This window comes from Serpula lacrymans (assembly GCF_000218685.1).
Source record: "Serpula lacrymans var. lacrymans S7.9 unplaced genomic scaffold SERLAscaffold_8, whole genome shotgun sequence".
NCBI classification, from domain to species: Eukaryota; Fungi; Basidiomycota; class Agaricomycetes; order Boletales; family Serpulaceae; genus Serpula; species Serpula lacrymans.
The window spans coordinates 2051846-2160617 of NW_006763297.1; the positions used below are offsets into that span (position 1 = coordinate 2051846).

The 108772-nt window shown below is 44.7% G+C and overlaps 29 protein-coding genes across 29 annotated transcripts; 11 read left to right on the forward strand and 18 right to left on the reverse strand.

The window, feature by feature from the left end:
• Positions 1-9853: 9853 nt before the first annotated feature.
• SERLADRAFT_470610 (uncharacterized protein) lies at positions 9854-12051 on the reverse strand (the record flags this gene model as incomplete). Its single annotated transcript, XM_007319705.1, has 7 exons — positions 9854-10413; positions 10472-10482; positions 10534-10670; positions 10738-11182; positions 11249-11433; positions 11742-11925; positions 11996-12051. Coding segments are annotated over 4 exons (900 nt in total), but the record flags the coding sequence as incomplete, so codon positions are not given.
• Positions 12052-14250: 2199 nt separating this feature from the next.
• On the reverse strand, positions 14251-15398 carry SERLADRAFT_450300 (uncharacterized protein; the record flags this gene model as incomplete). The annotated part of the gene is made up of 4 exons (XM_007319706.1): positions 14251-14892; positions 14949-14959; positions 15017-15153; positions 15208-15398. The coding sequence occupies 4 exons, from the start codon at positions 15388-15390 to the stop codon at positions 14318-14320; spliced, it is 906 nt and encodes a 301-aa protein (XP_007319768.1).
• Positions 15399-16755: 1357 nt separating this feature from the next.
• On the reverse strand, positions 16756-17031 carry SERLADRAFT_392770 (uncharacterized protein; the record flags this gene model as incomplete). The annotated part of the gene is made up of 2 exons (XM_007319707.1): positions 16756-16867; positions 16970-17031. Coding segments are annotated over 2 exons (174 nt in total), but the record flags the coding sequence as incomplete, so codon positions are not given.
• Positions 17032-17416: 385 nt separating this feature from the next.
• On the reverse strand, positions 17417-18474 carry SERLADRAFT_439315 (uncharacterized protein; the record flags this gene model as incomplete). Its single annotated transcript, XM_007319708.1, has 4 exons — positions 17417-17970; positions 18027-18037; positions 18094-18230; positions 18307-18474. 4 exons carry the CDS (start codon positions 18472-18474, stop codon positions 17417-17419), a joined length of 870 nt encoding a protein of 289 aa, XP_007319770.1.
• A 901-nt stretch (positions 18475-19375) lies between these two features.
• Positions 19376-20292, forward strand: SERLADRAFT_470614 (uncharacterized protein; the record flags this gene model as incomplete). The annotated part of the gene is made up of 3 exons (XM_007319709.1): positions 19376-19457; positions 19513-19894; positions 19955-20292. The coding sequence occupies 2 exons, from the start codon at positions 19425-19427 to the stop codon at positions 19786-19788; spliced, it is 309 nt and encodes a 102-aa protein (XP_007319771.1).
• A 202-nt stretch (positions 20293-20494) lies between these two features.
• On the reverse strand, positions 20495-21296 carry SERLADRAFT_470615 (uncharacterized protein; the record flags this gene model as incomplete). The annotated part of the gene is made up of 1 exon (XM_007319710.1): positions 20495-21296. One exon carries the CDS (start codon positions 21100-21102, stop codon positions 20602-20604), a length of 501 nt encoding a protein of 166 aa, XP_007319772.1.
• Positions 21297-22894: 1598 nt separating this feature from the next.
• On the forward strand, positions 22895-25060 carry SERLADRAFT_470621 (uncharacterized protein; the record flags this gene model as incomplete). Its single annotated transcript, XM_007319711.1, has 12 exons — positions 22895-23169; positions 23217-23245; positions 23309-23389; positions 23442-23448; positions 23501-23556; positions 23609-23616; positions 23667-23782; positions 23863-24287; positions 24347-24614; positions 24680-24809; positions 24871-24916; positions 24971-25060. 10 exons carry the CDS (start codon positions 22930-22932, stop codon positions 24794-24796), a joined length of 1347 nt encoding a protein of 448 aa, XP_007319773.1.
• Positions 25061-25092: 32 nt separating this feature from the next.
• Positions 25093-29971, reverse strand: SERLADRAFT_362115 (uncharacterized protein; the record flags this gene model as incomplete). The annotated part of the gene is made up of 22 exons (XM_007319712.1): positions 25093-25387; positions 25450-25505; positions 25571-25709; positions 25768-25926; positions 25984-26086; positions 26134-26249; positions 26300-26424; positions 26487-26646; positions 26700-26819; positions 26876-26990; positions 27049-27144; positions 27206-27363; positions 27412-27508; positions 27564-28133; positions 28228-28322; positions 28375-28455; positions 28519-28758; positions 28912-28921; positions 29259-29364; positions 29432-29443; positions 29498-29600; positions 29657-29971. 22 exons carry the CDS (start codon positions 29969-29971, stop codon positions 25244-25246), a joined length of 3120 nt encoding a protein of 1039 aa, XP_007319774.1.
• A 320-nt stretch (positions 29972-30291) lies between these two features.
• On the forward strand, positions 30292-32232 carry SERLADRAFT_470628 (uncharacterized protein; the record flags this gene model as incomplete). The annotated part of the gene is made up of 4 exons (XM_007319713.1): positions 30292-30657; positions 30714-31340; positions 31393-31471; positions 31525-32232. The coding sequence occupies 4 exons, from the start codon at positions 30500-30502 to the stop codon at positions 31807-31809; spliced, it is 1149 nt and encodes a 382-aa protein (XP_007319775.1).
• A 65-nt stretch (positions 32233-32297) lies between these two features.
• Positions 32298-34284, reverse strand: SERLADRAFT_470630 (uncharacterized protein; the record flags this gene model as incomplete). Its single annotated transcript, XM_007319714.1, has 6 exons — positions 32298-32865; positions 32921-33019; positions 33076-33214; positions 33272-33979; positions 34033-34122; positions 34194-34284. 4 exons carry the CDS (start codon positions 33976-33978, stop codon positions 32569-32571), a joined length of 1242 nt encoding a protein of 413 aa, XP_007319776.1.
• A 2612-nt stretch (positions 34285-36896) lies between these two features.
• On the reverse strand, positions 36897-38632 carry SERLADRAFT_470633 (uncharacterized protein; the record flags this gene model as incomplete). Its single annotated transcript, XM_007319715.1, has 1 exon — positions 36897-38632. The coding sequence occupies one exon, from the start codon at positions 38504-38506 to the stop codon at positions 37001-37003; it is 1506 nt and encodes a 501-aa protein (XP_007319777.1).
• Positions 38633-40141: 1509 nt separating this feature from the next.
• SERLADRAFT_439322 (uncharacterized protein) lies at positions 40142-41962 on the reverse strand (the record flags this gene model as incomplete). The annotated part of the gene is made up of 10 exons (XM_007319716.1): positions 40142-40256; positions 40317-40438; positions 40516-40605; positions 40655-40793; positions 40855-41048; positions 41105-41161; positions 41212-41219; positions 41288-41439; positions 41507-41899; positions 41958-41962. 10 exons carry the CDS (start codon positions 41960-41962, stop codon positions 40142-40144), a joined length of 1275 nt encoding a protein of 424 aa, XP_007319778.1.
• Positions 41963-43167: 1205 nt separating this feature from the next.
• Positions 43168-47155, reverse strand: SERLADRAFT_409202 (uncharacterized protein; the record flags this gene model as incomplete). Its single annotated transcript, XM_007319717.1, has 14 exons — positions 43168-43471; positions 43975-44149; positions 44183-44231; positions 44289-44360; positions 44641-44696; positions 44762-44892; positions 45243-45383; positions 45478-45589; positions 45773-45785; positions 45961-46002; positions 46063-46123; positions 46173-46593; positions 46702-46857; positions 46918-47155. 14 exons carry the CDS (start codon positions 47153-47155, stop codon positions 43168-43170), a joined length of 1971 nt encoding a protein of 656 aa, XP_007319779.1.
• A 2474-nt stretch (positions 47156-49629) lies between these two features.
• On the forward strand, positions 49630-52477 carry SERLADRAFT_409203 (uncharacterized protein; the record flags this gene model as incomplete). Its single annotated transcript, XM_007319718.1, has 13 exons — positions 49630-49633; positions 49703-49807; positions 49878-50018; positions 50069-50674; positions 50731-50973; positions 51039-51102; positions 51210-51237; positions 51753-51754; positions 51924-51989; positions 52026-52052; positions 52126-52150; positions 52355-52373; positions 52470-52477. The coding sequence occupies 13 exons, from the start codon at positions 49630-49632 to the stop codon at positions 52475-52477; spliced, it is 1338 nt and encodes a 445-aa protein (XP_007319780.1).
• Positions 52478-53639: 1162 nt separating this feature from the next.
• SERLADRAFT_470640 (glycoside hydrolase family 16 protein) lies at positions 53640-56515 on the reverse strand (the record flags this gene model as incomplete). The annotated part of the gene is made up of 11 exons (XM_007319719.1): positions 53640-54086; positions 54139-54280; positions 54343-54370; positions 54422-55023; positions 55075-55105; positions 55164-55186; positions 55237-55335; positions 55387-55462; positions 55518-55551; positions 55613-56187; positions 56243-56515. 11 exons carry the CDS (start codon positions 56465-56467, stop codon positions 53996-53998), a joined length of 1926 nt encoding a protein of 641 aa, XP_007319781.1.
• A 156-nt stretch (positions 56516-56671) lies between these two features.
• On the reverse strand, positions 56672-58528 carry SERLADRAFT_470642 (uncharacterized protein; the record flags this gene model as incomplete). The annotated part of the gene is made up of 8 exons (XM_007319720.1): positions 56672-56920; positions 56979-57126; positions 57182-57330; positions 57410-57522; positions 57589-57744; positions 57840-58011; positions 58113-58170; positions 58267-58528. The coding sequence occupies 8 exons, from the start codon at positions 58313-58315 to the stop codon at positions 56749-56751; spliced, it is 1017 nt and encodes a 338-aa protein (XP_007319782.1).
• Positions 58529-58833: 305 nt separating this feature from the next.
• Positions 58834-62042, reverse strand: SERLADRAFT_450312 (uncharacterized protein; the record flags this gene model as incomplete). Its single annotated transcript, XM_007319721.1, has 12 exons — positions 58834-58971; positions 59031-59073; positions 59129-59225; positions 59284-59323; positions 59380-59510; positions 59571-59967; positions 60040-60133; positions 60205-60374; positions 60426-61229; positions 61283-61424; positions 61481-61494; positions 61712-62042. The coding sequence occupies 12 exons, from the start codon at positions 61813-61815 to the stop codon at positions 58917-58919; spliced, it is 2091 nt and encodes a 696-aa protein (XP_007319783.1).
• A 223-nt stretch (positions 62043-62265) lies between these two features.
• On the reverse strand, positions 62266-63743 carry SERLADRAFT_470645 (uncharacterized protein; the record flags this gene model as incomplete). Its single annotated transcript, XM_007319722.1, has 1 exon — positions 62266-63743. The coding sequence occupies one exon, from the start codon at positions 63686-63688 to the stop codon at positions 62375-62377; it is 1314 nt and encodes a 437-aa protein (XP_007319784.1).
• A 1186-nt stretch (positions 63744-64929) lies between these two features.
• SERLADRAFT_450314 (uncharacterized protein) lies at positions 64930-65495 on the forward strand (the record flags this gene model as incomplete). The annotated part of the gene is made up of 3 exons (XM_007319723.1): positions 64930-65155; positions 65207-65280; positions 65336-65495. The coding sequence occupies 2 exons, from the start codon at positions 65011-65013 to the stop codon at positions 65242-65244; spliced, it is 183 nt and encodes a 60-aa protein (XP_007319785.1).
• A 312-nt stretch (positions 65496-65807) lies between these two features.
• SERLADRAFT_470648 (uncharacterized protein) lies at positions 65808-66285 on the forward strand (the record flags this gene model as incomplete). Its single annotated transcript, XM_007319724.1, has 1 exon — positions 65808-66285. One exon carries the CDS (start codon positions 65894-65896, stop codon positions 66083-66085), a length of 192 nt encoding a protein of 63 aa, XP_007319786.1.
• Positions 66286-78769: 12484 nt separating this feature from the next.
• On the reverse strand, positions 78770-79033 carry SERLADRAFT_349762 (uncharacterized protein; the record flags this gene model as incomplete). Its single annotated transcript, XM_007319725.1, has 1 exon — positions 78770-79033. The coding sequence occupies one exon, from the start codon at positions 79031-79033 to the stop codon at positions 78770-78772; it is 264 nt and encodes an 87-aa protein (XP_007319787.1).
• A 2096-nt stretch (positions 79034-81129) lies between these two features.
• On the forward strand, positions 81130-82772 carry SERLADRAFT_450316 (uncharacterized protein; the record flags this gene model as incomplete). Its single annotated transcript, XM_007319726.1, has 4 exons — positions 81130-81577; positions 81645-81761; positions 81823-82621; positions 82678-82772. The coding sequence occupies 4 exons, from the start codon at positions 81177-81179 to the stop codon at positions 82732-82734; spliced, it is 1374 nt and encodes a 457-aa protein (XP_007319788.1).
• A 1795-nt stretch (positions 82773-84567) lies between these two features.
• On the forward strand, positions 84568-86287 carry SERLADRAFT_470650 (uncharacterized protein; the record flags this gene model as incomplete). The annotated part of the gene is made up of 6 exons (XM_007319727.1): positions 84568-84923; positions 84977-85251; positions 85311-85357; positions 85405-85476; positions 85534-85898; positions 85962-86287. 6 exons carry the CDS (start codon positions 84671-84673, stop codon positions 86141-86143), a joined length of 1194 nt encoding a protein of 397 aa, XP_007319789.1.
• Positions 86288-86466: 179 nt separating this feature from the next.
• Positions 86467-88854, reverse strand: SERLADRAFT_439333 (uncharacterized protein; the record flags this gene model as incomplete). Its single annotated transcript, XM_007319728.1, has 13 exons — positions 86467-86546; positions 86599-86791; positions 86844-86881; positions 86934-87201; positions 87261-87757; positions 87806-88098; positions 88161-88177; positions 88240-88300; positions 88356-88400; positions 88453-88490; positions 88542-88607; positions 88658-88718; positions 88772-88854. The coding sequence occupies 13 exons, from the start codon at positions 88852-88854 to the stop codon at positions 86467-86469; spliced, it is 1740 nt and encodes a 579-aa protein (XP_007319790.1).
• Positions 88855-89060: 206 nt separating this feature from the next.
• Positions 89061-93712, reverse strand: SERLADRAFT_450319 (uncharacterized protein; the record flags this gene model as incomplete). The annotated part of the gene is made up of 24 exons (XM_007319729.1): positions 89061-89500; positions 89565-89754; positions 89810-89907; positions 89959-90042; positions 90099-90287; positions 90339-90422; positions 90478-90624; positions 90693-90767; positions 90829-90910; positions 90966-90990; positions 91042-91237; positions 91292-91481; positions 91568-91677; positions 91732-91784; positions 91847-91909; positions 91958-92074; positions 92131-92182; positions 92243-92347; positions 92419-92613; positions 92669-92817; positions 92872-92933; positions 92990-93060; positions 93119-93282; positions 93333-93712. The coding sequence occupies 24 exons, from the start codon at positions 93619-93621 to the stop codon at positions 89207-89209; spliced, it is 3084 nt and encodes a 1027-aa protein (XP_007319791.1).
• Positions 93713-94445: 733 nt separating this feature from the next.
• Positions 94446-94906, reverse strand: SERLADRAFT_470662 (uncharacterized protein; the record flags this gene model as incomplete). The annotated part of the gene is made up of 1 exon (XM_007319730.1): positions 94446-94906. The coding sequence occupies one exon, from the start codon at positions 94718-94720 to the stop codon at positions 94553-94555; it is 168 nt and encodes a 55-aa protein (XP_007319792.1).
• Positions 94907-94973: 67 nt separating this feature from the next.
• Positions 94974-97185, forward strand: SERLADRAFT_470669 (uncharacterized protein; the record flags this gene model as incomplete). Its single annotated transcript, XM_007319731.1, has 5 exons — positions 94974-96065; positions 96126-96218; positions 96275-96545; positions 96606-96814; positions 96876-97185. 5 exons carry the CDS (start codon positions 95857-95859, stop codon positions 96991-96993), a joined length of 900 nt encoding a protein of 299 aa, XP_007319793.1.
• Positions 97186-97271: 86 nt separating this feature from the next.
• Positions 97272-99015, forward strand: SERLADRAFT_450323 (uncharacterized protein; the record flags this gene model as incomplete). The annotated part of the gene is made up of 2 exons (XM_007319732.1): positions 97272-97973; positions 98033-99015. 2 exons carry the CDS (start codon positions 97272-97274, stop codon positions 98873-98875), a joined length of 1545 nt encoding a protein of 514 aa, XP_007319794.1.
• A 924-nt stretch (positions 99016-99939) lies between these two features.
• Positions 99940-106166, forward strand: SERLADRAFT_362129 (uncharacterized protein; the record flags this gene model as incomplete). Its single annotated transcript, XM_007319733.1, has 31 exons — positions 99940-100450; positions 100506-100627; positions 100678-100911; positions 100959-101214; positions 101392-101462; positions 101514-101642; positions 101698-101779; positions 101835-101931; positions 101982-102020; positions 102078-102171; positions 102228-102295; positions 102346-102416; positions 102468-102564; positions 102611-102676; positions 102736-102760; positions 102808-102982; positions 103035-103089; positions 103145-103304; positions 103358-103444; positions 103496-103570; positions 103620-103637; positions 103684-103805; positions 103864-104126; positions 104176-104765; positions 104820-104924; positions 104985-105294; positions 105345-105411; positions 105467-105686; positions 105739-105837; positions 105893-106042; positions 106096-106166. 28 exons carry the CDS (start codon positions 99940-99942, stop codon positions 105492-105494), a joined length of 4017 nt encoding a protein of 1338 aa, XP_007319795.1.
• Between the last annotated feature and the right edge of the window lie 2606 nt (positions 106167-108772).

The window sequence follows — 108772 nt, forward strand, 5'->3', positions numbered from 1 at the left end:
CCAAAGTATTAGAAAGGGGGTGGCCATCAGAACCATGACCTTCAAAGTTCATGGAGTTATGGAGGACAAAGGAGTGGAGGTGAGAACAGAGTAATAGAACAGAGGATAAGGTTGGAAGTTGACTTAGCTTGTGTGCTAGGCCCTTTTACAGACCTTGGTCCCTAACTCAATGAAGTGAATGAGGGAGATAGGAGGATGCAAGAGGAGAAGAGTAAAAACCCTTCAGACAAGGGTTGAAAAGAACTTGGAAAAAAATTGGTAAAAATGTTGGTATCCTGCTTTGGACTTTCAGTCTGTCTTATATTTCCTCCACTGTTCTTATGTTCCTCATGGACTCTATACAGCACCCTTGTAATAGATGAAGACTTCTTGGTGTGTCTTTCCATTGAATACCATCAACTAACCTGCTCCTACTTTTGAGTCTATCAACTCACTCCTCTACCACCACTTCTTTCTCAAGTTTTTTGCTGTGTACACCAGTGTATAACAACTTTGGGGTATTGTCACAAGATGAGTGAGCCATTGAGTGACAAAATTGTCAGCTGGCTGCTAATTCAAACACCAATAAGAATCCCAGGCACACTAAATAACACAAAAAACAAAAAGAGATAGGATATTCAGAGTTATATACACCTTTGAGATACTTAAAGTGTCCTAGTTGTTATGCAATATCAGGGGCCATGTAAATATTATTATTTCTTTACAGTAGCTAATTTTTTTGCACTTTTTTCCTGATCAGCCACAAAATACCAAGTTCAAGGTGAACATGCCACTCATAGAATGCACTGGTGTTTTCTTTATTATTACCAAAGCAAAGGTTTTTGCCAGGTTCTCTTTGGACCAGGCTAGCAAGGTGATACACATTTACCACATTATTTTTGTATTCTATTGATCTTCTATTACTGTGAGGCAACACTAAACTAAAACAAACACAAAACCTGTCTCTCAACACTTGTAGAGAGGAAGTGTTACGATAACACAATTTTCGGACCTTTTCTTTTTTTTCATTCTCCGCTTTAACCTTGTACACTTTAGCTTTCACACATGGTGCCACGCGGCACTTCCCCTTTTGTTCAAACTCCTCTTTCTTGCGCCGCGTTGCCTTCTTCTTATTTTAGATACAACTCTCTCACACAGTGGAGCTGGTCATGTGGGCTAGGCCCCATGACATCATCAAGCCACTAACTTTATCAACTGTATAGTACATAAGTACAAACACTCTGTATTAGTATATATACCCCAATAGATCCAGGAGACTCCTTAGCGAGTCCTCCTGTTGTTAACCAACAAACTCTCTGCAGCCTAAGGGGTAACCACTCCCCATTCACTACCTTTATAGTGTATTCCTGTGTGCGCCAGAGTAACTAACTCCTGGTTGTTACAGGAAGAGGCCAACAATCAGAATGTTGGTGGATGTGAAAGATTATTGCAGGTAAAGGATAAGGTTGGACTTCAGAGGGATTCTGATATGGAGTTTGAATGAGTAATTCAAGTAATAAAAAGCTAGAGAATCATATATTGGTATGTAAGGTCTTTCATAACAAATTGTCTATCTCCTCAGACCAAAAGAGCAATAAAGAAGAAATGGTCTGGATCTAACTAACCAATAAGAAAAGAATAACTATTGTACAACTTCTAAGGATTAATAAGCCGGTAAGAGAATGTGCTAAAGATAGATGTTACAATACACAGTTTTCGGACCTTTAACTTTCACTCTCCACTTTAACTTTTGTTATTTTCACACACTGTACCTTGTGGGACTTTCCTTTTGTTCAAACTCCACTTTCTTGCACTGTGCTGCTGTCCTTTATTTTAGATACAAGTCTCTTACGCAGTGGAGCTGGTCACATGGGCTGTGCCCTATAACATCATCAGCCACTGCCTTCATCAACTGTATAGTACACATATACAAATAGCATGTAGTAGTATATATACCCCAATAGATCAAGGAGACTCCTCAGTGAGTCCTCCTGTTACTTACCCATAACAAACTTGGTCCTACTATAAGGGAGATTATCCTCTCACTGTGAGGCAACAATAAACTATAACAAAAACACTACCCGTCTCCGACTGCACTTGCAGGGAGTAAGAGGTACAACGAGTCTTGAAGATCGACAGATGCTAGTGAATATAGCAAGTTGAGGATATGGAAGCAGACTCAGAGGTTTCTGAGGAGAGGTAAAGTGGGTAATTCAAGTAATAGAAAGCTAAAGAACAATACATGAATATGTAAGGTTTTTATAGCTAACCGTCTATTCTTCAGACCAAAAAAAGAATAAAAGGAAAGTGGTCTGAGGGGAAAATCAACCAATAAGAAAAATGATAACTATTGTAAGACTTTCAAAGATTAATCAGCAGGTGGGAAAGTGTACTAATAATAAGTGTTGTCACGCGTGTTCAGGAACCGTATCCTCCTGATGAGGTACAATCCTGACTAAAGTGTTTATTAGTATCTCCAGGCACTGATGGGGCTTGGAGCTGGTTGGTGAGATGCTTACCGCCAGTCCTTACCCATTGTGCTGGCTGGCTGGGAGTGATACCTAGTCTCTGATCTGCGATATAAAGTGGTAACAATGGTTGAGAAAGCCTGTGAGGGCTATGAGAAGTAGAATAGCAAATGATACCTCCAGCCCTAGGGCCAGAGGTGTAACGGGGAAAGCGTTTGAAAACCAAGACATAGAGAAAATAATAAATGGTCCTTACACTCACCCACCCCTCTCTGCTTGTCTTATTGTGCGCCAGAGTATACAAACTCTGGTTGTTACATTAGGACTCGCTCTTATTACTCTCTTGCACATTGTGCAAACCTGGATCACAGGGTTAAGTAGAAGTTTTTCAAACAGTAAGACTTGGGTGCCAGTCTGGTGTTGAGTGTTTGCTAGCCAGCAAAAACTAAGTGTGTGCCTTAATCTTGCAGGCAAGCTCCTCAGGACGAGGTGCTGAAGAGAATTAAACAAACATATGTGACTCCCAGTGTTAAGGGGAGTACTTTAGCTCAGCAATAGTGTGAAACTATTGTTGATTAGATTTACATACACACTTGCTTCTTCGAGTACCTCTGACCAGGCTGGGATTTGCCTCCACCAGTTGGAGAAAGCTTGACAGCTTAACAAGCGGACCACCCCCTGACAACTGTTTGGACCAGGGTTTCTTACATTACCTTTTTATACACATTTTTAAATACTAAAGTGTGGGTAGTCAGAGATTGAGATCCAATATCCAGCTGGGAAGAGGTAAATCTGCAGATAGCAAGTGGGGACCCCCAGTTACCATTTTTTTTACATTACCAAGAGAACAAGTTGATATGTCATCGCAATCCCAACCTGATGCCAACACTCTGTTGCACAACATGTGTGCACAGATTTTGACACCAACCACGCAGCTTGCCAAAATTCAGGCAAACCCCTGAATTGGTTGAGCAAAAGTTCAACAAGAAAGCTGAGATTGTTGCTGACCCCGGCACTTTCAAAGGAGATTGGGCTAGATTTACTGAGTGGTAGATCAAGCTCCAAATTTGGATCAAGGCAAACTGGGACACATTTGCCAATAATTTTGAAATAGTGACAGCAGTGCTGTCAAGACTCAAAGGACCGGTGGCAGGTCAATACGCCCAAGTTAGACTCCAGGAGTGTTACACTGCCAATCACTGGCCTACCTGGGACAATCTCAAGGGGGAGATTAAAAAACACTCCAAACCCCAAGCTGAGCGTGACTGGGCGTGTCAGCAAATCCACTCCTTTAAACAAGGAAATATGAGGACAGATGATTTTATAACCTGGTTCCTGGCCCTCTCCATCCAAGGGGGTCTAGGTAATGAACACACTGTGACAACACCAACAAGACACAGTCTTGGGGCACTGGAGCACAATGAAAACAACACTCAAAAAAAGAGGAAGAGGTGGGAGTGGTTACCCATTAGGTTTTGACAAGTTAGTTGTTGGTAGACAACAGGAGGACTCACTCCGTCCTTCCCCATGTATTCCTGCTGTATATATACTAAAATACATGAGGTACTGTACAGTTGTAAATAGAGTTTAAAGTCCGATGTTTAGCATGTGACCAGTCACATGATGAGTCTAGACATTGGTCAGGTGTTGTGTCACATGACTGGTCATGTGACTATGAAAAGTTCGAAAATGTAAAGTAAAGTAAATCGTCACATGACCTTGGAAAAATAAAAGTAAAAGTACGAAAAAGGTGAAGTGTAAGTAGGTACTGGTACGTCAATTATAACACACACAGTAGAACTGCTGGAACACAATGTGAACCCCCACATTGCACAAAAGCTCTATCTGCAAGATATGAGAAATGAGAACCTTTCAGAAGCAGCAGAAGAGGTTTTCAAGATTGGTAGAGCCATGGAGCTCTATAAAATGCAATTCGGTGACAGGTCCACCACCAAAAACAACTATTCCCAGAGGTGCCCTGGGTCATCAAACCAAAACAATCATCACTCTCACAGGTTCAAGCCATTTGGGCTGCAGCCAGGACAGGATGCTCCTATGGATATTGGTGCAGTCCAAGGCAAACAGATGCGCAGATTCAAGGGCAGCTGTTATAACTGTGGCCAAGAGGGACATATGTCCCAAGATTGCAGAAATGGGGTGCAGGCCACCCACCAAAAAAATAACCAAGGGCACTAGGTGCACCAATTAGGAATAGAAAATCTGGTCGATCGGTGCAATACTCTGGTTGGTTGTTCATACAACAAAATCCGAGCCTTCTTTTATGACCAACAGGTCACTGAAATGAAAGCTCAGGGAAAAGAGTCCAGGGCTTAGGTCACCTGGGTGCCTTTGCTCCTATTAATGATGAAGTAAACCACAACAAGGTGGCCCCTGCTTTGGGGTGTTGCATGAGCAATAAAGGAAAGGGGGTGGCTCCCCAATTTGTAAATAAATTTCTTAATTTGTGATCAGAAATATGTACTTGTATTCAAAAATGCAATTGTAATATTTATGATACTTCCACTGCACCAGCGCCTCCCTTGGAGTGTGGCCCTGGTGAGACAAACACTAGGGTGCTTGATTCTGGTAAAAATAAAGATGAAAATATAGAAAATACTAAAGTAGAAAAACATGTTTCTTTTGATTTTTGGAGCCACTTTGCACAGAAATCCCAAGGCGTGTGTTGATGCACACATATTTATTCCAAAAGGGGATCCATTTAGATGTTGGTGTGGAAGACCTTGCCCGGGGCATAGTACACCCAACCAGCGCTCTGCTTGATTCAGGTGCTAACGGCATCTTTATAAATCAGGTCTGGGCAGAGCGAGTCGGACTCCCCCTTGTAAAATTAAATATGTCTATTCCTGTCCATAATGTTGATGGTACACTTAATGTGGGTGGCTGCATCACGCACAAATGTTCTTTTGTTGTCAAGTACCAAGGACACAGAGAATAAGTCACCGCTGAAGCTACCCAACTAGGGAAGATTAATTTAATCTTAGGCTGGACCTGGCTATTTATACACAATCCTGAGATCAACTGGAAGACAGGGGTTGTCACATTGTCACATTGCCCTCAGGAGTGTGATGACTTGGGTAAGCTGAGTCACGTCCGTCAAACTGAGCTTGATGAAAAAATAAATGCTGGTCACATTTATGCCAAACTCAGATCTTTGGATAAGATAAACAATGATAATGATGAGGTGAAACCTGAGGAAGAGATTAAGAGGCTGGTACCTCCAGAGTGTATCTGCTGCCTTTGATTGGTCAGCTAGTAGACAAATTGGCTGGTGCCAAGTTCTTGACAAAGATGGACCTCAGATGGGGATACAACAATGTATGTATCAAAGAAGAGGATGCTTGGAAGGCCACATTTGTGAGGCAACATTAAACTATAACAAAAATAATACCCACTTCCTACTGCACTTGCAAGGAGTAAGAGGTACAATGAGTTTTGAGGTCAACAGATGCTAGAGTTTATAGCAAGTAGAGGACTAAGAGTAAACTCAAGAATTTCTGATAAGAAGTAAAGCGGGTAATTCAAGTAATAGAAAGCTAAAGAACTATACACAAGTATGTAGGGTTTTTATAGCTAACTGTCTATCTCTCAGACTGAAAGAGGAACAATAGAAAAGTGGTCTAAGGATGAAACCAACCAATAAGAAAAAGAAGAACTATTGTGCGATTTCAAGGATTAATCAGCAGGTAGGAAGATATACTAATAATAGGTATTATTACACATATTCAGGAACTGTATCCTCGTGATGAGGTATAATCCTAACTAAAGTGTTTATTAATATATCCAGGCACTGATGCGGTGTGGAGCTGGTTGGCGAGATCTCTACAACCAGTCCTTACCCATTGTGCTGGCTGGCTGGGAGTGCTACCCAGTCTCTGATCTGCAATATGAAATGGTATTGATGGTTAAGAAACCCTGTTAAGGCTATTAGAAGTAAAATGGAAAAGGACACCTCTAGCCCCAAAGCTAGAGGTGTAATAGGGAAAGTGTCTAAAAACCAAGACATGGAATGAAAAGGTAGAGAAAAGCGAATGGTCCTTACACATTACTCCAAAGAGGCCACAGTTCTGACAGCATCCTAATCCAGAGGAACTTTTTTGTGGTGTGGGCTGCAGCCATGTATTCGGCCTCTGTGGTTGACAGTGCAACCAATTATTGTTGCTTTGAGAACCACGAGATGGTTTTTCCATCCAACATGATGGCATATCCTGGGATAGTGCAGCAATTTTCATGCATGTTGCAATCAGCATCATAATAGCTAGTAAGTTCTTCCCTTTCTGGTCCATAGCAGAGCCAGAGCTCACACATTCCCTTCAGATACTTCACCACTCTCTTTTCTGCCTCCAAATGCATCTTCTCAGGATTTTCCACGAACCTCAAGAGTATAGCTATGGTGTGTTATGATAACACAATTTTCGGACCTTTAAATTTCATTCTCCTCTTCAACTTTCTTCTGTAGTTTTCACACACTGTGCCATGCAGCACTTTCCCTTTTGTTCAAACTCCATCTTCTTGTGCTGCACTGCATTTCTTTATTTTTAGATACAAGTATCTCATGCAGTGGAGCTGGCCACACAGGCTGTGCCCCATGACATCATCAACCACTGCTTTCACCAACTGTACAGTATATGTGTACAAACAAACCTGTAGTAGTATATATACCCCAATAGATCAAGGGGACTCCTCAGCGAGTCCTCCTGTTGTTTACCCACAACTAACTCAGGCCTATCCTCAGGGTAACCATTCCCCTCACTACCTTTATAGCCTTGTCCAAGTTGTGCGCCAGAGTAACTAAACTCTTGGTTGTTACATGGTGTGCACAATATCTGAGTGAGTGGCAATTGCTGCATACATAAGGGATCCTATGACCTCCCAATAAGATGGGTCCCACATATCAGCAAAGTCTTTGGGCATTTTGGGGCATTTCTCTTTTGTTAGGTATGTATTTGCAACCATTGGCATTGACAGAGGCTTCTGTAATAATCCACGGTGGACTCAGAGAGTACAGAAAAGCAAATTGGACCAGCCGGGGATTGCACCCAGGACCTCCCGCCTATATATGGTGGTGCTTTAACCAACTGAGCTACCAGCCCTTGGATATCAACATTCAATTGCACAATGTTGTCTAACAAAACCCAGGCTTTAACCTTGACAATTTCAACAGCTTCCTGTCCTCAAGATCAAAACATTTGATTATGGTGTCAATATACTGTATGAGCATTGGGAGAGACTTATGGTTTGGGTGAGTTGGTTTTTCTTTATCTCCATCCCCAGCATCCAGTGTAATTCCCCAAGGTTGCTGACCTCAAAAAGCTTCAATCACTCACTTTTTAGGGCCATCATATGGACAGCTGTTAGTGTCACAAGTGTCATGTCATCTACATACACTGCTAGGATTGTGTCAATTTACAAGCTTAGGACAATGTCTGTGATAACTACTCATTTTTTTCGGAGTGCTGTGGCTTTTGAATGTTGCTGCTGAATCTACTAGTACTGCATAGGGCTGCTCAGAGGGTTTTCCATCCAATTCTCTCCATGTCAAATAATTTAAATAAATGGCAGCTTCTGACAACCTTTGACAATCTCACTCAATGTGATATAGATTATAATCCAAGTCACATTGTTCAATGCTCTCATACTAGACAATCCGGCTGCTCCTATATATCCATACCAGTCCATATCAGTCCATACCATGTGTCCAGAAATTACATGCTTTGGCCATATCACGCAACCTGCTGCTGAGCCTGCTATACTGTTGTTAACCGTCAGTTTGGATGTCACAGAGGTCACACAAGCTGAGTTGGAGCTCCGCTTGGCACTATCAGTGGTTGAACATGATTTTGAGTGTGGCGCACCTGAACTTTTTGAAACTGAGATTGCAGTACCTTAGTAGAGTGTTACTTTCTCGAAGTTTGTGCACATGGAAGGAACTTACTCAATAATTCAGGATTTTGTGCTAGGAAAGTTGGAGTAAGTGGTAAGAATATATAAAACTGCTATGGGTTGAGTTGATGGGGAAAAATGACAGTGGAATGTATGCTTTCAGAAATGTCCAAATAACCCCCCCCAATCCAAACTGACAGTTAACAACAGTAGTCCGCTAATCTATGCCAAACCTATCTGTTGGATATAGCAGAAGACGAGGCAAGCGTTGACAAAGGCTGTAAAAGGAAAGTAAGAAGGATGGGGTGGCCTGTGCACCCAATATACCACCATCAGAAAAATTATACTTCCATTCACCTACATATAGCGAGCCATTGAAATGTAACCACCTCAGTTGTTCCCCAGAACACAGAGGTGAGATATTTACTTAGTTTCTACCGAGTGTACTTAGCTCATCAGACTTCCCAGTCTTTGTGTTTATTCAGGTACTTACTTCAATATATAGAGTTGTTCCCAAGAACACTGAGTCTTCGTGTTTATTCAAATCAGTAATCTCTTTGACTATCCAATTCAGGTATCTGTATGGTGATGCTTGCCAACCACCACCAAGCAATAGCAGGGTCCAACCATTTTTGTGATGACAAGTTCTGAGGTAAGACCCTTGTGTCCCCCCCCCCCCCTTTCAAATACCTAGCTAATCATTAGTATAGCTCTTATCTGATCTAGATCAAATCCAAACAATCTCACCAAGAGCTGCCTGGCCCCTTTGGTGGAACCTGCCTGCAAATGACACATTCAACTTTCCAGGCCACATGATCAAATTTTTGTTTCATCACATCATATCTCTCCACTCACATCTCCCTAGGACTACTACCTTACAACACTGGGTGGGTAGGTGGGTAGGAGCCTGAGGCCTGATGGTTTGCAAGACTAGGAAATTGACGGATACTGTCAAGGCAAACAGAGGATGTGCTGATGAAATTGATGAAACTCCGCGAAAACCAAGCGGCGGTCAGACGTGGTTTGGAGCCACTTGAATTGTTTCCACTGAGCTCTTCAAACTAGTTGAAAGTTGGAGTATATCCACTCACAGATCAAATGACGAATTCGTTGAGATTTACCAAGCACCAGAATTGATAGTTGCTCACCTTCATAGATGGAACTTGGATTTGACTCGTCATTTGAGGCGGTGGCGATAGCACGTAAGGCATAGACTCAAAGAGTTGCCTCATGCCGTGCAGCGTGAAAGAAAACAAAGATCGGTAAAATCATGACCAGGTTCGTAAACATGTACTCACACCTCCACAAATAGTAGAGGAATGATATAAGCTAAAGCTGACGCCCAAAGATTTTAGGAGCATATCATCAATCCAAAACACACAATATCAAACTAGTCAAACTGATGGATGCACACAAATCATCACACCGGCATAAAAGTACATAAATATTACGGGGATATAGCAACAACAATAATTGTGAGAACAGAGCCATCACAGCTGCGCCTGCATCTCTTCACGCTTTGACCCATTACTGAGGACTTCCTTGATCCACCCAATCGCTACATCATTAAATTCCTTGGGCGCTTCCCACCACGGCATATGACCCGTCTCCATCTCTACCACCCTTGAGCCCCTCCATTGCACAAGAACGTTCTGTATAGGCTGACTCGCCAGCAGCATGTCATACTTACCGGTGATGAGCAGCATTGGTAGTTCATCCTTTCCAGCTCGCAGGACCCCTGTATTGCTCTGGGTCCTACCAAGAGATTTAGACGCGCATACTCGAGGCTGGGACATGGCGTCCCCAAGACATGCATGCTGCAAACGCTTAGGGAATGCAATTGGGTTGAGGAAGTTGTCGGGAGATACGAAGGCCCGTACAAAGCCTTGTACACCAATCTGAAAGGCATTGACATCCTCTGTCTGTGACATGTTGGAAAGCATCTCGACAGCATACGAGGAGGCAATTTGCGGAACGACCTCAAGATAAGGGAGTGGAGCAATGTAGATGACTCCCGAGATGAAAGTAGAAGAACAGACAGTCAAGATATCGGCGATTACTGCACCTGATAGAAGTAAAGTATAATTGAGTCATCAGTTATGAACGATGGCGGAATCTCAAACCTCCGTAACTCCTTAAAATAAGAAATCAGCGCTTAGAAAAACGATCATTGCGCAAGACACACCATCCCATAACGAATGGTTGATGAACTTGGTATTCTGCAACAACTGCAAGAAAATCTTCGGCAAACCTCTCCGTCTGCCATGCAGCATCGTCCTCTGGCTTATCACTTCTGCCGTGACCGCGTATGTCGTACCTGATCTATGTTTATTGAATATCTTTTCATCAGCATATAAGTCAGTGGCACAGACTAAACTTCAAGACCTACAAGGTAAAAGTTGTCCTTCCAAGTAGGGTCGATGAACAAGTTATCGTATACGACAGAGCTCAAAGAAAAGCCATGAAGACATAAAATTGCGGGCATTGACGGATCTCCCACAGCATCTGTATAGATGTGCGTGCCATCTGCGGACGTCACAATTTTCGCTGTAGCATCAAAGGCACTGTACGGAGTTGACATGATAAAAGTCGATAAAGTTGTATACCGGCAGTCCAGATTTTATAGGACAGGTTCATTTCCAATGTTGTTATGGGGCAATACGGCGACGAACAATGTGCCCCCAATTAAAAGAGAAGATGACGAATGCAAGTTTGTTACGACATTTTTGCTAGGTCCCAGTACTAGGAGCTGTCTGGTAGTGAGAATGACAGATATTTGACACTTACCAAACTGAAATGAAATGCTGCAGTCTATGCAGGAAATCATTGCTGTGCTAAATGTTATTGTATGGATCAGCAATCTTCAAGTAGCTTACAGCACGGAGGATAAATATCTGTACCTCGCCGTAAATTATGCTCGGCACCGCTGCGCAAAACACGAATAATACACGGATGAATAGGCAGCTAATCGTTGCGGTCTTTGCATAGGAAGATGTATTTCCGGAATGAGAACCACCGTTGTTGAACTTCAACCTTGGAGTAAGAAGACGAGAGCATGGTGGATTGAATCCTCGTATACGATCTACTTTCCGATCAAATCAGTCGCAGCTGGCGATAATCATGATCAAAAGCCACTGATATGGAGCCACTAGTAACCGTGGAGTTGTGTTCAGGGGTACATTTGAAGGCCAAGAAGACGACATCCTTATAAGAGCGCCGATGCTTCGTCATCGAGCTCATAAATTAAACCATAAGACCACATAATAAAAACGAGCGTTGTAGACTTGAAACGGCTAGGGAAACTTCAACTGGCGGTAAACTCTAAGGTATGAAGAAGACGTGGTTGATATTGTGGGTCCTCTGGAAGTCCAACTGAATCTAGATACGGCTTACCTCAGGCGGTGTAAGAACCGGTGAGTACAGTAGATTCCGTTGACTATGAACTTGAAACAATCACGCTATCAGCGATGACACAGTTGCGAATGCAAATATTAGACATGAGGACTTCTGGTGCCTTTTTAGAGCAGATTGTTCAATACCGGTCTTATCAGCGCAACCGTACCAGTCGGGGAAAATGCTGGGAAAGGAAGAGAGAGTACTAGTACTGATTAGCGATACGTCTGATAGAAAACATAGTTTGAAATGACCTTGACATCATTGTGCTACGTATACCGCTTCACGTGTGGAGAGAGATTCCATTCACGAGCAGAGTTCTGTGGCAAAACTGAAGTACTGCCTGTCGCCGGCCCGCTGCGGGTAATCCTCGGCAACAATAAGTTCAAGTCGACCTCAAGTCACAAAGTTCCAGGTTCCCCTTATGACTTGTACATGTCAAAAAGTAACTATGGCGGTGACTGTGATAATCACCATTTCTACGCGCAAGGTACCAATGAAGCAACGTAATCAATCAAAGGCCTAACATACCCCCATCGTGGTTAAAATGGAGCACTGCTGACATCTAGAAACCACTAGCAAGCACTTGATGCCCTGGCAGTGCTGACCAGGGTAGTGTGAACCAACCATGTGAGCGTTCTATCATCGTTTTCAACAGTTGATCTTGAACTGCCAATGTGCTACGCTGTCAAGGACGGCGTATGCTCGCCTGATGCCATTGAACGCACTTACGGTATCTCTCGAAGGGCATCATATCGGTTTTCAGGGCCCATTGTTCTTCCGTGCTTACACTATTACTTCAATCTGACGGCATGGGTCTCCGTGCTCCTCCTTTACGGATAACAAGGACCATTTAAGGAGTGTTATTTGAATCAACTCTATATTCGACCCACGGCTGCTCTTGTACAACAAACTTTGGACTTCCCGCAGCACGATTAGAGGCGAAAGGCCAGGCACAAGGCTTTCAAGCTCATGTCAAAGGGCTGGCGCTATTCTCGTATGAACTACGACAAGATTCTGATAATCACTTTTCCGAAAGCCTCGAGTTTCAGACCTCCAGGGCAGTTAAAACCCAGAACAATGGATGGAACGGCCAACGTGGAGGCAAAGAAGGCTGGTATTCTCATCATGCGTTCCCTGAGAACTGAGTTGCATCTCTACATATCTGCTTTATGGACCACAGTTTATATGCACGCTGTTTTCGAGTGTCATATGCGGTGCACGAGGTGTTGACAGTATTTGTAGACTGTGTTTATTCCTCCCCCACTACCATAATCACCACCATAATCTAGGCCCTATCATGAATCACAATTACCAAGTTGCATTAACCATGACTCAGTTTTTGGGGGCGTACTTCTACCATACGGGAGCCAACCAGAATTCTCTCATTTCATTAGGATGGGCAGCCATTTGGTCGCCCAGCCCATGATGTGGGAATCCGAGACATTAAAAGATTGGAAGCCATTTGATTAACCCTAGAATCTCAAAGATGCCCACTTCAAGTAAACGCGGCATGTGTTATCATGAAATGAGATGTGCTATGATTCTATCGTATAATCATGAACAATTCACCCGTTGCTGTTAGATAGTCCAACCAGACTCATGTTGTGCAAAGCTGAGCATTTTTAGCGGCTATCCAAAACCAATTTGGGCGACTAAAACCAATTCGACTTGATGATGTCGGAGAAGGAAACTGGGCGTTCATGGTACGGATTGAACTGGAAGGGGGAGGTGTCCGACCATTTACGATTCAGATACTAAGCAGTATTAGTGCCCGCTGCAATAAACCGAATATTGAGTGCTGGCGTCTTTGCTAGTACTGACGTTGCTACTTCTATTGGGCTGATCGACGTGGAAGGATGATGGGACGTGTAGCAAATTTCTATAACCTTTGGATCATAAGATCCCATGTCAGTGTAATCTTGGGGCGCGAGGAGGTGCTAATACGTAGTACGTACTGATTTTTAGTCAAGAGATAAGCAGAACTTGTGGAGCTTATCAGCTGATAGAACACGATCATAGCAAGTATTCAAAGGTATACATGATCTATCTATTTTCGAGGGCGACTTCCAGAGAAGGACGAACCGAGCAAAATAGAAATAGAACAGTGTGCATCGTCAATTTAAACACTCGACATCCCACGTTCATTGACGGCTATCGATGCATCGACATCAAAGGTCGACGGGTCCCATGACATGCATATAACACATGTAAAGATCGAAGCCACAGAAGCTAGAGGACGATTGACATAAGCCGTTGATATAGTAGTCAGAACTCACGTCCTTTTTGGTTCGACCATGCATTCAGAATTTGAGAAGTGGTAGGAAGCATCCTCGAAAAGTTGTTAACGCTGTGGGAATCGTGGGTTCTTCGCTCCCCCCCCCACAGTGGAAACAGTGCATGGATTGACTGCCTTACGTGGATTGGCACATAAACAAAGAAGATGCGTGAAAGTAATTTGATGCCGTCCATACCGTCTGTAACTGGATATGTACCACATCGCACAACGACGAGAAAAATCGTGAGCAATCAAAATATCAAGAAGCGTAAAGTACATTACAAGCTCGGACATATTTTTACAAGTGTGCTTCCAACTGCATGCGTTTCATTTCCCCGCCGAGAACTTTCGCAATCCATCCCAGCACAACATCGTTGAAGGCCTGAGGAGCTTCCCACCATGGCATATGTCCTGTATCCATGTTCACCACCTCCATGTTTTTCCACTTCTCGAACAATTTCGAGAGAGGCTGTGATTTCAATAACATATCGTCTTTACCATTGATGAGAAGCATGGGAAGTCCTTCTCTTCCAGCTCGCATTAAGCCGAACTCATCCTGCGACCTCTGCAGAGTGTACGCTGCGCAGGTGCGAGGCTGGGACATTACGTCACCAAGACAAGCTTGCTGCAAGCGCTGGGGAAATGCAACGCGATTGAGATAGTGTTTAGGAGAGACAAGACCCTGTATAAAATCACGGGAAGCGATCTGAAAGGTATTCACGTCCGTTTTCTGTGTGAGTTTAGGAATTACGTCGAGCACATAATCAGTTGCGATGTGTTGGAAAAACCCGAGGTAAGGTATTGGTGTGATGTAGACTATTCCGGCAAGAGATATTGATGAATGAAACGCTAAAATGTCGGCGACCATGGCTCCTAATACGGCAGGCGTGAGGTAAGTAATTAGTCGAGAACATCAGAAGGTCACTGACCTCCACAGCTCCTATCGAAGCGGAGTAAGGAACTGATAAGATGCATCTGTATCTGAAGAATGACGCACCATGCTGCAACCAATGGTTTGCGGAGTTGGTAGGCTCGAACAACAGCGTCGAAATCTTCTGCAAATTTTGTCTGCGTCCAAGCCGACTCCTGTTCTGGCTTGTCACTTTTACCATGGCCACGCATGTCGAGCCTGACCTATATGGGGTATCGCTTTAATCAACAATTCAATTGTGATGTGCCAAACCTCACAAGGAACAGTTTCTCCCTCCAGCTAGGATTGGAGAATAGGTTGTCATAGACAATAGAGCTCAGTGAATACCCATGAATGAAGACGATGGATGGTTTCGACGGATTTCCAGCAGCGTCTGTATAGATGCGTGTACCATCTGCTGATGTGACGAGTCGTGCTCCTTCGAAGATGGGGTGTTCCATGATGGACTGACGAGAGACCAGAACTGAGCACACATTATATAGGCCGTATATACATTGGGTTCAGATTTGGATACAAAATCTGACCTAGCATCAACCGATCAGTAAAATGTTTACTTCATCAAGGAAAAAAGTGAACTATTCTCAGGATGTCATGTGATGATAGAAACGATGACACTTACGTCTGGTTATTATGGAGATAGATGAGGGGTAAGCAAGGCATAGCATCTTGTCCCGAGAACATCCAGCTAATGAAGGTTCTTGAGATCCGTTCCCATTTCTTGAGATTCTGAATGGAAGAATTCGCATATTGGAAATCTTTAACGATTCTGTGCAATGGCGCATGTCAACACTACTTACTTCTATAGCATCAACGCTCCACTCACGAGACAGTGCAGAAGATTCCGAGATACACACTTTTTACGTCATCGTGCCGCACATTGATTTATTACGATAATGAGAGCGCGAGGCATGCTCCGACATTCTTTCTTCGGAGTTATTTAAAATCCTGTTACGAATGACTTGGGCAAAAAGCATTTAGAAAAGTGGTGTTGCTAAGTTTATCCACGAAAATGGCATAGACTCGGTTTTAATCCGTGTCTTCATTTCGCCTGAAACGGTAGCAGCTGCCAGTCACCAGCGTGAAATACTGTGTTGCTGTGCAGTGGTGTTCGAGCGGCCTAAACTGTGGATATTTGTGATGTTAACAAAAGAGGCTCAATTACTGCGAAACATTCGGACCTCGTGTTTATAATCTGAGCCTGCCTCATGTTGTAACTGAATTTCGGCGACAATCAATTGATATAGGATAAATCCACGGGGCAGAGGGAGTACGAAACTGACTGATCAGTGTGCTCTATTGTTGATACCCTTGATAAGCGCCAGATAATGAAACGGAACTCTGACATGCAGTACCGTGACCACAAACCGGGTCACACGAGGCGAACGTGGCCATATATTCTCGTTGCAGATAACTTGAAACAATCTCTGGATCATCATAATGAAAAAGACAAGAAATTCGCTGGTTGAGGCTGATATATCATGATTATCTTTTATAGGGATGGTTCGAATGTCACAGTCGAAACGCTGAAGTTCCAAAGTCAATTATAGGCAGCCATGTTTGGTGATGGTGGCGTATTTGTGCACATATGATGTGGCTGAAAGACTGATCGCCACCAGTTACTTAACTCTACCCTCCAGAAGACATTATAAAGGCTTACTGGATAAGCTATCGATAAAGGTGCATGCAATGAACGTGTTACTTCAAACTTATATATGGTATAAATAGTAGCTTTCAGCAAGGGACACCCAGTGAAGAGGTTACTTTTTTCATGCTTGCGCAAACGTGCATCCAGACTGGAAGGAATTTCACTGATTGCGATTGAGATGATGGGGAGAACTACTACGAGTGTTGCAGCATGATCGCCTTTGGTCGGTAGAATATGACATACGGGCCGTCGATGCATCTGTCACTTTGATACTGAGGTGGGTGCTATTGCTGATTAATACCTTTCCTGTTCCGTGACAGTCGCTCGATAAGTCTGTCGTTTACTTATACGAGCCGCGGTAACTAAAAACTAACTCAACTGATAGTATACATGACAATTGCTTTTCTGTCTTCAATTCGAAAGGAGAAAATATTTGCTCGAGCGAAACCGATGAGGCGAACTCCTTTCTCCATGGAAAACTTCTGTGATAGTTACCTGTCAGTCAAGATCAAGTGAAAGATAGGTGGTGTATGGAATGTCGCTGGAATAGTACTAGTACTCCACATTCGTTATGATTGTAGATTAGTATAGTTCGAGGAAATCAAAAGACACATTACCAAGGCTCAACTAATATTGTTAACGCCAAACATTGCTGAGGGGTCGAGGGACACTGATCAACACGCTTTTTTTTTGGTTGTATAACATTTTGCTAGGCTGTAAGTTAATTCATAAGTAATTCATGATTCACCTAGGCGAAATACTCAAGAAAAAGTACATTACGACTCATTACATACTCATGGCGCGGGGACCCAACCCATGTTCTACCGCTCCATTTCTTCATCAAGTACTCTTGAAATCCAACCTAACACTGTATCATTAAATACCTCGGGCGCTTCCCACCAAGGCATGTGGCCCGTGTGCATATCAACCACGTCCAAATTCTTCCAATTGCTGAACAAACCCAACAGTGGTTGTCCCATCAACAAGATATCAAGTTTACCGTTGATCAATAACGTCGGAACACCCTCCTCCCCCGCACGAAGCAATCCCGCTTCATGTTGCGTTCTCGTCAATGCAAATGTTGAGCAACTGCGAGGCTGTGACATGATGTCACCCAAACAAGCGTACTGCAAACGAGGGGGGAAGGCTGCGGGATTTGCCAGGTTTTGAGCGGCAACGAGGCCCTTTACGAAGTCATGTGCACCCCGTTGAAAAGCATTGATGTCCATTGTCTGCAATAACTTTGGGAGTAGATCACGCGCATATTGAGTGGCGATATGTTGGAAAAATCCAATGAAAGGGATGGGCGTGATGTAAACAATACCTGTAACATATGCGTGCGAGTGGAAACCAAATATATCGGCGATCATGGTCCCTAGAGGTAGAAGGTAAGGATAAGCTGGATAGAAAATTGTAAATTCAATAAAGTACCTCCACAGCTCCTAGAATGCCGGAGTGAGAACAATAATATATCTAAGCAAGAGTGTACCAAACGCACCATGCTACGATAAATGGTTTGCACAGCTGATAAGCAGCTACCACAGAATCAAAATCCTCCGCGAATTTCTTTGGAGTCCAATCTGCTTCGTCCTCTGGCTTGTCACTTCTGCCGTGGCCTCGCATATCTAATCTAACCTACATCCAGATAAGTCAGCATGTTATCAATGTAACAAAGACCATGACTCGCAAGGTAAAATTGCTCATTCCATACGGGATTAGTAAAAATATTATCATAGACGATAGAGCTAAGTGAATAGCCGTGGATGAAGACAATTGGAGGATTAAACGGATGTCCCACAGCATCGGTGTATATGCGTGTGCTATCTGCGGACACAACAAACTTGGCTGTTGCCTCGAAGACGAGGTATCCAGATTCCATAACCTACGAAGGCAGTAAAAGGAAGGAGTCTTTATACCTGCCACAGGAACGTAATGTGGTGATATTAACGCGAGGAAGCCAACCATTTTCCTGATCAAAAAATGTATTACTGAATAGCACTTTGAGTAATCCATTCCCCTCCTTCTTTATTTATTATATATTCGTAATTGACGAACGTGTTAGACTCAATTCTGTTCAGAATTGAGTAAAGGAAGCTATGAGAGTTCGTGATTCAAACATAATAAGGAACAATGGGAAAGACCAAGGTCCGGGCAGTGTTTGGCTGACATCCACTTTGGCAGTTGATATTGGGACTGTCGTTTCGCGAAGCAACAGTGGGGTTGGAGATGACGGGCATCCTGGAATTCATCAAGCTAAAAGGGGGGCGGTAGAATTCAAGTTGCCCCTATCATTAGCGAAGAACGTTTCAACGGTGACATTTGTGTGGACCGCTCAATTTGGGCTATAGCTTCAATTCCCAGTACCATCATCCAACACCACTGGCAAGTACGGTTGTGAAGGCACACGATTGGGGCGGGCACTTCTGGTGCTGTTCGGATCAAGGTTTGTTGATAACTGAGCTAGCCAATTAACCATCGCGGCGACCACGATAAGGGCTTACAAAAGAGATGTGAAAACCAGCGCTAACATACTGCTGCGCCTTGAAGCCGGGTCCGCAGAGCACTAGTAATGGTAGTGGTTGAGCGCTGAACAGCAGAAAGGGGCAATTGTGACACCTATCTTGATGTATACCTCAGCGACCGTGAAAGCCGGGACTAGAAATATAGAGAATAGATCCAGATATTTGCATCGTTGCGCAGTCTTTCCAGGGCTTTGCAGGTACCATCATTGTCCGAGGAGAAAACCACTCCGTCACAGCTGTTACAGACGCACGTGACTGTGGACTTGGATTGATTTCATTGAAGATCACTCTCTTCAATCTCGCCACCATGGGAAGGAGTGCGAAAGTCCACAAGAGAACGGTAACGCTCTATGTTTTTATTCTACCTGTCAGTGACTTCAACTTATTTACCACAGAAACCGCAAAAATCGTCCAAAAGTACCTCAAACACCCAATCTACATCATCCGCTTCCAGAGCTAACACCGCTCCAAAATCATCTCAGGCTTCCACAGCCGTACAATCAGCAAAAAAGCGAGCCACGTTGAAAGACAAAGTGAAGCCAAAATCCGGACACAGTGAGGGGGCAGAGGGGCAGCATGTCTTGGGTGGTGCAGACTATGTCACGCTTCTGATGGGCGGGCGGAGAAAGGCAGCTGCAGAAGCGCTGAAAATGCCTCAAGAAAAAAATTGACAGTTTTTGAATGCATGGGCAAAAGTCGAGATATCCAGGGTCGCAAAAGGTTATCTGATCAATTCTGTGGAGACAGATCGGCCAAGTATAATGGCGGAGGAAGCTGGTCAGTCCATCTTGAATAATTATCTTTCGTTCCCTTGCGAATTTTCTGCATGGTTTTTAGGCATCTGATGGCAATGTCTATTGGAGCCAAAAAGGTATACTATTATCACGTACCCGCATAATGTACGCAACCCACAGTCATGACACACATGGCGGTCCGACCTGCTATTCGGGGGATAACACATGACGATGACCTGGCTTGCGAGTTGTGTCGTGATAATTCTCATCAGAAAGAGTTGCTGTCTTTATTCGTTCAGCCGAAACATTATCTTTGAAGCAGATGGAGACTCGAGCCATGAACACGTAAACGGATGACACTACATATTTCTTGAAAGGAGTGGATGAATCTACACTGGGTACAGATGTAAAAAAGCAAACTATTCTACATACCAAGAGACTCGAAAAGACTTGCATAACTAAAAGATGAGAAGCATAGGTGAAGACCTAGACGTTTACACTTAATGTAGAATGGTAGAGTGCAACAGGTACAGTCTACCATTCCGAATCAAAAGTCGAAATTCGAAAGATAAAGATACAGCACAATCTGGAAGTGTCGGGTGAAAAACCATAGAAAGTTCAGTGAAAAGACTGGAAGCCCCTTATAGAAGGGTTCTAAGAATACATTTCGAGACAGCATCCTTTAGTGTGGGGAACGAATGGAGAATTGTTACTTTGAGGTATCGCAAGGATTTCACAGGACTTTACGCGTTAAAACTTAGCGCCAGTAGGAACTTGGCGCTTGGTTTGCCGACCAGGACTATCAAGAGATCTTTCGTAAGCTACTGAAGAGTCTTCCACAGTTTTCACGGTAGATCTATCCGAAGAGTTGTTGGCACCCGCCATGGCCAGAACCTGCGCGGCAAGTAATGAAGAACTGCGCCGAGCTTGTGCGAGAAATCCGACGTTCTTTTCATTCATATCATGAGATAGCATGCATGACTGTGATGTAATGCTGGCACATGATGCTGCTGAAGCCAGTGACGCGACAGAAGCGCGAGAGCGGAGCGCTGACATCCCTAGTGAAGGATATGCAGGAACACTAGGAGAGAGTTGGATTGAACAACCATCGGCCGGTAGAGGGACATCGGAAGGATCACGTCTGTGTAAGAAGGGCGGGACATCGGGGCGGAAACGATGGGGAGGCCTGATAGTACTGATTGTCGATAGCGCATCAAAGCTACTGCGGGCTTGAGAGTGGATTGTGGCCATTTCGAGAATGTGCTCAATGTCAAGGGAACCAGTGGAGCGAGTAGTATGTTGGCAAGGAGGCGGGAGGGGAAAAGTTAACGAGCGGCCCGTCTGCGGTTGTAACGAGTCTATGCATTCTCTGGGGTCGTCAAGAAGTTGTGATGTCGCTGGAGATCTGAAGGTAACCTTGTCCGTCGAATATGGAGGGTTCTTAATTAAGCGTGGGATCGATGAAGCGACTGGTAGGGGTTTCGGAGGTGTCGCTGGAAGAACAAAATGCGCCACATCTTCTAGATCCCCCCCTTGGCCCTGTCCGTCAAAATTATGAATCCACTCTCGACGTCGATGACGATATATATAAATAGCCATCAGTATGGCTATCCCGGCGATGATGCAAGCAGAAGCTACTGCGATCCCAATAACCGTGCCCCTAGACAAAGAGTAAATTTCATAAGATAACGAAGAGCGTGAGACATACGATAAACTCACATAGATAGTTGCTTTGGAGCGGACAACGAGCTTTGAGCGGCCGTCGTCAAGCTGGTACTCGCGCTGGCAGTGGGGCTAGTAGACGTAGAAGATGCAACCATTTGTTGCATATTCAGGCAAGCAGAGCTGCTTGAAGAGCCACCTTCTACGGTCGTGGCCTTCGTCACCCAAGCGAAGTCATTGTCACTGAGAAGCAAGACGATTTCTTCATCGTGAAAAGCCGTCATAGTGTACGTGGATAACCCTGGGGATACGACTGTCTGTGGCAAGGTAAAAGAATTACCCCCAGGGACTAAAGCATAAACTGATGGGACGGGAATGCTCGTGCTATAAGTCACGTTGAAAGGTTGGCACTGAGAAAACGAGTTGGACACGTTGAAAGCTGGTGAGCTATTAGTGTCCGAAGGTACGCATGAGTTGTTCTCAGACGACAAAACTTGCACAATGTCGGAAATCAAGCTTATGCGGTTCCCAGACGCATCGTTGAGCTGCGCCACGAATTCTGTCCCAGCAGCGAGTGGTAGAAACGAGATGACAGAACTAGAGTTTGTAGAGTTGTTCCAGACGTGATTTGGTAGGACGATCGAAAAAGGAGTAGATTGGAAAGGAATGATTTCAAGGGTGAATGGAAGGGTTTCAGATAACAGGCTTCCAGAGCACAAAACACTGAACGAGCTGCACTGCTCGACAGATGAGAAGGAGATGTTACTATAAGAGAGGCCAACCTGCGGTCCAAGTGTTAGCAGCAGCAAACAGAGAAGTAAATCGATAGCTGTGATTCGAGCCATCATAATTGAGGAATCAGAGTTTCCGCTAGTAGCATGAGCAGTCGTCTGGAAGTGAGAAATCTGAAAGGTAGATAAGTCGGGGGAGAGGAGAGGGGGGTGATCTACCGGACCAAGTTACCGCTCATTATAGGTCTCCCGGGAATAGTGCGATTCGGAACTATATAGATTGAGAGTTCGAAAGAGAGGCCGCGTCGATATATGAGAAAATGATTAGCTTTCAGGGTTTGAAGAAAGTTCAAATATTTGGGAAGGTTGCCCGGCAGAACCTGGAGTAAGAGACCTGCTGAATCGGGCTGCTAGAGCACACATAGTGATACAAATTGCACTATGACACAGAAGTTTCGGTGAGCCCGTTGCCGAGACAACGAAAATTGAATGTCTTCGAAGATATGACGAGTCGCTGAACTGGTAAGTTGAAGAACTGGAGGCCAGGTACTGGGAAACCGAACCACACTGTCCACATTTGGAAAGTGTCACACATACTTTATAGCAGTCACGACTGTATAATGTCACAACCCACTAACCGAGTCGCGGTCAACCGTGACCTCAACACGAACGATACCATCGAAATATGCTCCGATCTGTGCGTTCACTGCATATTCGCTCCCAAACTCTCGTTAAAGGGCGCGGGCTGGCCAACGCAGCTCCCAAATTTCCCGCTCAGTCACAGGGACATCTTCCTACTTCTAATTCCCCATTAGTGTCCAAGCTCCAGTTCTTCAATTCAGTTACTAGCGAATCCGGACAAATTCCAACTTATCGAGTCCTTGATGGCATGGGGAAGCTAATAGATGGCGCAGAAGTACCTGATGTATGACATGCTTCTCTGGTCCGTTGATTCTTCTTACAATTTTGCAGGCGCTGAGCGAGGATTTTGCGCGGAGACTGTGAGTCCGGAACGAGGAATACAGTCCACTCACATGAGCCTTTTCTCATCTTGCTTCGGACAGGTATGAGAATATGCAACTGCTGCCTACTTTAGACAATCTGTTGTATAATGTCCAACGCCAAGGGAAGATATCATTCTATGTGAGTTGATCATTTTTGCTTCGTCATGCGCACAACTTAAACCTTGGCTTAGATGACTTCAGTAGGTCTCTCACGTTCACGAAGCGTGATATATCCCTGATCCAATCTCGTAGTATGGTGAAGAAGCGACGATCATAGGGTCTGCTGCAGCACTTGCTCCGGACGACGAGTAAGTGATAATTTGTCACAATGGAAACGCTGAAATAAGTAAATTTACGTAGAGTTTTGGGTAAGCTTCCTACAACATATAACTCGCATGCACCTAAGCAACTGTTGTAGGACAATATCGAGAAATGGGTGTTCTCCTTTGGCGTGGCTTTGGAGTTAACTCCGTCATGGCACAGTGCTTTGGAAACCAGGAAGACAAATCCGGAAAGGGAAGGCAAATGCCAATGGTACTCGAATCTTTTTTTATCTTGTAGAGTTTACTGCACTCACTAAAAACGGAACTGCCTGCGGTGTCATCTCATTGTAGCATTTCGGTTCTCCGGAATTGCACTTCCACACCATCTCGTCAACTCTCGCAACACAAATCCCACACGCCGCAGGAGTGGGCTACGCCCTGAAACGGGACCCAAGCCGGCGGGGTAAAAATGTTGCCGTGGTATACTTCGGCGAAGGGGCTGCTTCTGAAGGAGACTTTCATGCTGGTATGCTGCTTGCATCCACTATACCGGCCCCAACAGTATTTATTGCTCGTAACAACGGTTTTGCTATCTCAACCCCTGCCTCTGAGCAATTTTATGGGGATGGCATTGCAGCCAGAGGCCCTGGATATGGCGTGGATACTGTACGAGTAGATGGGAATGACATCCTTGCCGTATTGAATGCTGTCAAGGAAGCCAGGAGGAGATGTCTGGAGAGCGGAAGAGCAGTCCTAATTGAGGCTATGACATATCGGTGTGGCATCTTTTCATACATATTCACCCTTTTCAATTGGATTCACCATTCGCTCTAAGCGTGGGCCACCATTCAACTTCAGACGATTCTTTCGCCTATAGGGGTAGACAGGAAGTTGAAGATAGGAAGAAGATAGATAATCCGATCACACGGTTCCGATTGTTTATGGAGTCGCAGGGTTGGTGGTCAAGTGACGAAGAAGAGGAACTGAAAAGGAGATTGAAGAAAGATGTTTTGGAAGCGTTTAAGCGCGCTGAAGGAGTCAAACGCCACCAACTCAAAGAGCTCTTTTCCGACGTTTATGGAGGTCAAGAACCCTGGAATATCGTAAGTATTTATATTTTTGATGATTTACGTTTGAAACTGCTGAAGCCAACGATTCTCGTGGGCAGAAGGAGCAGAGGGAGGAGCTCGCCAGTTTGCTGAAGAAATATGGAGAGGTCTGGGAACCTTGGCGTAACGAACTAGGCAATTTCCAAGATAAGGGTCAGGAGCTATTCAAGGAGTAGGCCAGTGCCTAAGGTACGTTGCAAATAATTCCTGTGAGCGATCGATTATGCCTTGTGAATTGACATTTACGTAGGCGATCTGCACGGGCGCACCTGATCTCACGCCTGTTCACATGATCTGTATGTTGTAAGAACTATGTTATTTCAGTGTATCCTTATTACCGCATTTGCAAGAACCAGTTTCAATCCTACAGGAATCGGTTCATAGAACTGCTTCTTAATCTTCTATAGCTCATTTCCTGGAAAATTCAACGGGCCCGTGAGAGCGCCATCTCTGATCCACTTGTCCATCAAAGTCAAAAAAAGCAAGTATCTACATTTGGATGACAGGGTAATAAATTTTACAGAGTATTGTACTGATGCGGGCTGACATAGATCCTTAGCGGCATGATCATAATGTAGGTAATTATCACTCGATGATGGAATAAAGCGGAAGCATAGGAGGCTTTATGAAAATGGCAAAGTAGCTTGTCCACGTTCAGGATCGGTCATGCGATGCACCCGAACTGTTTGACCGATGTGGATATTGTTCATATCTTGAGGTGTGATGAGAATATATTGTTTTTTATCTGACGCATTAGCAGTATCGATCTATACAAAAGCTACTGTGAGCAATGGAGAAAGCAGAGCGCAGAGCGCAGATGATGTCCTACCATCATACGCATACTGATTCGTCGATTGACAGCATCCATAAAGACATCGAATTCATCTGGTCATTGGTCATTCAAGGTCAGAGAAAAAGATAAAGGGTAGATGGGAAAAGCGAAGCATTACCAAGGCATCTGAGCGGACAACCAATCGAATCCCACAAAGAAAGCAACAAACAAATAGTCGAAAACGACTTTTCCCCGCCGCTCAAAGAACGGGGGTCTTTATCTCTGCCCTGAGTTGCAGTCTGGTCGTCGGTTTGGACCTCCGGTCGGTGTCAGTACCAAAGTAAGATACCCCGCAAATACAACTAATAGCCGTACCTTGAGTTGCAAAGTCTGATTAATGTGGTCAAACAAGACTTTGCCGTAATATCCACGGTTTGATAGATGATATTGAAAAACATGCTTGCAGCGCAAAGCTATATGGCGGCGGAACTCCTGCCACTTTTGGAGTCGGGTAATCAGAGACTGCGTCAATGCCTGGAAACATACCCATGTCAGACATGCGAAAGGACGTAAATGGATATATCGATGTACCTTATTCAGAGTATTCAGGCTCCTAAGATCCTTCTCAGCAGTGTCCAGGGCTGCTTTCGCTTTGTTAACCTCGACAGTCATTTCCTCCACCGTAGCGCCATGTCTGCCGATCGATAAGAGACTGGAACTAGGCATTGCAAGGAAACAAACCTTCGTTCCCGCTCTTTCAGAGCAGTCTGGACTGATTCGAGGTGGCGTTTGACTACATCAGCCTTACGAGGGTTCTGAACCTTCTCGCAATAATCCTCGGCACTGGTTGTCCAGTTCTGCGAAGAATTATAGATCTATCTGTGGAAAAAGGACCAAACACTCTTACCGCAAACTCCTCTTTCAATTGAGTAGCGATCTCTTCAGCATCTGTAACCTTCTTTTTCTCATCGTCCAGCTTCTGCGTATAGTGCTTCTTGCTGTTCTGAGCCTGAAGTCGCGCGGCAACCGCCTCTTCGATTTGGTGCTAATTGGATATACTATGAGATGGTGCCCATGGCTTAAAAAAGCAAGACTGACCGTAACAGCATCGCGACCTTCCTTGAATGCGTCGATTTGGCCTTGAATTCTGTTCTGCTCCTCTAGCAAAGGTTTTTGCTCAGAATTTACATCATCTTTCTGTCGTGTGAGGGCAGTGAATTGTTCCAAAATAGAATCTCTCTCTGCTTCAGCTTCCTATCGTTGAATAAGCTACCGATGTACTCGATCAAAAGTCAACAGCTGCTCACCTCCTTTGCAGACTGTAGGCCGGCAATATCAGTGGGTAATTCCTCATTGGCCTCTTCCTGAAGTGTCTTGTATCCATTCTTGGTTTCTCTTTGCTTCCGCAAAGCGTTCTTCTCGTCTGTCTATAACTAACATGAGTATACTGAAGACCAGGTGACCACCCAAATCAATAACTGACGGTAAGTGCATTTATCGTGCGAGTGTATTCTCTGTAAGTTTGCTCCAGACTTCGGCTTTTTGCTTGCGCCTCCAGGTGTTGACCCTCGGCGGCTTTGAGATTTTCTTCCCAATCCCTGCTCGATAAGGTCAACCATGCGGCGGTACTACAGATGTAATGGTAACCATACTAACCTCAGCTCCATGGCAGTATTACTACTTGTGAAAAGCATATTCCTAGAGTCCCCGCGGGGTACTTCCTGAAGCTTATTGGATGATTTACCACCGTCTCTGGGAGGAGTAAACATTAGTGGCTACGACCGAATGGTGAGATGATAACGGAACTACGTACGAATACTTCTGAACACGCATTCCATCGGCAGTCCAAGCAGTACCCCCACCTCCTAAGCTGTCAAGTATCTGTTGTCCTTCTAAACGAGACCGAGCCAAAATGGTTCTCTCAATATTTGCTTGGTTAACAAGTATGCGGAGCACAAATGGATCAGAGAACTATTCACCCGCTTGAGCTACATGTCAATGAAACGCATGACTACTTACATCCATAGCACGTAGCACCGTGAGCACGCCAGCTGGAGGTTCTCCCGAACTATAGTCGAACATATCTTTCGAGGATATGATAATCATAAGATTTGAACTGTGATGAGACGTATGATGTCATAGCCATCTGATGCGCATACTAAGCCACTTACTTTCCACTTTGGTCCAAAAGGCGCTTGAGCTGTTGACGATCTCTAGCGTCTGTACAAGCCCATGCTGTCATAAAACCTCCGAGCGTTGACCTTAAAACCTGCGCCCAAGATTTGGGGTCTTTGACCTCCACAAAAGTCCCCAACGGTCCAACGGGAACATCTCCATACCAGTTCATTTTTGCTACCTGAGCGAGCACATTCTTTATATCCCTACCGTAAGGCGCAAGACTATTTTTCTCCTGGTCTCTACATCTCGTGATCATAGTCTGACACTCCGTAATACGATCTTTTGCGGTGTTCTTCACAGCTTCAGCGGCCAAACCTTCGTTCTTGACCGTAGACTGTTCGTTAATTTTCGCACGTTTCTGTTCGAGGATGACACTAAGAGCGTCATCAGCTTCCCGCACTTTTGCTTTAGCTCTTTCAAGCTGCTGATTAGTTTCTGCGCGCTTGGCCTGGGTGTGCACTTCCATGCGGCGAGTTTCTTCTGCGATACGAGCCTCATAACCAGCAATTGCGCGTCTAGTGCTCTGCAATCCTTGGTCCATCTGCTTCGCGTCGTCCTGTGAACTATGTTAAGTCAAGAACATAATAGCAACCACGAGACCCACTTACATTGAAGGCTTTGATTTTGTTCCTGTTCACACGAAGTTTTTCCTGTAACTCGCTTCGTTTCTCGTTCAAATGATCGATGTCACCAATATCTTTTAGTTCTTCCTCAAGTTTTGTCACCCGCTCAGTGGCAGCTTTGAAGTTGGACTATGAAAGTTATCCAAGGACAATCATGTATATATAGCATAACAATACGTACCTCTGCATTTTGGACTTCCTCTTCGATCTTTGGCAGCCGACGTTTGAGCTTAGCAACTTCTTCAATCTTCTTGGTCATATCCTGAAAAACAAGGGGAAAACCCAAAGTTCAGCATGAAACCTGTCGGAAGATATGCAAAACTACCTCTTCCTTGCCAGCGACATGAGCCCAAGCTAACTCCTTCTTCAGTTCATCAGCTTTATACTTTTGTTCACGAGCTTTAGAAGCCTCCTCGAAGCGCATGGAAGCTTCTTTGAACGTAACACGAAGATCGGGAAGGGCTGCCTTTTTCAGTCCGAGAACCTTCGTTGTTTGATTGATGTTCTCAAGACAAGCATCATATTCGTCGTTGAGCTGACTAAGCTGAGTGCCTCGAAGGAAGAACTAGTTCATACTAAGTGGTGAGCAACTGACATGGCGATGACTCTGCTGTAAACATACCTTGTACTTGTCGCTCGGGTGAGACGCACTCAGGAATTGCCTATGTGTACAGTCCTAAGTGGACAGCTGGGTAATAATGATACGAAAAATACGTACCGAGCGGAATCTGTCGTACTAACAAGTCATGATCCATCTTTGAAGTGAAAGAACGAAGCATACCTTGGGTGAGGACATTCAGTGGAAACCAACGGCGATCAATTGGAAGGAAAGGCTAACAATGGTGTAGGTATACAGACAGCCGGTGACGACATAAATGCAGATGGAGGAGATGATGACGATGAGTCGGATATCCACGGGGTGAACGAGCGGCCTTTTACCGTATTCTTTTGGCTTGAAGGCCTCTTCACCCTGGTTCTTAATTGTGATTGTAACTTCGGCGACGCTGGTGAGGACCACTAGGTCAGTACTTGTCACTATGATAATCGTTATGTATACACGCGTACTCTTGTCCCTCGCGAATGAATGATTTGAGGCCATTGCCACGGCCGGTTGAAGTGGCTTTACCACCAAGAGCGACGGTGATGGCAGACAGCACTGCACTTTTCCCGCCTGTATTATTGAAATTGAGACCATGTCATGGTCATGCTTATAATTCCGAACAGAAGAAGAAACCCACTTCCATTGTGTCCTAGCATATACAATCAGAGATAGTGAAAGGAGACATAGTTTGGATAAGCCTCACCGATGATGAAATTAATTTGCGGACCAAAGGTGAATGAGAGAAACCGGTGACACATGAATTGGTGCATTTCAATATGCTCTATAATTCCATGGTCTGCAATGCCCTGCATGATGGCCCGCATAAGTTGCACAAAAGATGACAAACTAGTATTATACGCACACCAAAGGTGTTGCGTTTGGCTTCGATAGCGGCACGAACACGTTCCCCATTTTCTTCCTCAAACCGTTTCTCGTCCTCTTCAGTCTGCTCTTGTTGGGGAAGATGGATCGAACCTTCATCGTCACTGCTTTCTTCCTGAACTGCCTTATCTTTGCCTTTCCCGTTTACGGCAGGTTTCTTTTCGCGTTTAGAAACCTGGGATTGTACAACTTCACGCTGGTCATCCCCATTTTGTATTCTCACACGTTTTGAGGCCTGCGAAGAGTCCAATTGGTCTTGTTCGCTGCTTTCTATGCTGACCTTGCGCTTTGCCATTTCGCGTTTTTAAGAAAGAAAGGACAATTGCTGTGACGCGCCGACGCGTTTCTGTGTGTGGACCAATAAAGCCAAATAATACTGTGTTTGGTTAGCACGTGCCGAGATCCAGTTATTCTGCAAGGAAAGAATGCACTAAGAATGCTCGTAAGGCAAGTACTGAGACACACTACTGAAGCTGGCTAGTACGCCTATCAACACGCGAGTCAATACACGAAATAGAGCCCTGACAAAATCTGACGTATGTTTTTATGCAACAAAAGGGTCTGAGTTGCACGATTAATGAGTTGGTTAGTTGGTTTGGCGACGAGAAGGCATTTGCCGATCTCAAGTGTGATCCCACGAGAACATTTCTTGTCTCCAAAGTCTTTCCTTCTCCTCCATCCCATCCGTCCTTTTCTTTCTCTTTTTCTTACCTTTGCCCTTTGGTTTCCTGCCCCAGTCCACTCGCAGCCTCGAGTCTTGGAGGCTTTACGCTCGCTTATTTATCTCACATCAAACATTACTATCTGTGCTCAAGTTTAGAAAATGGCTGCTCAGATTCCTCGCAACGTTCCCCTGGCTGGAAAACCCCCATTCGCGACAGACGACCCTGATTCCTTGTTCGACCAGCCCCCGCAACAGCAGCGCAGGATTCGCCAACCAGCGGAGCCAAACCCCAACAACAGGTCATCCGCCTACAACATGTACGTCGCATACACCTAACCAGCGGCGACAAAAGTTCTCTAATTCATTTCTGCAGGTACGATCAGTATCTCAATGGCGACGATAATCGTCAGTCTGGTCTGGATTATCTTGGATTGAACAAGCTTGGTATGATGGCTGACCACGACAACGACTATGAAGACGCCAACCCTTTCAACTCCAAGCACGACAAGCACGCCGCGCTCGCTGCCGCCACTCACCCGAAACAACCAGCTCCCATTCCTCTCGCAGCTCCCCGCCCAGGATACCCCGCTCCCATAGCAGCCCTAAACCTCTCACGCCCATCGCCTGCTGCGACTCCCGAGGGCCGTATGCCAGCACATCCACAGATGTCCCAAGTCTCTCCAGCCCTTCGTGGTGATGATCTCTTCGCTGACTCGCCTCGCCTGCCTCCACCCGCGTATAGCGCCAGCTCCAACTTGGCATCTGTACCCAATACACCTCACCCTCTTCAACCACCAATGACACCCATCACACCTGTCTTCGCACGCCCCTCCAAGTCTCCCGCTCCACGCGATGTGAAGTTTGCCCCAGGCGGCGTTATTCGTGGCAATTCAGAGGATGTCTTGATACCTAAGCGGGGTGAAAGAGGTGATGACTTCTGGAGACGTTTCAGCATGGTCGCCAAAGAGGAGAACCAAAAACCCACCTCGCAGAAACAGAGGTATATACTTGCTTATCTTACTACTATACACTTTTCTCAAATCAAAATCTAGCCCGTGGCTCCGCAAGACTCAAAATGGTACCACCAGGTTGTCGCGATGGGTCTGGTTCATAGCCGTTGTACTCCTCCTTGTGAGTGCTTTGCAACTAGCTCCTCCTGCACATCTTATCATCTATTTCTCTAGTGTATTGCAGCTGGCGTTGCCATTGGCTGGCGTATATCCCACAATACGCCTCCTAACCAAGCTCCCAAAGCTTTTGGTGGTAGTGCCAATGAAAGTGCGCCAGGATCGTCAGCTGCTGGTCCCACCTCTTCTGCTCTCCACGTCTCCCCGACCTACACGGTTGAACGCCGAGCCGTTTTCGATGCTGTACCTACTGGAACGTTCTTTCCTAAGCAGCTCCCTGGCACGTCGAATAGCTCGGCTCGACTCAGTCGGAAACATATCAAGCGTCATATTCACCATTGAAGTTTCTGATCAAAACAACCGGTTCGATCTAGTGAATAACGCTGGATTAGAGTAAGGATTTGGCAACCTTTGCTTGAAAATCTCCATGGGATTGGTGCCTTTTTTAAATGCCCGTTTCCTGTCCGGTCTTTACAGTAGGATGGATGCTCCTTGTATTTATTTACCCCATCTGACCTCCTTCTGATTCACCTTCACCTTTCATACCCGGCTATGCATTGCCTTACCCCTTCCTCATATCATCATTGGGAAATTCTCGTCGTTTTATCCCTCACACAGTCAGATACGTCGACTACACTTTATCTTTTTGACTTCATTACTACCACGAGGAGTTAATCTCCACGGATATTAGATTTTTGGTGCTTGGTCCAGGATTATTGAAAATTATGCCTGTTTATTCCTTCAATACAAATGTGAATACCTATCGATAACCGTACTGCCAGGGCGAAAAACTGGTCTCTTCAAGCACTAACATTCGCGCTATATTTAGTCCGAGAGCTTTCAGAAACTCTTCATCGAAGATGCAACTTGATATATTGATTGTAAGTGATTCTAATGACTTGGGGGGAGGAATAGGAACTAGAGTAATAAATGCATGAGAATTATGAGCACTGTAGGGTGGGTATGGTGACCAATTATACTGAATGCCATAGCTGTAGCAAGCCCTGCGACGAAGAAAGATAATGCGTATGAAGATGATCGATGCCTGGGAACCAAAGAGAAAGGAAGAAAGGAGATACAATACTAAAGCAAATTCATGCATCACCCACGCATTCGAGCGGCTGGTTTCTGCTTGGGCTTTGGCGGTGCTACGACTTCTGGCGCTGAGATGTCCTCCACGATGTCGACTTCACTATCAGACGAAACGGCTTTGTCTTGATCAGCCGATGGTTTCCTGTGTTCACTTCCCTTGTTTTTTCCCTCTTCTTTCGCGGCTCGCCCCGCCTTCCAAACCTTTGAGAGCTCTTGAATTCGCGATGCAAGGTTTTCCCGGAATGACCCTACATCACTCTCCTCCCACACAACTTTGCGCTCGACACCAGAAGACGACTTTTTCTCCTAATGATACCGCTGTTAGTTGTTATCTCTCGCCAGGTTAGGAAACCAAACATACGCGAACATTACGACAATGTCGCTCAGGATCCTTCATAAACGTCATCGCGAAATGAAGAAGATATACACCACAATCGCAATAATTAGGTTGCATAGGGACCTGTTGTAGTGTGATATGAGGTTAAAATGCTGTTTGCAAAGTGCAATAGCACTCACCAGGGCATTTTTACCAAAGGGCTCTCTACATTCTCCAGCATTCTTCTTGTCTTTAGCTTCCATCTTAAGATATTGCTTCAGAGTTTTCAAAGCTTGGGGATGCCGCGAGCCAAGAGAATCAAGGGTGAAAACGCAAGTTCTGCGTGTTTTTATGTTACTAGAGTCAATGGATAGAAACAAAAGCGGATAAACTTACACAGGGGGTTCCTTCTCACTTGTGGTCGAGACAGTCAACATTTCATCCACTTCTTCCTCTTGTCTCTGATCGTCAACACTCTCATCAATCACTTCAACCACATCAGCATAGCTTGCTTTCCGCTTCCCTTTCCTGTTCGAAGCGGACCCGTAAAAGGAACTAGCAGAGATAGCTCGAGAATTAGGGGTGGTAGCCTCTGATAGTTCATCGACTCTTGATGTGCTTGAGTCAGATATAATTGAGAGTGAAGAATCCTTCTTCGAACTCAAACTGATGACGTCGTGTTCGGGAACATCAATATCAATTTCCATGGAACGGGAGCGCAATTGAGGCGAAGGATAATTTAGGTCGGGAATATCGACGTCAGAGCTTTCGGTAAAAAGTTTTTCACCGCCGTCTGAAGATGATACGGACACTGGCTTGCTGCCATCCGGTGTCAACGAGCTAATAGAACAAGAATCCTTGAATACATCCAATTCCTTCATCTCCTCATCTGGGGCATCACGTGATGGTGAGCGTGGTATGTCTTCCATGCGAACATCATCGTCTGCTGGTCCTTGAGGAGGCGTAGAGTCCAGCGGATGCTTTTCTATATCATCAATTTGCCGCGTCCTTCTTCTTGTGGATATGACCTTGGATGGTGTTGGTGGAAGTGGAGGTAGTAATGTATGTTCAGGGTCACAAATGATTGCAAGGTACCAATGCATACTGAGCGAAATGAGGGTTGAGTGAGGTGTTCATAGTATGGTGAGGATACTTACTGTTCGTTTATGGGCACGATGATATACTTCTTCGAAAATAGATCAAACTTCGAGGTCCATTTCTTGACACTTTGGTAGCCTTCCTCGAGACTAGATTTGAGGGATGATCATCAATGCAAATTTAGTTTAGTTGATGTTGATCGATGTAATGGACAGCTTACTTTTTCCTATTTAACTTCTTGTAAAAAAATGAACTGAAGACATGGATTTGATCTGCAAATTCGGGATCTTTTATGCGTAATTCATTAAGCCACAATCTGAGAGAAGTCAGTGCCAGTACAATTGTATGGTAAGTCATCTTACTTGAGACCAAATTCAATCAATGTGTCGTTAAGGAATTCGCCAGGCTGCAAACGATTTAGGTCGGTCTTCATTATGTTCAGTGCGCCAGTTCCAGATGGAGGGTACATCAGGATCCTATGTCAAGGCTGTAAGCCAGTGAAAAACGTATATAAATGTAAAACCTTACAGTTCATCTGGTTCCGACGATAGTGACTGTCTGGCACTTTCAGATGTAGACTGTCGACCTGACCTACGAAGCGATGCGTCGGATACCGGTTGGCTTAATTTCCTAGATAACAGACTTCAAGTCTCTATGAATAAGATCTAGTATAACAAAAGACAGGGAACTGTACCCTGTAGGTCTAGCTTTTGGCCGGGGCTTAGAAGGCTCAACTACAGCTTCTTCAGAGGAAGATCTGCGTGTCTTCAAGGTACTTTTTGTCCTGATTTCACGTTCTTCTTTTAGTTCCATAGCCCGTTCAACCTGTTCCCAAATCCCAGCAGCACCACTGGGTCTGGAGCTAAGCATCGATAAAAGAACACACTATCTGAAAATAGTGAATTTACATTACAGATGAACACTCGCTGATAGCTTTCCGTAGAAATTCAAGCAGGGTAATATACCATGTCAAGGACCAACTTTTGTGTCCCTCGTAAAATTGAAAAGTTAGCTTGCCATCCTGACCCTTTGACCCTGGAAATAAACTATGAACGCGATATATCAAAGAAAATCAACTTTGATACCTGCTTTAAACAAATCTTCGTGTAGTTCCTCAGACCGCTTACGAGTTGCGATTGTAGACCTGAATTGAATGACGACTGGATATTGGAGAGGTTGATTGCCATTTTGCGTGACCTGATGAGCACGTCAGTCGTGAAAACTCGAATAAACGAGTGATAGACGCACAGTTACTGAATCTACATCTCTGTCCAGTTGGAAGGTAGTCTTATAATATGGTTTGCGGCATGATATCTCAAGCTGGAAGTTTTTGGGATTGTAACTAAAACAGGGAGGAGATTCGCATTTGTCCTCCGATATAAATAGCTTCATCCCATACGACCAAGCTCTGAGTGGTAGGTTGATAGGTTCATGCTTGGTAAGAGGTATTTGACTCTTGGTGAAACCGGAAGCAGACGTTGCGATGGGATCCTGTTGATGAGTCGACGTCGATCCACCCTGAAAACATGTTAAGCATTTTTTTCATTGAGTAAATCATCAGACAGCTTACCTTTGACGACGGCTTGGCCTTCATTCTACTTGTAAGGGTATGCCCCTTTTGCTTATCAATAAGATTGATTCGCGGGGCATTGTATACTTCGGAAGGACCTCCTTCATAACGTCGCACCCCTTGCTGTACAATACCAATAGGTATAGTGCTGGCATGTCCGGATTGAGGTGGTCCAGCAGTTGCATCGGGCGAAGGTTTATCGTCACTTGGGAAGGAGTGTATAGAGTCTGAGTCTTCCAAATCTATTTCCTTGACGCCTGCATGTTTACTAGGACCTGCCATGGAAGGTATAGCCTCGCGGTGAGAGGACTTCATTTGTATGTCAGAAGGGTGTGAGTAATCAGGTTTGCGCCGATGCGGGATGGTGGATGTGGAAGGTTCGAGCACAAGAGGGTCAGGTGATGAAACGTTGGTCCGGGAAACTACAACTCCCTTGTCTGTGTCGTCATCGCTATCGACCACCACGAGATCAGCGTTATGAAATGAGCGCTTGTAACCACTGTTCGGCTTCGATGAGCTGGCTGATGGCCGTTCAATTTCTTCAATATCTGGATCTGACAAGTGGACCTGGTGGGTTCCGTACGAACCGGTTGATAGCCTCGAAGACATATTCGAGTCCTTTGACCTCTGACCACTGCCGGAGGAAGAAGCGTAGGAGGTTGAGTCAATCTTTGGACGTTTGGGTGGTCGCGTGTCAGGAAATATATTATAGGCAAGAACCGTCTTTTTTGCAGTTGGGTTCCCAGCATAAAGATTATCTTGCATACGAGCGAGCTTCACGGGATTGGAAATGCCTCCATATATCTGGTCAGGATACAGTCAGGACAAAGTCACGTATACGCGGACTTGTACCGCATAGAAAGGTTACCCACGGAGTTGGAGGCCCGACCATATCTTGCAGACGAGTCTCTATTGGTGTGGTTCTAAGTCGGATGACAGTTGAGGATAAACGACGTGGATCTGGATGAGAACGGAAAGTTGCTCACAGAATTGGGAGTACGTATTAGAGTTGGTGAAGCATTTTTCCATATTGGTTTTCTGCGAGATTGGGAGTGAAATATGACAATATGCTCAAGGCAGGGCGATGGCCCGAATGAAGTACTCACGAGCTGGATGCATCTCTGTGGTTCAAGGCAGCCCCGACACCAGAAGAGGCGACATGCAAAGACTTGATGTCTCCTCTGTCTTTGGAGTTGTACATGTGGCTCGCTGAGGACACAGTGGTGGGCAGGCTCACAGCAAAAGTAGCCGCCTTATCCTGAGCCTTCCGTGACAGGCCCGCACTCGAGGCATCGATACCAAATGCAGCATGTTCCTCAGCCACACTGCTGCCTGGGTGGCTGTAGTATCAGAAACCCGGACCACTCAGGATCGTATTGCTCTGGATCTCATCAGGACAGGTACAAGTACATGATACATCATTGTATACAGAACACCCCATTCTATACACCCATTATTTACACTGTTGTTCCCGCCCCTAACAGTCGGTAGAAATCTGCAACAAGATAAAGACTCCCTGCTACAATGACCAGCTCTTGCACATCGTTCCCCTCCCCGCGACCTGCTGCCCATGCCAACGCCCGAACGAGTGACCCACTTCGCGGATCTTCGTCATCTCCTGCACACCAGACTTCCACGCCAGGAGCGACAGCACAGATCGTATCTCGGAGCAGTGCAGGAGACACTGATTTAACCCACGGCATTCCTTCCGGTGGAGTGAACCGAAGTACTGCAACATTCAGCTGTAATGATGATCCAGCGGGATGCTTGATATCAAACAATGGAGTGAGAGTTTCTTTCGGTGTCTTCGGGGGAGAATCGGATAGAGAGAGAACGTAGGTCAAGCGTATCACAGCTTGCGTTTGCGAATCTGCAGCCTGAGAGCGTGTCGCAAGAGAAACGAGATCTGAAACGTAGGATCCTAGAGCCGCAGATGAAGCGGGATTATGGGCTCCGTCGACTAATGTATGCAAGGGACGTGTGATTTGCTGAAAGTGTGAAGAGACTGCACCAGGACCTATAGTATGAAAAGAAAGTCTACCAGGCCAACTGGTCGATGCAATCCCACGAGCTATAGTATCCATAGTGAACTCGCATCGAATATGAAACGCTATGGCCTTCCTGCAGGATGGATGCGTGAGTATAGTTGAAACTACAGACAGCGCTAAACCGAGGTTGTCGAGCTGATGTCTGCCATGCAGTGGGAAAAGTGCGAGAATGTCACTAAGGTAAACGGGAATGTTAAATGAAATCGGCTGCGCTGGTGGTTTTTTGAAAGGCTCAGCGGATAGCGAGAACGTTCGCGATTCAGGACCGTCGATCGATTCGTCCCATGGTCGAGTCTGCACAGCTTGCCCTGAAATAAAATCACCACCCACGTCGCTCACAGTACTCCTGACGACTTGCTCTACCCCGGCATGCTTTTGAACGCCCATAACAAAGGGTTTATCCTTCCTTGCTATGCCTGCTTTTTCCTTTGCGATGGCCTCCACAGTGCTCCCCAAGAATGCCTGGTGGTCCAGGTCCACACTAGCTAAAGCCGACACGAGAATAGCGTCGTCTGGTATAATATTCGTTGCGTCCAAGCGTCCCCCCAGGCCTACTTCAATAACCACAACATCCAGCTTCGCACGTTCAAAAATCAACAGCGCTGTCAGCGTAAGCAGCTCGAAACTGCTCGCTTTCGTATCAAACCGATCATTTGCTTCTTCAACTTCCTTTCTCGCAGCTGCGTATGTAGCGGGGCTGATAGGTTTATTGTTGATCGTGATGCAGTCATAGATTGAGACTAGATGAGGGCTATTGTAACGACCCACAGTGAAAACTGAATGCAGGATTGACGATAGTATGGAAGATACGCTTCCTTTCCCATTGGTGCCAGCGATATGGCAAGTAAGTCGTTTGAACTGGGGTAGATGAGAAGCCAGTAAACGGACTCGGTCCAATGTCAGATCGATAGACATCGTGTTAAGATCGCGATTGGTCTCAGGTCATGTAAGAATTGCAAGCACAGATTAGATGCAAAACATGCAGCGGAGACTCGGAGGTGACGGTTGAAAATGGAAGATCGTAGTGTATATTTCCTAGTCAAATTCTTACCTGCACTCGCGAGTCACGGTGATTGTATTGGACCAAATCGTGGTAGCGTACTGATGGCACTACTAGTAAGAATGAGTCGGATAGCCTACACATGGCATGCCGTTCAAACGCTCACGTTCCCACACTGTAAATGGTATACAGACTAAAGCCAGATATTGTTCACAGCCCGATGGAATTAATTCATATGGTTCAGACAAACCAAATTATATACTTTGGCTTATACACACCATATGAATGCTACCTGATATGGGCTGTATAAACTATATCCAAAAGTAATAATATAGTTGCACAAAACTGTACTTAGATAAATAGTTTACTGGAACTATACTGTAATGTAACAATTTGGTTTTCCAAGACTATACCATGGAAACAGGGTATTAAAACCATACCATAGTGATATGGATATATACAACTATACTTTGATAAATGGTGTGGTAAAACCATACTGTAATACACTACTATACATCACTAAAAATGGAAAATTTTTGTCAAGGTATATCTGAGCTTTATAATGCGGGCAATATATAAAGTCACTAAAATAAATATGAAAATTATGATATAGCCTTCTAAGGGTTTACGGAGGGGAAACAAATTGTAACTTTGGGAAAATCTGGTTGACATTATAATCTGTTGCATTACATACAGGTTTGCGAGTAGCATTGTCTCTAATGGTTTCATTGAATCAATATTACCAATCTTTGAATTGCTTTTGTTTATTCGAGTGAATTGTGAAAAGTTTGGTCGATATTGTCATTTGTCGCATTATATACAGGTTTGTGTGTAGCGCTGTCTCTAATAATATTGTTGAGCTAATATTACCAATCTCTTGATTTTTTCTCGTTATTTGATCAAACTGTCCCCAGAGTGCTTGTAGTTTGTATAAGAAGGCTTTTTGTGACCATCGCAAAATCATGTCAAGGCCTGCTATAGGTTTGCCAGGCTGAAGATATTTCCGAAAGTGGATATTGATTTTATTGATCTACACACAAGCTCCTGTTAGTAGCATCCATACATAGTCTTCTTTTTGTTTTCTTGTTTGCAATTAAATGCCAACCACTGAGAATCTTATGGGGCCTTTGGAAAGTCTTGTCGAGATAGGATTGTTGGCTGATCCCATTAAACATACGTGTTCATTTTATAAGTGGGCTAACTATCATCAATACTTTCTGTATAGCAATAACATTATGTAGAGAATCTGCAAAGCGGCTATGGTGTAGCCTCATCAGTGCAATATCTATCAATATGACGATATGAATATCAGCTCGTTGCAAGTTTGCTCCTGCTCTAAATCTGCTGTCAGATGCTGAGGTGATACGCAATGTTTGTCTAAATGTTGATTTCTCAGAATTTTGCATATCCATTGTGAATATCAGAACTACTCATTCATGTTGTTATCACTTAGTTCTGAATGGTAATATTAAATCACGATATTAATTAGTTCAAAAGTTGTAATATACATGAGTGTCTCTTATAAAGTATGGATACAATGGAAAATCCAGTTAGATCAACAATATACTTTCTTGAGCAACTCTTTGTGCCTCAAGCTTCGACACCAACATCCTTGCGTAATCCTGGGGGCTGTAGTTGCTAGCATTATGAGGGCCGAAAACTTTTCTACAGAAGTAAAGGAGTTGATTAGCAGCGTTCACAGCCTGAGGTAAGTAGAGCACTTACCGATTCCACCATAATAATAACACGTTAACACGATTCTTGCTGGCAGGACCTGGGGGCATCTCAAGGAAATCAGCAATAAACCTGTAGAACTCTTTGTAGTCAAAATCCCCATCGATTGGATGCTATGATCCCACATTTGATAATATGAAACGTAACTATACCAAGATTATTAGCCATCAATACAAGTTATTATACCTACTGACTGACCTGTAGTAGGCATGGAAACATAGGAGTCATTCTCTACCATGCCCCTCGCTGATGAAGGGGAGGTAAAGATAAACTTGAATGTCTACAGGAGAATGAGTAAGACAGTAGCATCATGAGAAGGAAGGCAAGACCTTCAACAACAATGTGCTTTTGAATAAACCTTCTTCCATGTCATCAGCATTCATTTTATAGTTCTCATACAAGAAGGTAGGCATCATGAGCGCCGTCACTAAGAAGTCTGGGTTATGATCATGTATACCAGTTTTAACTCTGCAATATATGTTCGATCAGATGTGGTGGACTCAGAATACAGTAAATATTTCATGCTTACTTTGAGTCACTCCAATCGTATTCTATGGGGCACAGGAGGTGGCCAGTATGATCGTTTGCAAAGCCGCAGCTACTCTTATCGCTAGCATCCAGAGTCAGATCGGCAACGGAGAATATTTCTGCAATCCAGGACACAATAATTGATTTTAAGTTCCCCACATCATCACCTTGGGCACCGTCAGCCCCTTTCCTAAGCTAATATATTTGCTGATAAGATCAGTGACCCATAGCACTATCGGGATGAAGAGAACCTTCTGAAAGAGTGCATTTTGGTCCTTGGTGGTGAACTTGGGATCTGATAGCTTTATCTTGAGCGTAGGAACATATATCAGTAGCTCTTGATAAACTCTATACAGACAGTTTTCACTAGAGTATATGGTCAAATATTCAGCACTTACAACTCAGAACACGATAGTGTAAAGATAACAACTTACTCGGTAGAATGCTCTGCTCAATGGATGACTCGTCATCGTCTAACATGGCCCTCCTGTCCTGCTCACCAACAATATTGTTGATGGACTCAAAAAGAGACACAAGACATTGAATTGCTCGTCCTTGGTTAATATAGCAATCACCATTAGATTCACTATCAATAAGCCGGTGCCGGGTCAGCGTTCTGCAGTAATAGCTGATCCTTTATCAATGATACTCACATTTTGCACTTCAAGCCACTATGGAGCTTTTCAAGCTCATCCTCCAGCATTGCTATGTACCTTTTTGCTCCAGCCACTTGAGAGGCCTTGATATCTTGATCGTCACTTTGATCCACAGGAGATTGTCTGTCCGAGTTGCCTTCATGGTCTCGGTACGTTGACCCACTATCGTCATGACCTCGGAAGCACGGCGGTCTCAGGCTGGCTTGAGTTGAGGGAGGCGTACTAGTTGGATCTTGCTGGAGGCCAGGTGGTCTGGGTTGAGTCGCTGGAGGTGTACTAGTCAGATCTCGCCGGAAGCGCGGCGGTCTGGGTTGAGTTGATGGAGGTGTAGTAGTCCATAATGTAGCCTGGGTTGACTCCCGAATCAAAGGGCCAGAAAAACTCAGCAGGCTGGAGTGGCATGTTGATTGCTGATGTGGGACAAAAATGGGTCACTCTGTATTTATACCGCATTTTTGAGCTGTGTAACCTATTGATAACAGTGGAACTCAGTCACCTTCCCTTGCTGTACAGTCTGAAGCAAACATGTGAGTTATCCGCTCCCATCTGATCAGTACTGAGCATTGAGTTCCCCTTGCTGTGCAGTTTGTCGCGTCCTTCTGAGATTCAAAGTTTCATATCACATCACGTTCTATTCACAGCGAGTGACACAAATATTACATTTTGGATATGGTAGTATGCAATGTATAAGTATTACCCATTGGTGAATGAAGACATGGAATACAGAGGACAAGTATGCAACATTCTCTGCTGTTACTCACTGTTATAGCGTCAATAAAAGGAATATTAAGAAAGATATTTGCATACCTTGTCAACAAAGTACTAACACAACTCCTTCGATACTCTGCCATATGAGAAGTAGACTCAAGGAGCTCTTCATGAAGCTTGAGAACACGGCGCCTGGCCTGTTTCAAATCGAAGATTATATCCCATATCAACCTCTTCTGCTGTACTCTCTTCTTTAAAAGCCAAGCCTCTTGTGTTCTTAACCTGCGACTGCGGTGCCCCATGACAAGCCTAGAAAAGGCTCTATACAATGCTTGCATGTAATACTTGTGGGGAATAAGTTTCTGAGCCACACTAAGCACCTGATAGACATGGGAGATATCAGCGCGAAAAGACCGAGGTAAGAGAACGAGTCTGGACGAGCACAGAGCTATGAGATGGCCAGGGCACTGCTTGTTCTTTCGAACTCATGAAGACATGATTCCGCTGAGTAAAGGTTTCGAGTTGAGTGAATCTGGAAAAGTGTCGGATTTATCAGTTTTGGTCAAGAACAGAACAGAGTTGGAACACGAACCGTAGCTTCACTTTAACTGTACTGCCACATATTAAATCATTCACTGGCTCTGGACGTACAACAGAGAATGTCAGAGGCTGTGTGTGCATGCATACACAGAAATTAAAACTATTTCAGCATGACACAGACTATACACGTGCACTCACAATCTTCTTGTACCTGGATAAAGTAGCTGTAACACCGTGCACCCTGGCTGTAGAAAACACTGTATTGAAGTTTGATTGTAAGAACAGAATGTAGCTATCCAACCAGAATGAATATACTGAGATTGCAAGAATAGTGAGCTGATAAATAAGATCATCTACGTGAGCGGAAGGTATATGCACCTTTATGAGAATGTATACACTGTTATGTATGTCTATAACGAAGCATAGTAGCTGTCCTCTTCCACAACTGAATCACAGGTGCATTCCCCTTCCTTGTGGAGTTCACAATCAGGATTTCCAACTTCAACTTCAAATTCAAACTCTTCTTCATCGTCTGAGTGTGAATGTCCCGTTATGTTGCTGTCATTGTCCTCAATAACTTCTTTGTACTGAGTCTGATCTATCTGATTGTAATCTTGGTCCTCAACTTGTCCATCCTCTGCTAAATGTTGGTCTTGATCAATTGCCTGGCCTTGGTTTTGGGACAAATCCAAGTCAAGATCCTCAGTCCGTCCACTGCCAATGCGTTATCGTCTCTCATATTGACATTTCCAACCTGGAGGTTTTGATGACCAACTCCCTGGTGCATGTATCTCACAAACATATCCCAATTGACGAAACTGGAATGAAGACATGTGACAGAGCAGCGCCAATATAAAATGCAAATCAAAACTCACATATTTACATAAAATGCGGCCCAATCATCGCTCTCCCCGACGAATTGTCCTGCTGAAGGGCCCTCTCAAAGTAAGTGTGTGGAAGGACCATCGGCAAAGGCTGGGATTAAGTGACAGGCTCAAACAACAAGCAATGGATCAAGGAAACCAAAGGCTCCTATTTCCTCCTGTGGGACGGATCCTACTTTAGGTAAAGAAGCTACCTTGGAGCCGTAGCAATGCTCCAAGTCCAGGCCTAACCAGCGGACCCATAGAAACTCCATGCATTGTGGACAATTGTCCTTAAAACCCAAGGACACATGGAGAACCTGGGTATGAAACACTCCAAGAACGTGGGCGTACCAATAAGAGTGTCCACCCTGCTTCTTTTCCCTGGACAAAACCATGACATTGTATCGAGTTCTTGGATTCACCAAATCATGCTCTTGACGCATGTCATATGTAGTATAGTTGATGCGCAAGACCTTGCCTTGATAAATCTGATTGTCGAGAATATGTACATTATTCCGATCATTGTCTGTGTAAATATACTCATCACCGTCATACGTACACTGCAAGATCCGAGAAAGAAGATGGTCCTTTAGTCTTGGTACGAAAGACTATTTGGGAAGAGTATAAGACAAAAAATGAGAACAGATGAGGCAAATTTTACTCACTTGGACTGCTGGATCATCTGGAAATACAAGGAGGTGTTGGCTGATGAATGTAAAGAGATTGAGTGGAAAATTCTGCGAGATGGTAATATGATGGTGTTCATTGGTTGTAGTGGACAGCAGAGGATTGTTCTCTGAGAATGCTATGTTGTGCGGATGTCCAGTTTCCCCTCGTGACAAGATATCCTGCGTGCGACAGATTCAAGTGTGGCAACGCTCAAGCTTAGATAACTGCCTGGGTACCTGCCTTTTGTTAGTTTGCCGATAGAAACACTTGACTAGACAATGGGCTGCCTCTCCCTTCAAAGTCGAGATAAGCTTATGGTAAGCAAATAATCTTGAACTGAGCACATACTATCTGTGTAGTGTAAGAGTCCGTTGTTCCAAACATGCAGATCATGCTAACGTAGTCTGTGAGTGCGTGTAGCTTATAGGTTAATAAATTGAAATTTTTTTCTTTCCGTGTATTAGACTACGTATTGTCTTTCCCCATACGTTGGTCCCTCCGAAGGTGTTTTGTAACTTTGTGAGGTAGCTCCAATGTGCAGAAAGCATTGCAGGTTTTCTTCTGAAAGTTATGCAGAGCCTTCCCAACTTTTGTGGTTGACTGTTCTAATAACATCAGCGTAGAATCTGTATGTAGGCACAATTTGGCAAGAGCATGCCATTCCACCAAGCGATAAAGCAGAATCATTATTCGAGAATCATGATCCTCTGGGAATAATCCTTCAGAAACAGGTATGGAGCACTGGTAGAGATAGTCAATATAATGCTGGGCATTGGCCGTCAGAGTAATTAATCACCTGTAATATATCCTCAAAATCCCGAGCGGCTAATTTCCTTATTTTGGAGACATTACTTGTGAAGCGTCAAATTGTACCAGCACCAAAAGAAGGTACCTGCCTATATCTGTGGGGGTTGAGGCCATCAGTCCCATGTTAGTGGAAAACAACGAACCTTTGATCAAGTTCAATCACACTGTTTGGCCCTATAGCATGCAGAAGCCAAATAAAATGTGTCAGGGTGGATTTCCATACTCCAAGCTCAAATTCATGCATTAAATCCACTACTAGTATTGGAAATAGATTGAAGCCAAACCTAGATAGTTTTTTGATGAACACATTCTACTTTGCAGATTAGACTCTTGAATAGAATTGTGAAAGTAATGACGTGCACGATGGTAGGGACTAACAAATGTTCTCGCAGAAATCCCTCAACAGCTCGTCCATTGACAGGTGAACCCCCTTCATAAATTAAGTTTTGAGCATTCTGAACTTTATCCAACAGGTAGGACTGTATGCAATCTACACACAATGAAAGATCTCTGCACAAGCCGAGTAGACTGAATTCTGACTTGGGAACAAAACAACGTGGACATGGGCAAAGACCCATGTCGCGTATAGTTGCAATCAATACCCTGATTTAAGGAATATGAGGATCTTGTCAAACTGAAAGAAATGGAAAGGCCCGAGGATTTATCCACTCACTTTTTGGGATAATCTGCTGAATAAGTAAATATGCGTAGATATATTCAGCGGAATATACCATCAATGCATTGGATGACAATACCATGCTGGTAAGCATGGCAAAATTCATTGTCTAGCAATACTCTCCAAACTTCGTGCATCAACCCGCGTCGACAGTGCGCCCACAAAGGCACTGAATTCTTGGTTACCTTGCTAAAAGATGCAACAAATTCCCGAACACTATCCGGTAACTGTAGAAAATATCAAAATGCTGACACCGTACCAGATCAAACAGGCGGAATGATGCTCACAGACGGACGGAATGTATGCAACGTGATGACAAGCATCAGTTTGAGACTTCGCGCAAAGGTACTTTGACAAGTTACCAAAGTATAGATACAGAGGCCAGGCCTTTGCACACCCAAAGTCCGCCAGGTGGGTGGAATCTGACCAAAACATCAACCCAGCAATTACGCGCTTCAAGTTACACTCAGGCTCTGGAGGCTGTTTCTGAAGGTTATCATGTTCTCTGATCCAGGCATCAGAAGTGTATAGCTCATCGTAAATGTGCCCGTTGTATTCATACTTTTCAGGAGGTACATTGTCAGGTGGGCTGATTGACATCCAAAGACATTTGAAAGGCACAAGATGGAAATGCTTTGCCATTTTCTCGGTGAACGCAGCCTTGATTACCGATGTAAGTCTCCTATAGTGCAGTCCGGGGACCAAAAATGCTCTTCCATTACCAGATGGACATTTGGACCAAAAAAGAATTGAAATCTCAACAGGTTTCTCCACCCAGCCGTCACCACCAAGCGCGCTTGTGTTTGAAGCCGACCTTTCTGAGCAATCAAACTTTGTCCCTTCTCGTTGAGCACAGAAGTCCGTCAAGTCTTCAACATTGAAATCGGGTGCTCTGAGTACCTCTTTCATAAGTCAATCTATCTCACCCTCCAACTTCTGGCTGTTTCCCGTGTTCATCCAGCGTATGAGACAGTATACTGTCACATTCAAGAACGGCCAAGGTGGTTCCCTTGTAGGGGTGTTCAGTTGAGGGGTTTGTTCAAGTGATGAATCCAGAGACTCGGAAGCATCCTCGTAATCACCTGAATCATGGACAGAATCAGGGTTGTATGATAGGGCATGGCAGTATTGGCAAAAAATACCAAAATGATTGGCACGTGTGAAGAAGAATTTGTGTACATGCAATAGGACTCTGCGAACAATGTTCTGATTGTTCTCGACCGGACCAGAAACAAGACCTGGACTTGAATGTTCTGGAAAATCATCTCCCAGAACAGTTTGTTCATCTGCTGTTGCTGAAGTCCTGGATGTGCCAATGATAGTTTTGTGCATGGTTTGGGAAGCAGGTAACAAACTGTCATTATGGGAAGAACCAGCCATGTCAGAGATTTGGGGGACTGGTGGCGGAGATAGTAAGGAAAGGTCACTGTTATGAGAATTGCATATATTGGGCACATGTTGGAGAGAAAAAGGGTATGCATTGGCCCCACAGCATGATGTACGGCCACAATTGGCTATTTTGAGCTTGTTTGAAGGCAGTAGCACCGTGAGTTGACTGTGATGCGGTTGAATTCATATCCAGCTGCGCCTTTTTAGCCACCCTGAGCAAATCAAGCTCTTGAGCTTTGTCCTTGCACTTTTTAAGGATTGTTTACTGATGCTCTTGGTAGGTTTCACAAATGTTGCGATGTTTGGTCAAACCCCGCTGATCTTGAAAAACCCTGGAACAAGAGGGGATGCAAACAAAACCCATAAGAATTGAAATTAGTAAGAGCCAAACACAGAGGCTGATACGATTTATATCTTCAGATCATAACTTGAAGTAACTTTCTGGGGATGAAGCTTGAAGAGTCGGACAGATGGTCACAACATGTACCACTCTGAGCTTCAACTTGAAACAACCACAGGTTTCCCACACTTGATGCATACTTACTGAGCCAAACTTTGGACCTTCTATGCAATGATTCAAATAGGACAAGTTGATATAATACCACAAGTACTTTACAATGTTCAATAATCACATAAGTAATAGTACTGCTACAGGTACAGCAACATATAGACAGAATTGACAAATGAAACGACCAACATTTACAAATTTTCTGATGTGAAAAAACTCCAAGTCAGCCTACACTCTAAGTCCTGGACTGATGCCCAAGTGAAGACAATTCAAGTCCAGAGCATCAGTGTCCTCCAAATCGGATGAGCTCTCCCCCTCATTCATTGTCAAGGACATGTTGATGCGACCAGCAAGTGTATGCGCCTTCACATACTGGTAATGTAAATTCCGTGCCGAGGCACAGAACATAGCAGCAAGCTCTTCAGCTTCTTCAGCTTTAGTATGTGCAATGGCATGGTAGTACCCCAGCTGCTGTCAGGAATTACGAGCAATCTAGAGCCACTCCTTCTGCTCTTCTTCGCCGGCGTCGGATTTGCCCGCTTTTTTTTCCGAATCTTGCTGCCAAAAAGTTTGATGTTAGCATGATGTAACACATAATGTACATAGAAGGGCTTTACCAGTGTTTTTTGGATTGCACTACACACTACCACATTCATGAGAGGTGCCGAGGCAGGAGAATGCCTTGGGTCACTTGGAGTAACCGTCTGACTGTGCTGACTATAATTCCTCTGGTTGGGTGTCATGGGAGGATCAGAACAATGTGAAGAAGTGTGTGATGATGCACTACTATAGTTATAAGGTCTCGAGGAGTCCAAGTTCCCTTGTGGTGATACTAAATAGGGCTTTGAAGTGTTTTGCATGTCTATTGCAGATACAACTTGAAGGGAAAAGGGGGAATATAAACCTGTAGTGTACGTAACTTAATACACACAAGCTCCAGTGATTTATAGGGGAGGAAAGCGGACATTAAAATGGTGAGACATGACGACTGAACTGTCCTAAAGTGAGAATGATGAGTCATACAGTGTTAGAATAATCTTATCTTTAGTGCCCCCTCTGTTGCTCAGCGCTCATTTCATTAATTGTCGCCACGATAACTTGAAATGATTCCAGTCATCATAAAAAACATCTACTATGGAAAAGGTAGGAGTTTAAATATTAGCAGGGGTGGGAAAGACAGAAAAGAATGCATGTGGTGACTCATGATTCCAAAGTGTTGTCCAGTCAGTAAGTCCAGTTGGTAAGTGCGGCAGACAACTCAAGGCTCCTCTGGTTCTGCATATGCCAAATTGATAAGATCTGTCAGTGACCGTGCAATTGACCTGAGCAATGGGCATTTAAGGTGAGTGATGAGAGTTTAACATTAAGTGCAACCGATAATGCTGGAGAGTGTGTTGTAACATGATGCGGTCAGTTGACAGTAGGATCTTGATTTGTACAGTGGGATCACAGCCACCACCATCAGAACCAACAAGACCTGCGAGGACATTCAGCCACACAACCCAAGAACTTGGCATTTTCACCGCCACAAATTATTCTGTTCCGCTAGATCCCACAAAAAGGCTCCTTTTGGCAAGTGTTTGTTGCAGCATCATGATGAATGGAACTGCAGGTAAAGTCTGTCTCTTTTACGGAAAATGATACAATCATGGTCACAGCATGATGCCCCTTGAGTAAATTGACCAGTACTCATATTAGTATTACTACTAGTAATGCAGCCCAACTCTCCGGATAGGAAAGCCTCCCCGTTACCATTGCCACTCACGTTACTGATCATTCAGATAAGCCCCGTGTATTAGTACTAGCGGGGCAGAGAACATGTTGTCTCGAGCTGCATTCTCTCGCAACTTGTACCTTCCTGGTTGGTTGTCTCACAGGTCTAAGTACCCCATCAAGATTTTGTGTAGGGCTGGCAGATTGTTCGAACGGGTTTTGCTTGCCTTGAAGGGACAGAATTATGGGTGAGTTTGTTCTGTCTTCTCATTTCTGTCAAGTTGTTCACTTACAAATACTTCTTCTTGGTGTAACAGATAATCCCAACAATCTGGACAGTCTTTTGGCTGCCGCTAACACAGATACGCAGGTTTTTGATTGTGCATTGCTCCAGGTCCTCAATCTCTTACTGCTTGATTTATGTGAGTACCTATGTAAAGCCCTGTCAGCACTGAACTCATTTTGAACTTTTTTTTTTACACTTCCCGCAAGATCAACAGAATCTGAATATCACTCACTTGATCCAGCCAGCATCCTCAGGTCCACAGTTTGACACATCTGCATCCCCACCAATGCTTGCTCCCGATGTTGTATCAGCGAGAATGGTTGTTTTTCTTCTGCTCACTGAATACGGTAAGCATTTAAAATATAATGGATGTTCCATATTGATTAACTTGTTATAGACTTGCGTCACAATACAAGTCTTGGGCCAATGTTCTCCCCGGCCATCCAACACTTCATATTGCAATCCTCGCATGTTGCAGTACCCCAGACTCCACTGAATGACTTGCACGGATTCCCAGGAAATGATTCCAGCCAGGACTTCAACATGAACGACACATTCTCCAACTATGGAATACGGGGGTTTCAATCACAAAATGTCTCGTTTAACGACTTTTCTAGTATACTAAGCACCTCTCATCTCATTCCTGCTCGAGCTGTATCTCCCAACTCCCAAGAAGCCAGTGTTCCATCAGATCTTGTTACAGCATCAATAGCGTCAGCTGAGTCTCAGGTGGTGTGGTCTCCAGATACTCAAGATACCAGCTTGTCCGCAGCGAACACAGATGTAGGACCAAGCAACCACAACGAAGACTTGGACGCGCATGCACTCGCTGATTTCAACATCACATGGGACGTCAGAGAGCAATTGGCTGTACACCATTACAGTGTCAAAGACCAAAACCACCTTATTTTTGCCCGACAACAATTCTGCGTTGACGTGATGTTTGCTCAGGAGAGGGGCACCATCATAGACGATATTGATATGGTTCAAAGCACACAAATACGTAAGTTTTCTTTTGCACTTCTCGAATCATCCATCCCATATATTTGATTGCTACAGTACAGATGCCAGCGTCCATAGCACTGGACGTCGTTCATTTAGCAGGGACCAATATTGTGTTTGAACTGATGCACATCTGCGCTCTCAAGATCAGGGCGGGTGTCATCCATATTTTCCCCCTACAGTCAATTGTTGAAGAGAGGGAGATGGATGGTCATAGCATAGCAGCATACTCAAAGGAGAGGGCCTCGATTGGCATTCACAACTTCAAATTCTTATTCAATGATCATGGTTCTGGGGTGGGTGTGTCTTTTTTTCCTTCACGTTCTTACTGACTAGTAACAAGCCTCGTATCCTCAACCCTCAAGTGCTGAAAGAGCCGATGATGGAGCTATGTACGAGAAGGAAGGAAATGTTGCTCGATGGCAATAGGTGGATGTATTTCAAAGAGGTCTCGATTCATTTTCTCTGCAATATCATGGCCTCGGTATATTCTCACTCTCTACTGCTGCTTGACAATACTAACATCTTTTTTGCAGTATATTTTTGTCCTTCACAACATCAAGGGTGAGCCAATAATGTATAGTGAATCCACTTTCAATGCATGGAACAAAAAGGCCAAAAGAATATTGCTCCGAGGATCTAATTGATAGGAGCTGCTTCATTTACGACAAACTGACTGGCCTGAGAAAATTCAGTAGGTGTCTTTATTCGTGATCTCTGCTTGCTGATTTGTCTCGACTTGTTCTCTGCAGAAAAATAATACAAAGCTGAGGTACCAGGTCCTCTTTTTTTAGCGTAATAGTGTAACAAGATGTCCATTCTACAAAGCTTGTATATACTGGTGTTTGCTTGGAACTTTGATCCTTGTGTTTCTTTGAACTTTTGATCCCGAGCGCGAGCCTCAGTGATTAGTTGGACTGAACGGCGCCAATGCGACTATGCACTCGAACCTCAAAGTGCTCAGACAAGCTTATACTGATGGCTATATTTTCCTACCCAAACTACAATACTTGGTGCAGTCATTAGCATCAGGATCCCATTTACATACATGCTGAGCTTCGTGTATAATTTTTTTATAGGTGTGCGTCATATCTTCTGATTTATTGAAAAGATCAAAACATTCAGACATTTTTATATTGACAGGTTTGATTTTTACATTTGAACCGTAATACTTGGTGCAGTCATTACATCAACAGCTCATATTTGTATACTATAAGCCAACTCACAGCTTTGTGTAGATTATTTTACAGGTGGAATCAAAGTAATGCCATATTGTCCAATCTATTATATAGCTTTGTCACCAACCAGTATACTGGGTAGGTCTCACAGCGGCTATACATATTTCTAACAAGCAAAACCTTTTTTGGTTCTGATATACAGTAAGTGAAAACAGATAGCAAGGATGTCCGTTTTTAGTGATGTAGTTGCATAAGACTATATCTGGGTAAACAGTGTATCAAAACTATACTACAGTAAAGTAATATGGGTGTATGGGACTGTACTTCAGTAAACAGTATATTGAAACCATACTATAACATACTACTATGGTCATATAAGACTATACCTTAGTAAACAGTGTATCAGAACTAAACCATAGTACAGTAATATGGTCGTATAAGACCATATTTTAGTATATAGTATATTAAAATCATACTGTAAAATTACTACTATGATCATATAGGACTATACCTTAGGAAACAGTATGTCAGGACTGTACTGTAGCATAGTAATATGGTTATATGGGACCATACTTCAGTAAACAGTATATTAAAACTATACTATAATATACACTATAGTTCCATAGAACCATACTTTAGTAGACAGTGTATCAGAACCATATCATATTTAGATTATATGGTTTCACAAAACCATACTTCAATAAATAGAATATAGAAACTATATTGTATTTGGGTAATATGGTTGCATAAAACTGTACTATGATAAACAGTTTATAAACACCATACATGTTTTTTTTAGTATGGTTTTGATATACCATTGCAAATGTTATGGTTATATAATACTATATCAATATGGTTGCAGAAAACTAAACTAAAATACAAATATATAAAAATACAAATACAGGATTTGAGCTTAAGGCCTCATGGTATTGTAAGAGCAAGACAACCAGATTTAACCACTGCACTATTACCACTATATATATTGTCTTATTATTATATGCTATAAGCCTATAAAGTTGTCTAGTTTTAATGGACTTAAAATAATTTTGTGAAAAAGTGTAACAATATAGTTTCCCCACACCATATCCAAACAGTATTATAGCACCATACTACTTATATGGTTTCTCAAAACCATAATAATAAAATAATTTTGTGAAAAAGTGTAACAATATAGTTTCCCCACACCATATCCAAACAGTATTATAGCACCATACTACTTATATGGTTTTGAGAAACCATAATAATAAAATAGTGCATAAAAACCATTTCACACAATATAGCACCTAAAACCATATTATTGTATAGTTATCAGATACTATTTCAGATATAGTTTCTACAAACCATATTGGTAAAAAATAATATAGTGGTATAAAACCATATCATAACCAACACATAGGTATGATTTCTCTAAACCATAATAATCCACTTGTATAGTTTGTACACACTGTACAGGTACTTTTATACATTTATTTAAATACCTTGAATATAATTTTTATTCATCTTGTGGCTCAGTGGTTTAGTTGTCTACTCAGAATATTGACTGACCACAAGGCCTTTGGTTCAATTTTTGATGGTGGCAATTTTTTTGAAATACAATGAGATAGTCTCTAGGAACCATATCTCTGAATTAATTCCAGCCGGCTGTGAGTGCAATGTGGCTAAATGCTGTATACATCCTAAAGTGGTAGACGTGAGCGTTTGAACAGCCGGGCCTGCGTCGCCTGCCCCGAATGAGTAGTGGTCAAGCCAGTCAACTCCAGCCACATCTAGTGTCCAAATGAAGTCAAGACCGATAATTAAACGCCAACCATGACTTTGAGACATTGCAAACATACACATATCAACTACGGTTACTAGTAAAAGGGGGTCATAATTCGTACACCCAAAACTAGAAATGTCTATGATCAGCGGCTCAGTGCTAAACAATACTATTGCAACATGCAAAGCACCAGTCATCGTCTTAAATGGTAACAGACATGGAGCTAATGAGTACAAGTTATGTCACCAGTGAGTCCTTCGTAATAACAGCTCGAATAGTCCATTCCTGGGGATCGTCATAATAATGTAAGGCATTGTACAGTATGTAGAAGGTGATGATGGTGTGTGGGAAATCATGGATGAGAACAAAGTACTTGGCAAGCACTTTAACATCCATCGTACTTTGAGTTCCGCGGTCTTGTATATCCTGCTTGCTCCCATGTCGTAAGGTTGGGATTCGAGTAAGCGTTCAGATGGCTGCACAGTGATATATAAGTCAGGTGTTGGACAACGAATCTAAATGACCTACTTCTGTATATAGTTAGCAGTAGGATAGCTCGGCGGATCACAGTTTATGTTGTTCACTCCTTGCCTCTGATATACGCGAACATAGTCAACATACATCGAAGTTGGGAACTTCATAGCGGCATAATCTTGCTCTTGGAAGGACGCTATAGTGAAAAAATGACATATAAACATTGTATTCCCTGAGACATGAACAACGTATACGCACGTGCCAACCCCAAGTTAATGATGATATGCTAAAGAAGGCGTCAGCTTGCAAATAAACGTGTAAAGCTTTAGTGGCTAACCATAGGTTCTTCGGGAATTAGACGTGATGAGATATCGACAGTTGTGTCGGGTCCGATGGATGCTGCAGTGACAGTCCAAGAGGGCTCAGCTTCGCTGTACCATGTAATGTATCCATCGCCTCGATTACTCGGGTCTGACCAGTATTCGAACCCATAACTGGCGAAGTTGTTCCCACCATAGTTTGCACTGTCAATGGGAGTAATTGCAGACACAGCTTGCTGATAAGATCCCCCTGTGTATGAATTGAGGATGGTTCCCTGGCCATGTAAAGTCGTGGGGGGCGTGGAATTGTCGAATTCGTATTGGTAGTTGTATGGTGCAACCTGCATACTCTGAGACACTTCGCCTTGGAACGGCGATGCATATACGTTCACTTCAGTTTCGAACATATCAATCTCAGGTACACCTCGACCAATGTTTACACTAGGACCAGGGTGGTCACCACCTGGACAGGTACAAGCCGAGTATCGTTGACCTGGTTGAAAGCTTAAGGGTCCGCCTGAGAGGCTACCGGTTGTTGCAGCTGCGGGTACCCCAGCTGGACTGGTCTGATTAGGGAATGTTCCGGTATCACACGCAGCATAGCTGTATGGCCACGTTCCTGCAAAGAAAATTGAGCTTAATCAATGAGAAGTACAGTTTCGCCACATACCATCTGTAGTAGCACCATAACCTGCTCTACCCTGTAAACATTGACTTGTGATTAGTACATTCATCAAACAGGCGTATGAAATGACACACAAGATTACCCATGGTCCAGGCAGCTGTTGAAAAAATCAGCGGGAAAGGTCTCGCTATATACTGTGGGACCTACCAGGCCAAAACCCAGGACCATTGGGACTACCAGGCATACTGACAGACATTTCGATGTAGCCCGTAGTGAAGCATAATTTATTCCAGGTGGTAAGCATCCCTGAAAAAATAATTTAACAAAAAACACAGATTAAACAGGTGAGGTACTTACCACTTTTGAAGTTCAGATTATTGATAGGTTGCTCTGTTATAGTGATAACAAGGTGTCCATCTTGCGTAGTGATAGCCTGTCGAAGAACCATAAGAAGTGGATACCTCGCTGTTTCAGATAACGAGACATACCGATGGATCATACCATTCCAAATCTCCCGTAGGCCTATCATTATTATTCATTGATCAGATGGGATTAACAGGGAGATTAGAGCCGGAGCACTAACCAATAATGAAAGTTATCGGCTTCCCAGAATGGATCGTCACCCGGCCAGAAAGTACGTCCATCGGTATTAAACTCATCACTGAACATAAGTTCATAGGTTAAACCATCGCTTCCAGTGCGATAACGAGCTGATGATGGTGTCTGAGGGTCAAGAAGAGTGGGCATTCCTGGTAATTGGGGTATTTGCCCGGATGCATTAATTCCTCCAAGATTGTAACCTGGGCCATTGCTTCCCACAGTTTCGTAGAAATGGATGATGGGATATCCAGCGAAGAGCGTGATAAGCCCAACTACTAAAATAAAAAGAGCAGAAGCGTTCGCCCATCCACGACCTGAGAATAGTGTAAAAGATCTGTCCAAAGCAGCGTCTCTTATAGGATCTGGATTGTGCAGCGCATCGTCGAGATCCGGATCCCTTGTATCCCACGCAAACGCAGGCACTGTGGATGAATTGCCAACAGGGCCAGGACCAGCAGGGTATTTTTCGCCAGTAGTCGCGGACGACACCTCAGAGGGAGCAGCACTGAAACGAGAGGGATTGTGAACACCATTGTCTCTTGCAGACGAAGGATTATACTTTCAAGAGATAATTAGCTAACTGAACATGACTTTTTTAGTAGAGATGACACACCGAGTATGGACCATAGCCGCCCCCAATGACACCACTGGCGACACCTTGTGCTATCGCGCCTCTACCTGACTGCATTTGGCTGCTCCCCGAAGCTGAGCGGACAGGTATCCGTGATGGATTGAATGGCGCCTGAGCCCCCTGCATGTTGTTGGATTTAGGACTTTGGGGGACAGCGTAATACTCCTGGGCACTTGATGGAGGCGGGCGTCGTTGCTGCGGGACCATGGGCGTTTGGTGAGAAGGACGGTAAGGAAAGTTCAGACACTGGGAGGCACAGCTCCCGGCTTGGACATGCCGCAGTCAGTCAGCCTCCACATCCTCTCACGGTTAGACCACTACTATTTTAGACGAACCCGGTGTGAGACCGTATCCCGCTTCTGCCGCAGAACTCACCATGCTGCATCCACGCGTGTATCACCAAGACATCATTATGCTGTAAGTACATTGATAGGGTTGTGTTCAGACTACCACTGCACATCGTGAATTAAACTAGTTGCATATCATATTTACATGTTCATTTTGCACACCGTGCCCCCACCCGTGTTACCATCAAATGCAAAGAAGTTCGCAATCGGGGCTTCGCGCGCGGCCAACGCCTTCAGTATATCCTGCGCCAACATACCTCCCACAACAGCACAGACGGGTGAAAATTCGTGCGCAGCTGTCGTTGACATCGTCCTGTACACGATCACAATTAGGAATATATATAAACCACAGAATAAAATAGACAACGTACTGGATGAGCTCCTGGGGAATGCGTGTAATAACCTGACTATTCACATCAGCCGCTGACAGTATAGAGCTCGCGATCGTCTCCAGCTCCGGAGCGTTCTTTTCATCGTCGGGTAGCTCACCCTGGTGTATCGACTGGTATTCCCAAATAGCTTCACTCTCGTATAAATGCCATATCTCGGCACACATAATTTCTTCAACACATACCTATAATCGTCAACAATATCGCGGGATTTAGCTCCTTAGTTTGCCTTTTCGTCATATTCGTCCATCGATGCCGCAACGCCATGTGGAGCGGTGAGTACTGAGCGGTCGCTTTCACACTTCTTGGCGCATCTTTTGGTGCAGATCGATCCCTATTGTTAGTGGGTGGGTAAACATCAGCACCAAAATCGAGAGAACAGGGAAAATAATAAAGGAGACATAAACACTCACGGTGAGATAAAATCATGTTTAAGTAAATCGCAAAAAATATAACCCAACAGCCCAAACGTGCCACCGGCATAAAACAATTTTCCAAATCGTCGACAAGTCTCGTTTATTCGAACCTACAGTAGCAACACAAAACGGATCTTACGACGCTCGATGCAGAACTCGAAAATAGACAGACTCACAAGATTGTCACGATCCCAGTCAGTCACACAGACTAAATCCACGTTTTGCACCAAACCATCCAGATCTTCTCCACCGAGAATCGAAGTCGTCGAGATAGTTTCAACTGTCACGAGAGGATTTAGGCTTTCGACCCGAGCCTTTGCTGCATCGACTCTCTGTCAGGGGAGTTAGATCAAGTACCGCCGATAAAAACCCTCAAAATGTCCGCAACCATAGCAAGGCAAAGGAGAAGGAGAAGAACACAACGTGCCTTTTTCCCAACATCTTCATCTCTGTAGAAAAATCCAGCGCCAAGGTCCTCTTCACTGACATCTTCGCTGTCAACCATAACCAGTTTTCCAATGCCAGCCAGAACGATATTTTTGATGGTTTCTGTTGCAACACCCCTTAACCGGATCACCAGAATGGTCGCATTTCGCATCCTGTTATATGATTTAGCCCCATTTCGTATACATTATGACTAGCTGGGATTTCGCTAAATTCCACCACACCAGGTAAACGGTAAGACACAGATTGCACCCACCTTTGTTGCGCTTCGAGGCCCCAAAGACGAATTTGACGGTCATACACCGCTGCTTCATCTGTACGAACGGCAAACGGCAAGTATGGGGGTTGAACAGACAGGGGGACGAGTACGTGAGAGTGCGCTTAGTACATGGATATGATGAGATACATACCTTCCGTGATCTGAAGTGGGTTACTTTTGCTTCCTTCATGGGCAGACATGACAGGGTGGTAAATATGACAAACTTTGGATACGGTTGGTGGTTCAGGAACTTGCAACTCAGAGTGATTTCGCGTGTTCCTAACACCTGAAGTAACAGAAATCTCAATCAATAGCGTAATTTCAGCTTTACAGTGTCTCGCTCGAGGATATCTGTGCTTTCGCCCTGCCTTGTGAAATGGCCAAGTGTGCAGTTAACGAGAAGGATAAGCGCCGGGGGCGATAGCGGCCGGAGTGGCCATTGGCGCCGATATTACAATCACGTGGCTTTGGGCGGCACGGATGCAAAATCCAGGAATTACAAATTCCGAGTTGAACCTTGGGGTAGTGGCCGATCGAAGCCTCGAGACGCCAACCAGCATTGAGAGAAAATAGCAATCAACCGCATGCACCGAAGCCTTGGCAATTGTACACGAGGTATAGATTTGACTCGGAAAAGGAAACCCTTGAGAATTTGCTACATGGTTCACTGCGTACACAATAATGAAGATGGTAGGATATGGGAAAGGAGAGTGGGGGTATGATCAGCAAGAGAGCACATAACCCAACAGACTCGAAAGTCGTCGAAAGATAATAACACAGCTAAATATACAACGAAAAAAGTTAGACCATAGGCATGCCATCGCCGCTAGACGTTCCATCTCTATCATCATCAAGCCTACGTGTATCACTCAATCAGCTTCTCACGAGTAAAAGATTAGGGTACAAGTCACTCACAGATAGTTCCGTTCAATTTCGGAAAGGATGGATAAGAAGTCCCCTAAAAATGCCGTGGCCGTCAGCAAAGACAAACGCATCGATGAGGTGCAACGAACATAAAAAGGCATGAGCCCGGGCCGCTGAAGCTGGGGCCGTCTCGGCCTTTCGTACTGCATCAAGCAGTGTAGATGCAACGAATCGCACTTTGTGGACCTGAAAACGTATCTCGTATCAATGCAACGAGACACATGGGAGGTATAGCGGATCTTACCAGTGACGGGCCGTTCGTAGCGATGGATTGTATGGGAATACTGAAGCGGTAAACGGTGTAAATACCGAAAGGCCAAGCTTGTTGACACGAGCTTACCTGTGAAGAATATTGAGAAGGTCGCTAGCAACGGCTTCCCTGTCTTCAGCTACTTGGTGTTCATCGATGTTGCCCTGCAAAGACGTAATCAACTCGTCGCGGTATTGTTCAATGACAAATCGGACAAGTTGCTAACCGAGCAACAAAAGTTAACCACTGAGTATGCAGGTCGCTCGACGATCTTCACTTACCTGAGTCACGTAAAGATTAGCCTGCATAACCAAGAACGGGTTAAGCGCATTAGCGCGTGAAGCTTTGGGATTCTCAAAGAAATCTTTGACTTCTGCAAAAGTGGCCTGTCTGAAACCAGCTCCACCATAATCTGGGGAAAGATTAGAATGTTGTCTTGTTTGTTTCAAGCGCAGAGGTTCAGGGGTGTGAACCAACGCTGCCAAGATACGCGAGTGAAGAGACTGGACTTCCTCCAGTCTCGCGGTGGCAAACTGCCCTTGTGGAGGAGAGCGCTTGTCAACCCGGATGCGAACCAAGATTTCACCGAGCAATGCAAAAATCCTTGAGATATAGTTCAAGCCAGAAACTAGCGCAGTTTTTCCATGCGGTTGCGGCAGATATGCGCTAGGGGTGATGCTATACAAAAGAAGATAGGGGGGAGCCGATTTAGCGGGTTAAACGTGGTTAATCTTCGGTTAGATCACTCACTACTCGTCGTCCAGCTCTTTCGGAAAATGTACTGTGCAATCTTCGTCGCGAAGGCAAATTGGACGTCCCAGTAATATTGACATTGACTTATCCGCTGTCAATCACAAGATCATGTAAGTGACACCTCGATAGAAACTCGGGACGAATGCATAGGGAAATGCCTACCTCCGAACAATAACCAGAACGTCCTTCGTCGGACTTCACATTCGATAGGATCTAGCCCTTCATACGAAGCCTCCTCATGCATACGCAAGGTCACTGCGATATGTGCAGCCTCGCCAAACGCCGCGTGCTGTGTAGCGTCGTGACCTTCACAGAAGTGATAGACACAATCGCTATAAATGTCATCAGTAGACTCGTAGTGGCCGTTCAATGCGAGAACTCACAAGTAACGAACGACAACATGCATGGAAGTAGGAGGGTCGTAGGACGCTATAGATATATGTCGACTTGCTTCATAGCAGGTTTGTGCCATTTTGCGGACTACAGAACGTTCCATGGGAAGATATGACCTCGGTACTTGTACCAACGTCGACGCTACAGTGGACATAACTAGAGCAAAAAATAGTGGATCCCGTTCCTCCCTTCGAGAGTGTAGGTCAGCCATGAAGGACGGCTTGTGAATGCATGGTGTCAGAGGATATACAAAATCAAAAAACAGCGCTATGATCAGTGAGATAGTATCGCGAGGTGCTATATCTTCCAAACGATGTGGCCGATAGTAGTAGGACAGAGGAGGTATGGCCGTTGGGGGAAGCACAGGGAGCGGTTGGTGATGTTTGTATGACCAGTTGTAAGCGGAGAATGCACCGTAGGGCTCAGGAGATGAATATGACTGTGTATCTTCGTTTTTTGTTGACGGGTGTGAAAGCAGTGAATTGCCATTTGATTCTGACCCATGAGGGCCACCGTAGGACGCGGAAGGGAGAGGACCAAGAGGTGGGTAATGATATATGTCAGCAGCAATAGGATAACGAGAAGGTGGGAGTGATGCAGAGACAGGAGTTAATGAGGGCTCCAAAAAAGAAGAGGAAGCTTGTCCTGGAATCGAGGGAGATAAACTTGGCTGCGTGGGGCTGGCAAGAGTTTGGTGAGCGGATATGGGTGAGACAGATGTATATTCTTCGTTTGGATTCTCTTGCTGAGCAGCAGCCGCAGCAGCAGCCGCCTCTTGTAGGCGACGCAGGTAGCTTTGATACCGTACGTAAGGGAGAAGATGGTGGAATGTGGAGAGGAGACTTACAGATTAGGTGGACCTCTTTTCTTTGGCTGATAATCATAAGTGCAGGGGATGCCTAATGCTATACAGTGCTTGCAAGATTGCTTCGGATCATCAGGATTTTCTCGAGCGCATCTCACTTTGCGTGCTCTGCAGGCATCACAGCCTGATGGAGATGTAAGGAAATGACCAAATTATCAGGTAAAGGAGGGCAATACGCACTCTGAGATTGCCGCCTGTTACATAAAAGCAAAAGAGGAGTCAGCTCGGTTGATTGGAAAGACTAGAAGAAATATGACATGGAATGTACAAAATAGTATGGAACAGGGCTGAAAGAGGCTAGATGATGAGAAGAGAAAGAGAGTGAAGCGAGATGCAGGACAGAGAGGATGCAGAGGAATGAGAAGGGACTGAAGATGGACGGAGAAAGCTCGGTCTAAATGAGCAACGCACTTTCTCTTGCTCTTGCTGTTTTCGGCGGGGGGTTCCTTTGGGTTGCCGTCGTCGGAAGGAGGTGTGCCAGAATTAGAGTCTTTTTTTGCGCGTGCGGCAGGCATCGTCTGTGTAGGAAAGAAACAACAGAAAACGGGAGGAGAACAAGGGGAGTGGGGCGGGGCCTACACGCGTGTTATCTGACAGTAAAAGGAGGTTTTGAGGGGTGTTGTTTGGGTGGGCCAAGTGCAGCTTCTTAGTATTAGACGAAAGAGTCAAACAGCTCAAATCTGGATACCCTCTGAAATATCTGGACGCGATGGCAGCGATGGCAGCGATGGCAATATACGCCAAAGACCAGCCATGTGGTTCACCCCAGTTTGGTTCCAACGCTCGGCTTGCCCAAGATCACGAGCCACGGCCAAACACCGGGGTTACCCCACACCCCATATCGGGACACACACAAACAGACGACAACAGCCCTACCATTTCCTCATTCGCGGTCCTTTGGCTGCTCGCTGCAGTGGGTATACCCGCATGCCGTTCTCCTTCTTACGAACCTGTGCCTTGTCGGTACCGGTAAATAAAATAAAATTCATGATCTCCAAATCTAACCGAGCCTTGTTCTCTGTAGCATCATGTCGATAATTAAGTGTGAGACGTATTCTAGTCTATCCTATCCTACTATTCTGTCCGCTCTATCATCGCCCGTCCTGGCTTCTCCCTCAGCCGTCCAAGCATCAGCATTCCACGGTCACGACTCAGCCACCCTGCCTGATAGTGTCTGCGAATCATCGACGCTATCAGCCGCCGCTGGAACGACTGCTCCCTATCATCCCACTCCGTCTTCGCCTTCACCAGCATGTCCCAAAACTTGAATGCCATCACAGGTTCATCAACGTGCAGCGACGCAAATATACAGTATTTCCCCGTATTCGGCGTGCACACGATCTCCATGTCCTTCATCGACCGTATGATGCCCATTGCCCGGCGCAGATTCGTCTTCAGCGTTCCCTTGTCCTCGTCTTCCATTTTGACACTCGCTCTGATCAGCGCAGCCACAGCTTTCAGTGACAGTTCTCCGCGGTCCAGTTCTTGAGCCCGGTTGATCAGGCTGCATACCAGATCCATATCGCCGTGAACAACGGAGTGATGAAGCACCGTCCCAAACGTTACAGCATCAGGGGACACGCCTCTCTCTATCATCCGTTCAATCATCCCTGCTGCATTCCTGGGTGAATATTCTGCCATCGCTGATAATGCAACATTGATGTCATGTGTGTCGGGTACCTCCTTACGGTCCAATATAACTTTGAACGTGTCAAAACCGTCCGAGACACGCCCAAGCACAAAATATGCCCGTGCCAATGCCGTTAAATGATAGTGGTCTGCATCCTCCAAGGGTTCAATGGACTGACGAAACTCCCCAAGTACACGGAAAGCGAACTCGCTAAATACGTCCAACTGTTGTTCGTAGTATTCCCGGTTCAGACTCTCGACTCCTTCAGCCTCATCATCTTTCCCCACCTCCATGTTATCCACCTTTTTCCTGGTGCGTGAGATCAAATCTGAGAAAAGGCTGACCACACGTATCATAGCAGCCGCATTGCCCACGACGACATCGCGGTCTCTTCCCTGGGCATATCTTTCCCACAGCGCTCTCGCTTGTACAGCAAAACCGTGAGCGGCAGTTAGAATTATAAAGCTCGCGCGATCTTGCACAGGGATGAGCTCGAACCCATCGACGACTTGTTTCGCGAGCAGGCGGGCGAGATGCATATTTCTGCTGCCCGTGGTGAGATGGTCCATGAACCAAGTCAAGGTAGGGCCTCGAGGCGGCGGATATTGGACGCGCTCCAATACAGGGGGCAACTGAGTGTGTTTGTAGAGTAGTTCAGCAATAGAACCTTTTTCCAATCGCTTTGCGCGTTCGTAAAATAGGCGGATCATCCCGTCTGGGATGATAAAATCGGGAACACGAATATCTAACTCACGCATCAACGAGCCAGCGATAGCGAGGTCTCCGATAGACGGTGAATCGAGAGCAGTATACAGAGTATCCACGGATAGCTCAATGACTTCAGCGTCAATGTTTTCGTGTGTTCTGATGACTTCGACGAGTAGAGCAATAGCACGGCCGTGCCAAGTCCAGTGAAGGCTTGCCCTGACGAGGGTTGACCTGATGATAAACGCAAAATTTTGGGACGTGTTCTTCTTCATATATTGAATTGCTTCAGCAGGAACGTGATGGCTTTTTACGAGGAGTTGAAAAATCTCTAGCGCCTGTATGTCTCGACCGGCTTGGAGCAGTTTGTGCACCAGACCAAATGCAATATATACTATTGGGGGAGGATGGTATGTCATTGACCTCATTCCCTTGGGTGCTGGAACCGCACGAAGGGGTAGTCGAAAAAGAGGATACAACATATCCAACAACTCCCCATCGGAGGGTGAGGAAACTAGGTCATCGACCAAAGTCTTAATCAGCCGCAGGACAGCCGCGTGTGGAATTGACAACAACAACGAGGCTGAGCGGAGCAAATTGAGTAATGATACTTGTCTTTGAGTTGGGATAAGAATGGGCTGGTCGGGCTCATGCGACAAGAGCAGTAGAGCGGCTCGTCGACGGTGCATTTCATTGCTGACGTACCCCTCCACCACGTCTGCAGCAAGGTAATCCATAATGATAGACGATCTATGTTGGTACGATTGTATGATGAGGGAAGAGAGCGCTTCGAAGGGTAGGTTGCCAATGCTCGCCCTGTCCTTCTTGCGTGCGGTAGTATAGGCTTTGAAAGGTTTTCCCGCTTCGCGCCATTTTTCAGGTGGTCGAGGTACAATGTTCGGAGACAGAATCTCGAGGGGACTAGGTTTGTCATGTCCAGGCTGTGATATTTGAATAGCCCCTTGAGGACTAAATTTTCGAATTATAGTATGAGTTGGGATGAGTTTCGGTATGCGTACGCCAATGAGTAGACGGCGACAAAGTAACATAAGTTACCTGCTTTCAAAGAAGCAATTAGCGTGCAGGCGCGTCGTGTGCGTATCTAATTGGCCTTACCGCATACCGCATGAGCTCAGTCGTTGCAGAGAGTATAGGCGCAGTGGTAGCACGACTTGAGCGCAACCTGGACTTTGAGGGCTACAAAATTTTGGGAGAGAAAAGGACGGGACTATAGCCACAAATAGTGGCAAATAGCGCATGCCGACTGCTACCGACAAGCGCCTTTCCTTTACGAGACCACTTACAGCGATGATGACCAGGCTAAGGAAAGCTATCAAACACCTTTCAACTGAGGCCAAGTCATGACTGGTATAGAATGTTTATTCAGACAAGAAAAATCCCTGAATCTTATGTGGGAATCCTGAGGATCACGCATAACCTGGATCAGGGGTCCACTCCACCTACGGGCCTTGAACAAGACGAACGCGGAGGAAAGTGGCAAGTCCGAGAGCTACAAGTTGGTGAGAACGCATGTTTCCAATACGGTGACATAAGAGTTAATGAAATCACAGAAAGCATTCTAGTAAACCTAAACCTGGTCCACATTTAGGACTCTGTCCTTGTATTCTTTATTCGTGCATGTTGGGTATGTTTGTTCTTCGATGCGTGGGTATAGCTAATGAAGGGTTATCCATAAGCAGCCCTGTTGCTCTGAACATTTGTATTCGTTAAAATCTGGCTCGTATCACCGCAACCTTCGTATCTCAAATTCTACAACCATGAACATTGATGACTATTTCCTGTCACCCATATATGCAGGATCCGACTCGAACTCGACTCGTTTTCGCTTTGAGGCATATGACACAAAAAATAAACCTTGTTGCTATCTAAAAGTCTCCCGTCCCATTACTTGCTTGTCCATGGGACTTATCCGGATTCCAATGGAAGTACTGTCGTTCTACGTGCGTAGACCGTGGGTATACCATGTCTGTCGCTTTACGAAGTGATAATGAGCTGGCAACCGCACTGGTTCGAGCTTCTACCTTCGGCATTTATTCTCAGGAACACGCCAAAATTCTACGTAGAATAAGTAGGTGAACTCTCCCTATAACGTAGTTTACCGCAATAGCTAACCTTGTGTTTTAACTCTTTCAGATACGTTCCGCTGGAAAGGTACGACATTAATACCCGCGGCCCGCTCGCACCAGCCTCTGTCAACTTGACTTATCTATGTCAATGAAGTTTTACCCAATCCAGTCATGCTCTGCCACACTGAGCCTGCGGCAACGCACGAGCCTTCACAGCTGCCTTCAAGTTCTGGTCTTCGCTGTCGTCTAAGTGCCAAGCCAAAGCTTTGCGGGGCCGCAATGATTTCAATGGTGGCGGATCATCGTCGGCGAGATTTAGGATACTTTACGGAGGGAACACGACAAGTGCTACCAGCCTGCTGAGCCTGCTGTCAATTGTCAATTGTCATTTTTGAACTCGGGGATCTTGGGGATAGGGTGACACGTCCCTCGGTGAAAGATTTTGTGTTGGGTTAAGCTTTTTGGTTGTGTCCGGATCGCGATACCTTTATTTTGGGCCTTTTTTCAAATGCAGGACGTGACATGGAGTTGATCCATGGTTTATACGGACGTGTACTCCGCGAGCGCTAGTGCCAGCTTGGACCGTATTTGCATGGCTGTCTTTTCGAAAAATCTGCCATCATGACAAGGCTGTCATCAAGACAGATCGCCGAGAACCCGCTTGTCCACGAGAACAATCTGATAGAATGTCAAAGGGGTTGGGATTTACTTGCGTTCAATCTTTGTTTGCGATGAAGTCCACACTTTGGAATCAGGCAGTGGGCAAGGTCGGGATGTATTGAGAGATATAACACACGTTGGAAAGACTGCTCTCTTTGTGCGAAGGGTCCCCTATACATCGATCGTAGCGGTGTTTGACGTCAGTCCCCGCCTCGGGGGGACACAAATCTCAAAGACGGAAACCTTACATACAAAAACCTTCTGACATTTCAAGACATACAGTTATACTACTATTATGGTAATTCTACAAAAAAAAACAGACGTAATCATATCTCCAAGAGAATGTACTATACGTTGTTTATTCCGAGTCATAGTCGGGCATTTCCCACATCAGCTTTGTCCCTTTGAAGGGGACTGTAACAGGCATTGTCATTTTCTTCAATAGTGATGGCATCAATGTCCTTAGCATATGTGCTCTTGGCGGCTCCTACAATTGGAAGCACCCTCATTGGTTTGAGTATTGTCAGCCTAGGTAGATGGGCCACTGCAGAAGCAATAAGGGGGGCAGGTAAAGACTTGGAGGATAATAGAGCCTGTTTGAAATGATTGTCTACATACTAAAATGATTGTGGTCTACTTATGAAATCAACATATTTTTGGTTAAGGTTTATTTTATTATTATGGGGGTTTCTATGAGAAAGATACAAAGAGGGTGAACTTAGTCTATCTTTAGCCACTTGGCGTAATCCATCTGCCTGTCACTAATAAAGATATGGAGGTATTGCTTCAATTCTTGATTGAGCCTCTCTATTTGTCCATCAGTCTGCGGATGGAACACCATTGAAAATTTAGGTTTGATGCTCAGCATCTGGCAAAGTTCTTTCGTAAATTTGCTAGTGAATTGGGGTCCCCTATCAGAGATAACTGTTTCCGGTAACCCATGGATAGACCATACAAAATCTTTAAATAAGTCTGCCGTACCAGTGGCTGTAATAGTTTTATTTGTGGGAATAAACACCACTTCTTTGGAGAAGCAATCTACTACCACAATTACTGAATCATACCCATTTGACTCTGGTAGGTCCATTGTGAAATTAACCAATATATCCTGCCAGGGACCAGCTGGTATCAGATTTGGCACAAGTTTACTGGCCGGCAGTTGATGCGAGTTCTTTACCATGGCACATCTCAGACAGGATTTTATGTATTGTATTACTGTACATCTTTGACCATGCTAGGCCACATGTAGTTTTTGGAGATCAACTCCATTGTTTGTTGCCATCCAGGGTGCCCAGCCGCTGGAGTGTCATGATGTCTATCTATTGCCTTGATCCTTGCGGACTTTGCGGACTCAGGCGCATATATTTTGTCTTTATAATGGAAGAGTCCGTCTTCCCATGAATAGTGTTCATTGCCATTAAGGTGCACATTCTTTTCTGGTGAGATGTCTTTCTTGAAGACTTCTAGAAGATCGGAATCCTGCCCAATTCAAAATTGGCAACCCTGGATTGATCTATCAGGGTGACACGGGCCGTCATAAAATACTCCAGATTTTTATGATCAGTCCAAATTTTGAAATGGTGCCTAACACCTTCTAAGTAGTGCCGCCAGTGCTCTAGAGCTCTCCTTATCATAAATTTGATAGTTGCACTCTGTAGGTGACAAACTATGCGATAAATAGGCACAAGGCCTCCAAAGATCGTCAGGGCATTTGATTGACAAAACAGCCCCAGTAGCAAAATCAGAAGAGTCAGTTTCTAGCTGGAACTCTTTATCTAATCAAATCATATCCTTTTTAGTGAGGTTGTTCAACGGTCTCGTTATCTTTGCAAAGTTTTCAACAAACCTTCAGTAGAAGTTGCCTAAGCCAAGGAAGGCCCCAACTCCTTTTACGTGAGTAGGTTCTGGCCAATCCAATATAGCTTGAACTTTCTCAGGGTCCATGCTGATTCTGTCCTAGCCTATTATCATATCGAGGAAGTCTACTTCCTTTACTTTGAAATTACAATTTTTGGGTTTGACAAATAGGTCCCATTTTTGTAAGTGTCAAAGGACTTCTTGCACAATCCTGTCATGCTCAGCCTCATTGTCCAACTTTGTGAATATTAATAAATTGTCAATGTAAATGACGACACAATTTTCCATATCTGCAAAGATCTCATTCATCATGCTCTGGAAGGTCGCCGGTGAATTGGTTAACCCAAAGAATATGACAAGGGGCTCAAAGGACCTTGGCACATGAATGTGGCCTTCCAAGCATCTACTTCCTTGATTTGTACATTGTTGTACCCCCATCTGAGATCCATCTTTGTTAGGGTCTTGGCGCTGTCATGCACCAAAGTTGATTGGTAGCATAGACAGGTGTCAAGAATGAAGCGAATATTCAAAAAGACTCGCCTTTGCGCCACACAGGCACAGTGCCACGTGGAATAGTAATTAATATTGCCTTTTTCGAACTTGTGGCTGATCAGCACCACCTCTATTAGGCAATTCAGTCACACTCACCTTTGCTTTTCCATTCGGTACTTTTGGCATTTTGGCATTTTGGCAAATTTTTGTGTCGCCACTGGCTACACATTGCGCCCTTGCTTTTGTCGTCCTCCCTTACTTTTTTTCTTTACTCAGCCCCACCATGGGACCATTACTCTCTTTCTTATTCTCACCTGATGGTCGCTTCTGGATCCCCATTTTAGTTCACCTCCTCGTCACCTCCACCCTCCTCCTCCTCATCTTCTTTGCTCCCCCACCATATCTGATGTCACCACTCTCTATCCGCTTCCGTTGCCGATCCGTCGGCCACCACGTGCCACTGCTGATATCAGCAAAGCCCCAGCAGCCGGTCCAAGTTGGGCAACAAGTCCATCTTCATGATGTCGATCTTCCATCATATACCATCAAAACATTGGTCGCTCGTCTCGCCTGGCTGGAGCATGGGTGGGTCGTTTTTGAGCTGGAGAAGGTTCATCCCCTTGCGTCGCCTATGTACATTGCTGTCCCATTCACTTGGGTACACTTATCTTTTGTCCATTGTCTTTGCTACAGCTACACCTACCACATGCTGCCTGGGACTCACTTGTTCCAAATTGGAACTACTCCCCTCCCTCCCTTGTTTGACCAGGTGGTCCAATATAACCAGTCTATTGGGAAGGCCATGGAACCGTCGGATTTGGACTAGGTGGTGGACCGGTGTTACAATTGACATACCAGCACCTACTTACGCTTCACTTTTGTACTTCTACTTTTATTTTCCAAGTCACATGACCAGTCATGTGACACATCACCTGACCAGTGTCTAGACTCATTATGTGACCGGTCACATGCTAGACATCGGACTTTGAACTTTATTTACAACTGTACAGTACCTCATGTATTTTAGTATATATACAAGAGCAATACATGGGGAAGGACTCAGCGAGTCCTCCTGTTGTATACCAACTAACTCTCTGCATCCTAAGGGGTAACCACTCCCTCTTCATTCTTCATTCTCTCTATAGTGTGTTCCCGTGTGCGCCAGAGTAACTAACTCTTGGTTGTTACAACCGGTGGCTCCAGTTCCTTTTTTTTCAGCAGAACATTCATTTACAGTGTGATTATTTTTGATTTTGAATCATTTTTATGGACACATATTTTTTAGAGTGCCTGACTGACAATAAAGGAACTGTGTTGATACTGATAGTGTTTTGCCTTGCCCTTTTTTTTACTGCATCTTCCCATGACATCATGATTTTTTTGCTCTCTTTCTGTTTTTGGACTTTATTTTATGGGTGTACAAACCTGTGACATTACTTACACAGCATTTATTGTTCTATCTCTTTCTTTTCCTTATTTTGACGATCTTATCCTGTACTACCTACTGTTACACACAAAGTGCTAAACAAAGTCTGAGGGTTCATTGAGGTTTTCAAAGAGACTTATCCGAAGACAAGTTCGAGAACGTAGTTCTGAGTAGAGTTCTTCCAATGAGAGTTGGTCTTCTTCTGAATAGAAGTCTGATCTTAGGAGTCTAGCTTTGTAAGTGTAAACTGCGTAGAATTGTATTGAAGAATACTACTACTGTTACAAGTGTATTTATAGGAGATGGAATTGGTGATAGGAGTTAGGTCCTATCTAGGGCTGGTCTGTCCATTGAGGACTAAATACTATACTAAGTAATGCGACTGCGAAGAGAACAGAAATATACGTGAAGGAAATGAGTCATTGGTCCGATGGTATAACCAATGAGTATAGGAAAATGAGTAGTCCGTAAAAAAGAATAGAAACCATAACACCTACACAGGATTTGTCAGCATACATTCCTTCCTTTATGTTCTTTCTCATTCTTTTTGCACAGCTATATTGTGCATAGCCTACCTTTCTTTTACTATATAAACCCCTGTATTTTATGTTGTAAAAAAAACAAGAACTCCAATCCAGACTTCTTCTCTAATCTCAAGTTCACTACTCTGCTACTTGTGATCCAGTGTGGTCACAACACTTCCCACTGCTACCACTTTTTTTAACTGCTGTCATTGTCATCCCTTTGCTGCAACTATCTTCCAAACTCCATCTATCCCTCCTCATCCAAATCCACACCCACACATCTCTGGGTTTCACTTTGAAGGATCATTATACATACCATCCCACAAAAAACCAGATCACGCACTGTTCTGTAAGAATAATTTATTATTTTATCATCTTCTCGTTCCATGTCTTGGTTCTCAAACACTTTTCCTGTTACACCTCTGGCTTTAGGGCTGGAGGTATCTTTTGCTATTTTGCTTCTCATAGCCCTCACAGGCTTTCTTAACCATCATTACCACTTTGTATTGCAGATCAGAGACTGGGTATCACTCCCAGTCAGCCAGCACAACGGGTAAGGGCCGGTGGTAGAGATCTCACCAACCAGCTTCAAGCCCCATCAGTGCCTGGAGATATTAATAAATGCTTTAGTCAGGATTGTACCTCACCATGAGGATACGGTTCCTGAACACGCGTAACAATACTTATTATTAGCACATTCTCTCATCTGCTGATTAATCTTTAAAAGTTGTACAATATTTATTCTTTTTCTCATTGGTTGATTTCTTCCTCAGACCACTTTTCTTTTATTCCTCTTTCGGTCTGAGGGATAGACGGTTAGCTATATAAGCCCTACACATCCATTTATAGTTCTTTAGCTTTCTATTACTTGAAATATCCACTTTACTCCTCACCAGAAACCTCTGAGTTTACTCCCAAGTCCTCTACTTACTATATTTACTAGCATCTGTTGACCTCAAGCTCATTGTACCTCTTACTCCCTACAAGTGTAGATGGAGACGGGTATCATTTTTGTTATAGTTTATCATTGCCTCACACGTTTTAGGAGACAAAAAACAGCTCTCCACTGTAACACCTTGAGGTTGCTGGTTGAAACTAGTCACAGTATAACTCAAGTTGTCAATGGCAGAGAACAAGTCTAGCCCGACGGCAGCTGGCGAGAAAATATGGAACATGACAAGCCGCAATTGAGTGATATCGCTCGAGTGGGGGGGCCAACTTGAAGCCTTTCATCGACTAGAAGAAGTTTAAATGAGTATCATGAACTGAACGTGTCCGTCTTTATCGCACTTCAGTTGCCATTGCACTCTGCCATATGGGTGGGCCGTTCTCAGACATTTAATATGAGTTTGCTAAATATAATTTGGTCTTGGTCTGTTGATCGTACAAGATTTTTCTGGTCTTCCCAAAATACCTGTGATCTATCACCAACCTCTACTAAAGAATGCAGTAATTATCATATCTTCTAATAGTCAGATATCTAAGTATTTACTTTGCAATTCACAGAAATCTTTTCGCAAAATTTTCAGGGCTAGGAAGTAACTCAAGCACTCCGTACTCGGACTCATCTTGGCACAACTTGGACAGTCTTCCCATACACAAGTTCCGTGGAATCCGGGAGGATTATTTGCTAGTTTGTTTTTGTGTGTGGCAAGCAGACAAAGGCATCATACAGAGACTTTAAGGCTTTGAAGCAGCACTAAGTGTAGAGCCCTCTGAAACCCTTGCAAAGTGAATAATATCTTCAATTGATAAGCCATTCCAATACTGCCCCATTAAAAAAAAGTGGCACACTTTTCAAATGCACATCCCAAGGAGAAGTCTCCAAAGGTAAATAATCATATATGTAGCCAACAAATATATTCCTAACTTGTCTCAACCAAGCATTGTAAGCATATCAAGTTTATGAGTTCATATTGGATCATGAACTGGTGCCTGGGGGTAAGTGGAACCATTATGAAACACTAGATGGGCTTCAGTCAACTCAAGCATAACTTGAAAGACAGCAGGTGTAACCTGTAGCATATTGACAAAATAAAGGTAATTGGAGGGGCTTCTGGCATATTAACAAGCTAGATGAAGATTATCAGCATTGAGAACAGTTAGGTGCTCATGCAAATACCAAGTCTGCTGGATTGCAACTTGGAAGAATAGAAGGAAAATACACACTGAGCTGCCTTGCACTCTCATCAGGGCTAAGCTGTTGGAATAATCAAGGTCAAAGCCTATTAGCCTTGTGAACAACATACGTCATGAGTTGACATTAATACAATGGCTGGTAGCTCAGTTGGTTAGAGTTCCATCATATGTAGGCAGAGGTCCTGGGTGCAATCCCCAGCTTGTCTACTTTGCTTTAATGCACTCCCTGTGGTCAGGTGGCTATATGAGGTCACATGGCTAAATCCAATATATGCTGTGGTTGCAAAATATCCCAGAGGGCCATAAAATATAGGTTTGCATATAGATAACTTATGTAGTGATATATGGGCCATAGTGTGGTAGTTTATCATAGGTGCTCAACAAAAGATGAGCCTCAGCCAAAAGCCTAAATTTATAAATTGATACATAGTGATAGAAAATAGAATTTTTGTTTGAATCCGTGAAAGTGTCGTGAGCTCAAGTCACCTCATTGGAAATGCAAATCCATAGCATTGTATATCACATATATCAAAATAAAAATATGTTAACAATTTTATGAGACAGATGGCCAAATTTGAGACTTTTATTGATAGACATCTGTATACAAAGTAAAAAAAATCTTGAACTATATCACTCTGACTAAATTTACATAGATCTCAATAAAATGATGTATTCACAAGTTTATTGCACAGTGGCAAAAAACATTTTGCCATCTGAATACAGTTATATACATTGATACATGCAGCCAGACATACTACACTAAAAAACGTGAAAAGACAGTAAAAAGTGGTAAACAAAAGCCCAGAAAACACTACAAAAACACTACAGAAATATATATTGGAGAACATGTGCATGGGGTATGGAAGAAATTGGATATTTAGTCCCTCAGTGCACGGGAACAGGCGTGGGAGAAGGATTCCTTGGGGGCAAATGAATGCCGTAAAAATGTAAATACATGCTTCTTATATAACAAACATATATAAATTTCATATGAAAGACAATGGTAGCCAGTTATAATCACAGAGTAAATCTTCGGGTGAAGCTCCAAAGTTTGCTTACATAATATAATTTCTACAGAAGAGAGTGGAGGTTGGAATTCATATAGCTGCTGGAAGAACAATTGAGGAAGCCTGTGCATAGAATACAGTTAGCATATGTACAGTACAGTTTTAAAAAACTTACTTGTTTGATGGCAAGAACTTGTTTTTTGAAGGACTGTAATAGATAGTCAGAAAAATAAGCAATATGGCAATATAATGAAAAAATAACACTTACCAAGGTAACAGAAGGATTGAGAGCTTTGTAGTATGGCCTGAAATCCTTTTGTGATCTGGAGTTTTTTTTTAATAAATCTTTTGCACATAGATTACTAAATGTAAGGTCAGTAGCACCCAATAAAAGAACTGTACTACTCACTATGCTGTCAAAGCTTTGCTAGATTGGAACTTCTTAGCCTTGGTTGTCTTCTCTGCAATATCTTGCTGCTCTGAGGCCTAATAAAACTAAGTGAAACTCAGCCACTGCCCAAGAGGCTATAGAAATGACTGAGGTATCCTATACTAAACCCCCTACTACTTATAGTCAGAGGTACTACTTGCTAAGGTAAAATGACTTCTAGGAGAACAATGGGTGACTCCATGGATTGGTGGCTATGCACCATGGAGAACAATGGCTGCCCTTCCAGTCAAGAGGACTGTCAAGGCCTTAACAAAACCGGGTGAATCCGGTCTCAGCTAAAGCTGCTAAGCACTATAATGTTTTGTGCTCGAGACAACAGAAAATGTGGCAATTGAGGCCAGCACAAGATCAAGAGACATGGGAAAATTGATGTGGATATTGGCTCTATAAATCTATCAGTAGACAATAAATGATAATCCTGTGTTTGTGATATCACAGTGATGTAGAGTGCATGATGTAGAGTGCACTTGAGGTGGCACTCTGTGGTATCATGAATTATTGTCATATCCATGCTACAGGCCATAGTTTCCGGATTTCCAAAAAGTCAAAGATCCTCAAGTTTAAACTCCTGAATCTTTGGTACTCTCAGAATTATGCTCCTTGTGCTCTGCTGCTCGGCATAGCCCTGTACCCCACCCCCACATGGTACTCCGGATATCCACTCTGATACTTTTACACCAGACTTCTAGTCCACCATACACTTTCTCTGCAACCCCCACATGGTACTCCGGATATCCACTCTGATACTTTTACACCAGACTTCTAGTCCACCATACACTTCCTCTGCACATTTTCATATTCATCATGGACTCTGTAGTTTAGACCTTATGGTACACTCCCCTCACATATGTTTTACCCTTGCTAGATAATTGTCCACATGGAACTCCATACCTACATTAAAAATTACTCCTTACAAACTCCCATCCCTCCAATAGTATATAAGCTGTAGCTCCTGTACTCTGTTCCTGCAGTTCAAAAATCGAATAGCCCCTACCACCTTTATTCAAGTCTCCTTCTAAGTTTTCTGGTCCTTCTCCAAAGTGACAAAACTGGATAAACCCGGTCTCTGCCAAAGAAGCCATTGTTCTCCATGGAGCATAGCCACCACTCCATGGAGTCACCATTGTACTCCTAGGAGTCATTATACTATAGCAAGTAGCACCTCCGGCTATAAGTAGTAGGGGGTTTAGTATAGAAATACCTCAGTGGTTTCTATAGCCTCTTGGGCAGCGGCTGAGTTTCACATAGTTTTATTACGAAGGACCTCTACTCCACTCCACCTTTAATACTCTATTCTCACCAGTTCACTCTGTTGAGTTAGGGTCTGCAGAAGGGCCTAGCGCACAAGCTAAGTCAATTCCCAACCTTGTACTCCATTCTGCTCCCCACCTCATCTCCACACTCTGAACTCCAATACTCCAAAGGCCATAGTTCTGACACTTATTGTGATCATAAATTGACAGTGTGATCTCAACACAATGGCATGAGAACTTGCAATATCTACAATCTGTTAGGCTATGAGAAGACTAAAAGAGAGTATTTCTCAGTCTTATAATCAAGAGACTGCTATTGAAGGATAATATACCTAAAAGAGAGTATTTCTAATAGTGTAAAGTGAGTATGATGATATAAAGTAAACTGTAAAATAACCAGACATACCTCAGTCTTATAATCAAGAGACTGAGGTTTGTGTAAGGCAGAGTGCTACGAGTTTTTGGAATAAGTGTGGGAAAGTTTTGAGCTTATGTAATGTAGTGGAAAAGCGGTCAAGTAGAGATGAAAGAATGGTGTATGGAAATGAAGAAATAAAAGGATAAAATGATAGGATGTGAGTGTATCATAAACAGGATATGCCAACACACCCCCTCAAACCAAATCAACTCCCATTAATTTATTGAAGTGTTGTAATTTGGGTCGAGCCAGTGGCTTTGTGAGTGCGTCTGCAGGCATTTCATTTGTGGGACAAAATAGGATTTGAATCAAATTTTGTTCGACAGATTGTCTTATGAAATGATAGTGAATATCGATATGTTTGGTGCGAGAATGATAGATATTATTTTTGGTGAGCTCAATTGCACTACAATTGTCGCCATAAAGCGGAATTGGTCTAGTGAGTGGTTTGTTTGTGATTTTGGCCCAAATGTTTTTGAGCCAGATGGCTTCTTTGGCTGCGTGTGTGATAGCCACATATTCGGCCTCTGTGGTCGATAGTGTTACAATTGGCTGTGTCTTACTATTCCAGGAGACGGCTCCACCATTGATCCTAAAAACATATCCTGATATAGAACGTCTGTGGGAATGTGAGGCAAAGTCTGCGTCCGGAAATCCAACCAAGCCTTCGTCGGTTTGGCCTATGACCAATCGGAACTCTTTGGTGGCTTTCAGGTATCGTAGGACTCGTTTTGCTGCCTCCCAGTGTGTTCGACCAGGATTTTGTAGGAAACGAGAGAGTGAAGATATTGCAAATGCGATATCCGGTCGAGTGCCAGTAGCAAGGTACATGAGAGATCCTATTGTTTCTCTATAAGGTATGTTTTGCATCTCGATGACTTTGGCTTCGGCTGATGGTGATTGTGAGTCGTCAAAAAGTAGACCTGGCTCGACCGGAGTTGATACAGGTTTGCAGTCTTCGAGGTTGAACCTTTTTAGTATTGTTTCTATGTATGCCTGTTGACCTAGAGATACAGTGCGAGTTTTGCGGTCTCGTTGTATATGGATACCAAGTAGCCAGTTGACTTGGCCAAGGTCGGTGATCTCATATTCTCTCTTTATTCCTTCCTTGAATTCACTGATAGCCTTTGTAGTTTTACCTGCAATGAGCATGTCGTCAACTGACACTGCAACTACTAGGCTGTCGGTGCCACAATACTTGATGAAGAGAGCATGGTCATGTTGAGATTTTGAGAATCCGAGAGTGGTAAAAGTCTCAGTAAGCTTCGTATACCATTGTTTTCCCGACTGTTTGAGACCATAGAGACCCTTGTTTAGCTTGCATACAAGCCCTTGTTGTTCGGGTTTCAAGTAGTTTGGTGGAGGATGCATGTATATGTCTTCGTCAAGAGTTGCATTTAGGTATGCGCTCTTTATATCTAACTGGTGAGTTTCCCAGTCATTTGCTGCTGCATGTGCGAGAACCAGGCGGTTGGTGGTCATACGAGACACGGCTGAATAAGTCTCATTGTAGTCTATTCCATATATCTGGGTGCTGCCATTCGCTACTAAACGAATCTTGAATTTTAGGATTTCGTTGTTTGGTCCTCGTTTGATCCGAGGGACATAGTGGCAGCGTATTATATTGGCATGCGGCGGGGGTTTGACCAGGTCCCAGGTGCGCAAGTTCTCTATTTGCTTCAATTCTTCATCTATGGCATCTAACCAGTTTTTCTTGTTAGGTCCGTTTAGTGCCTCAGTTATGGTTGGATTGTCGCTAGCGGTTCGATTGTTTGCAGTCGTGGCTGCGCTCCAAGCGCCTAGGTAAGCGCTTTCGTTGTTTTCGTTGTTTTCGCCGCTCAAGTCAGCTGACTCGTTGAATGCAGATGCGGCTGTGAAGCGGCCCTCATGCAAGGCCTTATAGAAGCCTGCTGGCTTCGGTTCTCCTCGTTTAGGCCGCTCAGCAAGACCTGGTCCAACTTCAAGAGGTTCTGGGAGGTTCATTACAGCTGGAGGAGGAGGCTGAAGGTCGTTTGGAGGCGGCTGGGCAACAGGATTGGGATGGATGGTGTTTGGTTGGATTGGATGAGGCTGGAGGTTGTTTAGAGGCGAGTATGAGCGAACGGCTACTGGTAAGTCGTCGACAGTTTCGTTTTCGTGAGTTGCTGATTCGATTGGTTCGTTTGTAGAGTTGACCGTCGGTTCTTCAAATATACGGCCGTCGTCGTTTTCGGCAGTTTGGGATGGGGTAAGACGTTCTTGTGGATTAAAAATGATGTCGCGTTCAACACTTACGGTACGTCGTTCTGGCCAGTATATTCTGTGCCCCTTTGACTCATCATCAAATCCAATCCATTTACCAGCCTTTACGTGTGGGTCTAGTTTGCCTGCGTCAATAGTTTTGACATATGCTGTGCATCCAAATTCATGAATATTGGATAAATTTGGTATGCGGCCGTGGACTATTTCGTACGGTGTTTTGCCTTGTAGTGCCTTGGTAGGGGCTCGGTTTTTGATCCAGACGGCATGCCTAATAGCTTCGCTCCACAGGGATTTAGGCATATTTGCACCAAATAACATTGCACGAGCACATTCAATGAGTGTGCGGTTGAGGCGTTCTGACACGCCGTTCTGCTGGGGTGAGTCATGGGTTGTTAATTCCCTGACAGTGCCTTGTTTTTGCAGGTGCGCATCAAAATTGAGGCTTGTGTATTCGCCTCCGCGATCAGACCTTAGGATCTTTATTTTACTGTGATCCTTTTGCGTGTCGAGCCAGGCTTCAAAGTTATTATACATCTGTAGAACCTCGTCTTTCTTTGCAAGTAAACGCACGTGAGTTTCTCAGCTAAAGTCGTCTGTGAAAGTTAACATGTATCGTTTTCCTTTCAAGTCTTGAACAATAGCCGGACCCCAGAGATCCGAATGGATTCTTTCCGCATAATGTTTAGCTCGAGTGTGGCTAGTTTTTGGGAAAGGTTTCCTGATGGCCTTTGCTTGTACACATGTCTCACAGAAAGATATGGCCTCGGAACTATCCAGGACAATTCCTTCAGCTAGATTTGAATCAACGAGGTGCTTGAGTGATTTATGGGCTATATGGCCCATTCGCCGGTGCAGATCGTTAATGGTGACTGTGCTGGCAAAGTATGCTCCTCTTTTGTAATTTTTACTGACGTTGGATATGTGATACAGGCCCTTTGTTTCTGGGATTTGAGCTATTGTTCGGCAGCCAGGTGGGGGCGAGCGTATCTCGCATATGCCTCCGCCTATGTGAACAGTGTATCCTGCCTTGTCCATGCGACTAGCAGATATGAGTGTCGAGGCCATTGTAGGGCAGTGTAGCGTGTCTTTTAATATGACACGAGAGCACTTGTTCCCATTTGGTAGATTAACAGTGACGTCGCCCTTGCCACGGGCGTACATGATATCGCCATTTGCTGCGTTGATAGGTATAGGATCGATTGGCGTATATGATTGGAATCTGTGGCGATCAGGACAGAAGTGGTCTGTCGCACCACAGTCAATGATGGCTTCATGATCACTTATGTGAGTTTCAGCTTTGTTTGCCGAAGCTGTAACCTGTGAACTGACAGCAAAGGCATATATCTCGTCGTTCTCATGTTTGGGAGCAATTGCAGCTATATTTGCAGTGGCTGCAGTATTTGTTCCCTGTGCCGTCTGAGGAGGATTTACTTGATTGTCCCTTGGATTAGCCTTGTTTTTAGGGCCTTGACCTTCTCGGCCTCCGCCAGGTGCAAAGCACCTTTCGATAGTGTGACCAACTTTGACGGGGCATTTAGGGTTGGTGCATTTGTACCGTTTGTTTCTTTCGGCCTTACGATCCTTCCAACCGGATTTGGCCATCATGGCTGTTTCGGACTTGGCTTGAGCAGAGATTGCTCGTGTATCTGCTTCTTCAGTTACATGAGCAATTATATCCATTGCCGAAAGCTGATTTTTGGATATACGAGCGGCGGCTAGGATTGATGAGAGTAGTGGACGATAGGAATCTGGGAGGGAAGATAACATCATAGCAGAGAAGTCCTTCTCTTCGACTGTTGCTCCCATGCCTGCTAATTGCTCTCGGAGCTTTAGCATGTCTCCTATATGACTTCGGACATTTGTAGATTCAGTGCATTTCATATTTTGTAAGCGGCACCTGATGTCAATCTGCATCATCTCCGTTTTGCCTTCATGCATGTGGCAAATGGTAAGCCATATTGTAGCTGCCGAACTCTTGTCCTGGATTTGGATGAGAGTTTCGTCGTGAACAGTAGAAAATAATTGCTGGATGACGAGACATTCTTTCTGAGTGTATTCATCAAGCTTGGTTTCATAGGTTTCTATGTCTTCTTCTTTAAGGGTAGTGCCGTCGGTTTTTGTAGCTATGCCATTAGAATCCCTAGTATATTCAAGAGGATCTGGCTTTCGTGCAGTTCCAGACAGGTGTCTGGTTAGACCTCGGGCACCAACAGCCACAGCTACACGAGACTTGTATGTAACCCAATTGGAGCCATCCTTGGCCAGTTTGGGTACAGAGAATGTCGAAGCTGTAGAAGACATATCAAGTGAGCTGGCAGGGCTCATAACCTGTTAGGCTATGAGAAGACTAAAAGAGAGTATTTCTCAGTCTCATAATCAAGAGACTGCTATTGAAGGATAATATACCTAAAAGAGAGTATTTCTAATAGTGTAAAGTGAGTATGATGATATAAAGTAAACTGTAAAATAACCAGACATACCTCAGTCTTATAATCAAGAGACTGAGGTTTGTGTAAGGCAGAGTGCTACGAGTTTTTGGAATAAGTGTGGGAAAGTTTTGAGCTTATGTAATGTAGTGGAAAAGCGGTCAAGTAGAGATGAAAGAATGGTGTATGGAAATGAAGAAATAAAAGGATAAAATGATAGGATGTGAGTGTATCATAAACAGGATATGCCAACACAATCCGTGAAGTTGTTGACAAAATTTCACAACATATATCTACTTCTAAATAATTTTACAGATTTATATCTCCTTATTTCAATCTATACATCTGGGCTTTTGGCTGGGGATCATTTATCAATAAGTTATCTTATTATGTGATATACATTTTCGGCCTTTACTGATTTGCCTTCAGTCACGGTGTTGACTCAAGTTTGAACGTTCAAACTTGTCAATGAGCTCCCCTAATTGGTAGCCCCTTGCCTGAGATGGATTTATCGAAGATGGTTGGGGTGGAGATCCTTATCTCTTCTCAAACTCACACTCATGGAGGCCAGAGGCTCGCTCCTGCCGAGCCATGGGGTTGAGTCTGACATAGACACCGAAATCTTGATTGCTAAACTATCACTAGAGGATATAGAAGAGATTGGGCTATCCCGCAAGGGAAAAGGTCGCGCTGATGCCCTCCTTACTGACGAAGAGGTGGCCCTGCAAAGTCAAGCGGAAGATCTCCAAGTTTTCTTAAAGGCTTTGGCTGATCATCGCTTTGCTATCAGCCTTGACGAGGCTGTACGTGCAGATGGAGAGCAACTTCAGTTTTTGGCTGCCCTTGACCAAGGAGAAATCGACGACCATGAGGCTGCCCTAGCTTTATCGCGTGGTGAAGATCTACCACTTCCAACCGTTTTTCAGCGTTCATTGGATGAGGGTGTTGGTGTCAATTCATTGTGAGTCCATGTAGTATCACTGCATGCATGTCAATCTAATATGTTATTTATTCATTTCATATCATAGCCAATGCAAGGATACAAGCGGCAGTGTGGTTTCTGAAGTTGGCAGTGGCAATAGCTCTACTGAGATGCTTACAGCATCAAAACTCGCAACAACTAGTGCGTCAGGGACTTCTTCTCGGTAAGGATCTGATGTCACAGATGTTTGAACATATTATAGTATAGCTGACTCATATCAATAGCAAAGAATGTATTATCTGTGGGGATGCCATCAAGAATACGAATACTTTCTATTCCCGCAGCTACCATGCCCCCTGTGACCATAACTATTGTCGCAGTTGCTTGGTGAATTTGGTCGAGGCGGCCACCCGGGATGAATCGCTTTACCCACTACGCTGCTGCCACCAGAATTTTCTCATGGAGGCAGTCAACCCATTTCTGACTTTCGAGCTTCGAGTGCGATTTTCAGAGAAGTCTGCCCAATTTTCAGTCCCGCCAAACTCAAGAGTCTACTGCACAAAACCAACATGCTCAGCTTTCCTTGGTGCAGCTGGAAAACACCGCGTAGATCTAGTTTGTGTTCAATGCCGGACAATAGTTTGCTCTGGTTGCAAAAATGAGGCGCATCCGAACGAGGAATGCGCTGAAAACAAGTCTACATTGGAAGTGAAGGCTCTAGCTGCGGATCAGCATTGGCAGACTTGTCCTGGCTGCCATATCATTGTCGAACTCAGTCAAGGCTGTTACCACATGACTTGCCGATGTTCAGCACAGTTCTGCTACCTCTGCGCTGCTCAGTGGAAGCAGTGTACGTGTCCTCAGTGGGACGAAGAAAGGCTCTTAGGCGATGCAAATAGACGGGTCATAAACGAGTTTGGGGCAGCTGAAGCACAAAGACAGCCATTAGTACACGCGGGAAGGGTGCGCCAAAGAGTGCATGAACTTCGGTACAATCACGAGTGTGTAGGACACGTATGGAGATACAGACATGGTGGGGGACAATGTGAGGAGTGTTTTTATGATCTTCCCTCGTATCTGATGGTAGGTCGACCTTCTCATTCGTCATGGACTTCTTTTAATATCTTTCGGCCCTTTAGCGTTGCAGGTATTGCCAGATGTTAGTCTGTAAGCGGTGTTCTGTGAATCGATTGTAAATTTCCAGTAGTCTTACCAGCAATATGAACCGCAATATCCTATTGCAAGGACAATTTTTAAGAAATATTTGAAAGAGAGGTTACTTTTCATTTAACCTGCATTTCGATAACCGCCCGGGAAACAGTGGCTGAGCAAGATCTAAAAGTAACTTTTACAATGGTAGTTTTACTACAGTTGCACCCCTTGCGTAAAAGGCCCCCTATCCCTTATAGACGTCATATATCGGCTCAGCATCAAGGTTTTGCTTTAGGAGGCTAACGGTCTGGGATACTATTGAAGATCATGGTGACCCTACCTCTCGTCTTAGCTACCTACTATGGAGGCCATCGCTACAACCACCCCCCAGCCTAACCAAGGAGTTGAGGATAACATAGCCACCAATATTTTGACCGTTAGACGAGCGCTAGAGGACATTCAAGATGCATCTCGCAACGGCAAAGGGAAAAACCGCGTTGGCGAAGAATTGGCTCTGCAGACTCATGTAAGAGGTCTTGAAGCTTGGTTAGAGGTTTTGAACGATCGCCGTTTTGCCCTCAGCCTCGACGGGGCGGTACAAGCAGATCAAGAGCAGATACTGTCTTTGTCCGTACTTGAGCAGGCAGAGCACGACGATCGCGAGGCCGCTTTAGCATTATCGCGTGGGGAAGATATACCGCCCCCAACCATTTTTCAGCGTTTGTTGGACAATAACTTTAGCGTCAACTTGAATACAGGGTAAGCTTGCTTGTAATAATACGGTGAATGTCACATGCACACTATACTGATACTTCAGGTCATGTACCACAGTCACAGCACCGGTGATGATGCCGAAGAAAGTCTATATTTTGCAGATAGTAGTGACGATGACTCTATAAAACCGCCCGCGGTGCCAAAGTTCAAACAGCCCGTGTATGAGCCTTCTCCAAGTGCACCTCAGGCTGGTCCTTGTTCTCGGTAAGTACCCGATGGTGCAGATAGTCTGGTCAAATGCGTTAGATGATGCGTTTTGTTAGCAAAGAATGCTTTATCTGTGGGGACGCTATCATGAATATTTCAAACAGTTATCGTTCCCCGTGCGATCACTATTATTGTCGCGGCTGTTTGATGGATCTGGTCGAAACAGCCACCCGCGATGAGTCACTCTACCCGTTATGTTGCTGTCGCCAAAATTTATCCATAGAGGAAATCAATCCGTTGCTAGATCTCGAGCTTCGTGTGCGCTTCAGGCAGAAGTCCGCCGAGTTTTCGATTCCAGCTGCCTCGCGAGTCTATTGCACAAGACAGACTTGCTCAGCTTTCCTCGGTGCAGCTACTAACCAACGCAGAAAAGATATTGTGTGCCCCCATTGCGGGACACCAGTGTGTTCTGGTTGCAAAAACGAGGCACATCCCAGCGAGGATTGCGCTGAGAGCAAGGCAACCCTTGAAGTGAAGGCCCTTGCTGCAGATCGCCGATGGCAAACGTGCCCCGGCTGTCACTCCATTGTTGAGCTTAGCCAGGGCTGCTACCATATGACCTGCAGATGTTCCACGCAATTCTGTTATCTTTGCGCGGCGCGATGGAAACAGTGTACATGTCCGCAGTGGGATGAAGCGCGACTTGTAAATGAAACCGGGCGCAGGAGACGGTGGTACTAGTAATGATAGGAATGCATAGACAGCGGTGATCGTGATGGAGGGAGACTATGCAAAGGAGTGTGTTTTTATATGGACATTCTTGCTATCATTTTTTTTACAAATCAAGTGATTCCAATTTCACATCCATTTTATGACCTGAACACAGAACATGCATGGATTCCGGAACGTACTTGCTTTCCTTTTTGAGCGGGTAAATATGTCAATAAACTGGCCACGTGGTCTTTGCAGGCAACCACCGCGATCCTGAACTTGAGCTTTCCAGTCCTTGACTTTTATCAACCTTTATCTTTGTTTCCGTAGCTGGTGCACTTGGGTGAAATGGGTGCAGGTCAATCAACCGCTTCGCAGGCACATTCGTCTCGTGCTCTCCATGTCTTACGTGTCACTCCGTCCTCGCCCGCATCTCAAACATCCATCGAGCCTTTCTTCGACTTCATCATCGGCTTCGAAGGGGATTCGTTCATAAGTCACAATGATATCGACGTTGCGGAGTTGGAGACTATTGTCGAGAAGCATGAAAACAGGACATTGAATCTGCTGGTCTGGAATAATAAAACTCGGCAAACTCGAGGTAAGGTCGTCCCAGACGTTGAGAACGAGTTACCGAATTGACATTCATGCTAGTGCTACCAATTGTCCCATCTCGCACGTGGTCGCTCGCACGCGATGGTGCTTCTGGCACAAAAGATCCAGAGGCAGCACCTCAGCCATCTTTACTCGGTTTAAGTATGCGTATGTGTGAATTCGAATCTGCAACAGACAATGTCTGGCACGTGTTGGAAGTGCTTGAAGGGAGTCCAGCCGAAAGTGCGGGGCTTGTTCCATACGGTGACTGGATCATCGGGTGGTCCGGCGGCGTTTTGAGTGCAGAGAATGACTTCTACGACGTGGTTGAATCTGTATGGTCTTTATACATTCGACTTTTTGTAAATGGATGTAGTGACCCTCTCTTTCTCAGCATGTTGACAAGCCACTAAGGGTCTACGTGTATTCACACGATTTCGAGTGCGTAGTGAACTTTCTAGTGATAAATGTTACTGACGCAGCTTTAGTAACCTAAGGGAGGTTGTTCTCGTGCCTAACCGCCAGTGGGGTGGTGAGGGATTGTTGGGTTGCGTGTTTGGGTCCGTCTACTTTTTTTGCTTCCACTTTGTTGTTTTTTCACGCGTCGAACTAATTAGGTATGGACTTCTACACCGAATTCCCCCGCGGACGTCAGATCATCAGCCAGACACAACTTATCCTGGTTCACGGCAGTCACTACACGAGTATGAAGAGCAGGATCTATTTGTTCCTGCTGACGGATCGCAAGATCCTTACGCGGCATTCTCAGTAAGAGGGGACGAGAACTCCAACCAGTATCTCGCCCAGAGTGGATTGGCACAAAATGATCCCGAAAACTATTATCACTCGTCTGAGGGTGGCGAGAATTCGAACCACCCCACGCCCTTGGCAGGTTACACAACATCAAATCACAACACGCCATCTTTGGAGCCAAGTGAACAAACACCAACCAGGGCCCGTCAACTTGGCCATCCCATGAACGGTGATTCGTCGCCTCAATCATGATATTACGTTCGCAAACTCAAAAGGTCTACCATACATTAAGGGGTGACAGGGACGTATTCCCTCGCAACTCCAAGATCGCTTTCCTTAGACGCTAGCTACGTTATCCCTAGAGGAGGTTATACAATGAGTGACATCGACGATGACAGCGATGGAGATGATGGAGGAGCGAGTGTATCTGGCACGGAAACGACAGACTATGGTAGTCTCACTAGTGTGGAGTAAAGTATGGTATAGCCTGTTTAAGATTTATTTTCCGGGAGTAGTTCATCTACAGTGGGATGGATGGGATTCTTCGATTTACAATCCACATAATATTGCACTCGATTGTGATTATACATTTCAAATGATATACTGGTCGTTCTGGTTCAGCATTCAAACCATGAAAACCTGATGCCAAATTAATAGGCACATCACATCCACGCACTGGTACTGGCACATGAACACTGTACATGCAATTGGAGATATTACAAGATGCTACAACATGAGATAGAAAAGGGCCATATGTTTTACACTAAGACATCCACGCAACTGCCACGAGTACACCATCAAACGTCCGAGCTGTCTCCCTCTGCGACGAGAGTTGAGCGTGGGTTGAATTCCAATTGTTGTGCAATAACAGGCCACACTGGAATGTGATTAATGAAGCGCAGTGAGAATGGGATGTCGTGATGCAGTACCTTCTTCAAATCCTGGATGCCTTCCCGACCTAATTTGTTGCCAAACAACACGCATGGCCTCCGAAGTGCGAATTTCACTCCAATGTTCCAGGAAGAAGCTTACTTGAACTTTTCGAACGTCCGAAAAGGTAGCCGAAAAAGGAGAGAATATCTCGTATGGAATATTTTCCACGATGAGGGACTTCTGGATGTGCTGCAAAAAATGTAAGCTGTATATAAAAAGATTCTAGTACATGGCAACTTACTTGAAACGCCCTTTCTTTGAGCTCCAGAAGATCAAGTTCTAAGCATAAAATATTAGTCGTAGGCATATTGCAGTACCCGACCACACATACTATCAGCTAGTCTATATACTGCTTTAGCTGAGCAAGGTGCCGGACGCTCTGGGTTATTCTTGGACCACCTTTTGATCCATTCTCTTCGAGAGGTGGGCCCTACGGCGGAAGCTTCGCCGTGTTGAACTCCTTTCTGCCCATCAAGAAGATTGGACTGGCTTTCTGAAGGGGCATGCCCTGGATTAGGAGATACTGGCCGCTTGCCAAGTTTCGACGTGAGGTAAAAAGAGGAGGATAATGGAGCAAAGACAATGATATCAGTGTATATCTGCACACTGCCATGTTAGATTTTCCGAGAGTAAGTATATGCCGGGCAAACCCACTCACATAGTACAGAACCGCTTTGTACGTTCTATAAGCGACGTCCTTAACTACCACTCGCAACTTCTTAGGAGTTGAAGTGACATTTGCCTCGAAAGGTTCAGCAGCCGATTTCAAATCAATGTCGTCCTTCTCAAGTGCCAAACCTCTGCCCCTGGGAGTAGATGGGTGTGATAACTTTGCCCTGACATTGCGTGAATCGTACCGCTCGGGTGAGCAGTCTTCCGTAGATTGTCCCAATGGATTCAGCACATCGAGAGCAGTGACACTCGATGAGGACCTTTTCTCCCGGAGTGAGTGGATTTCGACGTTGTTATCTGATTCTGTTTCGTCTCTATCATCAGATAGAATGTCGTCATCTTCATCTTCATCGTCCGAATCTTCGAATTGATGTACGAGGTAAGTAGAATCTGAGCATCCTTCATCGATATCCGGGGAAGCTTGGGAAGCGACAGCCAATGTCAACGAGTCAGTTGAGGACTCCGCAAAGCCCGAGTTAAACACTGAAAAGGGTGAGGTATGTCCACGATACATTGGAAGAATAAGCGTACTTGTGTCGAAGTAGTCTGCTCTCTGGAGAATCTTTCGATTACCCCATATTTTCCTGTAACCTCTGTAACGGCCTCGTCGAGGTAAAAGGAACTCAACATCCGAATATGCAGGATCGTCAAGAAGGGAACCAAACGTCGACAGAAGATCTTTAGGTGCTAATTGACAGGGTACAGATGAAGGTTGAACTGGAGGATGTGGGGAAGATGTTATGGTACAAATAATGACAAAAGCATCCTGTTCCTTAACAGCGCCCGAATGATAGTATACGTGGTCTCTTCTGGAAAATTGAGCCCTATAACATGATAACACATTAGTTCATGTAGGAACGTGTTTTATGGAAATAAGATACGTCACCATCCCCAATTCGCGGTCTAGAAAGCGATAGTGATCTGGGATCAATACAGAGTTGATTGTTTGTACATCACAAGCTCACCTTCCAAGAGAAAGAGTGGTTGTTTGCCTCTTTCATGTTGAACAAAGACGTTTTACCCAAACTTATAAGAGGAAATGAGTTGACAAGCTAAAAGGAGATTGGGTAAACACCCTCACCTTCGAAGCTCAAAGCTAAATTTATACACTCCCTCTCTCACCCATCTGCATAAAACCTGAGTTTTAGGCTGCTAGTGAATACAGACTTCACACATACTTTCCGTCTAGCGCGCTATCCTTTTCGTTTGCTGTAGGCTGTTCCACGTTTGGTGACGCATTCAAGGAAAGTAGGCCATCAAGACTTACCTCACATGAAAGATACAGACTGATGAAAGCCCCTCCATCCGTGCCAGAATTGGCGTAAAATAATATCTATGAATGGGGTAAGAGGGCAAACATAACAAAGAAAGAATTATACGTACTTGCCAACGTCCTCCACCAAATCTTATGGATCTCGTTACTTTGGATTTGGACTCGCCCTTGCTGCTCCAGTTTCTAAACCCTGAAACTTCTATCCCATAGAACATGCTACTTACCTTGAATCAAACAAGCCCTTTAAACCTCGAAGGACCCATTCGAACGTGATAGTTGTGCTTTCTTGATGGTCAACGTTCTCCATGAAATGCCAGAGGTAGCGGTTTGAAGTCGTGAATCGATAGTATTTGGGCGCGATACGGCGTGCTTCAAGTTAGAGTCGTACAAACGTGTGTGTAGCCACTAGTACTGCGACTGGTTGTTGGCTTGAGCGGCGTATTGCGGCATCGATGTTTGAACCAAAAGAAGCAATGCCCCTGTACAGCCACTTGACCATACTTTCTTTAATCAGACAGGACACTAGTAAGCTTACTCATTACCAGATGAACATCGCGATGCGATTAGTACCCAATCATACTGATTTACTCTGTGTTTACGTTGCGATATGGTGGACTTCTGTATGCATATGGATGTCGATCACACCACTTTCAAGCTTATCACCCATTTAATAGCTTCCTGAAGTCATCCTGCTGCTTCCCTTGTCCAGTCCCCGATGTGGGATTTTCTGCTCCAGCTGGGCTCCTTTTGGTGTCCTTTATGACTGGCTTGCGTGCATGGCCTAATCCTGCTCTAGGCCGTGACGCGGCGTTTCGTGGAACAAACAAGCCTTGCTGCGTGCTTGGGGCTACCGGTCGTGGACCCGAGGTACCAGCTTGGGGCTCTTCAGAGATTTTCAAAGTATTACCATTGAAGAAAATAGGTTCTGCGCGCAAAAGGAGTTTCCCAGCCTCCTGAAAAAGAAATCAAATTCATCAACGTCAAAGAAGTCTCCACTGCAGAAAAATATAGACTAACGACAGCATTCTCGAGCTCAACAACCGCTTCGTTCTGTTGCAACAAGACTTCTGTCCGTTTTACAATTGCAAATTTCTCCAAAACCTGTTGTAAAAGGCCTTCCTGGGTAGCAGGGGGAAGGTTACGGATCCGTACAGATCGATTACGAGTATCTGCCCGTCGGCCGAGTCCAGTATCCAACAAAGCGTCCCTGTCAATATAGTCAGATATGTGCATATGCTGCAGTATAGATGTCTGAGACTCACCGATTGCGTGCACGCACACGAGTATCCGCAAGTGTGACGGCCATGCGACGCTTCTTCAGCTCGTAATTATTTGCTGCGAGCGCAGCCTGGGCATCGGCCTAGATCAACTAGGTCAGTTATCTTATACTAAGATTTCATTGATGGTGTACTTCTTGTTCAAACTCTATAAAGGCAAAGCCTTTGCAGTGCCCGCTTTTGTCTTCTGCCATACGAACTTCCTTGATAACGCCATACTACATCCAGCGACACAGGACTGAGGTAAGCAGAAGAAAAAAAGAATGGTGCGTACAGTCTTAAATAACTTTTCAAGGTCATCTGAAGTAGTGAATTTGCTCAATCCTGCTACGTAGATCTCCTTTTCATTTGCATCGGCATCCGTACGTTCTTTTTTGCGCTCAGGATTCGAGATTAAGACATTGATAGTTCTGTCGGGTTCGAGTTCACGTCCGTGCAACTCGAGAGCTCTTTCAGCCGACGACTGGGGCTCTAATTAATGCTTCAATATGAACTAAGCAAATAAATAACGCACTGGAGATGTAAATTGCACATAGCAGAATCGCCTGGTACTCTTGAACTTTTTACTTGGCCATCGCACGTCGAATATGACGCCATACTAAAGACCAGCACTCGACAACAGTCGTAATCATAGTCTATATAGGAATACTCACCTGACCAAACAAATCCCGAACGGAAGCATCGTCGAATTTTTCAGGGAAGTTCGTGACATAGAGGGTTGATCTCCATGCCAAATGTACGGCAATCTCTTCTCCCTGAATTCGTTTTTTATCTTTGGTCAAAGCGCCTGGTACACTATCCTATAGACGATCAAAATTATCGTTCGTGAGTATAGCGAGGGCCAAAGGTGTAAAATGGTAGACGCAACCCGTTCGGCAAACTCCACAGTTGCTACTAATGACTCAGGTAGTTGCGTGATTTTGACTTCACGGACTTCACCACACTGTGAATTGGGTCGTGTAAGTTTAGGTTGGACAAGAATTACATCGCAACACGAAACTCACATCTTTGAACAGTGATTTCAGTTCACCCTCGGTGGCACCTGCTGGTAACTCTGCAACAAAGACTGTACAATTTTCCCTGTCTCTAACATCCTTCGGGTAAGCATGATCAGTGACGTTCTATGCATATTGTAGCTAACCTCTTTTGGGGCGGTAAACTTGTTTCTACACAGATATTGGTTAGATCAATTAAATTTGAATTAAAAAATTCATTACCAAGTTTAGCTTTCTTGCTAGTCTCCGAAGGAGAATCATCTTCTGCCTTTCTCTTTACGCCGCTCTCAGCAGCAGGCACATCGACATCCATAAAAGACTCTGTGGTATCGATATTACGCGTGGCAATAACAGGGACGGTGGCTGCCTGTTGCTCCATGCTAACTTGCGCTGCCTGATATGCCGCCCTTTCCGCTTCCTAAAATCATAACTAGAATAAGAGTCAACCTAGAGGAGGGATTGCTTTACGCACTTTAGATCGACGCATATTGACCTGATATTGCGCGCGCTCTACTCTATCCATACAAGCTTCAATCGATTCAACTGAACCATACAAATGCTCGAAAGCTAGCCAAGCCTCCCAGATCGCTTCTGGCCAGTCTATGTTTTTCATGCAGATATCTTGGAACGTTGCGCGAGCAAGATCGTATCGGTCTGTTTTTCTGTGAACAGCATATTTGGAATCGAAAAATGGTGATTAGCGAGCGGCCTGCAGGAGAGAAAGGGGGGAAAATAACAAAGGGCATACATTAGTACATCAGTGTATGCAATCCAGGCCGAATAGTTGGACTTGTAGTGCTTCGCAGTGTTTTGCCAGACAGTAATGGCGTTTTCGGGCACATCAGCAAGGTTGAGATACTAGAGGGAACATGTCAACGAGCGTTCGTTTCAAATACACAGAAAAGAACACACTAGTTCGGCCAGAAATTTCTCAAGCCTAAAGCCAGGATCGCCCGTTGAAGATGCTAAGAAAATCAAAAAAGAATATATGGAGAGTTGTAGTTTGGGAGCACGATATCGTACATACCTTGGCGAACCATAGCAACACCATCCTCGAGAATTTTGATTAGCTCGACAAATATATTCTCATCTAAGGTCGTTGTTAACAGAGTGTCAGGTATATTGCTAACACAATCACCTCCTTTTCCAGATTCCATCTTTCGTTTCTCAAAACCCGCACGTGCGAGAATTAATGGAATTGCCTGATGGGGATCCTTTGTAAAGAGATTCGTTGATATGGCCTGTGTATAAATGTCTGCGCAAAGTTTGTCTTTGTAAAACAGCTTAGCATACTATTGCCTTGATACCTACCTGCTTCTGTCGGCCTGTTGGCAATGTTTTCTTCAGATTCAGCAGTGCGTTCCTAAACACACACACATTTTATTAAATGAAATCATTTATTTTGTATATTTATAAGACATACCAAATATCGGAAATACCTCGCCCACACCTCCCCACACCCAGGAACGCTCCTTACAGCTCTTTGTATGATATCAAGCTCTGTTTGCTGATTGGAATCGTGAATCCGCTTCCAAGAAAAGGGGTCAGTTTCAACTTATAACGAGATCTACTACTCGCATCGTTCCTCCTTTGACTTACCAGGGCGTCGCAGTAGCCTGACCAGAACATTTCTAGAACTTGCTCTGCGCCAATCTCCCCGGAAAAGCGTCTCTTGGCCGCCTCTGCGATAGCACGTTCGTATAGGGTTGTGACAATGAACATGTCAACATTTCTCATTCTTCGTTCCGAAGCTATGTAGTAACCATACGCGTCTAGAGAAAAGTGAGCTTGACTCTTGAACGATACTGTCAGGTTTGATTATGTTCCACAAAGAAAGCAATGCACTTACGAGCGCGATTTCAGAAGCTTCACGGCGCTCATATGATTTTACAGCTTTAGATCGCATTTTGGATGCTGAGACGAGGAGGGATTCATAGTCCTGAGGAGGCTTGTAATTAGTAGTGAAAGACGAGTAGGCTTGGTAAGTTTCGTCATGATCTAAAAACAGAATATAAGGCGAATAAATGAAGAACAAACGAACTATGTACATACTTGAATGAGGTTGCTGTAGGCGATCGAGGAGTAATTCCTCGAAGTCATTGACTAAAACATCCCTTTTATGTTGACGTAATGTAAGCTGTAGTGAAAGGAAGAGTAGAAGGATGGGCACCTTTCAGAGTTTGGAGCTGCCCCGAGCAATTCAAACTCCCAGTCCTTATATGCGTCCCACAGGAGATGACTCTGGGTGCATACTGACATAAGCAGGGTGATTCCACATCACTGGCACCCAAATACTTGCCTTGGTTAAGTGACCTTCACCTTTGGCTACGACGGAAGTGAGTGAGGCACGAGTCCACTCGGTAGAACATACGTCCCCCAATTCATCAGGCACAGACTCGAGGCTGGCAAAATGAGCATGGCGGTCGATGATGAATTCGACGTGTTTCTGCAAGATAGGAATAGCTATAACACATGCTCAACGTAAAAGCCGATATACAGGGATCCTCACGCACATAGGTAGTCCTTCTCAGCACGATCGTAGAGTCCCAGCACCTCCAAAACTCCATTTGGTGAGTCTATGTCAACGGCCTTTTCCTTGGCTTCGATAAGAGACAACCAGACTTCATCTCCGACGGCAAAATAGTTTGCAGCCATCTCCTGAGCGGTGATGAGCTGTGAGTCCAAACCTTGCAACGACTGAGAAAGACGAATATGTTGAATGTGAAGAGATATGTCATAGGGATGCGTAGAAAGTTCGGTGAGCAGATTGGCCAGGGAGTCCAGAGACGCAGACTCGTCCATTCTACGTTATCGTATCTGCAAGAGAGCCGTGTTAGATCTTTCTGTGCCCAAGTGCTGCGACGTCCAGCCAAATTATTGAAATACTCCTGTCAAGTGTTGTTGGCTGGTTTGGGACGCGTCTTGGGTCTGGCTGGTGGTGCCAGAGGTCCTTTCAGCTGGACCCAGGGCACTCTCGGCATTGTCCTCGTCCGTCATTGGCCCTTTGGTGTGGTTCTTCCTTACCAGCTGCAGTACCCAGCCAGTAGTGTGCGCAAACAGTCCAGTGCTTTCAACTGCCTCGTTATCTCGAGCTCAGAGGTCCAGAGGTCCCCCTATGGCTCGCTATGCGCGTCCCTTTTTTTCCCTTCCATCATGAGTGGCACCCACAAAAACGAAATTCGGATCTTTGGACAACTGTTGCTGCTGTCATAATTCTCCATTCCAAAAATGCATCGCCAAATAAGCTAAGCAACACAGCAACAGCTGTCGAGCTGAACATCTTCCTTTTGTTGACACTCAGTACCTTTGTCTTGTCGGCTTTTTACTCGACTCAGAAGTCGGTCCCGATCCCTGCCGGTATGCTATGTTAGGCTTGTTCTGGTAGCCCCTATGGCGTCCATATGCCTTCTTTCGATTGATGAAGAACTATAAATTGCTGGAATTTTCTCCCTTCACACTAATCCTCGATACAAGATGCCCTCTACTCTCAGGCGATCTCGTCGTCGCGAGCTCACTCTCACCAGGTCTTTCACGAGTGCTATAAGGTTGAAAGTATGTCCCCCAGAGTGAGTGGCTCTTTCACCTTGATTCAGTTCAGTATATAGTTAACGTGCGGACTTAAGTAGGCATCATCCGATAGACTCGAAGAATCACGAGGCTTTCTTGACTGATTGCACAAACAAGGCTCCATCTACGATCATCGTTCGTAGAGATCGCAAATTTTCTTTAGATATCAGACGACAGCGACATCCCATTCACTCCCTCCCAAGAGAGATTTTGGCCTACGTGTTTTACGTGGGGTCTCGCGATGACTACATGCTGCCTGTCTCTGTATCCCACGTCTGTCGCTTGTGGCGGAATCTAGCGCTGCATACTCCTTCTTTATGGCGACGCATTTCATTTACTCCACGCTTAGATATGTGGGCAGAACGAATTTTCCGTGCAAAATCTTGCACCCTCGACATCGAGCTAGTACCCACGGAAAATCTTCGCCCTCGACCTATTTTCGCCGACGTTCACACAGTACAGTGGTATATGCACCTAGTGACTCCTCATATAAATCGATGTCGCTCTCTTCATATAGCATTCCCAAATTACTCACCATTCTTGTGGAATGCTGCTCTTTCTGGTTGTTGTCGTTCAGATACCATCGCTTACGCTCCCCGACTAGAGGAACTCACGCTCATACATCGTAGTAATGACGACACGAAGGAGTTTGCACTATTCGGTGGTGTAGCGCCGCGTCTTCACAGACTCACGCTCGATGGAATTCGTTTGGCCTGGCTTCCTTCGCTTTTTGAGAATCTCACTTATCTGGATTACACGCACCGCGGATTTACCAAAGGCCACGTTGCGGTTTACGAGGTTTTATACATGCTAGAGGTTTCTAATCGCCTCCGAGAACTGAGGATCTGTTTCCCTTCTCAGAAGGAAATCGTCTTTCTTCCTGAACATCTGCCCAGCGCAGGTCCTGTTATCTTACCTTTTCTTGATCGTTTACATCTATGCGTAGACAGTCCGGATATCCCATCGGAACTGTACTCCCTCATGACCCAGATATCGTTTCCGGCCCTGACCTCCCTCCATCTGGATGATTTACATCACTCTGCTCGACCATTCCCCCGGTTATCGTTTTTCCTTCAGGGGTTACGTTGCTCTCCCTCTCTAAAACTTCTTCACGTCGAGCACGGATGGTTTGAGAAGAAGCTGATCAGGTCACTAGTTCACATCCTACCGGGCCTCGGGCGTATTGAAGTACAAGGTGCAAGTGCAAGTGCACTGTTAGTGGCGAAGTTCTCAGTGCGGCGGTGGGGTAAAGATGGTTTTGTTGCAGAACGCGTTGTATAAGGATACCTATTCAGATGAAGCGGAGGGGTAGGGACGATAGGGCCGAAGAAGAAATTAGTGGAAGCTCATATCACGAGGTTGCTGCTATTTCGGACCGCCGGACCGAAACACAGGTCTCTTAGACTATATGCTAATCTTTCCGTTTTTCACCACACACTTCATTCCTTCATCCTCATCCTTATCTCCAGCATGTCTCCAGGCTCCGATCTTCATCCTGGCAAGCTATTCGATCTAAGTGGTCGTATTGCATTGGTGTCGGGAGGGGGAACTGGCATCGGATTAATGATCGCACAAGGTCTTGCGGCCAGCGGCGCAAAGGTTTATATCACCGGCAGACGTAAAGAGGTTCTCGACAAGATTGCACAAGCATGGGAGCAGGAAGAGGGCAAGATAATACCGTAGGCATTACTTGTCGTGTCATAGGTGTGGCTAGATCTTCAATGTCTTCCTCATCCCAGACTCCAGATGGATGCTACAAAAAAAGAAAGTATATTAGCAGCACGGGAGGTTATATCACAACAGGAAGGGAAATTGCATATTCTTGTCAATAAGTGTGTCTGGGTACTTTTCAGTTACGCTTGCATATACTTATTGGTTTATATCATAGCGCAGGGCAAGTTGGCCCCTGTTCAGACTTCTTAAACCAGCCCTCTCCAACTGCGCCCAAGGACGCTGCAACTCTTGGTCAGGCTTTGTTCGATAATGAGTCATTTGAAGAGTGGAGCGACTTGTATGCGATCAACACCTTCTCGATATTCTTCGTGACCACTGCTTTCGCGGGTTTACTGGACAAAGGATCTAAGGATGTAGAAGGGTATACGTCATGTGTTATCAACACAACTAGTATCAGTGGTTTGATCAAGCTGGCGCAAAGACATGTGAGCAATTTGAAAACCCAAGCCATGAAATGTTCGGAAGTGATTCTGACCTCTCAGTAGTTTTGTTATAATAGCGCGAAGGGAGCTGCATCGCACTTGACCTCAATGTTGTCCACAGAATTCGCGCTTAAAGGCATTCTTGTCCGCGTCAATGCAATCGCTCCAGGTGTCTACGAATCAGAAATGACAGTCGATGTCATTGAAGGAGAAGAATTAACAAACAAAGTTGGACAGGGTATTTTCCCCATACCGGCCAAGAGATCTGGCACGTGAGTAATAAGCCTTGAATATGAGGTTTTCGAAAAGCTGAAAAGGCCTGCTGGAATCTAGTGCTGCAGAAATGGCTGGAACCGCAGTGTATCTTGCATCTCGTGCAGGAAGCTATATGAACGGACGAGAACTAGTGATCGACGGAGGGTATATGGCTGTCAACCCATCCAGATCGTGATTGAATGTATGCTGTATCATAATATGCAGTTCTTGGGTTGCTTCAATGTAGCTCGTGGTCGAGATTTATGTTGCTTACTTGCTCGAGTTAAGACTTTCGGATTATCAGACCGAAGAGGAGTCTTTATGGTTAGTGACTCGTGATCAAGTCAATTGTATATAAAACGCGCCAATCGAATTTTAAACAACTTGTCTTCCAATCATTCGCACGTCTGAGGTGAACGTCATAGTGGCATCTTCAGCCCACACGAACATTTTCACACAATCGTTTCCTACTCCATGACCGCGTACGACTGTATTGTCATTGGCTGCGGTCACGCAGGTAGCTGTGCAGCTCTTGCCGCGGTAGAATCTGGCTGCAGGAAAGTCTTAATTGTCGAGAAATCCCCGAAGGAATGGGCCGGCGGTAATGGTTACTTTACTGCCGGTGCTCACCGTACCGTTCACAACGGACTGCACGACTTGCTGCCCATCGTAAACAATGTGACAGTTGAGCAGGCAACGTTGATCGACATGGAACCATACACGACGGAAAATTACATTGCTGATATCATGCGACTAGGGAACTCACAGTCTGACCCTATATTAGTGAAGTCTATGGTTGACCATTCGAGGGACGCAGTCGAGTGGTTGGCACGTCACGTCGGCATACCATTTATCCTTGCATTTCACAGGCAAGCCTACGAAGTAGGGGGAAGGCAGAAATTCTGGGGTGGCCTGGCGCTGAGCGTGGAAGATGGAGGGAAGGGACTGATTGCGGCCCATTTGCGCGCGCTCGAGAAGGCAGGGGTAGAGGTCTGGTTTGATTCCCCGGCTGTCGAGCTTGTGATGGAGGATTTTGCAGTGAGAGGTGTGATTGTGAAGAAGAATGGCCAGAAGGTCCAGCTTAGCGCGACGGCTGTCATCTTGGCGGCAGGTGGATATGAATCTAGTCGTCAGTTACGTGAGAAATATCTCGGTCCTGGTTGGGACAGAGCAAGGGTGGGTAAAATCGACCAGGTCAATCTCAGCATCTTTTTTCTTATAACCGCATGCATTAGGTCCGAGGAACTCCATATAACACGGGGGATGGGATCGCAATGGCCCAAGCCATTGGGGCAAAACTTACAGGCGATTGGGAAGGGTGTCATAGTACGTGTTGGGATGCAAATGCTCCTGCGGATACTGGGGATCGCGTGATGAGCAATCAGTTCACCAAGTCTGGTTATCCGCTGGGAATCATGGTGAACGTCAAAGGAGACAGATTTGTCGATGAAGGTCAAGACTTTAGGAATTACACCTATGCCAAGTTTGGGCGGGCGATTCTGCAACAACCAGAAGGATGCGCGTTCCAGATATTTTCTGGCAAGATTGTTGAATTGCTTCGCAAAGAGGAATACGCAGACGAAATCGTGGAGAAAATCGGGGCTTCAAGTCTAGAAGAGTTGGCAGATAAGCTGGTTGAAAAAGGTTTGGAAGAGAAGGAGAATCTTCTGCGGACGATACGCGAGTACAATGCTGCTGTAAGAAGTCATCGAGCCGAATATCCAGGTTTACTGTGGGACCCTTCTGTCAGAGACGGGTTGTCAACGCAATCGAGTCATTCTTCGCTTACACTGCCAAAATCTAACTGGGCTCTACCTCTTGAGGATACGCCCTTCGTGGCTGTCAAGGTTGCGTGTGGCATTACTTTTACGTTTGGAGGCCTGGCGATTGATCCCAATACGGCTGGGGTCCTTAGCGAGGAAAGCGGGAAACCTATCAAAGGCTTGTTCTGCACAGGAGAGATGGTGGGTGGTTTATTCTATTCCAACTATCCGGGAGGTAGCGGTTTGACTGCGGGGGCTGTTTTCGGGAGGAAAGCTGGGTGTGAAGCTGCGAGCTTGGTTCGAGACCGCAGTTAGCAGTGCACAATGGGAGTCCTAGAAAGTTTGTTTGTGATGTTCTGCGCAATCAAGGAAGCCTCCGTTTCGGTTTTCTGGATGGTAGCCATGAACTTGTTATCTGATTAGCCATGTGAGAGATGGGGTTTTAGGCAAGGCACGTCTGACGCCGTAAGAACTGTATTACGCTCAAGTCAGAAGTTTAAACAGATAGGATTGTTGATAGACAGGTTTACTTAGAGGTATGGTTGGTTGCAGACGTGCCGGTTATAGCAATTGCGCACGCCGAAGCACCACTGGCGGCCATGGCCATTGACGTACAACTTGAATACAAAATTAGTTACTGAATACATCCTAGTTCACCAATCCGCTCCAAATAAACCATCATCTTTCGCTGTCACAGTCATCATCCACGACCTTTACTCCCACTTTTACTGCTGTTGGCTGTTCTGACTTTGCTTGCCCACCCAAATTTTATCGGCCTGTGCTAGTTAGCCATGGCGTTCGTCGACGTCGTGAATGCTGCGGTGCAAGCCAATCGCGCGCACGAGGCTGAGTCGGTTAGTGCCAGCCAAGGGCCGCAAGGCAATCAGAATGGTGATATACATGCGGGTCGAAGTCAACACATGGACTCGGCGTCGACTTCTTTTACTCCTAAAGCATCTGTACCCGACTCGCCTTCCTCCAGGACGGGCCCACCGCGCTCTCTGTCATTCAACTATTCTTTACCAAACTCTCCAGTATTCACAGCAAAGAACGCTGGATACGATAACGCGGATATCATGGAAGATGTGGATGCCGAAGCACCGGAGTTCCCCTTCCGCTTTCATGCACGAGACACTACTTTTCGTGGCGTGTTGGATACCGACCCCAATGCCCCTGTGTTAGGACATAATGAGAATGAGAAAGACTCTTCTGATCAGAAGGGTAAAGGTAGAGAGAGTAGGATTCTGGACGATCCTTGGAATCCCCGTAAGTGGTTTAATGACTCTCCAAAGGAAGAGATCCCGCACCCCCAGCTTGGCGAGGAAAGCACTGGTACCAGTGATAATAAGGACAAAAAAAAGCCCTCTCGCTATCAAACAATGGACCAAGCAGGGCAGTCCACACGTTCTCCGAAGAGATTACAACGTTCCCAGACCCATCCTCCTCTCAGGCCCGAGCCGTCCAAGAAGCCTAGCGGTGCAGCTAAATGGGGTCGATTGCGATCATTACTTCCAAATGTAATAAGCCACACCGTTTCAACACAGACCGCTACACATTCTGTGATTACTCCTCATCATGTAAATATTACAGACGAACTCATCACCGGAGGACTATCAACTCTCATGCTCCGTCTGTGGTTTGAAAGAGACGAGAAAGACCATCGTCGCATTCCGTTACTCCTCCATCGCCTTCGCATACGCATCAGTGATAGTTTGCACCCTTTGCATGGGAACAAAGCAGTTTTTCGTATCGAATGTGAATATGCAAATGGTGCAGCAAGATGGGTAATATATCGACAACTTCGAGATTTCATATCTCTCCACACTCATTATACCATCGCAAACGCATACAATCGCAACAAAGATGCCTTACCAGAGTTCCCTCGAACCAGTACGAATGTGTATTCTACGTGACAAAATAAAGTTTCTAAATGATTTATTTCTAGGTTTGCCTTACTTCAAATTTCTCAAACGAGAGAGTAAAGGTGGTCAATTACGACAAACAGACTTTGCTCGATTGCAAAGAGAAGCACTGGAAAACTACTTGCTGAGTCTTTTCCGCGCTGTGGTATGCATGCGAACCGTAATGCTAGTTCAATTTTATTGAAATGTCTCTAGATGTTCCATCCTACTTCCAATCGTCTGGCAGGTTTTCTCGAAATTAGTGCTCTTTTTATATCGCTAGCTCAATCAGGTGGTGCACAATATAAAGCTGGTTTCCTCCGCATTGAGTCCAGTAGCAAAGGTGGTGCCTCCTTGGGACGCAAATCTGCCCGATGGAGGGAGAGAAGGGAATCAAGATGGTGTGCAGTGCGAGAGAGTTATCTGGTGATTCTGGAAGAACCGGGAGAGGTAGGTAGCACCTTTCTGACTATAAATGACCGCTCATTCGGCATTAGCTGGCTATTTGGGATGTTTTTCTGCTTGATTCGGATTTCAAGATCGAACGGCCCACTCGTTACTATCGGAAAGGATTGCATCTCTTGCATCCCGAGCCATTGGATAAAGATGTCAATGCTGCACAGGTCCACATTGATACAGAGGCCGACTGTTTATCTGTTATAGACTCCTTCAAAAGCCGACTCTCGGTGGCTTTGCGAAGGCATCCCAAGTCTTCGTCCCATATCAATGATCAGCAAATGCCTCAAATGCGTCGTCGAGTAGATTCCGGTTATTCTGGGAGCTCAGCATCTTCAATTGCTTCTCATTCTCCAGCCGCTATGCTCGATCCGTCAACCAACGTGAACCCACTTGCTGAACCCCACGCAGAAGATTCGGGCGGGAACGGTCAAACAAATGCGGCTGAAGTGAAGAAAAAGAAAAGGCGCCAAGACGATGTCTCAAAGCATACATTCTATATTGAGAATTCACAGATGCGACTGAAACTATTTGCCAGAAATGAGGTAACTTGCCATCGTTATGTGTGTTGTTCTGACACTTATGACAAACACTAGCGACAAATGTTGCAGTGGATTACTGCACTGGAGAGAATCGCTTCTGCATCCCATTACAGTGGTAATAATCGATTCGACAGCTTTTCCCCTATCCGATTGAATGTTGCTGCTCAATGGCTTGTCGATGGCGTCAGTATTTGAGATCACTCTCTTACTTCGTTTAAATTGTTGATTGACAGAACAGCGTGATTACATGTGGAACCTTTCGCGAGCAATTATGCTGGCACGAGAGACTATATATATTCACGACTGGTGGCTCTCCCCTGGTAGGGTGCAAGTTTGATACTCGGAGCTGATTATACGTTAACAGAGCATCCTTAGAATTGCAAATGCGCCGACCCAATAAGGATAAATACAGACTAGACAAGCTACTGGAGAAGAAGGCAAACGAGGGTGTGAAGATTCACATCATTCTTTAGTGAGTCGTCTTGTTACATAGTGCTATCATTAATGAAACGTTTTTTGTAGTCAGGAAGTATCCAGTCGGACTACTCCAACGGACAGCAAGTGAGTGTACCAAAGGCTTTGTTTCTGGACATAACATGTCCTAACACCCTGGCCAAGCTATACCAAGCAGCGACTAACGTCGCTGCACCCAAATATTATGGTTCAACGCTCTCCTTCACATTTCCAGACGGGAACTTTTTACTGGGCCCATGTAATTCACCACTGTACTTGCAGAGGCTTTGATACTCATATTCTCTTTTTTCTAAGCATGAAAAGCTATGCGTCATTGACCAAACTATCGCATTCATGGGGGGCATTGACCTATGTTTTGGAAGGTGAGTTGACTCTATGTTTCGGAGCATCATTAATCGTATTATTTCTTTAGGTGGGATACACCTCAGCATGTCCTCGTCGATGATATTGAACTATCGTCCGAGAAGGCGGAGATATGGCCTGGTAATTTTTTTTGGGTTGTTTTGAAAAGTGGTACATTAAACACCCATTTAGGCAAGGACTACAGCAACCCTAGAATTATGGATTTCCATACATTGAGCAAACCAGAAGAGGATATGTATGACAGATCAAAAGTGCCTCGAATGCCTTGGTATGTCGTCACCACATTGTGAGATATATATGCTAATGCAATGTAGGCATGACGTTGGTATGCAAGTTGTCGGGCAACCCGCCCGCGACTTGGCTCGTCACTTTGTGGAAAGGTACAAAAATTCAGTGCTTCGTTATTCTTAGCACAGATAGTTCATCCCTTTGTTTGTAGATGGAATTACCTATTGAGAATCAAGGTTTGTTTCTGTTTCGTGCGTGTTGACGTGACTAAGTCGATTTCCAGAATCATACCAAACTCATGCCTTTTTTGCTTCCTCCTCCTGAGTTCAAGCCGGGAGACTTGACAGCAATGGGTTTGACTGGGACTTGCGAAATGCAAATCTGTAGGTCTGCAGGTCCATGGTCGTTGGGAACTCCAGGGCGTATTGAGCACTCAATACAAAATGCATACCTTAAAGGTTAGTAGTTTATATGAGCTTCCAGTTTGTTAGAGCTAATTTTTCCACACAGCGATTGAGCTTTCGGAGCACTTTGTCTACATTGAAAACCAGTTCTTCATATCTTCGTCAGTATTTCAATACTTGCCTATTTGGGATAGAAGAAGTGACTTTTCATCTCAGTACTGTTGTCAATGATGTCAAGGTCGAGAACATGATTGGAAATGCACTCGTTGATCGCATCATTCGGGCACATCGCGAAGGAACTCCTTGGAAGTGCTGTATTATTATACCTCTATTACCAGGTTTCCCCTTTCCTGTTGACCACAGTGATGCCAGTGCGGTAAGTATATCAACTATAATCTTTAATTTTTCTTTTTGCTGAATGTCTAGCAGATTCGTATAATTATCGAATGTCAAAACCGCACTTTGTGCCGCGGCCCACATTCTATCTTCGCCCGCTTACGCAAGGAGGGCATTGATGTCTGTGATACACTTTTATACCATGGCAAGCATCTGACACCAACTTCATAGCCGGATGATTATATGTCTGTTTTCTCTCTGAGGAATTGGGCGAAAATGCGCGGCAATGTTCTGACGACTGAAATAGTGAGTTGTATTTCCACTGGTTGGCAGAAATACTCAAGAATGATCACAGGTTTATGTTCACGCCAAAGTTTGACTTTTTATGCTTGGTAAACGCGAATACTAACCCAATTTAGGTGTGTATTGTGGATGACCGCCTTGCGATTATCGGTAGCGCAAACATCAATGAACGGTCCCAAAGAGGGGAGCGAGATTCCGAAATCGCTGCTGTTATAAGAGACACTGACATGATCAACGGGTACGTGATCGTACTAGTATTCTCTATTGCGTTGCTCATTTCATATATGTAAATTCAGAGTGATGGCAGGTAAACCTTTTAGAGTAGGCCGATTTGCGCATACCTTGCGAATGCGGCTGATGCGAGAGCATATTGGTGTTGACGTTGATGCCATGAGCGAAAAGGAATTTATGGCTAAGGAAGCACCAAAACCAGAAAACGAGCACGAGTGGGACCCTAATATGGAACAGGAGTACGGGAAGGAGGGAGAGATAACACAGGCAAAACATGAGACTCCTATCAGGAACATGCTGGCTACTGCAACAGATGGAATGAAGCAAAGTATGTCTTTTTAAGGATGTGTTTCATCCCGGCTGACTAGGGATCACAGCTGCACATGTAATAGGCGATGCAGCGGCTGAAACTACTGCCAGAAAGCTTCACGAGCCTCTATCCAAAGTCGAGTTTCACAAAGTCAACACTCCCACACAAGATGCATCTTTACAGGAGGAGCGGATGACCTATGGTCGTGATGGGCAGAAACGCCCTGGTTTTGCTAGTTCGATGGTACCAACGTTGGAGGAAAAAATGGTAGCGGAACACATTCCACCTGCTTCGCAAGCTCACGGAAAGCCAGCCGCCGGTGAGGTAAAGGAGAATGGTAACGCCATCCATAGGAAGGAGCCGACGGAAGCTCATACAGCTGATGGAGAGGCTTTCGGCGCACCTGCCCATGCGTCCAAGGATCCTCAAACAGATGACCAGCCCCCTCATGCTGAGTCCGGTGTCAATGACGCCGACGACACGGAACAAGCTGCTCCTAGCGCAAGAGCCATATTACGAAAACACCTTGCTAGCAGGCTGGGAACTAAGACTTGGACTATGCCTACTCCTACTCCTAAAGTGGACCCTGAAGGTTTCGATGATCCTGTATCTGACGCATTCTGGCGGAATGTGTGGGTTGCATGCGCAGTTCACAACGTGCGCTATCAAGTCCTTCGAGGTTGTTGATTTCGTAACTGACCTGTTTTTTAGACTGAAATTTACCGGAAGGTATTTCATGCAATACCAGATGACCTCATTACTACGTGGAAGCAGTACAAAGAATTTGTGATGCACCATGAACGGTTTAATAAAAGAGTCAGTAACAATATTTGTTTACTTTCCTATGATGCTTGCTCATTCTGTTGTGACTCCCAGCAAAAGGATAGTAGCACCCCAGAACCAGTTGCGCGAGTACCTTCTGAGACTGCGTTCGAAGATGGACCCTACCAGAAAGGTGGAGTTGCTGATAAGGCTGAGGCCATCAAGGAAGACGGGTTGGCGCAAGGTAAAAAGAGCGAAGAGAGTTCGAAAGATAGCTTTCCCGCACCTGCGAACATAGCGGTGAATGAAAAGGAGAAGGAAAAAGAAAATCGTGGCCGTAAGCCCACGAAAGGACTCGAACCATTTGATAAAGAAGAGAAGGACGAAATGGAAGAATTATTAAACCAATTGCAAGGCCACTTGGGTAGGTGATTTGTGATATAATGCTTTCTTTCACTTATACATACGTCCTAGTGATATACCCCACTCGTTTCCTCGAGGGGGAGGATATAGCAGAGAACTTCTTGTTCAATGCTGACAGGTATTTTCTTTGCATATTCACCAAACATTGGCAGTCACTAATGGATGTTACATAGAATCATGCCTCTTCCTATCTATGACTAAAATTCTTCCCTAAGTTTACATCACTGCACTTTTCTTTATAGTTAAATCGGCATCAAACAGTGCTTGTATTATTTCATTGATGGACGGTGTCACATGGATCTTCTATCGTTTTACATATCTTGAGAGTACAATGCTTATCTTCATCCTTACGACGGTTCAATCAGGGGACAACGACGTCGAATATTAATTTATCTAGTAAGGACGTTAGATAGATTCGATATGAATATCTATAGCGAGTACCCACCTTGAAGTTGTGCATTGCAGGACGCCAAGAACCCAACGTGAGCTTCATGAGGACGGAAAATGTTCAAGTCCTCTTCACTGTCGAAGATAATGATGACACCTTGCAATCATATGTGAGTGAGGCGAAGCACAAATGAATGACTGACTGCACTTACCCTCTTCCCATCCTTGGCTGAAAGCGCCGACAGGTTTCGTGATTCCTATATGCATGTCTTTCACCTGGGGAATCTTGGCCAGCAGAGCAAGATCATCTTTGATTTTCTGCCTGGCCTCTTGAGAAACCTCGGGCTTGAGTTTCCAAAGAACTGTACGATCTGTGAGCAAAGTGCAGAGATAGCTCGCGTTGGGGGGCACTTACCTACGTGATGGACAGTCATTGTTGGGAGTAATATTGCATGCTCACACAAAAATCAAGACCATATTTATACTAGGCAACGAGCACAGCAGCCTGAGTCTGATAACAGACACATGACATTCGGGATAGACATAGTACGGCCGGCCGTAACTATAGTACATGGCCTGTGTAACGGTTGTGACTCAACCGTCACTTTGAACCACGTCGTTGCTTACTCATGCCTGCTCGCTCGCGTCACATTCCTTATTCCCAAAGCCGAGCTATAATCTTAACTGTCATCACTCACTAGTCATTCGTTCTCCTTTTACGACTTAGCTCACTCTCGTTTTCATTTATAAAGGACTCTGATATCGTAGACATTCCCGAGTTGATACTGAATACACTCGTAGACTTTACACAGTGATTTAGACCAACTGGAGAGCTCTCATTATTCTATCCACTTCGTGTGACATTCTATGTGACCGTTACAGCTTGTCAGCCACAAATCGATGTGGCGTGGCATACCCCAGACCAGTCGGTGGGTGTAGTTAAGCATACACTAGTCTGAACCAATTGGTTACCATCTAACCGTTGCTGAGGATTTCGGCGTTAAGACTAGTCACATATACTATTGTTGGATGACTGTTGCATTCATTTTTGCTAGAAGCTGATTAACTCACCTGTCAGTAAAGCTAGAGTGTTCAGAACTTCGCCAGGTTCTCCAATTTTTAGTTCTCTAGAACCCTATGTAGAAATAAAAGCATGGAGTGGGTGTATTGTTGCAGTGGAACGAAACTGAAATGATGATGTAGGTCTTGGAATACTGTTGCAACTATGTGTCATGACCGGCACCGGAGGCTGGATCAAGCGGAGCTCACTAGCAGGCCAAGTGGCCCGGATGTTTTGTCATTCTGACACTGTTTAGTGAGCATTTGCCGAAGTGGAGCTAGTGGGCTTTGATTGATCACTTGGTGCATGATTGCCTATTCTTGTAACAACCAAGAGTTAGTTACTCTGGCGCACACAAGAACACACTATAAGGAAGATGTAGAGGGAGTGGTTACCCCTTAAGCTGCAGAGAGTTTGTTGGTATACAACAGGAGGACTCGCTGAGGAGTCTCCTGGATCTATTGGGGTATATATACTACTACAGGTTGTTTGTACATGTGTACTATACAGTTGATGAAGGCAGTGGCTGATGATGTCATAGGGCCTAGCCCGTATGGCCAGCTCCACTGTGTGAGAGAGTTAAGTCTAAAAGTAAAAGAAAGGCAACGCGGCGCGAGAAAGGGAAATGCCGCGTGGCACTTAAAGTATAAAGTTAAAGCGGAGAATAAAAAGGAAAGGAGATGTCCGGAAATTGTGTTATCGTAACACTACCCCCCTTCTAAGGCTCAATGTAGTTTCTGGAGATCAACTCCATTGTTCGTTGCCATCCAGGGTGCCCAGCCACTGGAGTGTCATGATGTCTATCTATTGCCTTGATCCTTGCGGACTCAGGCACATAGATTTTGTTTTTGAAATGAAAGAGCCCGTCTTTCCATAAATAGTTTTCATTGCCGTCAAGGCGTGCCTTTTCCTCTGGGGAGATGTCTTTCCTGAAGACTTCCAGGAGGTCGGAATCTTGCCCGATTCTAACATTGGCAACCCTTGATTGATCTATCAGGGTGACACCTTTGTTTTCATCTTCAATGCCGTTGGCATGATCCTCTCTTCTAGATAAAGCATCCGCTTTCCCCATTGAGCTTCCTGGTTTATGAATTAATTTATAATTGAACCTTGACAAGTACACCGCGTAGCGGGCCTGTCTCCGGTTTAGGTCTCGGGCCGTCATGAAGTACTCTAGGTTCTTATGATCGGTCCAAATTTCGAATTGGTGCCTAGCACCTTCTAAGTAGTGCCGCCAGTGCTCTAAAGCTCTAATGATGGCCAGCATCTCCTTGTCGTATATTTGATAGTTACGCTCTGTAGGCGACAAACTATGCGATAAATAGGCACAAGGCCTCCAAAGATCATCAGGGCATTTGATTGATAGAACAGCCCCAGTGGCGAAGTCAGAAGATTCGGTTTCTAGCCGGAACTCTTTGTCTAATTCAGGGAATGCCAATATGGGCGCTATTGTAAATGCCTGTTTAAGCTTATCAAAAGCTTCCTGTTCTTTGGCGCCCCAATGCCAAACAAGGTCCTTTTTGGTGAGATCGTTCAACGGTCTCGTGATTTTTGCGAAGTCTTCAATAAACCTTCGGTAGAAATTACCTAAGCCTAGGAAGGCCCTAACTCCTTTGACGCGAGTAGGTTCTGGCCATTCCAAAATAGCTTGAACTTTCTCAGGGTTCATCCTGATTCCGTTTTGGCCTATGATCATACCGAGGAAGTCTACTTCCTTCACTTTAAAATTACATTTTTCGGGTTTAACAAATAGGTCCCGTTCCTGTAAGCGTCGAAGGACTTCTTGCACGATCCTGTCATGCTCAGCCTCATCGTCCGACTTTGTAAATATTAATAAATCGTCAATGTAAATGACGACACAGTTTTCCATATCCGCAAAGATCTCGTTCATCATGCTCTGGAAGGTCGCCGGTGAATTGGTCAACCCAAAGAACATAACAAGGGGTTCGAAAGATCCTCGGTGGCACGTGAACGCGGCCTTCCAAGCATCTTCCTCTTTGATTCGTACATTGTTGTACCCCCATCTGAGATC